The following is a 144,179-nucleotide window of genomic DNA, read 5'->3' on the forward strand; positions in this document are numbered from 1 at the left end:
CAATTAATGGGAAACAGGAGTCTCATCAAATGTCCATGTCCAGTTGCAGGGGGTCAGTTATTAAAAATATATTTTTTGCTCCATGAAGTAATCCAACAATGTGTACGATGCCACCGGCACTTCGTGGTGGACACCCACATATCTCGATCAATGAGAGAAGACTTGAAATAGACAAGATGGCGGCGTACACATTTTCGGATTAATTCACGGATGAGCAAAAAAGTATTTTCTTTTAATAACTGAGCGTTTTCTAAATTCAAACGGGCCCCCTGCAACTGGACATAAACATTTCATGAGACTCCTGAATCGAGGACGAAGACAGTATCGCCAAATTAAAGTTGGTTGAAAATTTTCTGTGCTACAATCAAACACATTTATATAGAAAGCCCTTTTTATATCAGCTGTTGTCAAAGTGCTGGACAGAAACCCAGCCTAAAACCCCAAATAGCAAGCAATGCAGGTGTAGAAGCACGGTGGCTAGGAAAAACTCCCTAGAAAAGCCAGAACCTAGGAAGAAACCAAGAGAGGAACCAGGCTATGAGGGGTGGCCAGTCCTCTTCTGGCTGTGCCGAGTGGAGATTATAACAGAACATGGCCAAGATTTTCAAATGTTCATAGATGACCAGCAGGGTCAAATAATAATAATCACAGTGGTTGTCGAGGGTGCAACAGGTCAGCACCTCAAGGAGTAAATGTCAGTTGGCTTTTCATAGCCAATCATTCAGAGTATCTCTACCGCTCCTGCTGTCTCTAGAGAGTTGAAAACAGCAGGTCTGGGACAGGTAGCACGTCCGGGGAACAGGTCAGGGTTCCATAGCCGCAGGAAGAACAAAACTGGAGCAGCAGCACGGCCAGGTGGACTGGAGACAGCAAGGAGTCATCAGGCCAGGCAGTCCTGAGGCATGGCCCTAGGGCTCAGGTCCTCCAAGAGAGAGAAAGAAAGAGAGAGCATACTTAAATTCACACAGGAATAAGCCAAATACTCCAGATATAACAGACTGACCCTAGCCCCCCAACACATAAACTACTGCAGCATAAATACTGGAGGCTGAGACAGGAGGGGTCGGGAGACACTGTGGCCCCATCTGACAATACCCCCAGACAGGGCCAAACAGGCAGGATATAACCCCACCCACTTTACCAAAGCACAGCCCCCACAACACTAGAGGGATATCTTCAACCACCAACTTACCATCCTGAGACAAGGCCGAGTATAGCCAACAAAGATCTCCGCCACAGCACAAGCCAAGGGGGGCGCCAACCCAGACAGGAAGATCACGTCAGTGACTCAACCCACTCAAGTGACGCACCCCTCCTAGGGACGGAATGGAAGAGCACCAGTAAGCCATTGACTCAGCCCCTGTAATGGGGTTAGAGGTAGAGAATCCCAGTGGAGAGAGGGGAACCGGTCAGGCAGAGACAGCAAGGGTGGTTCGTTGCTCCAGCGCCTTTCCGTTCACCTTCACACTCCTGGGCCAGACTACACTCAATCATAGGACCTACTGAAGAGATAAGTCTTCAATATATAATTAAAGGTTGAGACCGGTCTACCTACATGGGTAGGCAGACTATTCCATAAAAATGGAGCTCTATAGGAGAAAGGCCTGCTTCCAGCTGTTTGTTTAAAAACTCTAGGGACAATTAGGAGGCCTGCGTCTTGTGACCATAGCGTACGTGTAGGTATGTACGGCAGGACCAAATCGGAAAGATAGGTAGGAGCAAGCCATTGTAATGCTTTTTAGGTTAGCAGTAAAACCTTGAAATCAGCCCTTGCCTTAACAGGAAGCTAGTGTAGAGAGGCTAGCACTGGAGTAATATGATCAAAATGTTTGGTTCTAGTCAAGATTCAAATCAAATCAAATCAAATTTATTTGTCACATACACATGGTTAGCAGATGTTAATGCGAGTGTAGCGAAATGCTTGTGCTTCTAGTTCCGACAATGCAGTAATAACCAACAAGTAATCTAACTAACAATTCCCCAAAAAACTACTGTCTTATACACAATGTAAGGGGATAAAGAATATGTACATAAGGATATATGAATGAGTGATGGTACAGAGCAGCATAGGCAAGATACAGTAGATGATATCGAGTACAGTATATACATATGAGATGAGTATGTAAACCAAGTGGCATAGTTAAAGTGGCTAGTGATACATGTATTACATAAGGATGCAGTCGATGATATAGAGTACAGTATCTACGTATGCATATGAGATGAATAATGTAGGGTAAGTAACATTATATAAGGTAGCATTGTTTAAAGTGGCTAGTGATATATTTACATCATTTCCCATCAATTCCCATGATTAAAGTGGCTGGAGTAGAGTCAGTGGCATTGACAGTGTGTTGGCAGTAGCCACTCAATGTTAGTGGTGGCTGTTTAACAGTCTGATGGCCTTGAGATAGAAGCTGTTTTTCAGTCTCTCGGTCCCAGCTTTGATGCACCTGTACTGACCTCGCCTTCTGGATGACAGCGGGGTGAACAGGCAGTGGCTCGGGTGGTTGATGTCCTTGATGATCTTTATGGCCTTCCTGTAGCATCGGGTGGTGTAGGTGTCCTGGAGGGCAGGTAGTTTGCCCCCGGTGATGCGTTGTGCAGACCTCACTACCCTCTGGAGAGCCTTACGGTTGAGGGCGGTGCAGTTGCCATACCAGGCGGTGATACAGCCCGCCAGGATGCTCTCGATTGTGCATCTGTAGAAGTTTGTGAGTGCTTTTGGTGACAAGCCGAATTTCTTCAGCCTCCTGAGGTTGAAGAGGCGCTGCTGCGCCTTCCTCACGATGCTGTCTGTGTGAGTGGACCAATTCAGTTTGTCTGTGATGTGTATGCCGAGGAACTTAAAACTTGCTACCCTCTCCACTACTGTTCCATCGATGTGGATGGGGGGGGTGTTCCCTCTGCTGATTCTATAGGATGTTCGAGCAGCAGTGAGGGCTCTTCGATTCTGCACGGTACGGTCTTTCCAAGTTAGTCGGAAGACTACACCAGTTTGGTGTAGCGCCATTTCCGTTCCAATTTTCTGTTAGCTTGCTTCAGAGCTCGGGTATTTTCTGTATACCAGGGAGCTAGTTTCTTATGACAAATGTTTTTTGTTTTTAGGGGTGCGACTGCAATCTAGAGTATTGTGCAAGGTTAAATAGTGTTCCTCAGTTAGGTGGTTAACTGATTTTTGTTTCTGACGTCCTTGGGTAGGCGGATGGAGTCTGGAAGGGCATCTAGGAATCTTTGTGTTGTCCGAGAATTTATAGCACGACTTTTGATGATCCTTGGTTGGGGTCTGAACAGATTATTTGTTGCGATTGCAAACGTAATAAAATGGTGGTCCGATAACAAGGATTATGAGGAAAAACATTAAGATCCACAACATTTATTCCAAGGGGACAAAAATAGGTCCAGAGTATGACTGTGGCAGTGAGTAGGTCTGGAGACATGTTGCAGAAAACCCACTGAGTAGATAATGTCTCCGGAATCCTTTTGGAGTGGTTCTGTGGACGTTTCTATGTGAATATTAAAGTCACCAAAAATATGAATATTATCTACCATGACTACAAGGTCCAATAGGAATTCAGGGAACTCAGTGAGGAAAGCTGTATATGGCCCAGGAGGCCTGTAAACAATGCAATAAAAAGTGATTGAGTAGACTGCATAGATTTCATGACTAAAGCTCAAAAGACGAAAACGCAGGTTTTTTTTGTAAATTGAAATTTGCTATCATAAATGTTAGCAACAACTCCGCCTTTGCGGGATGCGTGCACCCTATCTCATTGTGGAGCTAGGGGAGTTAGAGCCCTGTCTATGTTCGTAGATAAGATGAGAGCACCCCTCCAGCTAGGATGGACTCCGTCACTCCTCAACAGGCCAGGCTTGGTCTACAAATTCTATCTTTTGAGAGGGGCAGAAAACAGTTTAACCAGCGATTGAGTTGTGAGACTGCTGTGGAGCTCATCACTCCCTCTAACTGGGAGGGGGCCAGTGACAATTACTCGATGCCAACACATCTTTCTAGCTGATTTACACGCTGAAGCTGTGTTGCACTTGGTGACCTCTGACTGTTTCATTGTAACATCATTGCAATTTGTACAATACGTTATGAATTGCAACATATAATGTGTTACAAATTTGGTTTCATCAGACCAGAGAATCTTGATTCTCATGGTCAGAGTCTTTAGGTGCCTTTTGGAAAACTCCAAGCTGGCTGTCATGTGCCTTTTACGGAGTGCCTTCCGTCTGGCCAACCTACCATAAAGGCCTGATTGGTGGAGTGCTGCAGAGAGTCCTTCTGGAAGGTTCCCCCATCTCTACAGAGGAACTCTGGAGCTCTTTCAGAGTGACCATCGGGTTCTTGGTCACCTCCCTGACCAAGGCCCTTCTCCCCTGATGGCTCAGTTTGGCTGGGCGGCCAGCTCTAGGATGAGTCTTGGTGGTTCCAAACTTCTTCCATTTAAGGATGATGGAGGCCACTGTGTTCTTGGGGACCTTCAATTCTGCAGAATGTTTTGGTACCCCTCCCCAGATCTGTGCCTCGACACAATACTGTCTCTGAGCTCTACGGACAATTCCTTCAACCTTATGGCTTGGTTTTTGCTCTGACATGGACTTTCAACTGTGGAACCTTATATATACAGGTGTGTGGCTTTCCAAATCATGTCCAATCAATTGAATTTACCACAGGTGGACTCCAATCAAGTTGTAGAAACATCAATGGAAACAGGATGGACCTGAGCTCAATTTCAAAGGGTATGAATTCTTATGTAAATAAGGGATTATTATAATATATATATTTTCTAAATTAGCAAACATTTCTAAAAACCTGTTTCGCTCCGTCATTATGGCTATTGTGTGTAGATTGATGAGGAAAACGTTTTATTTAATCCATTTTAGAATAAAGCTGTAACATAACAAAATGTGTAAAAAGTCAAGGGGTCTGAATACTTTCCGAATGCACTGTATCTGAATGTCTGTTTGAAGATACAGAGGCCTGTACAGGTTATATAAATATATTCTGTGAATCCATAAAGGCAGACAATTTCAAAGATTGATAGAAAATATCCATATTTATTTAACGGTGGTTCTACATGGTCTTGTGATGAGCCACACTGTCCTTTATCCGGTTGCAGTACACTGGCAATTGTGTTTGCCATGGCGGGCTGGGAAAGCTGCTCTTTGCTTGTGGCAAATGGTCTTGTCCTATCTGCAGTGTATGGCCAGCTGGATAAGACTCTGCAGGAAGTGGTGTAGGGTTCGTAGACCTTCTTAACCACCAGCTGTTTGGACCTCTTGCAGAAGATTGGCTGGTACTGGAAAGACGTGGTTGTGGTGTTTGCATTTTACACGTTTTGTGGGTAAAGCTTTTGAGAGGAAAGATCAGTCAACGAAGTGAATGGGCTGGTGGCTGCAGAAGGGCTGAAAAGTCTTCAGACGTCAGTAGGGGAGATTGCGAAGTGACACTTCTCAATCGCTCTCGTACACAATACATTTACTGTCTCTAAGCACAACCCAGCCCACTGACCTTTACAGATCATTTTTGTCAATAGTAGCCCTTGGCAGGGGATTTTTGTAGGCATGTCTGTATTCTGTTTTGAGAATCTGCAGAGAGAAGAATGAGGTGGTTGTGATTATTGTTGTAGTCTTGATTTTATACCATTCAGTGTCCTTTGCTGGTTTCTGTCCCACAATATTGTTGTGCTCCATAGCCGCAAGGTGTGTCCCCTCCATGCTCGTGTAAACAAAATGCAGCTGCTTTGGGGTATTTGTGAGCAGGGCACTGTGGAAGGACTCCAGATAACCTGAGTTTTACAAAGAGAAAGGCTAAAAAGAGAAATGGGTTAGACTAAATTGACTACATGGTCTGGAAGGTACTCTGTGGTCCCCAGGCTACCTCTAACCATCTGTAAGACAATTCCAAACAAACACCACATAGTTCATGTTTATGCCATACCTACTGTAAATGTAGCTATTTTAGCCTTCAGCTTGTGAATATGTTTGCCAACTTACCATCAACTTGTGCAGAGCTAGGGGTTGGAAGCACATGCTGGTGGAATCAGATTCTGACCTACAACCTACAACAACAGACCTACAACAAAATACACAACAATTCACATTTGAACCACCCCACTAATTGTATTGATCCCTACTGTAAACTCACCCCATTCCATTCAAATGTGTCCTAAAAACCCAATTCAAATTCAACACAAACCTTCAAATAGGTATGTAATCACACATTATATAAACTATTTATAATGTTTAATTTACATTTTAGAGGCGATAAGGTTGGACAGATCGAGTGAAAAAAAGCTTTTTTCCCACACGACATCTCTCCATCTCACTATCACGCATTAGTTTCGCTTCCCCACCCGCCATTTTTTAAAATACCCGACGGGGCTCATTGCCTGCTTGAATTATACAGAAACGGGCAGCGTTTAGGTCATGTAATTGATTCTGTTGGAAAGGGGAGAAATTGTGCTTTACAATGGTATTGACATTACAGTTGATCTGGAAGTATTACGTTTTTCGGGCACTAAAATACGGTCAATTGTACGGACCAAGGCAATGTACAAAAGTGAGTGAGTTTACGTTACTAGACTGGCTAGCTTAGCACACCTAACATGGAGATGTCAATATTGTCAGTCTGCTGTTACCTAGCTAGAAGAAAAAGAAACGCACACCTATTAAGACGAGGTGCTGGCTAGCGGAGTAGAAAACTTTAAAATGAAAGAGAGCCGCACACTCTAGGAGCTCAGATGCAGAAATGTAATTGCCAACGTTTCGACAGCCAAGCTGTCTTCATCAGGGTATAATCACAAACACTGCGGGATGACTCGTTTATATAGTGTCAAAAGACACGGGTGTCTGTAATCATGGCCAAGAGTGGCCTAATATCATTGGTTAATAATCAAATATTAAAATGTCATACAAAGAACAGCATACAAACAACAAATGGATAGCATATGATCATAGATTAATTTGACTACACAAGCTTACAAACAATTACAATGACAAAGTCACAATAATCACAAGAATGGCTTCAGATCAAAGTCTACGTTGAGACCGAAGGGCACAAGGGTCTTTAAATTAAAGCAGCCTCTCGTTTTAACAATAAATTATCAAGGTCACCCCCTCTCCTAGGGAGGGTGACATGTTCGATGCCAATATAACGCAGAGACTAAATCGAGTGGCCTGCCTCCAAGAAGTGGGCCGCAACTGGATTAAGTAAAGTTTTTACACCTAATGGTACTACGATGCTCTGAGATACTTTTAATTCGCGCTTTGTTTTACCTACATCATTTTTACCACAAGGACAAGTTATAAGATAAATAACTGCCTTTGTGGAGCACGTAATAACACCTTTTATTGGGATCGATTTCCCTGTTTGTGGGTGTTTGAAGGATCTACATTTATAAGTGCCATTGCATTGAGCACAGCCATTACATTTGTAATTTCCATCCAGTAGGGGCGCAAATAGACGTTTTTCAGGAATATCTTGGGGTGGTAAATCAGAGTTTACCAATTGGTCTCTGAGATTTCTGCCCCGCGAGAATACGACCAAGGGAAGGTCCGAAAACACATTACCGACACTATCATCGGATTTTAGGATGTGCCAATGTTTGTGAACAATTCCTTTCATTTGTTCAGAGCACTTTGAATAGCGGGTAGTTAGAACGCAAGAATGCGTCTTTTTGCGAGACTGAACTTTAGAAAGGTCATGTTTTGTTTTGAATTTTCTCAATGGCAATATTATTCTTGTAGCCCCTCTCCTTGAACTTTCTTTGCATTTCAGCCATATTTCTGTCGAAATCGGATTGTTTTTTGCAAATTCTTTTGATTCGACAGAATTGGCTGTAGGGCAAACTATTTTTCAAGGGAAGTGGGTGACAACTATCAACCCTCAACAAACTGTTACGATCAGTAGGCTTCCTGTAAAGATCAGTGTATAGAACATTATCTTCACACAAGATCAGAAGATCAAGAAAACTGATTTGACGTTTATCAGATTGCATAGTAAATCTCAGATGCTCAGAACAGGAGATAAGAAAAGCATGGAATGCCAACAAAAATATAATCAATATACCGTTTCCAAATAAGGATGTGAGGCAAGAAAACATTTTTGAGAGGATTGAAAATAGACTGTTTCTCCATGTAACCCACATACAAATTAGCATAGTTAGGAGCCATGGGGGATCCCATAGCAGTACCTTTCGTCTGAATAAAGAAATCATTTAGAAACATAGTTATGCCGTGAGTACTATTTCAGCCAATGTTACAATGCATGCACTGGAAGGTAGTTCACTAGGGTCACGTTGCAGAAGAAAATGTTCCATAGCTTCAATACCGCCCTCGTGTGGAATATTTGTGTATAATGACTCAACATCAAAAGTAACTAACAAGGTATTCTCAGGGAGAGGATCAAGAGATTCAATGATAGAGATCATACTGCTGGTGTCCTTTACAAAGGAGGGGAGCTGTTCTTCGAGTGGTCTAATAAAAAAGTCAACAAAAGTAGATAGAGGGGCCATTACTGCATCAATGCCCGCTACAATAGGGCGCCCTGGAGGTTGTGTAACATTCTTGTGTAATTTCGGCAAAGTATAGAAAGTGGCAATTTTAGGGTGTTGAATAGCCAAAAAAGCATGTTATTTTTTGGTTATCTGACCAGAACTTAAATACCCATTTAAGACAGTAAAGATAGTATTCTGAAATTGGGAAGTGTGGTCACTTCTGAGTTTCTTGTAAAAGGTGTTGTCAAGCAGCTGTCTATGACACTCATGTACATAAACTGTCCTATCCATGAGCACAACCGACCCACCTTTATCAGCAGGACGAATAAGGACTGACGTATCAGATTGTAAATCAAGCAAAGCTTGAGCAGGACCTCTTTTGGGGAGCAGGACCTCTTTTGTCAGGGTTTCTCCAGAAGTAGATTTTACCATCGGCCTAGTCTTTTTTGTCTTGGTTGAATTTCTTGATTTTAAGTTCCTTTATTTCTGTAGACAACTTGTCCTGGAGCGCTTGGTTAGTTTTCATCAGTTCATTGAATATGCCATCATCATTAACAACTGTTTGTAGAGCTGTGCGTTTGTCTTTAATCGTGTTATCCATTTCAATAAAATCCTTCTTCAACTGGCCAACATTTAATGTCATTAAATCAATAGAGCATTTGTTCAGGATGGCACACCAGCGCTCACAGTAATCATCTGTGCGCTGTCCCAATGATGGTTCTTTTTGCCACCTGAGTCCCTGTGGAATAATGCCTTGATGCACATAATCACTAAGAGTGACTATATGTAGATACATTTATCTAAGCGCCAGATGAGAACGTAACAGTTCTTTCAAGAGGTCAGAATTACCTCCTGGCATGTCAAAAAGGGACTCCGAAATAATGATCTTATCACGCTCCCTTTGGCTATATTCAAAGTAATCTTGTATGGGTCTATGGCCAGTGTCAGGAAAATAATTATCATTCGGCATCGTTTAAGAGCCTAGCTACCTAGCGTCACTAAATTGGCAGCAAGATTGCTAGGCAGTTAAGAACCAACTTGCTACCAACACACAAACAGAGAGTGAGTTAGTTATATCGACAATTATATTGCTTACTTTAGCTAACATTAGTCAAAGATAAAATGAACGAACAAACATGTTTTTCTGTCACACCAGCCTTCGCTTTGAATCCCCCTCCTGTCCAGCTCAGACGTTCGGCATCGCCGGCCTTCTAGCTGCTGCCAAACCTACTGCTGGCAAACATCCTTCTCTCATCAACCCCGGACTCTTCTTGTCATCATTACACACACCTGGTTTCAATCCCCACTCTATCACTGTATATATACTCCCTCTGCCATTTGTCTTTGTCGGTCATTGTACATGTTACTTGTTTTCCTGAGAGGAATCTCTACTACAATTTCCTGAGTACTTTATATTTTGCACTTTGGGGTTCGCCCTGTGCCTTTCGTTTATGAAAATATATTTCAAGCACCATAGTGTTTGGGTTTCGTTCCGCTTTGATCAAGGGTGCTTAAATAAATTCAGTAGTTCTTAACCTGTGAATGCCTCCTGCCTACTCCTCTCTACACCAGTGACATTTACGCTGCTGAAGGTAGCTAGCAGTCTAGCAGTGACTACCATGGCATAGCATGGCATAGGCAAAAACAGCCTACAAGTGCTCAGCATATGTGGGAACTCCTTCAAGGCTGTTGGAAAAGCATTCCAGGTGAAGCTGTTTGAGAGAATGCCAAGAGTGTGCAAAACTGTCATCAGGTTGGCTATTTAAAGTATCTCAAATATAAAATATATTTTTATTTGTTTTAGTTTATTTTGGTTACATAAGTAACCAAAAAAAGTTAACTTATTTCATAGTTTTGATGTCTTCCCGATTATTATACAATGTAGAAAATAGTAAGAATATAGAAAACCCCTTGAATGAGTAGGTGTTCTAAAACTTTTGACTGGTAGTGTATATATTTTAGGTCTTTGTGGCACTGGTACATTTTGAAAGGCACTCCTCGTGTACACACAGAACTGAATAATGCAATAATTCAGATGTGGTCTCCTTTCTTTCCTTTAACAGCTGATAGCTGTAGTGGGTACAATGTGGACAAAGAAACATGTACGCTGGACATTGAGTTTGTAATTTTTTTCTTCTCATAATCTGGATAAAAATCTGGAATAATCTTTCTATGTGGTTCGGAGTTAAACATTTGTCAAATTGTCAAACAAGCCGCAGAGTGACCGGTTTCGTGACATCATTAAATGCTAAAATGAAGAAGATTTCGAGCATACCAAAGACACAGTGATATGAAAAAACTATCTTCAAAGTAATGACTCGGGACGTCGGGTTAGAAATCAAAGCTTATTTTAGTAATATTACTTGTTCACGTTACATTTTAACAACTTCTACAAAACAATAAAAGAAAGTTGCTAGCGAAAGTCAGGATAATGACTTGTCACTTGTCCATAACTGGCGCGTTCTCCATCTACTACCCGTCGCAAGGCATTCTGGAACTTGCAGTCAAAAGCGTAATCCAATACTAAGCAATACAACACAAATATGTGTGTAGTTCTCTCAATCTCAAACACACGAATTCTAATAGAATTACATACGTAAATAACTGTAAAGAAAATATCTTTAGATACAGCTCAATGAATTAACTGTCGACATTAACTCTGTAACCCATTAAAGTTACAACACAAAGGGCAAATTACTTGATTTTCTGAGGAGTGTTAATGTCTGTGATAACTTCAAAGAGTTTGAGATGGCACACATAAGAAGATTCTGTGAAAAAATGCTGCAATATGAGATGGGTGAAGGGAAGCGTATGTGAGCAAGAGGGATAGAGAAGAGAAAAACCTCCACCAAATTATTAGAAAAAACAATAGCTTGTATAGGGTAATTGGTTTCAATTTCACTTTAGACTTAAAATAACACCTGTACCCGGCTCTTTGCTTTACCACCAAGGATGTCCAGTACAGAAGTTCTCTTTTTGATCTTTGCCCTCACATGGTTGTGCCTTCTAATTTATTATGAATTTCGCAGAGGTGAAACACACCATCAGTATGGACACAACAAGTGATCTCTGTCCTTGGTCAGATCAAATCAAAGTTTATTTGTCACGCGCGCCGAATACAACAGGTTTAGACCTTACAGTGAAAAGCTTACTTACTGGCCCTAACGAACAGTGCAACTTTTAAGTAAAAAAATAGGTATTAGGGTGAACAATGGATAAGTAAAGAAATAAAAAACAAACAGTAAAAAGACAGTGAATAATAACAGTAGCGAGTCTATATACAGTAGTGAGGCTATAACAAAAGCGAGGCTATATACAGGCGCCGGTTAGTCGGGCTAATTGAGGTATGTACATGTAGGTATGGTTAAAGTGACTATGCACATATGATAAACAGAGTGTAGCAGCAGTGTAAAGAGGGACACACACAATGCAAATAGTCCGGGAAGCCATTTAATTACCTGTTCAGGAGTCTTATGACTTGGGAGTAAAAGCCTTTTGGTCCTAGACTTGGCTCCGGCATCGCTTGCCATGCGGTAGTAGAGCGAACAGTCTATGACTGGGGTGGGTGGGGTCTTGACAATTTTTAGGGCCTTCCCCTGACACTGCCTGGTGTAGAGGTCCTTGATGGCAGGCAGCTTAGCCCCAGTGATGTACTGGGCTACGCACTACCCTCTGCAGTGCTTTGTGGTCGGAGGCCGAGCAGTTGCCGCACCAGGCAGTGATGCAAACATTCAGGATGCTCTCGATGTTGCAGCGGTGTAACTTTTGAGGATCTGAGGACTCATGACAAATCTTTTTAGTTTCCTGAGGCTTTGTCGTGCCCTCTTTACGACTGTCTTGGTGTGTTTGGACCATTCCAGTTTGTTGGTGATGTGGACACTCTCAACCTGCTCCACTACAGCCCTGTCGATGAGCATGGGGGCATGCTCGGTCCTGCTTTTCCTGTAGTCCACAATCATCTCCTTAGTCTACGTTGAGGGATATGTTGTTATTCTGGCACCACTCGGCCAGGTCTAAGACTTCCTGATAGGCTGTCTTGTCGTTGTCGGTGATCAGGCCTACCACTGTTGTCATCTACAAACTTAAAGATGGTATTGGAGTCGTACCTGGCTACGCAGTCGTGGGTGAACAGGGAGTAGGAGGAGGGGACTGAGCACACACCCATGAGGGGCTCCAGGGTTGAGGATCAGCGTGGCAGATGTGTTGCTACCTATCCTCACCAACTGGGTGCGGCCCATCAGGAAGTCCAGGATCCAGTTCCAGAGGGAGGTGTTTAGTCCCAGGATCCTTAGCTTAGTGATGAGCTTTGAGGGTACTATGGTGTTGAACGCTGAGCTGCAGTCAATGAACAGCATTCTCACGTAGGTGTTCCTTTTGTCCAGGTGGGAAAGAACAGTGTGGAGTGCAATAGAGATTGCATCATCTGTGGATCTGTTTGGGCGGTATGCAAATTGGAGTGAGTCTAGGGCAGTGGTTCTTAACCTGGGTTCGATCGGTCTCAGGGGTTCATATGATTCGTGATGACACGCCCCGCTTGGCCATCATTGACTGCAGGTGATCACGCTACATCGCTTGGCCTATCTGTGCTGCAGGGAATTTGGTGCGCTCAGTAGTCGACTTGTGACTGTCGTGATGGTACGTCTTGTGATTTCTTTCTTAATATTTTAATCCCTTCATACTTACTATGTCGAGCAAAAAAAGAAAGTGGTCGGACGAATATGTACAATATGGATTCACATGTATAACGGAATGTGATGGGAGTCAGCGTCCTAACTGTATGATTTGCAATGCCAAGTTGAGCAATTCTATCTAGCACCGGCAAAACTAAGAGAACACTTCCTTAAGCTGCATGGAGATGGAAATACAAGAACACAACGCTCGCTGAATTCAAGGTGAAGAGAGACAGATTCGATGAAAAGGCTACTCTGCCTGTTCTCGGCTTTGTACCTATCAACCAACTGATCCTCACAGCATCGTACGAAGTTGCTTAACTGATCGCAAAGCAGGGCAAACCACACACCATTGGTGAAACTCATAAAACCAGCTGTGTTGAAGATGGCGAATATCATGCTGGGAAAAGAGGCTGAAGTTAAGTTATCCCAAATTCCTCTTTCAAATGACACCATCAGCGACAGAATAGAGGACATGAGCAAAGACATCTTGGCTCAAGTAGTTGCAGATCGGATTTCAAGCCCGGCAAAATTAGGCCTTCAACTCGCCGAGACGACAGACGTTTGGAATCTAAGCCAGCTTGCTGTATTCGTGCGCTATGTGAAAGACGACGTGATAAAGGAAGATTTTTCATTTTGTAAGCCTCTTACAACAACAACTAAGGCAGCCAATGTGAAGAAACTTGTGGATGACTTCTTCAAAGACAACAATCTTTCGTGGGATATGGTTTCTGTAGTTTCTTCGGACGGAGCTCCAGTCATGCTGGGAAGAAAGTCTGGTTTTGGTGCGCTAGTGAAAGCCGATGCACCACACATCATTGTTACGCATTGTATTCTGCACAGGAATGCGTTGGCAACAAAAACCTTGCCTCCAAAACTGGCAGAAGTATTAAAAATTGTAGTGGAATGCGTGAACTATGTGCGAACTAGTGCTCTGAGGCACCGCATCTTCATTGAGCTGTGTAAAGAAATGGGCTCTGAATTCGAGGTACTTTTGTACCATTCTAATGTTCGGTGGTTATCCCGGGGACAAGTGCTGCGTCGTGTTTTTGCCTTGCCGTAATTACACATTAGCCCTGTTTTTGCAAGAGCACCAACATTGTCATGCAGATTGCTACAAAAATTCTGAGTTCATTCTCATTTTAGCGTACATGGCTGATATCTTCGCAGCTCTCAATCATCTCAATCAAAAGATGCAGGGCGGTGGAGCGGAGCGGAGGAAAACCTGAAGGCTTTTCAAAAAAAGCTACCGTTATGGAAACGACGAACAGAGAACGATAACTTCGCAAACTTTGCCCTGCTGGACGACTGTGTAAGTAAGATCGAAGATGTATCTGGAATCTGAGACATTTCTGTACCCGCGGAACTGAAGCAAGCAATTGCCACGCACTTAGATGAGCTTGCAAAGTCTCTCGACGGATACTTCCCTACAAGAGAGTCATATCCAGCTTGGGTGAGACAGCCGTTCACGTTTAGTGTTGAGACAAGAGATGTCAATGATGAATACCTCAATGAAATCATTGAAATTCAGCAGAGCCAGGTTCAATAGCAACTCTTCAGAACAACAAAGCTTTCAACATTTTGGTGTCAACAAATGGTAACGTACCCTGTTATTGCTAAGAAAGCTCTGGAGATTTTCATACCGTTTGTTACAACATATCTTTGCGAGCAATCCTTTGAGGATGCTGGACATAAAAACGAAGAAAAGTAACAAACTTTGTTGCGAAAATGACATGAGAGTGGCACTTGCCAAGGTGAAGCCGCACATTTCTGAACTGGTCTCTGAAAGGCAACAGCAGAAGTCACACTGATTTGTAGTAAATATTCATTATTATGTTTTTGTTTTTGTGTGAAAATCATGTTTTGATGATTTTGTTCTTTGAACACAGTGATGTTGATGCACGGTTCATTTTGTGCACCAGTAAAATATATACAGTGCCTTGCGAAAGTATTCGGCCCCCTTGAACTTTGCGACCTTTTGCCACATTTCAGGCTTCAAACATAAAGATATAAAACTGTATTTTTTTGTGAAGAATCAACAACAAGTGGGACACAATCATGAAGTGGAACGACATTTATTGGATATTTCAAACTTTTTTAACAAATCAAAAATGGAAAAATTGGGCGTGCAAAATTATTCAGCCCCCTTAAGTTAATACTTTGTAGCGCCACCTTTTGCTGCGATTACAGCTGTAAGTCGCTCGCTTTTTCCCATTCCTCCTTGAAAAACAGCTCGAGCTCAGTGAGGTTGGATGGAGAGCATTTGTGAACAGCAGTTTTCAGTTCTTTCCACAGATTCTCGATTGGATTCAGGTCTGGACTTTGACTTGGCCATTCTAACACCTGGATATGTTTATTTTTGAACCATTCCATTGTAGATTTTGCTTTATGTTTTGGATCATTGTCTTGTTGGAAGACAAATCTCCGTCCCAGTCTCAGGTCTTTTGCAGACTCCATCAGGTTTTCTTCCAGAATGGTCCTGTATTTGGCTCCATCCATCTTCCCATCAATTTTAACCATCTTCCCTGTCCCTGCTGAAGAAAAGCAGGCCCAAACCATGATGCTGCCACCACCATGTTTGACAGTGGGGATGGTGTGTTCAGGGTGATGAGCTGTGTTGCTTTTACGCCAAACATAACATTTTGCATTGTTGCCAAAAAGTTCAATTTTGGTTTCATCTGACCAGAGCACCTTCTTCCACATGTTTGGTGTGTCTCCCAGGTGGCTTGTGGCAAACTTTAAACTACACTTTTTATGGATATCTTTAAGAAATGGCTTTCTTCTTGCCACTCTTCCATAAAGGCCAGATTTGTGCAATATATGACTGATTGTTGTCCTATGGACAGAGTCTCCCACCTCAGCTGTAGATCTCTGCAGTTCATCCAGAGTGATCATGGGCCTCTTGGCTGCATCTCTGATCAGTCTTCTCCTTGTATGAGCTGAAAGTTTAGAGGGACGGCCAGGTCTTGGTAGATTTACAGTGGTCTGATACTCCTTCCATTTCAATATTATCGCTTGCACAGTGCTCCTTGGGATGTTTAAAGCTTGGGAAATCTTTTTGTATCCAAATCCGGCTTTACACTTCTTCACAACAGTATCTCGGACATGCCTGGTGTGTTCCTTGTTCTTCATGATGCTCTCTGCGCTTTTAACGGACCTCTGAGACTATCACAGTGCAGGTGCATTTATACGGAGACTTGATTACACACAGGTGGATTGTATTTATCATCATTAGTCATTTAGGTCAACATTGGATCATTCAGAGATCCTCACTGAACTTCTGGAGAGAGTTTGCTGCACTGAAAGTAAAGGGGCTGAATAATTTTGCACGCCCAATTTTTCAGTATTTGATTTGTTAAAAAAGTTTGAAATATCCAATAAAAGTCGTTCCACTTCATGATTGTGTCCCACTTGTTGTTGATTCTTCACAAAAAATACAGTTTTATATCTTTATGTTTGAAGCCTGAAATGTGGAAAAAGGTCGCAAAGTTCAAGGGGGCCGAATACTTTCGCAAGGCACTGTACCTATGTTTTGAATTTGAAAAAAATCATATTTTATTTTTCCAATTAAGAAGGGTTCGGTGAATGCGCATATGAAACCGGTGGGGTTCAGTACCTCCAACAATGTTAAGAACCACTGTTCTAGGGTTTCTGGGATAATGGTGTTGATGTGAGCCATTACCAGCCTTTCAAAGCACTTCATGGCTAAGGACGTGAGTGCTACGGGTCTGTAGTCATTTAGGCAGGTTGCCTTAGTGTTCTTGGGAACAGGGAATATGGTCAACTTGAAACATGTTGGTATTACAGACTCAATGGGGACATGTGAAAATGTCAGTGAAGACACCTGCCAGTTGGTCAGCACACGTCCTGGTAATCCGTCTGGCCTTGTGAATGCTGACCTGTTTAATGGTCTTACTCACGTCGGCTACAGAGAGCTTGATCACACAGTTGTCTGGAACAGACACGGACCAAGATGAGCCTTTAATATACTGTACATTTGTTAAAACAACCCAATGTCTCTTTTTGTAATTCTAAACAGGCATTACATGAATAGATTCATATAAGGATATCAAAGTCTCTCACACACACACTGACACACACACCCATTCAGCAGATGATGAGTTATGGATCTGAAAACTCAGAGCTGTTGATTCAGGTGCCATCTGATTATTTTTGGCCAGCAGGAGTGTCTGGAAATCAGTGATGGATGTTTCCAGCTCACCTCTTCACCCCTGTAAGAAGCCCAGCGACAGTGAGGGGCCCTGCTGCACAAAGATTTTATCAATCAAGCATCTGATACTGCCAGGGGAACTTCATCTTTATGCTATTTTCCTGAGTCTCTACTCATATCTCATAAAAAGGGCGTTTATGGCTGAAACCTGAGGTGCCATCAAAACAAAGGGAGCAGCATGAGTGGAGCCCTGCGAGAGAAGCCCCATACAGAAAATGTGAAATGCTGAGATATAACAGGGAGATCTTATGTTTTATATTCTGCTTGTCATAAGAAAGATGGGATGGGGACATTGTCACCTTAAAGTAGCAAGGAGGCAAGGAGAGTCTGCCACCTCACAGGTTGTGCTGGGGCTGCAAGATGGGGCCAAACTTCAATGTCCTTCCCGTTGCAGTACAAATGTAGTGTTTTTATCAACACCTACTGCTTCATTAATTCAGCAGTGTCTTTCCCCCTCCTCTTTCTTCCTGTGTGTGTGTGTTTCCCAAATTAGATTTAAAGACAGAACTAGGCATCTACAGCACTGTAACCTAACCTTCCCACACAGTAGGCATGAAACACACCATCTGTTGTTGCAAGAGGATAACGAGTCACTGCATGTGTGAATGCCCACCATGCAATCTCAGTGCATTTAAGCAATGTTCTTTTTGAAAATAGTGTATTTGTTGCTCTTTAATTATTTTTCTAATGAGACTACAGGGGGTACCGGTACAAAACCAATGAGCGGGGGCATATGTACATATAGGTAGAGGTAAACTGACTATGCATAGATAATAAACAGAAAGTAGCAGCAGTGTAAAAAATGGGGGGGGGTGCAATAGTCTGGGTAGCCATTTGGTTGGATGTTCAGGAGTAGAAGCTGTTAAGAAGCCTTTTGGACCTAGACTTGGCGCTCCGGTACCGCTTGCTGTCCGGTAGCAGAGAGAACAGTCTATGACTAGGGTGTCTGGAGTCTTTGGCAATTTTTAGGTCCTTCCTCTGACACCGCCTGGTATAGGGGTCCTGGATGGCAGGAAGCTTGGCCCCAGTGATGTACTGGGCTGTATGCACTACTCTCTGTAGTGCCTTGTGGTCGGAGGCCAAGCAGTTGCCACACCAGGCGGTGATGCAACCAGTGCTTTCGATGGTGCAGCTGTATAACTTTTTGAGGATTTGAGGACCCATGCCAAATCTGTTTAGTCTCTTGAGGGGGAATAGGCATTGTCGTGCCCTCTTCATAACTGTCTTGGTGTGTTTGGACCATGACAGTTCGTCGGTGATGTAGACACCAAGGAACTTGAAGCTCTCAACCTGCTCCACAACAGCCCCATCGATGAGAAGGGGGCTGTGCTTGACCCTCCTTTTCCTGTTGTCCAAGATCAACTCCTTTGTCTTGATCATGTTGAGAGATAGGTTGTTATCCTGGCACCACACTGCCAGGTCTTTGACCTCCTCCCTATAGGCTGTCTCATCATTGTCGGTGATCAGGCTTATCACTGTTGTGTCATTGGCAAACTTAATGATGGTGTTGGAGTCGTGCTTGGCCATGCAGTCATGGGTGAACAGGGAGTACAGGAGGGGACTGGGTACGCACCCCTCAGGGGCTTGCGTGTTGAGGATCAGCGTGGCCAATGTGATTTTACCTACTCCTACCTCCTGGGGGCGGCCCTGGTGAGTCCTGTCCCTACGCCCAGAACTAAGCCTCCTGTATGTCTCCCCAGCCTGGTGAGTCCTGTGCCTGCTCCGAGAGCCAGTCCTCCTGTGTGTCTCTCCCCTCCAGTGATGATCCATGGCAAGAAGCCTCCAGTGATGATCCATGGCACAAAGCCTCCAGTGATGATCCATGGCACAAAGCCTCCAGTGATGATCCATGGCACGAAGCCTCCAGTGATGATCCATGGCACGAAGCCTCCAGTGATGATCCATGGCACGAAGCCTCCAGTGATGATCCATGGCACGAAGCCTCCAGTGATGATCCATGGCAAGAAGCCTCCAGTGATGATCTATGGCATGAAGCCTCCAGTGATGATCCATGGCTCGAAGCCTCCAGCGACGGCCTCCAGTCCGGGGCCTCCAGCGAGGGGGGGGGGGGGGGTACTGTCACGCCCTGACCTTAGAAAAACATTTTATTTCTCTATTTGGTTAGGCCAGGGTGTGATGTGGGGTGGGCATTCTATGTTCTATTTTCTATGTTTTGTATTTCTTTGTTTTGGCAGGGTATGGTTCTCAATCAGGGACAGCTGTCTATCTTCCAGCAACGGCCGTGACAGATACAGTATGTAATCCCTCATTATGAAATGTTCACTCCGACTCTGCTCTGAACGATAGGAAATCAATGTACCCTCGCAGGCGGCTAGAAAGTGATGCCTGTCCATCTCCTTTGCCTTTAAACCTAACCCACCATCCCTTATGAAAGCTAAACAGTCCGGAGGACTGAAGGGATTAATTGAGAACCCAGGAGATCAAAGCCCTTCAGATTGAGAGGGTATGTACTGTATTATGAGGAGCACTTGCCTTGACAAAGCATTCATCTCCTTGATGGTATCCTTATCGGAGGGGCTTCGGGCTAGGTTAAGTCACCCCTTTTAAATGTGAGAAAAAGACTAACAAACCCTCAATACCTACAATGTCCCTCAGAGAATGTTTGGGAGACCTCACGGCTTAAGAAGAAAATATAAACAAGCTCTACTCCTTTTAAAGCTCCCTTTCCCTCAGAGAGAGCTTTCTACTTTTCTTGCAACATTAAGTGTGAATAACAAATGTCCAAATGCACAGTGCAAAAATGTAATTTACTGAAAGATCCCCAAGGCACATTGTCTGTTCAAAATTTTTTATCAAACATGCTCAGAGCTCCTTCTATCTCTAGTCTAAATAGTACTCACTTCCCAGCTGAGATGGTAATGTTGTATTGTTTCAAATCCTAAAATGGTATGCTTATTAGGAAGTTAACTTGTACACGACAAACGTAAAGTGGATTAGGTTGACATTACAATTAGTGATTCCTCTGTCTGGGCTGCATGTCTATAGAAAATGGGAAATTAAATGGACAGCACTCCAAAATATAATCTTCAGTAAATCATTTATTGCCCTGCACGGACACGTTTAGGACTACAATTTCAGCACTCAAAATGAAATAAACCATCAATATAATTTCCCCCCATTACCATCCATGCCGGTATGGTAAAAATGTAACCCACATTGATTGTTATTATTATACACTCAAACTGACCAAAAATATGTTCTATGAGCTGATATAAAATATGCCAGAAATGTTCCATACGCACAAAAACCTTATTTTTCTCAAATTTTGTTTGTGAACATTTCTCCTTTGCCAATATAATCCACCCACCCAAGTGTGGCATATAAAGAAGCTGATTAAACAGCATGATCATTACACAGGTGCTGGGGACAATAAAAGGCAACTCTAAAATGTGCAGTTTAGTCACACAACAGAATGCCACAGATGTATCAAGTTTTGAAGGAGCATGCAATTGGCATGCTGACTGCAGGAATGTCCACCAGAGCTGTTTCCAGATAATGTCATGTTAATTTCTCTACCATAAGATGCCTCTATTGTCATTTTTAGAGAAATTGTCAGTCTGTCCAACTGGCCTCACAACTGTAGACCACGTGTATGGCAATGTGTGGGCGAGCGGTTTGCTGATGATAACGTTGTGAACAGAGTGCCCCATGGTGGCAGTAGGGTTATGGTATGGGCAGGCATAAGCTATGGACAACAAACACAATTGCATTTTATCGATTCAGAGATACCGTGATCCTGAGGCCCATTGTCGTGCCATTCATCTGCCTCCATCACCTCATGTTTCAGCATTGATAATGCACTGCCCCGTGTCGCAAGAATTGGTACACAATTCCTGGAAGCTGGCCCAGTTCTTCCATGGCCTGTGTACTCAGCCGACATGTCACCCATTGAGCTTGTTTGGGATGCTCTGAATGGATGTGCATATGGACAGCGTGTTTCAGTTCCCAACAATATCCAGCAACTTCACACAGTCATTGAAGAGCAGTGGAACAAAATCCCGCAGGTCACAATCAAAAGACTGATTAACTCTATGCGAAGGAGATATGTCGCGCTGCATGAGGCAAATGGTGGTCACACCAGATACTGACTGGTTTTCTGATCCACGCCCTTACCTTTGTTTTAAGGTATCTGTGACCAACATATGCATATCTGTATTCCCAGTCATGTGAAATCCATAGATTTTTGCCTAATGAATTTAGGGAAGTTTTTGATTTATTTTACCTTTATTTAACTAGGCAAGTCAGTTAAGAACAAATTCTTATTTTCAATGACGGCCTAGGAACAGTGGGTTAACTGCCTGTTCAGGGCCAGAACGACAGATTTGTACCTTGTCAGCACGGGGTTTGAACTTGCTAGTCCAATGCTCTAACCACTAGGCTACCCTGCCGCCCTTCGGTGAAGTTAGGAACCAATATACACAGTCAGTCAGGAAAGAAAAGGCAAGTTTTTCAAACAGAAATTTGCATCGTGTAGTGCAAATTACAAAAGGTTTTGAGGCACTGTAAAATCCATGGAGAATAAGAGCACCTCCTCCCAGCTGCCCACTGCACTGAAACTAGGAAACACTGTCACCACTGATAAATCCACGATAATCGAGAATTTCAAGAAGCATTTTTCTACAGCTGGCCATGCTTTCCACCTGGCTACCCTTACCCCCCCGACCAACAGCTCTGCACCCCCACTGCAACTTGCACAAGCCTCCCCCACCCTTCCGCCTTCACCCAAATTCAGATACCTGATGTTCTGAAAGAGCAGCAAAATCTGGACCCCAACAAATCAGCTGGGTTAGACAATCTGGACCCTCACTTTCTAAAATTATCCACCACAATTGTTGCAACCCAAACTGTTATAGACCTATATCCATCCTGCCCTGCCTTTCTAAAATCTTAGAAATCCAAGTTAACATACAGATTACCGACCATTTCGAATCCCACTGTACCTTCTCCGCTATGCAATCTGGTTTCTGAGCTGGTCATGGGTGCACCTCAGCAAGGCTCAAGATCCTAAACAATATCATAACCGCAATCGATAAAAGACAGTACTGTGCAGCCGTCTTCATCGACCTGGCCAAGGCTTTTGACGCTGTCAATCACCGCATTCTTATCGGCAAACTCAACAGCCATGGTTTCTCAAATGACTGCCTCGCCTGGTTCACCAACTACTTCTCGGATATAGTTCAGTGTGTAAAATCGGAGTGCATGTTGTCCGGACCTCTGGCAGTCTCTGTGGGGGTGCCACAGGGTTCAATTCTCGGGCCGACTCTCTTCTCTGTATATATCAATGATGTCACTCTTGCTGCTGGTGATTCTCTGATCCACCTCTACGCAGACGACACCATTCTGTATACTTTTTGAGTTTTGAGTTTATTTTTATTTTTACAGGGACAGTGCACATTAATCAACATTTCAGTAAAAGTGCCGGTTTTAGCCAACCGGCTAATTTTCAACCGCAGTCCCTGGGCAGGTTATTAAAAACAATTACAATATAGACAATAGCAACATAGAACAAGCAAGACATAGCATACAGACAGAGCAACATAGGACAAGCAAGACGTAGCATACAGACAGAGCAGCATAAAACAAAAAGCAGCAAGACAAAATTCATAAAAGCAACAAAGTGTTTCCACACCTCACAAGCTACAGACAACAGACAACATGGAGTGGCAACACACAGCTAGGGACCATGTTCACAAATCTGATTGACCTTTAGCCATGTCTTCAAGCATTTTGTGAAAGTGTGATATGTGGTGCAGTTATGTGTGTCTGATGGCAGTGTATTCCAGACATGGGAAGCTCTCACAGAGAATGCAGATTTACTAAAGGTGCTTTTCCTTAGGGGAACTATACAGTCACCTCTCATGGCAGACCTTGTGGATCTGCTGCCATATGTCTGGGTTTTCTGTTTAACAAAAATATTGAGTGGAGGGGGAGCCAGGCCATTGAGGATCTTGAATACAAGACATGCGTCGGTGTATTGCACAAGATTTTCCCAACTCAAGAGCTCATGCTTTCTAAGGATGTGACAATGATGATGGCTATTGGGCTTCCTATCAAGCACTTTGAGAGCCTGTTTGTAGACAGACTGAATAGGTTTTAATGTTGTACAGCAAGCTTGGGCCCAACTAGTCAAGCAGTATGTTAAGTGGGGGAGTATCATAGATTTGAAGTACAGTTTTGCTACCTCTGTAGTCAAACAATTTCGTATAAATCGGAAATTAGCTAGGTTGAATTTGGTTATTTGAATTACCTTTTTCACATGCTTTTTAAAAGAGAGGTTGGAATCAAGTATGATGCCAAGGTACTTAAAATCGGATACCACCTGGAGCTTCTCCCCTGACACATAGACATCTGGCTCAGTAGCATCTGTTGCCCTCTTTGTGAAGAACATGCAAACAGTTTTTTTCACATTGAGATGCAAACACGAGTCACTGAGCCACTTTGTAACCTGGACCATTACAGTAGTGAGTTCTTGTGCAGCTTGTTGTTTGCTCTTTGCATGCACATATATCACTGTATCATCTGCATACATTTGAACTTCAGACCCAGTACAGACAGAAGGCAGATCATTAATGTACAGGCTGAACAGTAGGGGCCCCAGTATTGACCCTTGGGGCACGCCCACATCATAGCTACGAGTGGGTGACAGCTCATTGCTCACTCTGACACACTGAGTTCTGCCTTCAAGGTATGATTTCATCCATCTCAAGGCATCAGGGGAAAAGTTGAACTTGGACAATTTTGTGATGAGAATCTCATGGTTAACAGTATCAAAAGCCTTCCTTAGGTCCAGAAACACAGCCCCAACAGCACCCCCTTTGTCCATCTTGGACTTCACATTTTCCAGAAGAAAGCAGTTGGCCGTTTCTGTGGAGTGTTTCGCTCTGAAGCCAAACTGCATGGAGTGTAATGTGAAGGGGCTGTTGTTGAGGTGGGCAATCAGTTGTTCTGCTACACACTTTTCAACAACCTTTGACACCACAGGTAATATACTAATGGGCCTGTAGTTACTCACGTTAGCAGGGTCTCCTGATTTAAAGATGGCCGTTATTATGGCCGACTTCCATACCCTTGGAAACACACCGAGACCAATAGATGTGTTGGTGACCTTAGTAATGGGGCCAATGAGTGACTCTTTGTAGTTTTTAAGAAAGGTAGAGTCCATCCCAAACACATCTTTGGCTTTAGAGTTATTTAGTGAGCTAATCACCTTGTTCACCTTTGACTCAGAAACCTCCCTTATGATGAAGACAGGTTGAGTGTCATTCACCTACACTGAGCCCAAGAAACAAGTGGAGGGGTTCTGTGTCAGTGTTCTGTGTACTTCTGGCCCTTCTTTGGACACTGTGTTAACTACCCTCCAGATGAGCTTCAATGCCATACAACACTCCTTCCGTGGCCTCCAACTTCTCTTATATGCTAGTAAAACTAAATGCATGCTCTTCAACCGATCGCTGCCCGCACCTGCCTGCGTGACTAACATCACTACTCTGGACGGTTCTGACTTAGAATATGTGGAAAATACCTAGGTGTCTGGTTAGACTGTAAACTCTCCTTCCAGACTCACATTAAGCATCTCCAATCCAAAACTAAATGTACTAGAATTGGCTTCCCATTTCGCAACAAAGCCTCCTTCACTCATGCTGCTAAACATACCCTTGTAAAACGGACTATCCTACCGATCCTTGACTTCGGCGATGTCATTTACAAAATAGCCTCCAACACTCTACTCAGCTATTGGAAGTAGTCTATCACAGTGCCATCCGTTTTGTCACCAAAGCCCCATATATTACCAACCACTGTGACCTGTATGCTCTCGTTGGCTGGCTAGGTAAGTCTTTGCTAGGTAAAACCCAGCCTTATCTCAGCTCACTGGTCACCATAGCAACACCCACCCGTATCACGCACTCCAGCAGGTATATTTCACTGGTCATCCTCAAAGCCATCTCCTCCTTTGGCCGAATTTCCTTCCAGTTCTCTGCTGCCAATGACTGGAACAAATTGCAAAAATCACTGAACCTGGAGACTTACAGGTGAAGTCGGAAGATTACATACACCTTAGCCAAATACATTTAAACTCAGTTTTTCACAATTCCTGACATTTAATCCTAGTACAAATTCCCTGTCTTAGGTTAGTTAGGATCACCACTTTATTTTAAGAATGTGAGATGTCAGAATAATACTAGAGAGAATGAATTATTTCAGCTTTTATTTATTTCATCACATTTCCAGTGGGTCAGAAGTTTACATACACTCAATTTGTATTTGGTCATTTGCCTTTAAATTGTTTAACTTGGGTCAAACGTTTTGGGTAGCCTTCCACAAGCTTCCCACAATAAGTTGGGTGAATTTTGGCCCCTTCCTCCTGACAGAGCTGGTGTAACTGAGTCAGGTTTGTAGGCCTCCTTGCTTGCACACGCTTTTTAGGTTCTGCCCACACATTTTCTATAGGATTTAGGTCAGGGCTTTGTGATGGCCACTCCAATACCTTGACTTTGTTGTCATTAAGCCATTTTGCTACAACTTTGGAAGTATGCTTGGGGTCATTGTCCATTTGGAAGACCCATTTGTGACCAAGATTTAACTTGACTGATGTCTTGAAATGTTGCTTCAATATATCCACATAATTTTCCTGCCTCCATGATGCCATCTATTTTCTGAAGTGCACCAGTCCCTCCTGCAGCACCCCTACAAACATGATGCTGCCACCCTCGTGCTTCACGGTTGGGATGGTGTTCTTCGGCTTGCAAGCATCCCCCTTTTCCCTCCAAACATAACAATGGTCATTATGGCCAAACAGTTCTACTGGTGTTTCATCAGACCAGACGACATTTTTCCAAAAAGTACAATCTTTGTCCCCATGTGCAGTTGAAAAACCGTCTGGGTTTTTTATGGCGGTTTTGGAGCAGTGACTTCTTCCTTGGTGAGCGACCTTTCAGGTTATTTCAATATAGGACTCGTTTTACTGTGGATATAGATACTTTGTACCTGTTTCCTCCAGCATCTTCACAAGGACCTTCTGGGATTGATTTGCACTTTTAGCACCAAAGTACTTTCATCTCTAGGAGACAGAAGGTGTCTCCTTCCTGAGGGGTATGGCGGCTGCATGGTCCCATGGTGTTTATACTTGTGTACTATTGTTTTTACAGATGAATGTGGTACCTTCAGGTGTTTGGAAATTGCTTCAAAGGATGAACCAGACTTGTGGAGGCCTACAATTGTTTTTCTGATGTCTTGGCTGATTTCTTTTGATTTTCCCATGATGTCAAGCAAAGAGGCACTGAGTTTGAAGGTAGGCCTTGAAATACATCCACAGGTACACCTCCAATTGACTCAAATGATGCCAATTAGGCTACCAGAAGCTTCTAAAGCCATGACATCATTTTCTGGAATTTCCCAAGCTGTTTATAGGCACAGTCAACATAGTATTTGTAAACTTCTGACCCACTGGAATTGTGATACAGTGAAATAATCTGTCTGTAAACAATTGTTGGAAAAATTACTTGTGTCATGCACAAAGTAGATGTCCTAACCGACTTGACAAAACTTTAGTTTGTTAACAAGAAATTTGTGGAGTGGTTGAAAAACAGGTTTTAATGAGTTTCTCCCTCACTAAATTTAAGCATCAGCTGTCAGAGCAGCTTACCGATCACTGCACCTGTACACAGCCCATCTGTAAATAGCCCACCCATCTACCTCATCCCCATATTGTTATTTATTTTTGCTCTTTTGCACCTCAGTATCTCTACTTGCACATCATCATCATCTGCACAGCTATCGCTACAGTGTTAATGCTAAATTGTAATTATGTCGCCACTATTGCCTATTTTCTTGCCTTTTTTTTACCTCCCTAATCCTACTACATTTGCACACACTGTATTTAATGCCCATATGCACTTCCTGGATGACTGCTGTCATTTCATTAGGGGTTGGGCCATAACATTCACATATTAAAGTCCCCGCCCTTAACTTTCGGTAACAGTATAACTACATAATGAAAAGCTATTTTAAATATGTTGCAGTGCCATCAGCATCAATAGCCAATCTCTGCAATAGCCTCTAGCCTCAGGTTCTATCTTCTGGTGGAGCATAGGTGGGCTGCATTCATTGCACGATTTTGCTCAAGCTCAGTGCAAATATACCTGATAAAAATAATCATGGTTGTTACGGATACAGTTATCCTGTGTGTGTGTGTATCCTGTGTGTGTGTTTCTTTTCTCTCCTTCTCCCCTCACAGGTGAAAATCATCACTCCCCAATCAATCATCAATCAGAAGACACACCTCCTCCTACTTCCTACCCTATCACAGTTCCTTCCCCATGGTTTAAAAACCCCATCATTTGTTTGCTCTAGAGCTCAATCTCTCTGTAAATGCCATGTCTGTAGGTCTCTGTGTTTCACTCTCGCTTTATGTCTTAACCTCTCTTTTGTTTGAGCACCTCCATAGCACTTTGTCATCACCTGTGAGTATTGTTTTTGGTTATGGTGTTTGTTTGTTGCTGGTGGGAAAAGGGGGAAACCAAGACAAGTCGCCCATGGGCATACACTACCCGTAGGTGAACTTTGTTAAATACACTAGTTAGAACTGGGCGGACCACCCACTGTATTTTTGGTTAGTTAGTTAGCTGTTGTTAAAGTAGGCTAGTCTAGCTTAGGGGTGTTTTTGTATATTTATTGTTTCTTTCCTTGGGTCCAGCTCAGCCCCTTTTCCTGCTCCCCCCCCATTACCGTGTGTTTATAAATAAACCTGGAGTTTGACGGTAGATTTCTGTTGTCGTGGTTATTTCGTTCACACTTTTTTTTACTTTGTCACAATAATAATTTGCATGAGTTATGTTACGGGTCTCATTACCATCCCCCCTAGACTGTCGGGCCAAAAGGGATTCGTAACAATGGTCCAAATTGAAGACTATGATTATTTGAACATTTGAATCCAGTGTGGGACTAATGCAGTGCTCCAGGACCAGAGTTGCGCACTCTTGCTCTCTAGAAGATGTTGTGAGTCTCACATCAAACATAGACTTGGGACAATAGTCAAATTTCAAACCATTCAAGAAGCAATGTCATTGTATTAGAAGGCTGTCCACAGCTTAATTTCCACTTCTGTTTGCTATATTTTAGAGATTTTTTTTTTTTGTACAACAAGCCACATATTCTAGATATTCTGCAGTGCAGGAAGACACCCATCAATCCAACCCCCTCCCAGATCCTTTCCCCTCCCTCATCCCTCCCCAGGCATTTTTCGGCTCCTCTTAATGACAAAGTCATGATTACTGTCTTGGGTGATGCTCACAACAACCTAGAAATTGACCAGCTGTCATGGAATCTGGTAGTCTCCTCCAATATAGCACACATGAGCCAAGAATGGAAAACAAAACCATGACTGAGAAAAGTACTCTATAAACAAGATTGAAATAATAAACAGATATGGAAGTAGACGGGATCAAATTATTATCTTAGTGCCCAAAAACAAATATTAGTTTCCCCCCAGGAGCTTATCTATTATAGATTTGATATCAATTTTATCCAGCCAAAACATGGTTTTGTTTTAGCACCCCTTTTTATTACTCATTTTCCCTACTGAATTCTGTCTCAGAGTAATTTCAGGGTTTATAGTTTGTATTTACAATTGACTTAAATCCAAATAAGCAATGCTGCCACAGTTTCCACGCGAAGCTGGAACAAACATTATTTTAAATTGATTTGAATTCAACACCTAGTATTAAAGTGCAGGAAAAATGTAATAGATCTTGTTGAATTGAGTCAGACCATCTCTTTTTGTGGTGTTCAGCCACCATTATCTGTCAGTTTCACCAAATTAGTGGTTATCATCTTTTCCAGCTGGATCTGAGAACGACTGGGAAATAGTACAATATAACTTTACCTACATGACTGTAGGCTTGTAGAGGCAATGTTATGTTGTGTGTGTTTTTTTTTTTTTACTCGAACATTGTACGTGTCACTGTCCCTAGAACCATTCCACTCTACGTAACCCGCTGTGCTCCCGTAACCCGCTCTGTGCTCCCTTATCCTAACCCATTCGCTTATGCTCACCTACGTCGCTCTCAACAGTTAATCTATCCGACCACTCTCTCCTCGATTAACCAACAGCGAATACGTTCGGAGACGACTCTTTCCGTGGAGAAAGAACAGCAGCGGGCAAACACAAACTCTCACACACCGGACCCTACAGGTGTAGCCTAAATAACTTTCGGTGAGAATACCAGGTTTTCTTTTCGTTTTACATAACAATTACCCCGTAATTATTTGATTTATGTCCATGACATTTGATTAATCCATCCACATTTCGGGAAATTTACGGAATTCTGAAAAATGTTGCGAACAAGGATCGCGCTTGTTCATCAATTCCTTTTGTAACAATTTAGTCCACATGTAGGCAGGCCTATGCCACATGAGGATGTATTTGAGTGTAATTTCGAAGATGTGACTGTAATGTTAGTGGTGGTTTACCTGGAATTATTTTAACAGAATCGTACGACATCGTAAATCAAATGGATCTTTGGGGAGTGTACCTATTTCATCTCGTATTCATTGGTGAGTACTGCCGTAAGATATGTTGTAATTAATTAATATTGATGGACCCGTTTCTTCCATTACACCTGTGTGTAACGGAAGAAGGCCGCCAGAAATTTGTCACTGAAAAATAATTTCGGCTGCAACTGTGCTAATTCCGGTTAAGTGTATATTTAACATTTATGAAATTATTTTGATGTGATATGAAAGTAAAGGGCTTTGTTTCTAGAACCATATCGCAATTGAGAATCAATTCACGTTTACATGGAGTATTTGACTGTTTTGGCTGCCAGACGAAGTCAAGCTGTGAAAATAAGAAAGTCCTTGGACCTTAAGGAGTAACAGTTGGCACCTTAAGAGTACATCTTAGGCTAGCAATAGCCTACATTTTAGTTGTAGGAAATGATGGTTTTGCCATCTAGAGAATGGGCTCCCGAGTGGCGCAGCAGTCTAAGTCACTACAGACCCTGGTTTGATTCCAGGCTGTATCACAACCGGCCGTTATTGGGGGTCCCATACGGCGGCGCACAATTGGCCCAGCGTCGTCCGGGTTAGGTTTTGGCCGGGGTAGGCCGTCATTGTAAATAATATTTTTTTCTTAACTGACTTCCTAGTTAAATAAAAAAAGAACATGCATTAAAATGTGATTGCAATTGAAATGTATGCCACATTGAAAATCAATGAGGTTGAAATTAAGTGGCTCACTAGCACTTCATAAGTGTTCTGATACCCAATAATCTGCATACACCCATTATGATGGGTCATTTTCAACATGTAGGCAATTTTTGGAACTCATCAAAATTGTGTGTGTTGGCATCAGCTGATATTGCACCAATTATATTAATCAATCTAAGTTAATATGGCGGTTTTGCACACATATTCTCTGTCTGCTGCGCGCAAGCTATGCGCTGGTGTTCTTGGTGACATACTATTGCTGTAACATGTGTTACTCCCCATGCATGTCTGTTTTCTGCTTTCCCACAACTCACCCTAACCTCCAGCTGTTTGGGCTCTGCTTTTGTTTCGGTCAGGGGGATTGTTATAGTGTACATTGCTCACTGCCTGTATTATTATTATTATCTTCTTAACAGGATGCATGCTCTGACAGTGAGCTTCTCCAAAGGAGCAGAGCCTAACGCCGAAGACTAACGAATTGCATGTAATTGTAATCTTTTCTAATCAAAGGTTCAACGTGGTGTTTTCTGTCTGAACCATGCTTGGCATGTAATTGTTTTGGAGAATGCCTATGAGAAAGTCAGTACTGGTGACCTTTCTACTCCAAATTGAATGAAAATAAGATGATGCTGCACCATTTAAAAGATAATCTCCCCTTCAAAAGTGAACCTAACAACATTTTGGTCCATATTATCAGGCTGCTGTGTTATTTAGCAATAAGCATTATCACCTGTAGCCCAACTAATGCAGCATAGTAGCTTCAAATTAATAGGCTGAAGCCCATCTGTGTTTTTGCTAATCATTAGCTAAATCAGTGCTTCCCAAACCTTTTCAGTCATGCCCCCTTTCATCCTGGGGGAACATCCTGTGAGGGGTGGTCCAAAATAGGGAGGGTTGTCAAAAAAAACGTTTTGGTTTGGGGAGGGTTGTGTGTTTTTTGGGGGGGCACAAGGGATGGTAGTGCAGTTTTCCCCTGGTTTACATTTGCTTTTTCGCAGGTTTTACAATATCATTTCTTCCATCCTAGCCAAATTTCCTCATGTGCTTACATGCGCCGCCTCTATATCAAGATGTTTTGGTACTTCCCTTATACAATATTGCTTTTCCGTGTGCTAACTTTTATTGTTAACTGGGTGGTTCGAGCCCTGAATGCTGATTGGCTGACAGCCGTGGCGTACCATGGGTATAACAACACATGTATTTTTACTTTGTATGCGCGTGTTCTAATTACATTGGTAACCAGTTTATAATAGCAATAAGGCACCTTGGGGGTTTGTGGTATATTACCAATATACCACGGCGAAGGGCTGTGTCCAGGAACTCCGTGTTGCGTCGTGCATATGAACAGTCTTTAGCCATGGTATATTGGCCATATACCACACCCACTCGGGCCTTATTGCTTAAGTATGCCGCAGGTCAGTTTAATCTACCAGTCTAATGGTCTATCCTGCCCTCTATCCACCATTCATAGTGACAATAGCGGTAGGTGGATCGTTTGTCCAGATCTGCAATAGGTTAACTAGCAATCATACCACACACAAAATCATTCACGGCTGCATAAATGTTTATGAATCGACAAAAACAAATAGGAATAGCTGATAGGCAGCGGAGAGGCCAGGTGCATCACTGCGCATGAAGGAATAGGGAAGACATGAGACACACAGCTCAATTTGATTTGGATCAATTGTGGGCCTACTTTCGACAGTTTATATGGTCTAGAAAGGCACAGTAGCAGGCCAGTCTGGCTATATTTTTTAAAAACTTCTGATACTGATTGCGTTGTCATTCTCCTCTGTCGTCCTATAATAATGTGGCCACATACTGCATGCTCCCGGCAGGTACAGGTATTCAGGAAAGCTTAACTCATGCTCTGCCTCTTCTCCAATCCGAGCAGCTAACTTTTTAAACGCATTACCTTTTATATATGTCATAAACACAACCAGTCACAATGTTTTCATCTGATTAGGCTACTTCAAAAGTCTCCTGTAGGCGTGCACACGTTCATCCAAAATATACAGATTATATGAATGATAATTAACTTCCACAGGGTGGTGAAAGTGCACAGTGATGAGGTTGATGGTCCTTTCTATAAATATCGAGGGTCTTATTTTGGCTGTCTGTCATAACCTACACCCTGAATTTGCGCTCCAGCACCATTCTTTCACGCCTTGCGCGCCTGCAGCTGAGGAGAGAGAGATAGAGAGCCATTAGAGGAGCCTTGGCCTAAGCTACTGTTGATTGTGAAGATGTAGGCCTTTTTCTTGGAAGTAAAACAAAAGTTAGAGGAAAAAGATTATGCGTATAGTGAAAAGCCTACAAGGGAAATTTAATAGAAGTTTTAATATTGTAGTGGACTAAGATGAGACGAATGTAGGCTACTGAGCAACTCCCTATTCAGGAGTTGCTCAGTAGCCTACATGTACATTTATTTATAATAATTTGTATTATCATTATGATTATTGTATATCATTGTTATTATTGTAAGCCTATTTATTAATCGAAACCAGTTCCACACCAGTGTGTGGTTTAATTCTGTTTGAGACATTTTCATTGGCTAATTTAAATGTTTAATTGTGTGCTCCTTATTTAGTTTATGATAAGCTATAAGTAGGCATGTTGTAAAATAAATAGCATTAGCCTTTCTGTCATTGGTTGGGGAATGATAGGGTCTTGTCTTTGTTGGTAATTACTGCAATATTGCCTTCTCAACTTTTGTGAAGGTTTAATGCAACTGTAATGCTGTGTTTGCAGCAAAACTGTATAATATCCTGCTTGTATTGTTTCATAAGAAATGGCTTGACTTACTTTTGCTATTACCCAAATAAAGTTTGGAAACTTTTGTCAAGGTTTGGTGTGGTGTCTAAGCTTTAGCTACTGCAAGCCTACGATACGAAGACTATGTGCACCGACGCTCCAACTTACTCCAACAGTTGAACTTGAGGTTAGGAAGAATGTTTCAGGCCCATCAGAGTTACTCCTATAATCAAAACATATACCAAATAGTCTGATAGACAATTAATGAATAAGCCTCCTCTATATCTGCATATCAGACGCAGTAGCCATGACATAAAGAAATACATGTCGGTCTCATAGCATGCCGCTGGCATATCTCTATCTCTCTGGGGCTAGGCCGAAGATTCTCTTTCTTTATATAAGATATATACAGTACCAGTCCAAAGTTTGGACACCTACTCATTCAATGTTTTTTCTTTATTTGGACTATTTTCTACATTGTACAATATTAGTGAAGACATCAAAACTATAAAATAACACATGGAATCCTGTAGTAACCAAAAAAGTGTTAAACATATTAAAATATATTTTAGATTCTTCAGAGTAACCACCCTTTGCCTTGACAGCTTTGCACAATCTTGGCATTTTCTCAACCAGCTTCATCTGGAATGCTTTTCCAACAGTCTTGAAGGAGTTCCCACATATGCTGAGCACTTGTTGGCTGCATTTCCGTCACTCTGCGTTCCAACTCATCCCAAACCATCTCAATTGGGTTGAGGTTGGGTGATTGTGGAGGCCAGGGCATCTAATGCAGCGCTCCATCACTCTCCTTGGTCAAATAGCCCTTACACAGGCTGGAGGTGTGTTGATTCATAAAGGTGTGTTGATTGTGAAAACAAATTATAGCCCCACTAAGCGCAAACCAGATGGGATGGCGTATCCCTGCAGAATGCTGTGGTAGTCATGCTGGTTAAGTGTGCCTTGCATTCTAAATAAATCAATGACAGTGTCACCAGAAAAGCACCCCCACACCTCCTACTCCATGCTTCCCAGTCATCCGTTCACCTACTCGCAAAGACACAGAGGTTGGAACCAAAAATCTTCAATTTTGATTCATCAAACCAAAGGACAGATTTCCACCGGTCTAATGTCCATTGCTCATGTTTCTTGGCCCAAGTAAGTCTCTTCTAATCCTTTAGTAGTGCTTTCTTTGCAGCAATTTGACAACTCAGTCTCCTCTGATCAGTTGATGTTGAGATGTCTGTTACTTGAACTCTGTGAAGCATTTATTTGGGCTGCTAACTCTAATGAACTTATCCTCTGCAGCAGAGGTAACTGGGTCTTCCTTTCCTGTGGTGGTCCTCATGAGAGCCAGTTTCATCATAGCGCTTGATGGGTTTTGCGATTGAACTTGAAGAAACTTTAAAAGTCCTTGAAATGTTCTGTATTGCCTGACCATCATGGCTTAAAGTACTGATGGACTGTTTCTCTTTGCTTATTTGAGCTGTTCTTGCCATAATATGGACTTGGTCTTGTACCAAATAGGGCTATCTTCTGTATACCACCCCTACCTTGTCACAGCACAACTGATTGGCTCAAACGCATTAAGTTAGGTCTAGGGTCCTTTTTTCTCAATTTCCACCTGACTGACGTGCCCGATGTAAACTGCTTGTTGCTCAGGCCCTGAAGCCAGGATATGCATATAATTGGTACCATTGGAAAGAACACACTCTGACGGTTGTAGAAATGTTAAAATAATGTAGGAGACTATAACACAATAAATATGGTAGGAGGAACTCCAAAGAAAATCCAACCAGAATATTTTTTTTGTTTGAGAGCCCATGCTCTTACAATGGAAGGTACAGGGAAATAATGAATTCTATCTCCCAGGATGCAATTCCTATGGCTTCCACAGGGTGTCAGCAGTATATGTTCAAGGTTTCAGGATTGTAACTTCCAAAACGAATGAGAGAACAGTTTTAATACAGGGACACAGTCTTGGAAATTCGTGTATGCACGCACGATGAAGACAGAACGCACCTGCTAAAATTGGTTTCCTATTGAACATACTTCTTTCCGTAAGAAATATTAAAAATGATTACATTTTAGGGTATCTGAGGAGTCAATAAAAATGTTTAGGGGTAGATTTTCAGATTCCTATCTCTGCATGTTGAACGAGTGGATTACTCAAATCGATGGTGCCAACTAAACCGACTTTTTGGGATAGAAGGAAGGATTTTATCGTAAAAAACTACACTACATGTTATAGCTGGGACCCTTTGGATGACAAATTAGAGGAAGATTTTCGAAAAGTAAGTGAATGTTTAATCGCTATTTCTGAATTTATGAAACCTGTGCTGGTGGAAAAATATTTTGTTGTGGAGCGCCGTCCCCAAACAATCGCATGGCATGCTTTCGCTCTAATGGCTACTGTAAATCGGACAGTGCAGTTAGATTAACAATCATTTAAGCTTTCAACCGATATAAGACACTTGTATGTACATAAATGTTTAATATCCATAATTTTTATGATTATTTATTTGAATTTCGCACCCTCCAGTTTCACCGGAAGTTGGGACACCTAGCCCTAAGAACTTTTGTAAGAAGGAAAGAAATTCCACAAAATCAACTTTTAACAAGGCACACCTGTTAATTGAAATGCATTCCAGGTGACTACCTCATGAAGCTGGTTGAGAGAATGCCAAGAATGCCTTGATGACAGCTTTGCACAAAGGGTGGCTACTTTGAAGCATCTGAAATATAAAATATATAATTTTATTTGATTTACACTTTTTTGGTTATTGCATGATTCCATATGTGTTATTTCCTTGTTTTGATGTCTTCACTATTATTCTACAATTGTAGAAAATAGTCAAATAAAGAAAAACCCTTGAATGAGTGGGTGTGTCCAAACATTTGACTGGTAATGGTGTATATATATATATATATAAATATCCTACAGTGGACACCTAAGCCTTAAGGCATATGCATGCAATGCCCTGAAGCATTTAGTACTCGAATCTCCCGACAGCTGAACCATGAGGTGGACAATTATTGTTTTAGTAAAGTAGCCAGGCAATCAAAACGTGAAGGAGTACAGGTGAGTCCAATGAAGCACTGATGCGCGTAATGAAGTGGGAGCAGTGGGCGATGGTACCCCCCCCCCACCTGGCATTCCACCTGGGCGAGCCTGACGGGCCGGGTAGAAGCCCGACGAGCCAGCTAAGGCGTGGGAGCCCGATGATCTGGCTGAGACGTGAAAGCCTGACAATCCCGCTGAGGCGTGGGAGCCCGACGAGCCGGCTGAGGCATGACGTGAGATGGGAGCCTGCCGAGCCAACCGAGGAAACCTCTCGAGCCAGCTAAGGCGTGGAAGCCCGACGAGCCAGCTGAGGTACCCCCAGTTCCTCCGGCAGTGGCACCCGGACTTGACGTCACCAAAAAACAAAACAAAAAAAACCCTGATGCTTCACATTGTGTGGTCAGCATTCTGTAAGGACAGACGCTTGGAGACGAGATGCGACGGGAGCGGGAGCAGGCATGACAGAAATGTTTTTATGCAGATTTTAGAATATTCGCATGAAAATCTGTTGCTAATTTGATGGACACCTATAGACACCCTAAAGACTCTGGCAAGTGCACTAGTTCAGTGTCACTTTGATTATGCCTGCACACCATGGTGTACCAGCAGCCCAAAACATCTAAAGAATAAGTTACAGACTGAGGTTGAATATTTTTCCAGTATATTAAAAATGTTCCATCCCGAGAATAATAGCTTTTCTCCCAGGTAACCCGGTATTTCCCACATAAACCAGAAGGATCATTCTGAAGCAGGGTTTCAAACTCATTCCATAGTGGGCCGAGTGTCTGCAGGTTTTTCTTTTTTTCTTTCAATTAAAACCTAGACAACCAGGTGAGGGGAGTTCCTTACTAATTAATTAGTGACCTTAATTCATCAATGAAGTACAAAGGTGGAGTGAAAACCCACAGACACTCGGCCCTCCATGGAATGAGTTAAGCAGGGTTGATATTGGTCGGTCCCTGGATGGGAGAACAGATGCTGCTGGAAGTGGTGTTGGAGGGCCAGTAGGAGGCACTCTTTCCTCTGCTCAAAAAATAATAAAAAGATGCCAATACCCCAGGGCAGTGATCCGGTATATTGCGCTGTGTAGGGTGCCGTCTTTCGGATGGTACATTAAATGGATGTCCTGACTCTCTGTGGCGTAAAAGTAGGGGTGTTAACCCCTGTGTGCTGGCTAATCTGGCCCTCATACCATCATGGCCACCTAATCATCCCCAGCTTCCAATTGGCTCATTCACCCCCCCCCCCATGTTACTATTCCTCAGGTTGTTGCTGTAAATGAGAATGTGTTCTCAGTCAACTGGTAAAATTAGGGTTAAATTGAAATAAAACATTACGCATGACAGAAAAACCCATAGATGTAGTAGCTATGTTAAAAGATAAGGTGACCCCTGGAAGCCAGGTGGAGATGTGTAAATTAGACACACATTCAGTCCTTATATAGTGCATTCGGAAGGTTTTCAGACCCCATGACCCCATACAGCCTTACTCTAAAATGGGTTAAATTGTCCCCCCCCACCTCCACCAATCTACACACAATACCACAAAACAGGTTTCAGAATTTTTGGCAAATTCATAAAATGTAAAAAAAAAAAAAAAAAACATTTACATAAGTATTCAGACCCTTTACTCAGTACTTTGTTGAAGCAGCGATTACAGCCTCGAGTCTTCTTGGGTATGACGCGACAAGCTTGGCACACCTATTCTGTTTCTCCTATTCTTCTCTGCAGATCCTCTCAAGCTCTGTCTGGTTGGATGGGGAGCGTTGCTGCACAGCTATTTTCAGGTCTCTCCAGAGATGTTCGATCAGTTTCAAGTCCAGGCTCTGGCTGGGCCACTCAAGGCTGTGCTCAATGCAATGGCACTTATAAATGTAGATCCTTCAAACACCCACAAACAGGGAAATCGATCCCAATAAAAGGTGTTATTACGTGCTCCACTAAGGCACTTATCTCCTTGTGGTAAAAATTATGTAGGTAAAACAAAGCGCAAATTAAAAGTACGTATCTCAGAGCATCGTAGCACCATTAGGTGTAAAAACTTTACTTATCCAGTTGCAGCCCACTTCTTGGAGGCAGGCCACTCGATTTCATCTCTGCGTTATATTGGCATCGAACATGTCACCCTCCCTAGGAGAGGGGGTGACCTTGATAATTTATTGTTAAAACGAGAGGCTGCCTGGATCTTTAGTTTAAAGACCCTTGCGTCCTTCGGTCTCAACGTAGACTTTGATCTGAAGCCATTCTTGTGATTATTGTGACTTTGCCATTGTAATTGTGTGTAAACTTGTAAAGTCAAATTAATCTATGATCGTATGCTATCCATTTGTTTGTATGCTGTTCTTTGTATGACATTTTAATATTTGATTATTAACCAATGATATTAGGCCACTCCTGGCCATGATTACAGACACCTGTGTCTTTTGACACTATATAAACGAGTCATCCCGCAGTGTTTGTGATTATACCCTGATGAAGACAGCTTGGCTGTCGAAACGTTGGTATTACATTTTTGCATCTGAGCTCCAAGAGTGTGCGGCTTTCTTTTATTTTCATATTGACACGGACATAACACCAGAGTTGATGATTCCTATCTGAATTTGGGCCCTGGCATTCCCAGCTCATCAACAGAGGGCTAACATGAGAATAGACATTTGCACTATAGCCTGCCTCAGTATTGATATTATCTTCAGCAACTCGAGGACTGTCTTCTTTAGAGAAATGTAGAGGTTGGAGGTGAGGAATTCTGAAGTGAAATTAATACAGTTATGCATTGAGAATCATAACATAATATGATTTAATGTCCATTCAATTGGCATAAGGTAGAGAGGATGTCTGTTTAAGTCAATTGGATTGTTTTACATTTTCTTCTCTGAAAACTGAAGGTCAATGGTCTTAAAATCCTTGAAACTAACCACGTCATCTACAGTAATTATGCGCAGTCGCTAGTTAGTTCCATTGGGGTTAGCGCATACTAGCCTTTGAATTAGATTTTGAATCCAGGGTAGGGCAGAAGTGATGTATAATTAAGGGGTTTGGGGCTTTTGTCGATAACAGTTGGATCTTGCTGGTATATATCCATAACTATAGCTTTACCTCAACAGAAGCATAATGATGCAATGTTCCAGCTTACGTATTCAATCATTGTCTTTCGTTTTCACAGTAGCTTGCTGTATTTAATGTGTTGGGATTTACCATGGCTAATTTCTGAAGTAATTTCAGTCTGTGTTGTTGAGCCATCTGTCCTACCTAATTGAGCAAAGGCAACAATTCAATACTCCAGATCAACAAAGGCACAGTGTAGATAGATCACCTCCTATGTAGACGACCTTATGCATTTATATGGCCTTCTGACGAGGCAGCAGTGCGGTTGATGTGGATTGACGTTCAACTCGCATAATAATCTCAATCTTTAGATAGAACATACCCAATTGTCATACTTGAGTAAAAGTAAAGATACCTTCATAGAAAATGACTCCAGTAAAAGTCGCCCAGTACAATACTACCTGAGTAAAAGTATTTGGTTTTAAATATACTTAAGTATCAAAAGTTAAAGTAATTGCTCAAATATACTTAAGTGTCAAAAGTAAAAGTGTAAATAATTTCAAATTCCTTATACTAAGCAAATTATATGGCACCATTTAAAAAAAATAATAATAAATTATGGATAGCCGTGGGCATACTCCAACACTTCATATAAAAGCGGAACATGTGTTCAATGAGTCCGCCAGATCAGAGGCAGTAGGGATGACCATGCATGTTTTCTTGAAAAGTGTGTGAATTAGACCATTTTCCTGTCCTGCTAAGCATTCAAAATGTAACGAGTACTTTTCGATGTCATGGTAAATGTATGGAGTAAAAAGTTCAGATATCCCCCCAAAAATACTTAAGTAGTATTTTCAAGTATTTTTACTTAAGTTCTTTACACCACTGCAAACTGCTCCCATTGCACATTGCTAACACTGGGGATTCAAAATGATGGCAATTTCCAAGTCTGCACATGGTGGTGCAATAAAAGGGTACATACTGTACTAAAGGAAACACTGGGTCTTGGATTGTAAGAAATAAGCCCACAGATATTCATATATTTCCAATTCCTTGGAGAGCATTGTGTGCATTTAGGTTGATGGTTAAAGACAGCCAATTTCATCTCTAGGATATTATTCTAACTTTATAATGCACCGATAGAAAATATAATGCCAACCACACTAGAGTGCATACTTTATTTCAGGTTGCTGTAAACCTCAGTGATTACTCATTAAGGCCAGGGGTGAAAGTAAGGCAGTATGGTCCGGTACGGTGTTCATACATGCAAATTATACCCATCCACAAAAAAACATTTTGTCTTGGAGGAAACATCATGCACCTGGTGACCGTGTCAGCGTGCATGCTCCTAGCCCGCCACAGGAGTCGCTACTGCGCGATAGGACAAGGACATCCCGGCCGGCCAAACCCTCCCCTGACTCGGACAACGCTGGACCAATTGTGCGTCGCCTCATGGGTCTTCTGGTCGTGGCCAGAAGGGTCTCGAACCAGCATCTGCAGAAATGCAGTTTGCACTGAGATGCACTGTCTTAGACCGCTGCGCCACTCGGGAAGTTCCAGCCACAAAGTTTTTAATGCTTATCAGTTGCAGTGCACAAATGTCAAAATGCTAAAATATTACACAGGACTCTTAAAGAATTTAATTTAAGTGTTAATTGTATTTTTTTTAATCACAGAAACAAATTAGGGAAATATGGAAAAATAAATAATGACATTTTAATTATATAAAGCAGCCCGTGTAATTAATTTTATTTATTTAACATTTATTTAACAAGGCAAGTCAGTTAAGAACAAATTCTTATTTACAATGACGTCCTACCAAAAGGCAAAAGGCCTCCTGCAGGGACGGGGGCCTGGGATTAAAATAAATAAATAAATACAATATAAATATAGGACAAAACACATATCACAACAAGAGAGACAACACAACACTACATAAAGAGAGACCTAAGACAACAACAAAGCAAGGCAGCAACACATGACAACACAACATGGTAGCAGCACAAAACATGGTGTAAACATTATTGGGCACAGTCAACTGCACAAAAGGTAAAGAAGGAAGAGACAACAATATATCACACATAGCAGCCACAACTGTCAGTAAGAGTGTTCATGATTGAGTCTTTGAATGAAGAGATAAAACTGTCCAGTTTGATTGTTTGTTGCAGCTCGTTCCAGTTGCTAGCTGCAGCGAACTGAAAAGAGGAGCGACCCAGGGATGTGTGTGCTTTGGGGACCTTTAACAGAATGTGACTGGCAGAACAGGTGTTGTATGTGGAGGATGAGGGCTGCAGTAGATATCTCAGATAGGGGGGAGTGAGGCCTAAGAGGGTTTAATAAATAAGCATCAACCAGTGGGTCTTGCGACGGGTATACAGAGGTGACCAGTTTACAGAGGAGTATAGAGTGCAGTGATGTGTCCTATAAGGAGCATTGGTAGCAAATCTGATGGCTGAATGGTAAAGAACATCTATCCGGTCGAGAGCACCCTTACCTGCCGATCTATACATTTTGTCTCCGTAATATAGCTGAATCAGGGTTAGTTTGGCAGCTGGGGTAAAAGAAGAGCGATTACAATAGAGGAAACAAAGTCTAGATTTAACTTTAAGCCAGCAGCTTTGATATGTGCTGAGAGAAGGACAGTGCACCGTCTAGCCATACTCCCTAGTAATGGTATGAGGTGACTACCTCAAGATCTAAACCCTCAGAGGTAATGATAACACCTGTGGGAAGAGGGGCATTCTTCTTATCAAACCATATGACCTTTGTTTTGGAGGTGTTCATTACAAGGTTAATAAGGGGTAGAGAAAGCTTGTTGGACACTAAGAAAACTTCGTTGGAGAGCATTTAACACAAAATCCAGGGAGAGGCCAGCTGAGTATAAGACTGTATCATCTGCATATAAATGGATGAGAGAGCTTCCTACTACCTGAGCTATGTTCTTGTAAATTGAGAAGAGCGTGGGGCCTAGGATTGAGCCTTGTGGTACTCCCTTGGTGACAGGCAATGGCTGAGGCAGCAGATTATCTGACTTAATACACTGCACTCTTTGAGAGAGGTAGTTAGCAAACCAGGCCTAAGACCCATCAGAGACACCAATACTCCTTAGCCGGCCCACAAGAATGGAATGGGATACCTTATCAAAAGCTTTGGCCAAGTCAATAAAAATACAGCACAATATATTCTCAAATGACTGCCTCGCCTGGTTCACCACCTACTTCTCAGATATAGTTCAGTGTGTAAAATCGGAGGGCCTCTGTGGTCCGGACCTCTGGCAGTCTCTATGGGGGTTTCCACAAGGTTCAATTCTCGGGCCGACTCTCTTCTCTGTATATATCGATGATGTCGCTCTTGCTGCGGGTGATTCTTTGATCCACCTCTACGCAGACGACACCATTCTGTATACATCTGGCCCTTCTTTGGACACTGTGTTAACTTCTTGGTGACAGAGGGGCAGTATTGAATAGCTTGGATGAATAAGGTGCCCAGAGTAAACTGCCTGCTACTCTGTCCCAGATGCTAATGTATGCATATTATTAGTAGTATTTGATAGAAAACACTCTGAAGTTTCTAAAACTGTTTGAATGATGTCTGTGAGTATAACATAACTCATATGGCAGGCTAAAAACCTGAGAAAAATTTACCAGGAAGTGGGAAATCTGATGTTTGTAGTTTTTCAACTCTTTGCCATTCCAATATACAGTGTCAATGGGGTCATATTGCACTTCCGAAGGCTTCCACTAGATGTCAACAGTCTTTAGGACTTTGTTTGAGGCTTCTACTGTTAAGTGGGGGCGAATGAGAGGGGATTGAGCCAGGTGTCTGGCAGAGTGCCACAGGCTCGTGAGGCGCGGTCACGAGAGAGTTAGCTCTCATTCCATTGCTTTTCTACAGACAATGGAATTCTCCAGTTGGAACATTATTGAAGATTTTTGATAAAAACATCCTAAAGATTGATTCTATACTTAGTTTGACATGTTTCTACGACCTGTAATATAACTTTTTGAACTTTTCATTCGACGTTCGGCTGGACCTGAACGCTTGTTTGGATTTGTTTACCAAACGCCCTAACAAAAGAAGCTATTTGGACATAAATGATGAACTTTATCGAACAAATCAAACATTTATTGTGGAACTGGGATTCCTGGGAGTGCATTCTGATGAAGACCATCAAAGGTAAGTGAATATTTATAATGCTATTTCTGACTTCTGTTGACTAGACAATATGGCAGATATCTTTTTGGCTGCGTTGTTGTCTAAACGCTGTACTCAGATTATTGCATGGTTTGCTTTTCCGTAAAGTTTTTTTGAAATCTGACACAGCGGTTGCATTAAGGAGATGTTTATCTCTAATTCCATATATAACACTTGTATTTTCATCAACATTTATGATGAGTATTTCTGTAAATTGATGTGGCTTTCTGCACAATCACCGCATGTTTTAGAACTACTGAAAGTAACGCGCCAATGTAAAATGAGATTTTGTTATATAAATATGCACTTTAGCAAACATAACATACATCTATTGTGTAACATGAAGTCCCATGAGTGTCATCTGATGAAGATCATCAAAGGTTTGTGATTAATTTGTCTCTATGAGTTTTTGTGACTCCTCTCTTTGGCTGGAAAAAGGGCTGTGTTTTTCTGTGACTTGGTGGTGACCTAACATAATCGTTTGTGGTGCTTTCGCTGAAAAGCCTTTTTGAAATCAGACACTGTGGCTGGATTAATGAGAATTTTATCTTTAAAATGGTGTAAAATACTTGTATGCTTGAGGAATTTTAATTCTGAGATTTTTGTTGTTTTGAATTTGGCACACTTTCACTGGCTGTTGGCGAGGTGGGACGCTACCGTCCCACATATCCCAGAGAGGATAACCTTTTAGGGATAGGGGGCAGCATTTTCACTTTGGACGAATTGCGTTCCCATAGTGAACTGCCTCCTACTCCCAGATGCTAATATATGCAAATTATTATTACTATTGGATATAAAACAATCTGAAGTTTCTAAAACTGTTTGACTTATGTCTGTGAGAATAACAGAACTCATAGGGCAGGCAAACTTCCAATCAGGAAGTGGAAATTCTGGGGCTGGTTGATTTTCAACTCATCGCCTATTCACATCCAAATAAGATATGGATCTGTTCGCACTTCCTACGCTTTCCGCTAGATGTCAACAGTCAGTAGAATGTGGAATGAAGCCCCTAGTGTGATGTGGGACCAGATGGCAGCTATTTGAGTCACTGGTCTGTCAGAATGCCAGTTCCTGGTTACGCACAGTACTTATTATATCGCCTTTCGTTCCATTACTCTGAAGACAAAGCGAATGCTACGGTTGGAACGTTATTGGATATATATGATAATAACATCCTGAAGATTCTCTACTTAGTTTGACCAGTTTATTCGACCTGGAATATAACTTTTTGAAGCTTTCGTCCGAGTTCGCCTGGACCGGCGCCAACTTTAAATGGACATTATCGAACAAAACAACGATTTATTGCGGAACTAGGATTCCTTGCACTGCATTCTGATGAAAGATCATCAAAGATAAGGGAATATTTATGATGTAATTTCGTTAGCATTTTATTGCATGACATAAGTATTTGATACATCAGAAAAGCAGAACTGAATATTTAGTACAGAAACCTTTGTTTGCAATTACAGAGATCATACATTTCCTGTATTTCTTGAACAGGTTTGCACACACTGCAGCAGAGATTTTGGCCCACTCCTCCATACAGACCTTCTCCAGATCCTTCAGGTTTCGGGGCTGTCGCTGGGCCATACGGACTTTCAGCTCCCTCCAAAGGTTTTCTATTGGGTTCAGGTCTGGAGACTGGCTAGGCCACTCCAGAACTTTGAGATGCTTCGTACGGAGCCACTCCTTTGTGTGTTTCGGGTCATTGTCATGCTGGAAGACCCAGCCACAACCCATCTTCAATGCTCTTACTGAGGGAAGGAGGTTGTTGGCCAAGATCTCGCGATACATGGACCTATCCATCCTCCCCTCAATATGGTGCAGTTGTCCTGTCCCCTTTGCAGAAAAGCATCCCCAAAGAATGATGTTTCCACCTCCATGCTTCACAGTTGGGATGGTGTTCTTGGGGTTGTACTCATCCTTCTTCTTCCTCCAAACACGGCGAGTGGATTTTAGACCAAAAAGCTCTATTTTTGTCTCATCAGACCACATGACCTTCTCCCATTCCTCCTCTGGATCATCCAGATGGTCATTTGCAAACTTCAGACGGGCCTGGACATGTGCTGGCTTGAGCAGGGGGACCTTGCGTGCGCTGCAGGATTTTAATCCATAATGGCGTAGTGTAGTTCTTTGAGACTGTGGTTCCAGTTCTCTTCAGGTCATTGACCAGGTCCTGCCGTGTAGTTCTGGGCTGATCCCTCACCTTCCTCATGATCATTGATGCCCCACGAGGTGAGATCTTGCATGCAGACCGAGGGTGATTGACCGTCATCTTGAACTTCTTCTATTTTCTAATAATTGCGCCAACAGTTGTTGCCTTCTCACCAAGCTGCTTGCCTATTGTCCTGTAGCCCATCCCAGCCTTGTACAGGTCTACAATTTTACCCTGATGTCCTTACACAGCTCTCTGGTCTTGGCCATTGTGGAGAGGTTGGAGTCTGTTTGATTGAGTGTGTAGACAGGTGTCTTTTATACAGGTAACGAGTTCAAACAGGTGCAGTTAATACAGTTAATGAGTGGAGAACAGGAGGGATTCTTAAAAGAAAAACTAACAGGTCTGTGAGAGCCGGAATTCTTACTGGTTGGTAGGTGATCAAATACTTATGTCATGCAATTGTTTTAGATTCCATCTCTCACAGTTGAAGTGTACCTATGATAAAAATTACAGACCTCTACATGTTTTGTAAGTAGGAAAACCTGCCAAATCGGCAGTGTATCAAATACTTGTTCTCCCCACTGTAGTTCGTTGGTAATGTGGACACCAAGGAACTTGAAACTCTCGACCTCCTCCACTACAGCCCCGTCGATGTTAATGGGGGCCTGTTCGGGCCGCCTTTTCCTGTAGTCCACGATCAGAAAAACTGTGTTGCAATTTTAGTTGCAGTTGAGTTGCTTGCTAACATTATTTGTTGGGGGGGGGGGGTGTTACACAAAACACTTCAGACGCAATTATCTAGTTATATCAACTAGAGTTGCAACAAAGTGGTCCAGTGTCTAACGCTAGCCTAGTCAACAAGTCATGACAGGTTAACGTTACCTCAGGCTCCATTGCTTTGACTTGCGCCGCCTCCTCCAATCACTCCAAAGTCAGCGATGTTGATGATGGTCGGTCGGTAACCCCTACACTAAATCCATATAATTATTTCAGACACTAGCTATAATTGTTGTATTCCCTCTGCATAAAGACGCATGCAAACAAAAAGCACTGCAAGTGGTAGCCTAGCAACAAGAACCACGTATTTTCTGCTGTGGAGTTCATTTTTTTATTTGGGTGCCACAAATGAGTGTGTAAATGGTGTGTGGTCTAACTCAGTGGTTCGCTAGGCGGTGGGTGGTCTAAACTGTGGTGCACTAGGCGGGAACTTGATGATGTCCTTCTGGACAGACTGGAGAGGAGGGTTGGCCTCTCCGGTCCAGTTCTAAATTGGTTTTGGGCAGTGTTTGTCGTTGAACTGTTGCACCCTCTATAACCCCTGTGTAACGATCTTTTTCATCTGATGAGGAGTATGAAAGATCAGACCAAAACACAGCGAGGTAAGTGTCCATTTTAATAAAATATAACTGAAAACTGAATACAAAATAACCAAAGTGAAACAATGAAAATCGAAACAGTTCTGTATGGTGAAACACAGACACAGAAAACAACTACCCACAACCCATAGTGGGAAAACAGGCTGCCTAAGTATGGGTCTCAATCAGAGACAACGATTGACAGCTGCCTCTGACTGGGAACCATACCAGGCCAAACACATAGAAATCTAACACACAGAACAAAACAGAATGCCCACCCCAACTCATGCCCTGACCAAACTAAAATAGAGACATAAAAAAGGAACTAAGGTCATGACGTGACATTACCCCCCCCCCAAAGGTGCAGACTCCGGCCGCAAAACCTAAACCCATAGGGGAGGGTCTGGGTGGGCATCTGTCCGCGGTGGCGGCTCTGACACGGGACGTGGACCCCACTCCATCTTAGTCTTGGCCTACTTAGGTGGCGCCTTTGGAGCGGCGACCCTCGCCGCCGACCCCGGATTGGGGACCCTTACAGTGGGCCCCGAATAGACGGGAGACTCTGGCAGCGCCGGACAGGCGGGAGACTCTGGCAGCACCGGACAGGCGGGAGACTCTGGCAGCGCCGGACAGGCGGGAGAGTCTGGCAGCGCCGGACAGGCGGGAGAGTCTGGCAGCGCCGGACAGGCGGGAGAGTCTGGCAGCGCCGGACAGGCGGGAGAGTCTGGCAGCGCCGGACAGGCGGGAGAGTCTGGCACCGCCAGAGTGAAGGGCGGCAGACTCTGGCAGCGCCGGAGTGAAGGGCGGCAGACTCTGGCAGCGCCGGAGTGAAGGGCGGCAGACTCTGGCAGCGCCGGAGTGAAGGGCGGCAGACTCTGGCAGCGCCGGAGTGAAGGGCGGCAGACTCTAGCAGCGCCGGAGTGAAGGGCGGCAGACTCTGGCAGCGCCGGAGTGAAGGGCGGCAGACTCTGGCAGCGCCGGAGTGAAGGGCGGCAGACTCTGGCAGCGCCGGAGTGAAGGGCGGCAGACTCTGGCAGCGCCGGAGTGAAGGGCGGCAGACTCTGGCAGCGCCGGAGTGAAGGGCGGCAGACTCTGGCAGCGCCGGAGTGAAGGGCGGCAGACTCTGGCAGCGCCGGAGTGAAGGGCGGCAGACTCTGGCAGCGCCGGAGTGAAGGGCGGCAGACTCTGGCAGCGCCGGAGTGACGGGCGGCTCTGGCAGCTCCGGACAGGAGGGAGACTCCGGAAGCGCCGGACAGGTGGGAGAATCTGGAGGGAGGAGGCGGCGAGACAGCCTGGTGCGTGGGGCTGCCACAGGACCCACCAGGCTGGGGAGACCTACAGGAGGCCTGGTGCGTGGAGGAGGCACCGGATGGACCGGGCTGTGAGGGAGCACTGGAGCTCTGGTGCGCAGCCTTGGCACCACTCCTCCAGGCTGGATGACCACTTTGGCCCGGACCCTCCAGAGTGCAGGCACAGGTTGAACCGGGCTGTGGGGGAGCACTGGAGATCTGGTGCTTACCACTCGCACCTCTCCCTTAGGCTCAATGCCCACATTTGCCCGGCACGGGCGGAGCGCAGGCATAGGGTGAACTGCACCCTCCCAGTGCCCCGGAGACACAGCACGCAGAGCCGGCGCAGGATACCCTGGGCCGAAACGGCATACCGGAGACCAAACACGCTGAGCTGGCACAATACGCCCTGGCTGGATGCCCACTCTCGCATGGCACTTGCTGGGGGCTGGCCTATAGCGCTCTGGGCTATGAGTGCTTACTGGCGACACCGTGCGCTTGACCGCATAACACGGTGCCTGACCAGTACTATGCTTCTTCCGGTAAGCACGGGGAGTTGGCTCAGGTCTATCGCCTGATTCCGCCAGTCTCCCCATGTGCCCCCACATTTTTTTTGGGGGGGGGGGGCTGCCTCTCGTGCCTGTTGCGCTACCTTATCTCATATCGCCGCCGCTCAGCTTTCGCTGCCTCCAGTTCTTCTTTGGGGTGGCGATATTCCCCAGCCTGACTCCAGGGTCCCTTACAGTCTAGTATCTCCTCCCAAGTTCAGGAGTCCAGAATCCTCTGCTCCTTGTTACCACGCTGCTTGGTCCGTTGGTGGGTAGTTCTATAACAATTGTCGTTGGGAGAAGGAGAAGGACCAAGGTGCAGCGTGGTAAGTATTCATAATACTTTTAATAAATACGAATACTTGAACAAAAAACAACAACACAACAAACGAACAGTTCTGCAAGGTGCACTACACACAAAACAGAAAACAACTACCCACAACCCATAGTGGGAAAACAGGCTGCCTAAGTATGGGTCTCAATCAGAGACAACGATTGACAGCTGCCTCTGACTGGGAACCATACCAGGCCAAACACATAGAAATCTAACACACAGAACAAAACAGAATGTCTACCACCACTCACGCCCTGACTGACCAAACTAAAATAGAGACATAAAAAAAGAACTAAGGTCAGGACGTGACACACTGTGGTTATTATTTTGATATTAAAAGGGGTTTTGTTTAATACATTGAATTATTGATCATTTGCTGTGTTGGATGCTGTGTATTCACTAACTGTCTGAGTGATGGGACATTATTATAGTTTCTGTAACATATTCTGGTGTGTATTTAATCTGCATCATAACTTCTTAAAGTGGCAATCAGCAGTAGAAACAATAACACAGTGTCTCCCTGCTCCTGTTTCGGTAAAAAGCTGAGGGATGGGGCTGGAGAAGTGTAACCACTCTCAAATTCATAGACAGAGGTGTAGATGCAAGGACGGACCATCCATGATATCAACATTAGTTTTATCTTTATAGCAAGTTTATTTGGTTACGCTTGAACATATTATAGTGTACAAGCTAACTAATACTATTTTTACTTTAGGCGTTAGATCTATGTCTTTAAAAAATTGACAGCAGGCTAGAATAGATTAGTAAATTTACTGGTTTTATTCTAACTCAAACCCTATGTCAATGCCGTTGCTTCTGGGTATGCACGATTTATGGAAGAAACGACACACACAGGGATGAGATGCTGTACACCTCGTCCAATTCTCCCTTGTGCCCATCGGGTGAACTAGCGATAAACTGCCAGCCTGTATGCTCTGCAAACAAAATCATAAGAAAAGTTAGTCTAATACCGAAACTAAATTACTATGTATTTATAATGAGCACGCCCCATTATTGGTTAGAATGAGATTTCATGATTCATGACTGCATTTCGAACTCCGGTCGTCTAATAAAAAGGTAAATGCGTTATCATCGTGCCAAACAGCGCTGGTGATAAACATTGTTACAGGATAGTGATTATATATATTTAGCACCTAGCCACTACTGATATTAACCTTTAAATGTATAATCAAGCAAAATTTCACCAATTATTTAACTGGTATATTGGCTGCTGACTGGTCGAGTAACCTCTTCTGCCAGGAAGTCCTTCATAAGGATTGGTGACACGTCCAATAAATACATTGCCATCCAGACAGGCCGACAGGAACCTCTGACTGGATGTAATACAGCCACCATCTCTCTACAACACACATACATACTCTAGCCATTATCTGGCAGCATCCCCACTCACACCAGTGTGTGTTTGGCTACGCCGACCCTCTAGCTGAGGTGTTTCAGGCTGTGTAGCTACTGCTACGAGAACAAACTTGTTGATCTTGGGCAACGATCGGCTCAAACATGAATGGCTTCAGTAGGTGTATTGGCTCCCTAACTAATATGATTTAAATATCTGTACAAACAAATCCTCAGACTCTGAGCTACTCTGTAAATTCAGCCATTTTCGGGAGTTCCAAAATCTTCTCTCCTGCCAGTGACGCAACAATGCCAATATGGCAATTTACAATTACAGTTAGCTGACGTTCTAAATCCTAGTGTTTTCAGTCCCCTTTAATATTAGTCAAATTATTGAGCATGTCCTCAAAACTCAAATAAGTATCAGAAATAGTCCATATTTAGCATATCAAAAGCATAACAAGATCCTGATATGGACCTCAGTCAAAAGCATATGCATTGTATGTGCTGAAAAATATACTATGTAGGCCTACTGTCAGTGTTTGTTATCATATAGAGATGTCCACATACGCCTATCTTGGGATATCTAATGAGTCAATATCAGGCCATACTATATAATGTATGATATCTGGACGGAATCCAAACATGATTTGTGCATGAAAGAAAAATATGAATTTCATATTTGTCAAATTATTGAGCATGTGCTGAAAACCCAGAAATGTGTTAGAAATTGTCTTATTTTCAGCATTTCAAAAAGCATATCAAGATCCGGATATGAACTTCAGCCAAGAGAAGCCTATCTGGAATCAGTTTAACTTAATATATTGAATGTGCTGAGAAAACGTAGGTATATTCAATGTATACACTCAGTATTTGTCAACATGAAGAGAGAAAATAGGCCATAGGAAATGGCCATAGGAAATGTCCATGTGTGATATTCGGAGTGATCCCTATATCATTCATGTCTAAAAGGAACATCTGGATTTAGAATTTGTCAGGATATGGTGCATATCCACAAAACTAGAATATCAAAAACGTGTCATGTAAAGATATCCCCTGATATGGACCCTTTTCCTCCAGTGTTGAACTTTAAAACAAATTGTCAATACAGCTGATATGTTGTTTCAGTTTGTTACTTTTTGGTTGTGCATTTCTAAGTGGAGTAAGCATGTAGTTCTTAGCTGATTCAAATGTATTTAATACGATTTGACATTTTGAGTGAGTTGAAGTCTGCTCAACTTAGTATTTTTGGTGAACTCAACACATGTACCAAATTTAGTTGACTTGACTAGATAAAACAAGTCATTTTGACTGAATCTCATTATCTTTTTAGCTAAAGGAGACATATTGAGCATCCAATTATCAATTCAGACCCTGACATTATTGCTTGAGATCCGATCATCATGATGTTCTTGCCGGTAGAACACAACGTTAGAAAGCTACAGAGACAGGATGGCTATATTACATTTTTGCTACCTGTTGGCTCCCTCTGTTCCCTTACCATTGTCTGGGCCTTTAAAACTGTCTTCATATTTAATTATATTTAACCTCGCTGTTGAGCCCAACACTTTTCCATTTATCTAGTGTCAGTCAGTTTGATGGCTTTGTATTTGAGTGAGAATGAGTATGTTTACTTAATATTCCATCTGTGATGAGAGCGAATGTGATTAAGTGTTTAAATGCTGACTGACTCCCCCTCAGATTTTGCATCAGCAGTCGGTTTACCTGTGTCAATTGGAAACAGGGCTGCGGACCGGTGGTCCACTATAGTTTTGTAAGATCCTAAGGGAAATAATTCCTTGAATTAAATGTCAGACTTTTGAAATTGCAGCCTGTCGGTTTTGAAAGAGTTGAGATTGGAGGTGGAAACCATGGACCTCTTTCTGTCCCTTCTGGGATACATTTTTTTTCAGTAACTTCCATCATAGTGTTGTTTTATTGGAGTTGTTTTGTTTCACGTTTCTTTCAACTTCTCTTGCATGAAGAGGTACTGTGTACAGTTGATATCTTTCGGATGAAATGTTTGTGTCCACTAGGTATCCCTCTCATCTTTATTTCCAAAAAATCTAAAATTATTTCTGACAGGATGCATCCCTTTTTAGTGCCTGAAGTTTTGGAGATGTGAGCCAAAGAAACTGAGGAAAATAGGGGGAAGAGTACACAAAATACATAATTGAAAACGGGAGACAGAGCCTGGAAGTGAGCTGTAAGAAGACATCGCTGGCAAAGCTATGATGGATGCAGCTGTCTAATTTCATTGTGGTTGCAACACAGCATTAATGCCAGGCAGGATGAATGGGCTCCACTAACTGAACAGGTTTTATATTCACCACTATGCATGTATTTAATTTATTTTCTTATTATTTTCTTAAACATAAATGTGGCCTTAATCTCCATGGTATTTAATTACTATGGGGCCATTACAATGTTTGCCTACAAGCACAGTGAATCAAATACAGTCTTATCAGTAGGCACAGCCCAAAGTATATATACCAGGCCATGGCACCAAATAGTTTTTCACCTAAATTACTCCAGTGACATTTATTTTCATGAGGGGCTCTTCAGTTAATCAAATCAATTAAACCAGTCAAGTGGACTCAATGTGGTTGTTGATATAAAAGTCTGACTGGAAATGTTTGGCTCCAAATAACAAATCGTATCAGTACTGTCTGGCCTATACCAAGAAATCTGATATCTTTGATGGACAGCAGCCTAAATATAGGAAATGGCGTAATGGCAACAATATACAGACATACCGTTAATCCTTTGACCCAACAGGCCCAGCTGTCTTCACTCTGGTCGCTCAGTAATTGTATCTATCTACAAAGTCATAGGACATCAATGCTGGCATTGGAAATGCTGTATAACCTTGTAATGATTGAGATTGGAGTGGTGCTGCCGGATTTCTCCAGTGTTCCAGGAAAGGGAACAAACCATTACCGGCTGGAGGGCACCTGTCTCTGAAAGATTCAGTGGATTTACAACAGCTGCTCTATGCAGGATAGGCTGCCACCTCCGCTCACCGCTACTTGATTCATTATTTATGCCTCAGGGAAGAGAAGGCAAATGGTTATTGCAAATCCTATATGCAAGAACAAGTCTTCCCCCTCGTCCAACATTGTGATATGTCCAATGTGGTCTTAGTCACAAATTATTATATCGCAGTTATGCTCTTTATTTCGGTTTGGTGATGGTGACAAAGCCATACAGTGCATTCGAAGCGTTACTATAACTGTGACTGACTCTGACCAGGATTTGACATTTAAGCACTCTACTAAAGTGTTACAGGGGGAGAAACCCCAAATTTACCCCAGACCTCGCTAGTACAGCTACCCTCTAGGTCAGCAAAGGTACATGACACGAGCCACCAAGTTCCTTCACCCACCTCATTATTGTGAAGTCTCTGACATGCTGTCGGGTGGATCTGTACTCAATCCCACCAATTCCCATAGCTTGTTAGGCCCTAATTAATTGGATTGAAAGAATGTCAGTAAGCATTTGACAGGTCTGTGTTGAGTGGCGGCTAACACAGGCCCACTGCCAGGGATCTGCCCCTGGAGAAGAACCACTCCATATTAGGCCCATTGACTCTCTCTCCCTTTCTCAGAGGCAGGGGATTTAACACAGACTTTGTGTTAACCAGTCAAATGAAGCGGCACTGGCCGTCCTTTGTTTGCTAATGATTTTCTTGAAGGGATTGCGATATAGGCATCAACAATTATGGTCTGGACGACTGGTCATAATGATTGTAATATTAGAGGCCTTTTTTTCAGAGCACTCTAGTCCTTCATGCAAGAACAAAGTTTGTTGATAAAAGTTCAACAGATTTGGTGTAATTTTTCACAAATTGATACTTTAATTGCACTGTAAAGTCAGTGCTTCTGATCTTCTCTAAAGGTGTGAGGAGGAATGACATTTCACAGGGAGTAAGCCATGCCTGCCCAATCCCATGGCCCATATGCTGTGCATTGCTTCCATCCATATAAGGCAGAAGTTGAGGAAGTTTGGGAGGCCCTCGTGCCATCCTCTGTCACCCATTGAGTTAGATTCGATAACATTACCGGTCGGAGCTGTGACCTCATGTGGGAAAAAGCCTTTGGTAAACATTCCTTTCATCAGCCTCCCAAAAAATGGGCAGTGGAAACTTCAAGAGCCCGAGTCTCAGTCCTAAGCAGCTTTGTTATCTCTTTGCAGTTGAGTCATTGCCCTGCAGATCCTATGGCCTGCATTGTAATAAGCCTGCGCCTGATATTTCTTTCAGTGCCTGAGCTATGTTGGAGGGAGGCAGCAGTGCAGATGCAGAGAACCGGCTGCTGCTTGAGATTACCTGCCTCAGTAGTCTTGTACATGCCCTTTAAACCTGAGAAACCTGTTTGAGGTTAGACACAACATATGGCGGCGCTGTTTGAAACAAAAGATAATCTTGAAACTGTTGTAGCTTTCTCCCATCTCTATAAAGCCATTGGTGAAGCAGCAAACCTTCCAGACTGGTGTTCCTGCTACTGAGACTGAGAGAAAGATCAGCAGTCTTGATTGATGTGAGAAAACAAACTAACAAAGCCCAAAAGTTCAGCATATCTCGTTGATAGTTGTTTGCTGGCATTTTATGAGGCAGGTTTTATAACAGGAAGAAACATGGCAGGTAAATGTAGCTTGCTGGCTAGCTAGCATTAGCTTAGATTCTTGCTGAGAGCTCTTTCTTTACCACATTTGATGACTCGCTGTGGACAGTGATAGACATGAATTTCACTAGTCTGTCTGTTACAATGATGCGGTTACGCAAGAGGCAAAACTAAAACAAGTGAAATACTCCCATATGTTCCACATTTTACCTGCTGGTTCCAAGGCTGGATGGAAACAACTATATTGGTGAGAGATCATTGAGTTTGCTTGTGATCTACCTAGCTATCTAGCTGCAGAGATGCTCAAAGCAAGCTAACAATGAGTTCTCTCTCCAGTAAATAAAATGTGTGCGTTAGTATTGTCTTCTGCGGCAAGTACCTGCGGTAAAATCGAGATAAACAACTCCGGGCTGTGCCATTCAATAAAAGTAAAGGCTACCTTTTTTCAGGAATTATGCTTCAGCAACATTCCAGGGAGCCATATCACACCATGTTGTGGTACAGTGCATTCGGAAAGTATTTAGACCCCTTGACATTTTCCACATTTTGTTACATTACAGCCTTATTCTAAAATTGATTAAATGAAAAAAAAAATATCATCAATCTACACACAACACACCATAATGACAAAGTGAAAACAGGTTTTTAGAATTTTTTGCAAATGTATAAGAAATGAAAAACATAAATACCGATTTACGTACATATTCAGACCCTTTGGTATGAGACTCATAATTGAGCTCAGGTGCATCCTGTTTCCATTGATCCTCCTTGAAATGTTTCTACAACTTGATTGGAGTCCATCTATCGTAAATTGAATTGATTGGACATGATTCTGAGAAGCGCACACCTGTCTATTTAAGGTCCCACAGTTGAGATTGCATTTCTGATCAAAAACCAAGTCAATGAGGTTGAAGGAATTGTCCGTAGAGCTCCAAGACAGGATTGTGTCGATGCACAAATCTGGGCAAGGGCACCAAAACATTTCTGCAGCATTGACGGTCCCCAAGAACACAGTGGCCTCAATCATTCTTAAATGGAAGAAGTTTGGAACCACCAAGACTCTTCCTAGAGCCAAAGGTGAGCAATCGGAGGAGAAGGGCCTTGGTCAGGGAGGTGACCACTCTGACAGAGCTCCAGAGTTCCTTTGTGGAGATGGGGGAACCTTCTAGAAGGACAACCATCTCTGCAGCACTCCACCAATCAGGCCTTTATGGTAAAGTGGCCAGATGGAAGCCACTCCTCTGTAAAAGGCACATGACAGCCCGCTTGGAGTTTGCCAGAAACTAAGACTCTCAGACTATGAGAAACAACATTCTCTGGTCTAATGGAACCAAGATTACAGTTTTAGGCCTGAATGTCAAGAGTCATGTCTGGAGGAAACCTGGCACCAACCCTACGGTGAATCATAGTGGTGGCAGCATCATGCTGTTGGGAGGTTTTTCAGTGGCAAGGACTGTGAGACTAGTCAGGATCGAGGGAAAGATGAACGGAGAAAAGTACAGAGAGATCCTTGATGAAAACCTGCTCCAGAGCACTCAGGACCTCAGGCTGGGTTGAAGGTTCACCTTCCAACAGGACAATGACCCTAAGCACACAGCCAAGACAACACAGGAGTGGCTTCGGGACAAGTCTCTGAATGTCCTTGAGTGGCCCAGCCAGAGCCTGGACTTGAACCCAATCGAACATCTCTGGAGAGACCTGAAAATAGCTATGCAGCGAAGCTCCCCATCCAATCTGACAGAGCTTGAGAGAATCTGCAGAGAAGAATGGGAGAAACTCCCCAAATACAGGTGTGCCAAGCTTTTAGCATCATACCAAAGACTCAAGGCTGTAATCACTGCCAAAGGTGCTTCAACAAAGTACTGAGTAAAAGGTCTGAATACTTATGTAAATGTGACATTTCAGTTTTGTTTTTTATAAATTAGCCAACATTTCTAAAAACCTGATTTTACTTTGTGACTATGGGATATTGTGTGTAATTGATGAGGGGAATAAAACCATAATCTATTTTTGAATAAAGCTGTAACATAACAAAATGTGGATAAAATAAACAGTGTTTTCTAGCTATGGCAGGCAAAATTGGGCATCATCAATAGAAAACTGCTTAAACAAACGCATTACAAAACCCCATAATGACAAAGCAAAAACAGGTTTGTAGAAATGTTTGTTCTTGGGGACTTTCAATGCTGCAGACATTTTTGGGTACCCTTCCCCAGATCTGTGCCTCGACACAAACCTGTCTCGGAGCTCTGTGAACAATTCCTTCGACATCCTGGCTTGGTTTTTGCTCTGATATGCACTGTCAACTGTGGGACTCTCACATGTGCTCCCTCTCTGGCCTCTAGGTCACCAGGCTGCTCATTATGGCGCACACCTGTCACCATCGTTACTCGCAGCTGTGCGTCATCAGACTCACCTGGACTCCATCACTTCCCTGATTACCTTCTCTATATATGTCACTCCCTTTGGTTCCTTCCCCAGGCATTATTGTTTCTGTTTCAGTTTCTTGTCTGTGCATTGTTCGTGTTTTTTGTTTTGTATTATGTTACGTTTTATTTATTAAAACACTCACTCCCTGAACTTGCTTCCTGACTCCCAGTGCACATCGGTACAGAATAACACCTCACCTAAGGGAAGCGTCAGGGAGTACTTTTTATTTTTTTGTGTCAGAGTAATGACGTCAGGTCCAGGAACTGCTACATCTGGGAACTGCTACAGGCTATCATGTCTCAGCCTGATCCCCAGGCTCCCCTGCCTCAGCCGGCTCATAGGGCTTTCATGCCTTAGCCGGATGGCCACGCTCCCCTGCCTCAGCCAGCTTGTCGGGCTTTCATGTCTCCTCCGGATCGCCAGGCTCCCCTGCCTCCATCGGCTCGCCAGGCTCCCCTGCCTCCATCGGCTCGTCAGGTTCTCATGCCTCAGCCGGATCGCCGGGCTCCCCTGCCTCAGCCGGCTCGTCTGGCTTTCATGCCTCCTCCAGATCGCCAGGCACCCCTGCAACCACCGGCTCGTCAGGTTCTCATGCGTCAACCGGGTCGCCAGGCTCCCCTGCCTCAACCAATCTGTCAGCGTCCCACGCCCCAGCTGACTCGACAGGTTCCCGTGCCTCAGGTGGAGTGACAGGTTCTCGCGCATCAGCAGTGTTGTCCGCTCCTGAATCACGGGTTTGTCCCCTTTGACCGCATCCTGCGGCTGGAGCCGTGCGTCGAGAAGGGGGTACTGTCACGTATACTCCCTCTCCGGCCTAGGTCATCAGGCTGCTGATTATCCCGCACACCTGTCACCATCGTCTCACGCACCTGCGCCTCATGACACTCAGCTGGACTCCATCACCTCCGTGATTATCATCCCTATATCTGTCACTCCCCTTGTTTTTTTTACTCAGGTGTTATTGACTCTATTTTCATGTCAGTGCGTTGTTTGTGTTGTTTGTGTTACATGTTTGTTTCATTGATTTATTTGAAACACACACACTGAGCTTTTTTCCCGACCCTAAGCGCACATCGATACAGGGACCATATATAGACAGGTTTGTGCTTTTCCAAATCATGTCCAATCATTTGAATTTACCACAGGTGGTCTCCAATCAATTTGTAGAAACATCTCAAGGATGATCAATGGAAACAGGATGCACGTGAGCTCAATTTCGAGTCTCATTGCAAAGGGTCTGAATACTTATGTAAATAAGTAATTTCTGTTTTTTATACATTTGCAAAAAAAAACACTTACCTGTTATTGCTTTTTCATTATAGGGTATTGTGTGTAGATTGAGGATTTGTTTTTTAATCCATTTATGAATAAAGCTGTAATGTAACAAAATGTGGAAAAAGTCTAGGGGTGCACAATGGATTGTATAGACTGAACAATGAACGAACGACTGGGTTGCATCTCTAGCAACCAAAATATGAGAAAGTAGGAAGTGGCTAATAAAAATAAATTCAAAAACGACAAATTATACTGGTAAATTTGTGGTTGAGTATTGTTTTCTTTGGGAACTGTGGTATACGTGGGATAAATGCCTCCTTTCTTTACATTACCTTGGAAAAATTAACTTCGCAAAGGGACACGGTTCCACCTTGTCCCACTCCATCGTCCATTAATGTACAGGACGTCGGCATTTATCACTTACATACAGTTGAAGTCAGAAGTTTACATACACTTAGGTTGGAGTTATTAAAACTCATGTTCAACCACTCCACATATTTCTTGTTAACAAACTATAGTTTTGGAAAGTCGGTTAGGACATCTACTTTGTGCATGACACAAGTAATCTTTCCAACAATTGTTTACAGATAGATTATTTCACTTATAATTAAATGTATCACAATTCCAGTGGGTCAGAAGTTGACAAACACTAAGTTGACTGTGCCTTTAAACAGCTTGGAATATTCCAGGCTTTAGAAGCTTCTGATAGGCTAATTGACATCATTTGAGTCAATTGGAGGTGTACCTGTGGAATTATTTCAAGGCCTACCTTCAAATTCAGTGCCTCTTTGTTTGACATCATGGGAACATCAAAAGAAATCAGCCAAGAGCTCCACAAGTCTGGTTCATCCTTGGCAGCAATTTCCAAATGCCTGAAGCTACCGCGTTCATCTGTACAAACAATAATACGCAAGTATAAACACCATGGGACCACGCAGCCGTCATACCGCTCAGGAAGGAGACGCGTTCTGTCTCCTAAAGATGAACGTGCTTTGGTGCGAAAAGTGCAAATCAATCCCAGAACAACAGCAAAGGACCTTGTGAAGATGCTGGAGGAAACAGGTACAAAAGTATCTGTATCCACAGTAAAACAAGTCCTATATCTACATAACCTGAACGGCCGCTCAGCATGCACATGAGGACAAAAATTATATTTTTGGGAGAAATGTCATCTGGTCTGATGAAACAAAAGTAGAACTGTTTGCCATAATGACCATCGTTATGTTTGGAGGAAAAAGGTGGAGGCTTGCAAGCCGAAGAACACCATCCCAACCGTGAAGCAATGGGGTGGCAGCATCATGTTGTGGGGGTGCTTTGCTGCAGGTGCAATTCAGAAAATGCATGGCATCATGAAGCAGGAAAATTATGTGGATATATTGAAGCATCATCTCAAGACATCAGTCAGGAAGTTAAAGCTTGGTCGCAAATGGGTCTTCCAAATGGACATTGACTCCAAGCATACTTTCAAAGTTGTGGCAAAAGGGCTTAAGGACAACAAAGTCAAGGTATTGGAGTGGCCATCACAAAGCCCTGACCTCAATCCTATAGAACATTTGTGGGCAGAACTGAAAAAGTGTGTGCGAGCAAGGAGGTCTAGATACCTGACTCAGTTACACCAGCTCTGTCAGGAGGAATGGGCCAGAATTCACCCAACTTATTGTGGGAAGCTTGTGGAAGGCTACCCGAAATGTTTGACCCAAGTTAAACAATTTAAAGGCAATGCTACCAAATACTAATTGAGTGAATGTAAACTTCTGACCCACTGAGAATGTGAGGAAAGAAATAAAAGCTGAAGTAACTCATTCTCTCTACTTTTATTCTGACATGTCATATTCTTAAAATAAAGTGGTGATCCTAACTGACCTAAGACGGGGAATTTGTACTCGGATTAAATGCCAGGAATTGTGAAAAACTGAGTTGAAATCTATTTGGCTAAGGTGTATGTAAACTTCCGAATTCAACTGTATACCATGACTTTCAGACAATCAGCATCCAGAAGCCAAACTACCCATTTTATAATGTCACTGCCCATCTTGCTGTCTTATAGTAAAGGATTCTAAGTTCTAATACAACTGTAATGTATTGTGCATGTCATAATGTACTGGATGCTACATTCTTTTTTAAAATGATTTATCCACATGCCCACAGATGAAGTCTACAGTACATCAAGAAGAGTTAAAGATTTCATAAGGTTTCACATAGGAATAGGATTATCTGTATGAATTTCAATTGACAACACATCCTTTGCATCATTAAAAAGTACTGAATGAAGAAGGACCATATTAAGGAGTATTATACATACATACAACTTTGAACTCTCATATACATTCAAGTTTGAATACCCAGAATCCTTGAAAGGCTGCAGAGGCCTCAAATACATATGAGCTTTAGCCTTGACAAGTCTTGTATTCATGGCCAAAGGACCCATGTGGGAAAGCATTAAGCAATCTATGTGATTATCATTAAAATTCTAATATCGAGGCCATTGAAATTAAACCAAGTAACCTGTCGGCTGCAGTACAGAAAACAATTTTATAGATTTAATTTGAATAGAAGACCTCGTTTGAATAGATTTTTATTGTATCTACTTTCTCCCAACCAACTCTTATCTGGTCACTTGGGACTTCAGATATTTATTATGTCATAATATTTGCATTCACGCTCCCTTATGTATTTATTTGGACGATGAAGCTAAAACTTTGAATTTGGCTCTTTACTCCAGCATCTTGCATTTGAGATCAAATATTTTATATGAGGCAACAGTATAGAATGTAAACTTATTTTTGAAGGCATCTGTCATGTTGTCGTAAGAATTATCGGACAAAGGTGCAGCGTGATATGGTTTTCACATGTTTATTAACTGAAACGCACAAAAACAATAAAGAATGAACGAAACGTGAAGACAATGGAGTGCTCACAGGCAACTCCAACTCCAACATAAACACACGGTATCTGGACTGAGCACCGGCGCAGAAGAAGACTCCGGCCATGGAGCAGGACTGGACGCCGTGTTTGGACTGGACACCGGCGCAGAGGAAGGCTCCTGCCATGGAGCGGGACTGGACGACGTGTCTAGAAGCTCCGAACCGTCGACCTTCGCTGGAGGTTCCGGACCGTCGACCATCGCTGGAGGTTCCGAACCTGGCACCGTCGTAGGAGGTTCCGGACTGTGGGCCGTCGCCGGAAGCTCTGGACTGGAAACTGTCGCTGGAAGCTCTGGACTGGAAACTGTCGCTGGAAGCTCTGGACTGGGAACCTTCGCCGGAAGGTCTGGACTGGGAACCGTCGCCGGAAGCTCTGGACTGGGAACCATCGCCGGAAGCTTTGGACTGTGAATACGCACTGGAGGCCTAGTGCGTGGAGCCGGTACAGGTGGCACCGGACTGGTGACACACACTTCAGGGCGAGTGCGTGGATCTGACACAGGACGTACCACACATGAGATTCCCACATTGTATCCTGTACATTGAATATATTCACTGATCATGTACTCTTCCTTGGCAAATAAAGGTGTGGTTCAGGTATGAATCTCTGAGACATTATTTTTCAGTCTTAACAAACTCCATTATTTGAATGATGCTGTGTCTGCATGTATGTATAACAATTATACACTTCAACAGTGTTTACCACTCCTGCTCCTGGGACATCAATGATTACACATTGTAACTATGCAATAGATTAGAAACATGATTGATTTGTTATTCATATATACAGAAACGGGGCGGCAGCATAGCCTAGTGGTTAGAGTGTTGGACTTGTAACCGGAAGGTTGCAAGTTCTAACCCCCGAGCTGACAAGGTCGTTCTGTCGTTCTGCCCCTGAACAGGCAGTTAACCCACTGTTCCTAGGCCATCATTGAAAATAAGAATTTGTTCTTAACTGACTTGCCTAGTTAAATAAAGGTTAAAAAAAAATTTAAAAAAAGAAACGTCCTGTGAAACAGTGGATGTAAAGAATCTAGCTAGCTAAAGCATTTACTGCAAATTGAATGTACAATTGTGTAAGCTTGCCTTGCAAAATGCAGCTGAAGTAACATAGCTAGCTAACTCTTTACTTGCTTATTGTGTGATAAAAATATGTATGCCAATGGATGTGTAACTAGCTACAGTATGTAGCCGATCTGTGTATGGACCCTAAAACATTAGGTTCTGAACTAATATTCATACCAATCTATGAACCTCAGCTATCATAGTTGGCCAACTTCAAGTCTGAATGGCATTAATGAAGCCTATGGATAGAGTAGAATAGTATCTAGACGAGCATCTAGTAATGACGGAAGAGAAGCTGCATGTATCTAATTACAGACAGGTTGACTAACAAATTGCCTACCAAATATCTGAAATTACAAGCAGAAAAATATCTAAATGAGGCTTAGGGAGAGGAGAGAGAGAGACACGAAACAGCAGGTCTGAGACAAGGTAGCATGAACGGTGAACAGGTCAGGGTTCCATAGCCGCAGGCAGAACAGCAGCACGACTAGGTGGACTGGGGACAGCCAGGAGTTGTCAGGCCAGATCGTCCTGAGGCATTGTTCTATGGCTCAGGTCCTCCAGGAGAGGAGAGAGAGATGGGAGAATTAGAGGGAGCATACCTAAGATCACACAGAACACCAGATACAGTAAGACAGAAGAATTAGGGAAAGGGGTCAGTTGTCCAAATGAATGTATTCAACTGAAATGTGTCTTCCACATTTAACCCAACCCCTCACTGCCTTTAACAACATCCAAATCTTCAGCACCTGGGGAATATTGGTTTAACTGCCTTGCTCAGGGGTAGAACAGATTTTTACCTTGTCAGTTCGGGGATTCAATCCAACAACCTTTCAGTTACTGGCCCAACGCTCTAACCACCAGGCTACCTGCCACCCAAAGGGAAAGGGGGATACCTAGTTAGTTGTACAACTGAATGCCTTCAACTGAAATATGTCTTCCGCATTTAACCTAACCCCTCTGAATCAGAGAGGTGCGGGGGGCTGCCTTAATCGACATCCACATCTTCGGCGCCCGGGGAACAGTGGACATATGACAGACTGACCCTCCGGCATATAGACTGCAGCGTAGATACTGGAGACTGAGACAGGGGGGAGTCGGAGGACACCCCCGGACAGGGACAACCAGGCAGGATATAATCCCACCCACTTTGCCAAAGCACAGCCGCCACACCACCAAAGGACTATCAACAGACTATAAACATACTACCCTGAGACAAGGCCAAGTATAGCCCACGAAGATCTCCCCCAAAAGCCTGGGGGAGATGGGAGAGCATGAGCAAGCCAGTGACTCAGCCATCTTAATAGGGTCAGAGGCAGAGAATACCAGTGGAGAGAGGGGAGACGGCCAGGAGGAGACAGCAAGGGTGATTCATCACTCCAGTGCCTTGACGTTCACCTTCGCACCTCTGGGCCAGAATACACTCAATCATAGGACCTACTAAAGAGATGAGTCTTCAGTAAAGACTTAGAGGTTGAGACCGAGTCTGCGTCTCTCACATGGATCGGCAGATCATTCCATAAAAATTGAGCACTATAGGAGAAAGCCTTGCCTCTAGGTGTTTGCTTAGAAATTCTAGGAACAATAAGGAGGCCTGCGTCTTCTGACTGTAGAGTACGTGTAGGTACAGTGGGGCAAAAAAGTATTTAGTCAGCCACCTATTGTGCAAGTTCTCCCACTTAAAAAGATGAGAGAGGCCTGTAATTTTCATCATAGGTACACTTCAACTATGACAGACAAAATGAGAAGAAAAAAATCTGGAAAATCACATTGTAGGATTTTTAATGAATTTATTTGCAAATTATGGTGGAATTTTTTTTTTTACGTGTTATTTCTTACATTGGTACCCCAGGTCATCTTAGGTTTCATTACATACAGTCGAGAAGAACTACTGAACTACTAGCTTCAACTCACCATCAGTATGACCAAGAATATGACTTTGCCGGAGCGGATCCTGTGTTCTGCCTTCCACCAAGGACAACGGAATGGATCCCAGCCTGCGACCCAAAACAACGACGTCGTAAAAGAGGCAAACGAATGGGTCTTCTGGTCAGGCTCCGGAGACGGGCACATCGCGCGCCACTCTCTAGCATACTACTCGCCAATGTCCAGTCTCTTGACAACAAGGTTGATGAAATCCGAGCAAGGGTAGCATTCCAGAGGGACATCAGGGACTGTAACGTTCTTTGCTTCACGGAAACATGGCTCACTCGAGAGACGCTATCGGAGTCGGTGCAGCCAGCTGGTTTCTCCACGCATCGCGCCGACAGAAACAAACATCTTTCTGGTAAGAAGAGGGGCGGGGGCGTATGCTTTATGGTTAACGAGACGGTGGTGTGGTCACAACAACATACAGGAACTCAAGTCCACACATCCTGAGGCTGCATTCATTGTAGCTTTGTTTTGGGGATTTTAACAAGGCTAATCTGAAAACAAGACTCCCTAAATTGTATCAGCATATCGATTGCGCAACCAGGGCTGGTAAAACCTTGGATCATTGCTATTCTAACTTCCGCGATGCATATAAGGCCCTCCCCCGCCCTCCTTTCGGAAAAGCTGACCACGACTCCATTTTGTTGCTCCCTGCCTAGAGACAGAAGCTAAAACAAGAAGCTCCCACGCTGAGGTCTGTTCAACGCTGGTCCGACCAATCTGATTCCACGCTCCAAGACTGCTTCCATCACGTGGACTGGGATATGTTTCGTATTGCGTCAAACAACAACATTGACGAATACGCTGATTCGGTGAGCGAGTTCATTAGAACGTGCGTTGAAGATGTCGTTCCCATAGCAACGATTAAAACATTCCCAACCCATAAACCGTGGATTGATGGCAGCATTCGCGTGAAATTGAAAGCGCGAACCACTGCTTTTAATCAGGGCAAGGTGACCGGAAACATGACCGAATACAAACAGTGTAACTACTCCCTCCGCAAGGCAATCAAACAAGCTAAGCGTCAGTATAGAGACAAAGTAGAATCGCAATTCAACGGCTCAGACACAAGAGGTATGTGGCAGGGTCTACAGTCAATCACGGATTACAAAAAGAAAACCAGCCCAGTCACGGACCAGCATGCCTTGCTCCCAGGCAGACTAAATAACTTTTTTGCCCGCTTTGAGGACAATACAGTGCCACTGACACGGCCCGCAACCAAAACATGCGGACTCTCCTTCACTGCAGCCGAGGTGAGTAAAACATTTAAACGTGTTAACCCTCGCAAGGCTGCAGGCCCAGACGGCATCCCCAGCCGCACCCTCAGAGCATACGCAGACCAGCTGGCTGGTGTGTTTACGGACATATTCAATCAATCCCTATCCCAGTCAAGAGGGCCACCATTGTTCCTGTTCCCAAGAAAGCTAAGGTAACTGAGCTAAACGACTACCGGCCCGTAGCACTCACTTCCGTCATCATGAAGTGCTTTGAGAGACTACTCAAGGACCATATCACCTCCACCCTACCTGACACCCTAGACCCACTCCAATTTGCTTACCACCTAAATAGGTCCACAGACGATGCAATCTCAACCACACTGCACACTGCCCTAACCCATCTGGACAAGAGGAATACCTATGTGAGAATGCTGTTCATCGACTACAGCTCAGCATTTAACACCATAGTACCCTCCAAACTCTTCCTGACGGGCCGCCCCCAGGTGGTGAGGGTAGGTAACAACATCTCCACCCCGCTGATCCTCAACACTGGGGCCCCACAAGGGTGCGTTCTGAGCCCTCTCCTGTACTCCCTGTTAACCCACGACTGCGTGGCCACGCACGCCTCCAACTCAATCATCAAGTTTGCGGACGACACAACAGTGGTAGGCTTGATTACCAACAACGACGAGACGGCCTACAGGGAGGAGGTGAGGGCCCTCGGAGTGTGGTGTCAGGAAAATAACCTCACACTCAACGTCAACAAAACTAAGGAGATGATTGTGGACTTCAGGAAACAGCAGAGGGAACACCCCCCTATCCACATCGATGGAACAGTAGTGGAGAGTGTAGTAAGTTTTAAGTTCCTCGGCGTACACATCACAGACAAACTGAATTGGTCCACCCACACAGACAGCATTGTGAAGAAGGCCCAGCAGCACCTCTTCAACCTCAGGAAGCTGAAGAAATTCGGCCTGTCACCAAAAGCACTCACAAACTTCTACAGATGCACAATCGAGAGCATCCTGTCGGGCTGTATCTCCGCCTGGTACGGCAACTGCTCCGCCCCCAACCGTAAGGCTCTCCAGAGGGTAGTGAGGTTTGCACAACGCATCACCAGGGGCAAACTACCTGCCCTCCAGGACACCTACACACCACCCGATGTCACAGGAAGGCCATAAAGATCATCAAGGACAACAACCACCCGAGCCACTGCCTGTTCACCCCGCTATCATCCAGAAGGCGAGGTCAGTACAGGTGCATCAAAGCTGGGACTGAGAGACTGAAAAACAGCTTCTATCTCAAGGCCATCAGACTGTTAAACAGCCACCACTAACATTGAGTGGCTGCTGCCAACACACTGACTCAACTCCAGCCACTTTAATAATGGGAATTGATGTCAAATATATCACTAGCCACTTTAAACAATGCTACTTAATATAATGTTTACATACCCTACATTATTTATCTTATATGTATACGTATATACTGTACTCTACATCATCTACTACATCTTTATGTAATACATTTATCACTAGCCACTTTAAACTATGCCACTTTGTTTACATACTCATCTCATATGTATATACTGTACTCGATACCATCTACTGCATCTTTCCTCTGTACCATCACTCATTCATATATCTTTATGTACATATTCTTTATCCCTTTACACTTGTGTGTATGAGGTAGTAGTTTTGGAATTGTTAGCTAGATTACTCGTTGGTTATTACTGCATTGTCGGAACTAGAAGCACAAGCATTTCGCTACACTCGCATTAACATCTGCTAACCATGTGTATGTGACAAATACAATTTGATTTGATTTGATTTGAGTGAACAGGGAGTACGGGAGTGGCCTAAGCACGCACTGCTGAGGGACCCCCATGTTAAAGATCAGTGTGCCGGCCCGTCAGAAAGTCTAGGATCCAGTTGCAGGGTCCCAGGCTCCTAAGCTTAGTGATGAGCTTGGAGGGCACTATGGTGTAGAACGTTGAGCTGTAGTCAATGAACAGTATTCTCACGTAGGTGTTCCTCTTGTCCAGGTGGGAGAGGGCAATGGGAAGTGCAATAGAGATTGTGTCATCTGTGGATCTGTTGGGTGGGTATGCGTATTGGACTGGATCCAGGGCGTCTGGGATGATGGTGTTGATTTGAGCCATGATCAGCCATTTAAAGCATTTCATGGCTACAGATGTACGTGCTACGGGGCAATAGTCATTTAGACAGGTTACCTTATTGGCTAATGGCTAATGGCTAATATTGGCTAATGGCTAATATTGCATTGAATCAATCAAAGAGAAACGTCGATAGTGTTAATAACCTGTTGATCCTACCCCCTACTTTTTTGAACATTCTGTTAAAAATCACGCAACATTTCGGCGTCCTGCTACTCATGCCAGGAATGTAGTATATGCATATGATTAGTATGTGTGGATAGAAAACACTCTCACGTTTCTAAAACTGGTTCAATCACGGCTGTGACTATAACAGAGCGTCTGTTTCATCGAAGCGCAAGAAAAACTGATCACTGAAAACTGGAAAAAAATATCCATGCGCCACTTGCATGTATTCTTTAAGGGGCACAAAATTAAATGGGGCTGAGATTGCAAGTCCTACAGCTTCCACACGATGTCGCCAGTCTTGTCAATTGCCTTTTCGTTGTTTCTTGGTCAAACGAGGTAGAGAGACCACTTTCCATCCGGTCTCCGACAGGAAGTTTTGGAAGAGAGATTTCGGAAGATGATTTGAAATCGTGGAGCTATTGAATACACATCGCCCCGTGATCAATTTGATAGATTATTAACGTTTACTGATACCTAAAGTTGGATTACAAAAGTATTTTGAAGTGTTTTGTGAAAGTTTATCGTTGACTTTTTTTATTAAAAAAAATGACGTAGCGTTTTCAAACTGTGTTTTTTTCTGAATCGCACAGTTTCCATAGATGGCTATTTTGGGTATATATGGACCGATTTAATCGAAAAAAAGACCCAATAGTGATGTTTATGGGACATATAGGAGTGCCAACAAAGAAGCTCGTCAAAGGTAATGAAAGTTTTATATTTTATTTCTGCTATTTGTGTAGCGCCGGCTACGCGAAATCTTTTGTTTACGTCGCATTCAGGTATTTCGGGGTGTTGCATGCTATCAGATAATAGCTTCTCATGCTTTTGCCGAAAAGCATTTTAATAATCTGACTTGTTGGCTAGATTCACAACGAGTGTAGCTTTAATTTAGTACCCTGCATGTGTGTTTTAATGAACGTTTGAGTTTTAACGAGTGCTATTAGCATTTGGCGTAGCGCATTTGCATTTGCTGATGGCTAGATGGGGCGATTGCGTCTCGGGTCGACGTAAGAGGTAAAACTCTAGAAAGTTGAGTGAAATTCAATCTCGCTTCTCTCTGTGGGCTGATATTTCTTCTGCTGTGGCAGTCCTGTGGGAGCTATGGGGAGCATGCGTGCCGTTTTAGAGGGAACATTGATCATGAGGTATTCAAACTCAGGCAAGCAAAACTTGAGACTTCCTTATCAGTAGAGATTGCGCACTAGCTGTTGTTTATTTATTTATTTGTTATTTTATTGAACCTTTATTGAACTTGGCAAGTCCGTTAACAACAAATTCTTATTTACAATGACGGTCTACCAAAAGGCAAAAGGCCTCCTGCGGGGACAGGCGCTGGGATTAATTTTTTAAATAAATTAAATAAAAATATAGGACGAAACACACATCATGACGAGAGACAACACTACATAAAGAGAGACCTAAGACAACAACATAGCATGGCAGCAACACATGACAACACAGCATGGTAACAATACAACCTGACAACAACATGGCAGCAGCACAAAATGGTAGCAGCACAAAACACAGTACAAACATTATTGGGCACAGACAACAGCACAAAGGGCAAGAAGGTAGATAAAAGAATACATCATGCAAAGCAGCAATAACTGTCAGTAAGAGTGTCCATGATTGAGTCTTCAAATGAAGAGATTGAGATAAAACGGTCCAGTTTGAGTGTTTGTTGCAGCTCGAACCAGTCGCTAGCTGCAGCGAATTCAAAAGACGAGCAACCCAAGGATGTGTGCTTTGGGGACCTTTAACAGAATGTGACTGGCAGAATGGGTGTTGTATGTGGATGAGGGCTGCAGTAGATATCTCAGATCGGGGGAGTGACGCCTAAGAGGGTTTTATAAATAAGCATCAACCAGTGGGTCTTGCCATGGCTATATAGAGATTACCAGTTTACAGAGGAGTATAGAGTGCAGTGATGTGTCCTATAGGGAGCATGGGTGGCAAATCTGATGGCCGAATGGTAAAGAACATCTAGCCGGTCGAGAGCACCCTTACCTGCTGATCTGTAAATTACATGTCTGTAATCTAGCATGAGTAGGATGGTCATCTGAATCACTGTTAGTTTTGCAGCTCTGGGGTAAAAGAGGAGCGATTACGATAGAGGAAACCAATTCAAGATTTAACTTTAGCCTGCAGCTTTGATATGTGTTGAGAGAAGGACCGTGTACCGTCTAGCCATACTCCCAAGTACTTGTATGAGGTGACTACCTCAAGCTTTAAACCCTCAGAGGTAGTAATCACACCTGTGGGGAGAGGGGCATTCTTCTTACCAAACCACATGACCTTTGTTTTGGAGGTGTTCATTACAAGGTTAAGGGCAGAGAAAGGTTGTTGGACACCAAGAAAGCTTTTGTTGTAGAGCGTTTAAGACAAAATCCGGGGAGGGGCCAGCTGAGGATAAGACTGCATCATCTGCATATAAATGGATGAGAGAGCTTCCTACTGCCTGAGCTATGTTGTTGATGTAAATTGAGAAGAGCGTGCGGCCTCTGATCGAGCCTTGGGGTACACCCTTGGTGACAAGCAGTGGATGGCACTGTACTCTTTGAGAGAGGTAGTTAGCAAACCAGGCCAAAGACCCCTCAGAGACATTTATACTCCTTAGCAGGCCCACAAGAATGGAATGGTCTACCGTATCAAAAGCTTTGACTAAGTCAATAAAATTAGCAACACAACATTGCTTGGGGCGGCAGGGTAGCCTAGTGGTTAGAGCGTTTGACTAATAACCAGAAGGTTGCACGTTCAAATCCCAGAGCTGACAGGGTACAAATCTGTTGTTCTGCCCCCGAACAGGCAGTTAACCCACTGTTCCTAGGCTGTCATTGAAAATAAGAGTTTGTTCTTAACTGACTTGCCTAGTTAAATAAAGGGGGAAAAAAAGAATCAAGAGCAATGGTGACATCATTGAGGACCTTTAAGGTTTCAGTGACACATCCATAACCATATTGCATACCAGAGAGAATACTATAGACATCAAAAAAGTATACAGTTTATCCCAACACTTTTGATAAACAGGGCAAAATAGAAATAAGCCTATTACTGTTAGGATCAGCTTGATCTCCCCCTTTAAATAAAGGACAAACCGTGGCTGCCTTCCAAGCAATGGGAACCTCCCCAGAGAAGAGAGACAGGTTGAAAAGGTCAGAGATAGGCTTGGCGATGATAGGGGCAGCAATTTTATAGAAGAAAGTGTCTAAACCATCTGACCCAGAGGTTTTTTTGGGGTCAAGTTTAACCTCTCTTGGGTAGGGGGCAGTTTTTTCACGTCCGGATGAAAAGCGTGCCCAAAGTAAACTGTCTGTTACTCAGGCTCAGAAGCTAGGATATGCATATAATTTGGATAGGAAACACTCTAAAGTTTCTAAAACTGTTAAAATTATGTCTGTGAGTATAACAGAACTGATATGGCAGGCGAAACCCCGAGGACAAACCATCCCCCCCAAAAAAACATTTCAGCCTACCACTGTTTTCAATGGCTGTCACTTTTATTATTATAAGGCGAAATCCTCCCAGATTGCAGTTCCTAGGGCTTCCACTAGATGTCAAGAGTCTTTAGAAAGAGTTTCATGATGGTTTTTGGAAAAATGATCCAGAAATTGTAGTTTTTCTAGGTGGCTCCCATTTTGGCTGTAGTGTTTCCAAACGCGTGGAAGAGAGCTCGTTCTTTGGTATTTTTCTCCGGTAAAGACAATAACGACTCTCTGTCTTAAATTGTATAGTTTATTTACGTATTAGGGTACCTAAGGTTTGATTATATTTTTTTTTTACTTGTTTGGAAAAGTTTATTAGTAACGTTTGGGGTTTATTTTGTATGCATTTTGATGGAGGGAAACTGGTTGGATTATTGATTGAAGCGCACCAGCTAAACTTTTATGGATATAAAGTTTTTATGGATATAAAGAAGACATTATCGAACAAAAGGACCATTTGTGATGTATCTGGAACCTTTTGGAGTGCCAACAGAAGAAGATCATCAAAGGTAAGGCATTTATTATATCGCTATTTCTGACTTTCGTGGCGCACCTGCCTGGTTGAAATATGTTTTTCATGCTTTTGCATGTGGGGCGCTGTCCTCAGAGAATTGCATGGTGTGCTTTCGCCATGAAGCCTTTTTGAAATCTGACACAGCATATGGATTAACAAGACTTTAAGCTTTATTTTGATCTATTACACTTGTGATTTTATGAAAGTTAAATATTTGTAATTCTGTAGTTTGAATTTCTTACTCTGCAATTTCACCAGATGTTGGCCAGGTGGGACACTGCTTTTGTGGGCTTTTGGTTTCTCTCCCTCTTAAAATAGAAATAAATAATTCTAAATAACAAACTGGCTTTACTTACAAATGAGCAAGAATGTCTCACCCCATGTTCAAGAATGGCCTTTTCCCCTTTATTCAGATTATAACCGCTCACTTTCAGTTATTTGAAAACTTTTTTTTATTTTTATTAAAAAAGAAAGTTGTTTGCAATTTCAGTTTAATCCACCAGAAAAGACAAATAATACAAATAATGCAAATAATACAACAAATATTGTGGTTAAACTCAAATATACTAATTGATTTTTCAAAAACTTTTGCAATTCCAACCTTTATCAAGTGGAAGGGGGAAAAAGTAAGGCCCTGCATTAACTTCTTGCGTCGAGCCATCCCGGATCCGGGATCGTGAATACAGCCTCAAGCTCATTACCATAACGCAACGTTAACTATTCATGAAAATCGCAAATGAAATGAAATTAATATGCTAGCTCTCAAGCTTAGCCTTTTGTTAACAACACTGTCATCCCAGATTTTCAAAATATGCTTCTCAACCATAGCAAAACAAGCATTTGTGTAACAGCTAGCCCAGCTAGCGTAGCATTTAGCGTTAGCATTAGCAGGCAACATTTTCACAAAAACCAGAAAATCATTCAAATAAAATCATTACCTTTGAAGAACTTCAGATGTTTTCAATGAGGAGACTCTGTTAGATAGCAAATGCACCGTTTTTCCTGAAAGATTATTTGTTTAGGAGGAATCGCTCCGTTTGGTGCGTCACGTTTAGCTACGAAAACAACCTGTATCCAGGAGTGTAATTATCCCCGCAGCTCATTAGCATAACACAACGTTAACTATTCATGAAAATCGCAAATGAAATGAAATTAATGCTAGCTCTCAAGCTTAGCCTTTTGTTAACAACACTGTCATCTTAGATTTTCAAAATATGCTTCTCAACCATAGCAAAACAAGCATTTGTGTAACAGCTAGCCCAGCTAGCGTAGCATTTAGCGTTAGCATTAGCAGGCAACATTTTCACAAAAACCAGAAAATCATTCAAATAAAATCATTACCTTTGAAGAACTTCAGATGTTTTCAATGAGGAGACTCTCAGTTAGATAGCAAATGCTCCGTTTTTCCTGAAAGATGATTTGTTCAGGAGAAATTGCTCCATTTGGCTACCAAAAAAAAACGAAAATTCAGTCTTCAAAACGCCAAACTTTTTTCCAAATTAACTCCATAATATCGACTGAAACATGGTAAACGTTGTTTAGAATCAATCCTCAAGGTGTTTTTCACATATCTCTTCATGATATATCGTTCGTTGAAAGCCTCCTCTCTCCTCTCAATCACTGGATGACTGCGTGCAGCTTGTAGATTACGCACCAATTTAGACAAAGGACACCGGGCGGACCCCTGGTAAATGTAGTCTCTTATGGCCAATCTTCCAATGATATGCCTACAAATACGACACAATGCTGCAGACACCTTGGAGAAACGATAGAAATGGCAGGCTCATTCCCGGCGCATTCACAGCCATATAAGGAGACAATGGAAAACAGAGCTTCAAAAATTCTGCCCATTTCCTGGTTGAAGTTTCATCTTGGTTTCGCCTGTTGCATGAGTTCTGTGGCACTCACAGATAATATCTTTGCAGTTTTGGAAACCTTAGAGTGTTTTCTTTCCAAAGCTGCCAATTATATGCATAGTCAAGCATCTTTTCGTGACAAAATATTGCGCTTAAAACGGCCACATTTTTTTATCCATAAATTAAAAGAGCGCCCCCTATATCCAAGAAGTTAAAGAAAATTGTATAAATTAAAATATACCAGTTTCATTTAAGGACCAAAAAATTGACAGCTGTGCCATATAGATTGCAAAATAAATAGGAAGTGATTTTTGATGTAATGATTCCATGGCACATGGTTTATGAATTGACACTCAAATTTCAGTTTATTATAACCTACTGCAGGCCTAAAACCTATGGGTTTAACCTTCTGAATTGAGGATTATATTGATAGAAGCCGCCCCTTGAGTTCCGATAGCCGATCTGTTATCCAACGATTATTATTATTATTATTATTATTATTATTATTATTATTATTAACCATGCGTTGTAATTATATAAAAGCCCCTTAGATATTCTGTGTTTTTATTTACAGTAGTGATGGACAGCTGGAGGCATTTTGTTTTTCACATGCGTAGCACCTGTAAATTCTGCCAACAAGGTTTCTAGGATGGGCTATTATCAGGACAATGGACTCTACAACCTTTACCTAAAGATAGTCTAATAGCGTGGCTACAGTAGGTGTGAAAAAAAATCCTTGCAATGTATAAAGTTTTACATTTCTAACTCCAAACCTCATGCAACCGCAAAATGTCAGATCAAGCATATACTGTACAGTATTTATGCTGTTGTTAACAAAATAATGATAAAAAATACTCTTTCAAAATGCAGATGTTTATTTAAACTATCAGCAGGACAATAGGGAATAAATATCACAGAATGACAGAGCATGGGGATTGATCTTGATCAATCAAAGAGTTTTATTTGGAAATGTTAGGATTATTTTTAGTTTAGGCCTACTCCCGACCAGTACAGTGTCATATTTTCGTAACTGAAACCCTTAATTAAATCACTTTAGTCACACCATGATTGTAAAATTAATCACCTGATGCATTGGTCCAGATCCAGGTGGTATTGGCGGAGAGTCACGCGTTGTTGGCGGTGAGTGTGGCAGCTTTGGTGGAAAGTCAGGCGGAGAATGGCGCGTTGAAGAGGGCGAGGAACGAGATGGAGTCCCAATCCATGCTAGACACACCTGTGAGCTCTGGAACTCCACCGCCTGTTTGTGGACTCGGCGAACAATGTGTCCTTGATGGGCTAGAAGCCATCCACCCTTTATGGGCTATCAGCAGGACAATAGACTCTTGCCGAGATTAGGGACTTTAAATGTACATTATTAATGTCACTTCTCCCATATCTTTTGCATAGCCCACCAATTCTAACCACATCTGGATAGATTCATAACGAATTACTAAGGGAATAAATATCACTGAATGACAGAGCATGGAGTCTGGTCTTTATAAATCAATCAGATTTTTATCTGGAAATGTAAGGATTATTTTGCTCTTCACTCGCAGTCACTTAGTAGCCTAGGCCTACTGCCGACCGATCACGTTGTACAGCAACATATTGTCTGAACTGAAACCCTTAATTAAATCACTTTAGCAGTGATTGTAAAATTAATTAAGGCTCCCTTTGTTATTTAGTTTTATAATTAAAATGCTTGACTGTATTTAAAGACATGGATGACTTGTATACTGTGTGATGACATGAACAAATTAATGAGTGATTGATTGTACTGTTTAAGTAGGTCTTTATGCCAAAAAGTAAGTTACGCTAAAACAGCTACAGTAACAAATGCATTTTAATTTTCTTGGAATAGAAACACGTTGTACAGTGCCATGTTTTCCTAACAGAGAACCTTAGGCCTACAGTACATCGGCTATAGTAAGAAATGCATTTGAGTTTTTCTTGGAATTGAAAAAAACATAATATTCATCAAATTAATTAAGCTATATTTCTAAAAATCTATCCCATATAGTCTGTTCTATTCAAGGCTCCCTCTCTTAGGCTTTACAGCTCCATGTTATTTCAATCTCAAAGATGCCCTCTGGAGGGCAAACTAGCACTTACTATCATTATTGGCAACAATGGCTGACACTTAAATAATGTACCATAGAATTTTGCAGCAGTCCGCGAGCTGGGCTGCAGTAACGATGCAAATTTTAAAGGTAGAGAGGAGTAGGCAGGAGGCAGTCGCAAGTTTAGAACTACTGAGTTTATTAAACCACTATATATAGAAAAGGGGGACGAAACCCAAAGTGCAAAATAATAAGGTATTCAGGAAACAGTAGGGAGATTCCTCTCGGGAAAACAAGCAACATTTACAATGACCAACAAAGACAAATGGCAGAGGGAGTAAATATACAATGATAGAGTGTTGATTGAAACCAGGTGTGTGTAATGATGACGAGACAAGTCTGGGGTTGATGAGTGAATGGCGTTTGCCAGCAGCAGGTTCGGCAGCAGCTAGAAGGCCGGCGACACCGAACGCCTGAGCTGGACAGGAGGGGGAGCCAAAGCGAAGCCTGGTGTAACAGCGGGCACTTTACCCAGCATGCTCGGCGGCAAGGGGACCACATTGAGCTGTGGCGCCACCGTAGTTAAGAGTCTCATCAGCAAGGGTGCTCATTATTCACACTGATCGAATAGTTCATGTCTGGCTCCTCCCTCCCACTGCGATGGCTCTGGAGAGACAGCCACAACTGGTGGTTCTGTCTGCTACATCACCGACCGAGCGCACTAGGTTACCTCTCCATCACCAATCATATTGGAGAACTCAGGATTGAGCTTTTTCCTACAAGTAATTTATTCAGTATCACTCTATTTGTGCGGCCTACAAGAGTTTGTCGAACCCATAATAAGACATTTTTCTTAGTGTGTTTGTGTGTGTGTCTGTCTTTGTGTGTCACAGCCTGTGAGATAAAGATCATGTTTCTTCTTGGATGTGATTAGAAAAGTGTTACTTGCTCTGCACTGTGCATGAGATCCCATTGATGTCTGAAGTGAGTAGTTATTTGGCTACTCCTAATGGATTGATTAATGATATAGACTAAGATAACTTGTGGCATATTTTTGTGAGGAAACATATCGGTCTCATTATAAATGTGGTTGTTAATTGCCCCCCTCTTACGTTATGTTAATATGTGCAAATGCTCTGTTGATGATTCAGGGAAAGTGTGAATGTCACATTCCGAAACCCTTCATCTTGGCAGTCCAAACAACTGGTGTTTTGGACACCATGTGACCCTCTGCTATGTGCTGGTGGGCATTAATTACTTTCAAAGGAAGAAATCCGGTGAGTCACACTCTCGCTCTCAATAAGCGTAGGACGTTATGCTAATAAGTTAATTGCGACCATTACAAACCAATAGACTATGCTGTTATAATGTCACCGTTACATTCTTGAGATAAAGCGCCATTGTGGCGTGACATTGAGACTCGACAAGCCATCATACACATCATTAGAATTGGTCACCACTTGATACCATCAAAATCTCCAAGGCAGAGTCTGAAGAAAATATGCTCTATTTTGCATACATAAATGAATGCTTCCACGATTACACATTTTCATTAACGACTAGTTGTGTCTCCTCCTCGTAAAATGCCAGCAGCTGTTTATTCCTTTAAAGGGAGTTGCAATGTCAAGGGCTTCCAGGTGGCAATTATTGTTGTTCTAGATGTGATTGGAGTACGTTTCTTTCAACAAATCAACATGGCATGAATGAATAATTAATCAAGGGTCATGCCCTAAGATAGCATGCTAGCTTCACACAATAATCCATCCTCAAATATCCCCTAAGAAACACCATCCGCTTTATAATTATTTGACATTTATTTAATGTTTTTTCTTCCATTTTGTCCCTCAAAAAATATGTATCTTACTGAACTGTTTCATGCATCTTCCACAGGACACCGTTCTGCCTCTGTAGATAGCGTTAGCATTGATAATTCAGACACCTCCTTTGCATTGACGACATCTGCCAGGCCACGTTTTGCCCTTTTGTACCATTCTCTAGTGCAGTACATAAACCATTGAGCCATTGTGATCTCCTGCATTGTCCTTTCATCGCTTTATGTGTGCCTTTAGATGGGGGAGATAAATGATTGCTCTCACAGTCCAACCCCCTACCTTTTATCCTTAGCAAATTGACTGTGAATGTAGATTGTTGTCACCCTTTGAGGTGGCAAATTGTCTGTCACTAATTGTATATACAGGGTCCAGAGTGCCTGTTCTGTGGAGACCGGCGTCTTCCTTACAGTTCAATAAAATCAAACATGCCATGGGTTTCGAGAGTTATTAGCCTGTTGCCTCAGAACGAAGGTTTGTTGTTGTCCTTATGTATGTTGTCCTGTGCTGTGTGTTTGACTCTGTTTGGCAATGAGCAAAGTGCACCCTGACTGCTAGCAGCATGCAACCATGCTGTGATATATAAGCTCCTGGCAGTTTGGAAAACACCTGAAGGGGAACCGGGGGTTAAGACTCGGGCATGTGTGCCCACATGGCAGACTACACAAACACTCCAACAAGCCTTGCATGCAGCCGGCTACATGGCTACAGCGTCAAATCATTCCAAATCTAGCCTTTGGATCAAGCTGATATGGATGCTCGTTTGAAGCGCCCAGTTCAGGCTGAATAATAACTGATAGAGGGTGTATTTTGATATAATCTTTTGTTTATGTCCGCTTACCATGATTTCAAAGAAGCAGCTGCATTACACTGCAATTTATAGGCATTTGTAAATGTGTACTGGGGCTTTGGAATATGTTGAAACTTATCGTGGAAACCGTGCTATGTAGGAAATCAACAGGAAGATTGCGAGGCACAGATGTTTTCTCATATTCCCAGAGGAGCCTAGTCTGTGTGTTTATTGAGTCCCTGTAATGGGAGTTTGAGATTATGGCGACGTAATGCTCCTGCCTCCAGTGACGGGCCATGATTAATAACTAGGACCATGTTTGTCAATGCCAGAAAGCCGTGGGGGAAAAGCATACTGTCACAAACATGCACAGACTACACAATTAACAAGTGGAAAGGGGGCAGGGGTGTGGTTCGTTCACTGCTACTTGGTTTACTACCAAATCATTACATGGATGTACTGTTTTGTGCACTTACAATATTGTTTATTATGGACGGATTTGAATACCCCATGGTAATGTTGCAAAGCACACTCATGCCCATCTGCAGACTCGAGGTGATGTTTGGAGATACGAAAGCAGTGTGTGTTTGTTTCAGTTCGGCTTCCCATGGACAAAACCCTCACCTTTCAAATGAAAGCACCTCTCAGCAAAGGCATCGACTGGAGATAGGGAAAAGAGATTGTTATCAGAGACTTAGACAATTGTCATTCTCCAAGGTGGAGTGTAAGATGCCAATTAGGGGAATCAAAATCTTTCAATGTCTAAATCTTGCTGCATCTCACTCTTCATCAGATATGGGGTTGGGGATGTGTGTGTGTTTTTTTGGGGGGGTGCATGTGTGGGCGCATGCAGACGTGTGTGTGTGTGTGTGTGTGTGTTGTGTTCAAGCTGCCATCTTTCAAATGGGCTCATGATCTCAAACTTCTAGATTGCATACACTACAGCACTCGGTCCTGAGACCCCCTTGGGTGCACATTTTGGGTTTTGCCCTAGCACTAGACAGCTGATTCAAATAATCAGAGCTTGATGATGAGTTGGTTATTTGAATCAGCTGTGTAGTCCTAGGGCAAAAACCAAAACGTTCACCCAGTGGGGTCCCCAGGACCGAGTATGAGAGACCCTAAACTATAATACCGTTTCCTTTCAGGTGCTCAATTGCTTTGATTCATGTGACTGTCCATGCCCATCGCACAGTCATCCTTCATTCCTGGATTGCCGTTGTACGAGATCAAAGGCATAGTAGTTATACTGAACGTCACAGCGCTTTTGAACGGCTATAGTTTACGAGTGCATTATTTTTTCAAGAGATTAATGTTAATGTTGACAAAGAGCATTTCGCAAATCTGCTCTGTAATATCGCATGAGGACACATTTCCCCCTGAAAATCAGCATGAGAAAAGTTTCTCTGTAAAAGCAATGCAGGTTAATCTGTCTTTCCTTTTGGCTACCTCTCCAGCATACCAGAATATGTTTGATGTTGAATATGGAGATTGGGTAGTGCTGACATTGCCTCCATTTTATGAGGACTTCAGTGTTTTTCATTCTCAGTTCTTCAAAAGCCATCTATTTGCCTTTGATGTCTGTAATTCATGTTTTTTTGTGTGCCAGAAATGCAAATATTGTCTTATCCTGTGCACCAATTCACAAGATTTAATTTACAAGAAACAACCCCACACCCCCTGATGTTAATCCTTTGTGGCCAAACAGTATCATATTACTTCACAGTAGAGAGGGGCTTGAAGAATTCTCTGCAGCCCCTCTTTACTGTAAAGTGTGCTGATTTTATTACTTTTATTAGATAATTAACAGTAGTATGCTGCTCCAGCCAGAGACATTACATACATTAAGAATCAAGGATAAAAACATGACAAAGTAAAACCTAAAGGCTTTTTGGGCACACAGGGTTAATGTCATATGAAGGAAATATAAATCTAGTTTTTCATTTTTAACAATCTCTGCAGATTACGTTCATTGGGAATTAAAAGGGAAACCAAGTTAATGATTCAATCAAGCACGCAGCACCATTGTGAGTTAGCATCACCAAATCGATTCACAAAATAATATAAGGTATACCCCTCACATATGCTTCTAGTTCTCAAAATAAGGCTGTAGGCACATAGCTACATAAATGTCTGAGGAATCTCAAGTGGTGCATGTGGATACTATAAAATGGTACCCATGATTAGATGCCTTATGCTCAAAGCATTCTGGGAAAGCTCAAGAACATTTGGATGATTCATCATTACTCACTCAATCCTTTAATTTGTCTTTCCAGTGGCTAAGTACTACTAAACTCAGAAAAAAAATAAACATCCTCTCACTGTCAACTGCGTTTATTTTCAGCAAACTTAACATGTGTAATTGTTTGTATGAACAAGATTCAACAATTGAGACAAACTGAACAAGTTCCACAGACATGTGACTAACAGAAAAGGAATAATGTGTCCCTGAACAAAGGGGGGGGTGAAAATGAAAAGTATCAGTCAGTATCTGGTGTGGCCACCAGCTGCATTAAGTACTGCTGTGCATGTCCTCCTCATGGACTGCACCAGATTTGCCAGTTCTTGCTGTGAGATGTTACCCCACTCTTCCACCAAGGCACCTGCATGTTCCTGGACATTTCTGGTGGGAATGGCCCTAGCCCTCACCCTCCGATCCAACAGGTCCCAGACATGTTCAACGGGATTGAGATCCGGGCTCTTCGCTGGCAATGGTAGAACACTGACATTCCTGTCTTGCAGGAAATCAGCCAAACTGATCAGCTCGTTCTGTGCGTGGTGACATTGTCATGCTGGAGGGTCATGTCAGGATGAGCATGCAGGAAGGGTACCACATGAGGGAGGAGGATGTCTTCCCTGTAATGCACAGCATTGAGATTGCCTGCAATGACAACAAGCTCAGTCCGATGATGGTGTGACACACCACCCCAGACCATGACGGACCACTTCCAAATCGATCCCGCTCCAGAGTACAGGCCTTTGTGTAATGCTCATTCCTTTGACAATAAACGCGAATCCGACCATCACCCCTGGTGAGACAAAACCACGACTCATCAGTGAAGAGCACTTTTTGCCAGTCCTGTCTGGTCCAGCATCTGTGGGTTTGTGCCCATAGGCGACGTTGTTGCCGGTGATGTCTGGTGAGGACCTGCCTTACAACAGGCCTACAAGCCCCCAGTCCAGCCTTTCTCAGCCTATTGCGGACAGTCTGAGCACTGATGAAGGGATTGTGCGTTCCCGGTGTAGCTCGGACAGTTGTTGTTGCCATCCTGTACCTGTCCCGCAGGTGTGATGTTCGGATGTACCGATCCTGTGCAGGTGTTGTTACACGTGGTCTGACACTGCGAGGACGATCAACTGTCCGTCCTGTCTCCCTGTAGCGCTGTCTTAGGCATCTCACAGTACGGACATTGCAATTTATTGCCCTGGCCACATCTATAGTCCCCATGCCTCTTTGCAGCAAGCCTAAGGCACGTTTACACAGATGAGATGAGCAGGGACTCTGGGCATCTTTCTTTTGGTGATATTCAGAGTCAGTAGAAAGGCCTCTTTAGTGTCCTTTTTATTAGGATGCCGCCGACAAAAACAATACAACCATGAAGCTTAAGGCTATGTGCCACAAACAAAGTTATCTTCCCACAAAGAAAGGAGGGAAAAGGGCTACCTAAGTATGGTTCCCAATCAGAGACAACAATAGACAGCTGTCCCTGATTGAGAACCATACCCGGCCAAAACAGAAAATCAGATAAAAATAAAACATAGAATGCCCACGACCACATCACACCCTGACCTAACCAAATAGAGAAATAAAACAGCTTTCTAAGGTCAGGGCGTGACAGAAAGACAGGGTCCTGAAAAAGAGACATTTCTTTTTTTGCTGAGTTTATTATTAAGGACTTTAATAAGACCAGCAGGGAATCAAAAATTTGAGGAAATCTAAAGTTCAATTGAAGAAGTCTCTCAAAGTACTTCCCACCCCTTCCCATTGTATTGCATTTTCCAGGTCTGACTTGTAAAAAAGTATTCTGACCTCAACGGTACTTCCTGCATAAATAAAGGTTCAAAAGTAATAATAAAAAAGTTAAACGCTGACTCATACTTTTCCTGACATATCAGATATGCAGACCCATACCAGTAGGCTAGATTAAATAGTAACAAACAAGGATCCAGCATTGTTTATTTGGGTTTGGGTGGTTGTGAAAGATTTCTCACTGATACTTTAGTATTACTATGGTTATGGTTTGCACAACTGAAGAATTTCTACACAAACTGTCAGAAACCGTCTCAGGGAAGCTCATCTGCGTGTGCAATGTCCTCACCAGGGTCTTGACCTGACTGCAGTTTGGCGTAGTCACCGACTTCAGTGGGCAAATGCTCACCTTCGATGGCCACTGGCAGGCTGGAGAAGTGTGCACTTCACAGATGGTTTCAACTGTACCGGGCAGATGGCAGACAGCGTGTATGGCGTTGTGTGGGTGAGCGATGTCAACGTTGTGAAAAAAGTACCCAATGGTGGGGTTATGGTATGGGCAGGCATAAGCTACGAACAACAAACACAATTGTATTTTATTGATGGCAATATGAATGCACAGAGATAGCGTGATGACATCCTGAGGCCCATTGTCATGCCATTCATCTGCCACCATCACCTCATGTTTCAGCATGATAATGCACGGCCCCATTTCACAAGGATCTGTACACAATTCCTGAAAGCTGAAAATGTCCCAGTTCTTCCATGGCCTGCATACTCACTAAGCATGTCACCCATTGAGCCTGTTTGTGACGCTCTGGATCTACGTTTACGACAGTGTGTTCCAGTTCCCAGCAACTTTGCACAGCCATTGAAGAGGAGTGGGACAACAGGCCACAATCAACAGCCTGATCAACTTTATGTGAAGGAGATGTGTCACGCTGCATGAGGCAAAAAAAAGTATTCACTGTGAAAGTTGATAAATGTAGGCCAGTCATATGAAATGTATGCACAGTACTTTGTTTTAAGCATCAATTTATAGAAAGCAGTTATTGTTTTCTTGCTCAAACTGCGAGCAGCACCTGTCAAACACATGGATGGCAACACGCAAAGGACTAGTATTATCAGAAGACCTTGGAGTTACCCGACAAACAGTTTTTAAAAATGTTCTTGCTGGAATTGGTACTCTCCCGCCATGTAAAAAAAAATGAAATGGCAGATTCTGAAATGGCAGATTCGCATGAGACTAAAATTACAATGTGGTGTTTTGTGCTCGTGCAAATAATGACATTACCCGACCTCCCCTGTAAAACTAATCCCGCCCGAATATGGCTTTTATGTCAAACTCGGTAATTGTACATTCAGAGTTCTAAAACTCTTTCTGATAGGCATTAAGTACACCGATACATTTCCTCACAGCCGTACTGCCTTGTAGGTATGTTGGAAAGAGGGAGGCAAGGTTTAGGCAAGGTCAACATTCCACCAGAGTTCATTAAGTTTCCTTTTCCATTTGATCTCTGCTGAAGTGGGCCATTAAGTGCATCTGGCTAACTGATCGGCTCATCTCCCCATGATTTATGTGGCAAGGAAACTGAGGACTTAACTAAGGCTCTGAAGGCATTGATTACTGACATGGTTAATTGGCTAAACTCACTGGTACATTGAGATGGGGCTTATTGGAAATGTCAAATCAAGCGCCTCATTTGCATTCATGATGTATGGGGTCTATTACAACTTCTGCCCAGGCAGCACAAACTGACACAAATTGTGATAGAGAAGGGCTGGGACTTTTGCCTCAAATTTGTAACTGACCATCTGTCCTTCCGAGCAGTTGGCTCGCTTTTGAGATTCCACTTTTTTGTTCAACAAGGGCTAACATTAGTCTATCCAATGGGCTTAGCTGACTTTGGTTGAATAGAGGACATGCCATGCTGTGACCCTATTGGGGTTAAGGTAACGAACAGTGTTTTTACACTTACACATAACATGATAGAAAGATGTTGACGATACCTGACCATTTTAGGTGCCCCTCATTGAACAGTGTGTCGGTGGGGAATTGATAGAATTTTTGCGGTGTAATTTTGCTCCACAATTTCCCACAGTGTAGAAATGGAGGAAGCATGTTCAAATGGAGCATTGTTGTTGTCATGACGATTGTGGGTGGTGGTGTTGACTGGAGTTATTGTTGTGGGATCTCCTTTCGTCTCAGGAAGTTAGTTCCACACAACCTGGCTCACATGCCTTGAGATCATGAGGTAAAGTTTTATTGTATATACAAAACAAATTCCTCATTTGGATCAATAAAGTATTTAACAAAGTGACAGACTCATCTACTAAAACTACAATTTGCTCTCTATCTATTTGGTATCCATAGAACATCTTTGTTGTGAAGCATGTGGTGCTTTGGTGACCGACTGGGTTCGAAGTTGGGTATCCTGTATACCACAGGACTTTGTAAGACCACATTCATTTGAATGTCTAGACATTGGCTTGGGGAGCTAATTTAAGTCTTAAGGTCTCAGGCAAGGTTACCCACAGTACACAGATGTAATTTCAACATCTAGTTTTGATTTATATTTTGTTGAGTGAGTTGTCAACTAACGCGAATTCAAATGTGAAATCAACAAATGCCACAACGTCATTGGTTAAAAATGTAAGTTAAAAGTTGGGTGAATTTGTTTTAAAAGTTCTTACGGTTGATTACTTTTTTTCAAATCCAATCAGTTTTCCACATTGATTCAACGTCACCACATTTAATTTTTTGTTGTTGAAATCACATGGAAACAATGTTGATTCAACCGGTTTTTGCCCACTACGGTTCCATTTCACCCCCCCTTGTTGCTCTATGTACACAGTCATTGAACACCAGTTGAACACTTTCTTGCTTATTACAGGATTCCATATGTGTTATTTCATAGCTTTGATGTCTTCACTATTATTCTACAATGTAGAAAATAGTAAAAATAAAGAAAACCCTTGAATGAGTAGGTGTGACAAACTTTTGACTGGTATTGTCTGTATACAGTTGAAGTCGGAAGTTTACATACACATTAGCCAAATACATTTAAACTCAGTTTTTCACAATTCCTGACATTTAATCCAAGTAAAAATGCCCTGTCTTAGGTCAGTTAGGATAACCACTTTATTAAAAGAATGTGAAATGTCAGAATAATAGTAGAGCGAATGATTTATTTCAGCCCTTATTTCTTTCATCACATTCCCAGTGGGTCAGAAGTTTACATACTAATTGAGTGTATTTGGTAGCATTGCCTTTAAATTGTTTAACGTGGGTCAAATGTTTTGGGTAGCCTTCCACAAGCTTCCCACAATAAGATGGGTAAATTTCAGCCCATTCCTCCTGACAGAGCTGGTGTAACTGAGTCAGGTTTGTAGGCCTCCTTGCTCTCACATGCTTTTTCAGTTCCGCACATTTTCTATAGGATTGAGGTCAGGGCTTTGTGATGGCCACTCCAATACCTTTGACTTTGTTGTCCTTAAGCAAAATTGCCACAACTTCCTGACTGATGTCCACATAATTTTCCTGCCTCGTGATGCCATCTATTTTGTGAAGTGCACCAGTCCCTCCTGCAGCAAAGCACCCTCACAACATGATGCTGCCACCCCTGTGCTTCACGGTTGGGATGGTGTTCTTCAGCTTGCAAGCCTCCACCTTTTTCCTCCAAACATAATGATGGCCATTATGACCAAACAGTTCTATTTTTGTTTCATCAGACCAGAGGACATTTATCCAAAAAGCACGATCTTTGTCCCCATGTGCAGTTGCAAACCCATAGTCTGGCTTTTTTATGGCGGTTTTGGAGTAGTGGCTTCTTCCTTGCTGGGTGGCTTTCAGCTTATGTAGATATAGGACTCGTTTTCCTGTGGATATAGATAATTTTGTACCTGCTTCCGACAGCATCTTCCCAAGGTCTTTTGCTATTGTTCTGGGATTGATTTGCACTTTTCGCACCAAAGTACGTTCATCTCTAGGAGACAGAACACGTCTCCTTCCTGAGCGGTATGACGGCTGCGTGGTCCCATGGTGTTTATACTTGCGTACTATTGTATGAACGTGGTACCTTCAGGCATTTGGAAATTGCTCCCAAGCATGAACCAGACTTGTGGAGGTCTACAATTGTTTTTCTGAGGTCTTGGCTGATTTCTTTAGATTTTCCCATCATGTCAAGCAAAGAGGCACTGAGTTTGAAGGTAGGCCTTGAAATACATCCACAGGTACACCTCCTATTGACTCAAATTATGTCAATTAGCCTATCAGAAGCTTCTAAAGCCATGTCATCATTTTCTGGAATTTTCCAAGCTGTTTGAAGGCACAGTCAACTTAGTGTATGTAAACTTCTGACCCACTGGAATGGTGATACAGTGAATCATAAGTCTGTAAACAACTTCCGACTTCATTAAGACTTGTTTTTCAAACACTCCACACATTTCTGGTTAACAAACTATAGTTTTGGCAAGACGGTTAGGACATCTACTTTGTGCATGACACAATTATTTACAGACGGATTATTTCACTTATGGAGTAGTGTTGTATCACAATTCCAGTGGGTCAGAAGTTTACATACACTAAGTCGTCTGTGCCTTTAAACAGCTAGGAAAATTCCAGAAAATGATGTCATGGCTTTAGAAGCTTCTGATATGAAGAGTAGCTTAATGAATTGTATTTGAAAATCCCTCATTAATATGCTTCAAAGCAGCATGGAAAAGAAAGGGAATGTGGAAGTCGGGTATAAATCATGTATTGTCTCATTGCGTTTCATTTGGGGTTGTATCAAGTGTGGTTATCCCTGCTTAATCCTTCTACAGAAAGAGCAGATTCAGAAAAAAACTTGAAGATAGAAGTCTCATTTTGCCAGCTGTCATGTCGCCGTATTGAGACAGATAGAGAGCCTTAAAAGGACTTGGGACACAGCCGAGATAGATATATATCTACAGTGATGTTACAGGCTTTATATCCTCTGAATGCTCCACACAAAACATAAAGTGGGTCCAAAATTATTGACAGCCTAGAGAAAAATGAAAATGAGTGAAAGTGAAAATGAAAATGATAAAATCATAAATATTTCAGACTGAGCTATAAAAAACTGGGAAATGTTATACAATTGTGTTCAACAAGCAATATTTGTTTCTCTCAAAATGGTAAGGGTCAAAATGAACACCCCTGTTTTCAATAGCTTTCAATACCTCACCTGACAAGGACAACGGCACTGAACCTTTTTCTGAAATGTTTTATGAGATTGGAGAACATTGGGAGTGATCTTAGATCCATGCAGAATATTTCCAGATCCTTGATATACTTAGTCTGCGTTTATGGACTGCCCTTTTCAATTCAAACCACAGATTTGATGCAGAGATGGCCATTGCAAAATGTTGATTTGTGGCCAATTAAGCATTTATTTTTGGATTTTGATACGTGCTTGGGGTTATTGTCTTGCTGGAAGATTCACTTGCGGCCAAGTTTCAGCATCCTGGCAGAGGCAACCTGTCACTGGTGTAGAGAGGAGTAGGCAGAAGGCAGTCACAGGTTTAGAACTACTGAATTTATTTAAGCACCATAGAACAAAGCTGGATGAAACCCAAACGCTGTTGTGCTCAAAATATATCTTCATAAACAAAAAGGCACAGGGTGAACCCAAAGTGCAAAATATAAAATACTCAGGAAATAGTAGGAGCGATTCCTCTCAGGGAAACAAGTAACATTTACAATGACTGACAAAAACAAATGGCAGAGGGAGTATATACACAGTGATAGAGTGGGGATTGGAACCAGGTGTGTGTAATGATGGCGAGACAAGTCCGGGGTTGATAAGTGAAGGGCGTTTGCCAGCATTGAGTTCCCAAATACGAACAAAGCAATAGGCAGCACCCACATTGCCATTAAAGCACCATCCCAAAATGAGTTCAGCTATGTGAACAGAAAAGGCTTCCACTCACTTAATGTGCAGGTGATGTGTTATGTGATGTGCAAGAGACGGTGCTGAATGTGGTGGCCAGGTGGAATGTACAACCCCTTCATTCTGCAGAAGAACGATGTTGGTCTATACGCCTACAGGTGTGAGCTGTTGAGGATGGATGGCTTATTGGTGAGTGTTGCCTACTCATTTGAAGTATATTTGCCGTTGCTAAAGCAACTTGAATTGTCCTGATGGTCCTCTCTTTGTAGCTGTGTTTAGATTTCTACTGGTCAAGCCGCAATTAATCGAGCCAAATAAAACATTTTTGGTTGTTCTCAACCTCTGACACTAGCACGTCTATTTCATTAAATTAAAAACGCTTTTTTTGGTTGCGTCATTGTATTTCTTGGTACGCATTGTATATTCCCCACAGGCTTTAAAGGGATGATTTTGACCATATATGGTTAATTAGTGGCATTTCGAAAGGCAAATAGCCAAGGTTGTGCACGAGCACTGAGGCTGAAAACAATTGGTACTTATCAATGGTGACGATTGTAGGATTGTTTGATGCATTTTCTATGCCTATGAACATTCTAAATTCCATTCGTAAGTAGTATTTTAGAATAATTTATGCAATATTGATAAATAGGCCTCTAAAACACCCCAAAACACTTACTTGATGAACAGTTCAAATGCAAAGTTTGGTAACAGAATGACAGTAAAATATCCCTTGTTGAACCTTTATTTAACTAGGCAAATCAGTGAAGAGCAAATTCTTATTTACAATTATGGCCTACCGGGGAACAGTGAGCTAACTGCCTTGTTCAGGGGCAGAATGACAGATTTTTACCTTGTCAGCTCAGGTAATTGATCCAGCCACCTTTCGGTTACTGGCCCAATGCTCTAACCGCTAGGCTACCTGCCACCCCAGTGTTTATGTGAAGGTAGAATTGTTTTTAGAAGTTTTAATGCTAATTTCCAGCAATTCTATCCATTTTGCCATGGGGTGGATAATTTGTTTTTCTGTTTTAAAGCTAATTTCCTGCAATTAAACACATTTTTACATAATGTATGTAATGATATCTGAGTCAAAGTGACCAACAAAATCAATGGATGCCCCCTGCAGGTCAGGGCCCCTGGGTCGTTATTCGGCCATGATTAGTACAAGTTTAGTTAACTGGTTAGACTAACTTACCAATCTAAAAATTGTCAGCTGACATGGCTAATTGACTGTCAGCGACTGACAAAACAAGAGAACTGCTGATGCACAACCAAATGTTAACTTCCGTATTCTACTACTCTAACTCTTAACAGTAAGTTGAGTTGTTTACATTTTAATAATTTAGCAGACGCTCTTATCCAGAGCAACATCAAATCAAATCAAATGTTATTGGTCACATACACATGGTTAGCAGATGTTAATGCGAGTGTAGCGAAATGCTTCTAGTTCTGACCATGCGGTAATATCTAACAAGTAATCTAACAATTTCACAACAACCACCTTATACACACAAGTGTAAAGGATTGAATAAGAATATGTACATATAAATATATGGATGAGCGATGGCTGAACGGCATATTCTAATTTTTTTTTAAAATTTTATTTTACCTTTATTTAACCAGGTAGGCAAGTTGAGAACAAGTTCTCATTTACAATTGCGAGGCATAGGCAAGATGCAGTAGATGGTATAGAGTACAGTATATACATATGAGATGAGTAATGTAGGGTATGTAAACATTATAAAGTGGCATTGTTTAAAGTGACCAATCTTTTAAAAATTAAAACGGCTATAGATTTGAGTCAGCATGTTGGCAGCAGCCACTCAATGTTAGTGATAGCAGTTTAACAGTCTGATGGCCTTGAGATAGAAGCTGTTTTTCAGTCTCTCGGTCCTCGCTTTGATGCACCTGCACTGACCTCGCCTTCTGGATGATAGCGGGGTGAAAAGGCAGTGGCTCGGGTGATTGTTGTCCTTGATGTTCTTCTTGTCCTTCCTGTGACATCGGGTGGTGTAGGTGTCTTGGAGGGCAGGTAGTTTGTCCCTGGTGAAGCGTTGTGCAGACCTCACTACCCTCTGGAGCACCTTACGGTTGTGGGTGGAACAGTTGCCATGCCAGGCGGTGATATAGCCCGACGGGATGCTCTCAATTGTGCATCTGTAAGAGTTTGAGTGTTTTTGGTGACAAGGCAAATTTCTTCAGCCTCATCAAATCAAATCAAATTTATTTATATAGCCCTTCGTACATCAGCTGATATCTCAAAGTGCTGTACAGAAACCCAGCCTAAAACCCAAACAGCAAGCAATGCAGGTGTAGAAGCACGGTGGCTAGGAAAAACTCCCTAGAAAGGCCAAAATCTAGGAAGAAACCTAGAGAGGAACCAGGCTATGTGGGGTGGCCAGTCCTCTTCTGGCTGTGCCGGGTGGAGATTATAACAGAACATGGCCAAGATGTTCAAATGTTCATAAATGACCAGCATGGTCAAATAATAATAATCACAGGCAGAACAGTTGAAACTGGAGCAGCAGCACGGCCAGGTGGACTGAGGACAGCAAGGAGTCATCATGTCAGGTAGTCCTGAGGCATGGTCCTAGGGCTCAGGTCCTCCGAGAGAGAGAAAGAAAGAGAGAAAGAGAGAATTAAAGAGGGCATACTTAAATTCACACAGGACACCGGATAGGACAGGAGAAGTACTCCAGATATAACAAACTGACCCTAGCCCCCCGACACATAAAATATTGCAGCATAAATACTGGAGGCTGAGACAAGAGGGGTCAGGAGACACTGTGGCCCCATCCGATGACATCCCCCAGACAGGGCCAAACAGGAAGGATATATCCCCACCCACTTTGCCAAAGCACAGCCCCCACACCACTAGAGGGATATCTTCAACCACCAACTTACCATCCTGAGACAAGGCCGAGTATAGCCCACAAAGATCTCCACCATGGCACAACCCAAGGGGGGGCGCCAACCCAGACAGGAAGATCACATCAGTGACTCAACCCACTTAAGTGACCCACTCATGAGGTTGAAGAGGCGCTGTTGCGCCTTCTTCACCACTCTGTCTGTGCGGGTGGACCATTTCAGTTTGTCCGTGATGTGTACGCCAAGGAACTTCAAACTTTCCACCTTCTCAACTACTGTCCCATTGATGTGGATGGGGGGTTATTTTCTCTGTTATTTTCCTGACACCACACCCCGAGGGCCCTTACCTCCTCCCTATAGGCTGTCTCGTCGTTGTTGGTAATCAAGCCTACCTCTGTAGTGTCGTCTGCAAACTTGATGATTGAGTTGGAGTTGTGCATGACCAACCAGTCATGGGTGAACAGGGAGTACACGAGAGGGCTGAGAACGCACCCTTGTGGGGCCCCAGTGTTGAGGATCAGCGGGGTGGAGATGTTGTTTCCTACCCTCACCACCTAGGGGCGGCCCGTCAAAGTCCAGGACCCAGTTGCACAGGGCGGGGAGAGTAAGTGCATACATTTTCATACTGGTCCCCTGTGGGAACCAAACCCACAACACTGGTATTGCAAGTGCAATGCTCTACCAACTAAGTTGCACTGGACTGAATCCCTTACAGCCAGGGGATCTAAGTCACCGCTTATGCCTGCAGGCGGCCCTGATTTGAACCAAAAACCTGGTTGCTTCTGCCAGGAGGCTGACATTTGTCTGCAAGTGGATCTTCCAGCAAGACAATAACCCTAAGCACACATGAAAATCCACAAAGAAATGGTTAATTGACCATAAAATCAACATTTTGCAACAGCCAGTCTCCGGACTTGAACACCTTTGAAAACCTGTGGTTTGAATTGAAGAGCTGATGAAGGTTTGGCGGAATGGTCTAAGATCACCCCCAAATCTCTTTCTCTGAACATTTTATTAGTATGAAATAATATAATTTACCAATTTTCCCCGACCCTGTCATAGAGTCAAGGACTGGATCAAATAGAATGTCTTCCTAATGAGGATTTTACAAAGCCTTTAGAAAGTATTCATACCCCTTAAAAGCCTAGGCGTCCCGCTAGTGGAACAACTTTCGGTGAAACTGGAGGGCGCACATTTCAAATAAATAATCAGAAATTATGAATATTAAACATTTAGGTACATACAAGTGTCTTATATTGGTTGAAAGCTTATGTTTTTGTTAATCTAACTGCACTGTTTGATTTACAGTAGCTATTATAGCGAAAGCATGCCATGCGATTGTTTGAGGATGGCGCCCCACATCAAAATATTTTTCCACCGGCACAGGTTTCATAAATTCACAAATAGCGATTAAACATTCACTTACTTTTTGAAAATCTTCCTCTGATTTGTCATCCAAAGGGTCCCAGCTGTAACATGTAGTGTCGTGTTAGAATCCTTCTTTATATCCCAAAAAGTCATTTTAGTTGGCGCCATCCATTTGAGTAATCCACTCGTTCACCATTCAAAGAAAGGAGTCAGAAAATCTACCCCTAAACTTTGTTTCAACAAGTCAAAATACTTTTCTATTTACTCCTCAGATACTATAATATTTCTTAGGGAAAGAACTATGTTCAATAGGAAACCGAATTTAGCAGGTTCTTCTTGGTGCGCGCAAACATGGATTTCCAAGCCGGTGTCCTTGTACTAAAACTGTTATTTCTAATTTGTTATTCAAGTTACAAGCCTGAAACCTTGAACATAGACTGCTGACACCCAGTGGAAGCCATAGGAATTGCATCCTGGGAGCTAGAATTGGAAGAGCATGGCCTCTCTCAACAAAAAAAAATCTGGTTGTTTCTTTGGATTTTCTCCTAACATATCTATTGTGTTATACTCTCCTACATTATTTTACAATTTCTACAAACTTCAAAGTACTTTCCTTCCAATGGTACCAATTATATGCATATCCTGGCTTCAGGGCCTGAATATCAATAATACTTTGGGCACGTCATTCAGACAGGAAGTGGTGAAAATAGGGGCCTAGCCTAATGACCCCTTAACTTATTCAACCATTTGTGCTACAGTCTGAATTGAAAATGTGTTAAATATCTCACCCATTTATACACACTAACCCATAATGAAAATGTGTTTTTGGAATTTTGGCAAATGTTTTGAAAATTTATTACAGAAATATCAAATTTACATAAGTATCCCCTAGTCAATACATTTGTAGAATCACCTTTGGCAGCGATTACAGCTGATAGTCTTTCTGGGTATGTCTCTAAGAGCTTTGCACACCTGGATTGTACATGTTAGTATTTTTTATTTATTCTTCAGACTGTCATGTTGCTTGTTAATCATTGATAGACAGTCATTTTCAAGATGATTGAAGTCAAAACTGTAACTAGGCCACTCAAACATTCAATGCCGTCTTGGTAAGCAACTCCAGTGTATATTTGACGTTGTGTTTTAGGTTATTGTCCTGCTGAAAGGTGAATTTGTCTCCCAGAGTCTTTTGGAAAGCAGACTGCACCAGATTTTCCTCTAGGATTTCGCCTGTGCTTAACTCGATTCCCTTTATTTTTATCCCCCCAAAAATCTTAGTCCTTGACGATGACAAGCATGCCCATAATATGATGCAGCCACCCCCATGCTTGAAAATATGAAGAGTGGTACTCAGTGATGTGTTGTGTTTAACTCTGCCTCCAGGATACATAACAATACATAACACTTTGTATTGAGGACATAAAGTTAATTTATTTCCTTTTTTTTTTATGCAAATAGGTGCAAGTTTTGGAATATTTTTTTGTTTTGTACAGGCTTCCTCCTTTTCAATCTGTCATTTAGATTAGTATTGTGTGGGGTAACTACAATGCTGTTGATCCATCCTCAGTTTTCTCCATTAAACTCTAACTGTTTTAAAGTCACCATTGGTCCCCATCTACCAATAGTTGCCCGAGGCATTGGAAAACCTCCCTGGTTGAATCTGGTTGAATCTGTGTTTTGAACTCACTGCTCAACTGAGGGACCTTACGGATAATCGCATGTGTAGGGTACAGGGATGAGGTAGTCATTAAAAAATCATGTTAAATACAATTACTCCACACAGTGAGTCCATGCCACTTATTGTTTGACTTGTTAAGTACATTTTTACTCCTGAACTTATCTAGGCTTGCCATAACAAAGGGGTTGAATACTTATTGACTCAAGACATTTCATCTTTTGTTTTTTAATTAATTAGTAAAAAATTCTAAAAACATCATTCCAATTTGACATTATGGGATAGTAGGCCAGTGAGTAGGCCAGTGACACAATTCAGTCTCAAACATCTTTTAGGACAGAGAACGGGCTCTGGTGTAATAGACCAACAGAAACCATCAGATAGCCAGTAGTCAAATATTTTCAACATTTCATCAGATGTTTTCACAAGCCTCATGCTTTTCATTTCATTGGATTATACAAGTGGTTTAGATGATGGGTTGGGTGATCTGCATAATGAGAAATTAGGTTTCCAAAATTGAAACCGTGACCTGAAATAACCTGTGTACGCAATCATAATTGTTCTCCACTCCCTGCCTTCTACTCTTCTTTTCTCTCCACCACCCTCCCCATCCCCTTCTCTCCTGTAGCCCTGCATGAGGTCCTGTCCGCAGGCAGAGACTGTCTGGTGGCGGGGGACTCATGCTCCAGCGACGAGACCTGCAGCCCACGTCTGCGGACCCTGCGCCAGTGTGTGGCGGGCGACGGCAGCATGAAGCTGGGCCCCGGGGCCCGGAGCCAGTGCGCCAACGCCGTCTCAGCCCTGATTTCCAGCCCCCTGCATGGCTGCCAGTGCAAACGGGGCATGAAGAAGGAGAAGAACTGCCTCAGCATCTACTGGAGTCTCCATCAGTCTGTCATACACGGTGAGCAACTTAGCTCTGTCATTTGTATCGAATGGCGGCCAAGTCCATTAATGTAACACAGGTTACAGATTTAACTCTCTACCCACAACACAATCTGGCTGATGCAGCTTAGTCATGATGCCTGGCACACAGTCAGTCATCAGTCACCACACCTGGCGTCACCGTGTAACAAATTACTGAAGGTCCTTGGAGAGGGGGAGTATTTGCTGTATTAACCTGCAGGAGTCGTAATAAACAACTACAGGAAATGAACAATGTGCAAGTCCTGTTCTTTCGCTCCAAAGGGATAGTGTCATTACTGTGTCATATAATGTGTCATTCCGTATCCCCTCAGGACTCAACCTGGTAGAGAGTTACCCTTACAAAGCCGTGGAGAGAGACTACGACTCCGTTCGTCTGGCCTCCATCACGGCTGGTAAGTACATGGACCTCAGTTTATTTTGATGTTACCGCAACCTTTTGACCATGAGCCAGAGGTTTCATGTTGAAAATAAACCACCATCTTTTAGGTCCCCCTGGAGGGCAGCCTTAGGCATAGAATAACCCACATTGTATCCTGGAGGCAGAGTTAAAAATGTATACAATTAGCATTATAAAAAAATGTGGTTTTGCTTCCAAGCATCTCATTTACATCTGCTTTAACATTTTAATTTGCAGGAAGAGAAGTACAGAGGAACAATGAATACCCGTCAATAATTATTTAGGTTTCTCAAGACGTTTACTACTTTTAAATGGCAATTTCCCTCAAGACTATGTCTGAATGTGTTGATTCACTTATAATGAGATTATTGTTTCATGCTTTGGAAATTCAAATTAGGATCGAATGTTCTAAATATGCTCTAACCATCAAATATATCTACCCATAACTTATATATTTGTTTGGTTATTTGAAGAGGTTAAGACTACAGTATTATGGTGTGCCTCCTCAGAGGAAAAAATCCAATGCATTCAAACAAAAAATACCACTAACCTTAGAAGAGACGAACCTGATTATCTATCTGTATTGTTTCAACAATATATCACTGATGGGTGTTTTGCTTGGTCATTATCTTATTCTATGATACTGATTCCTGGTTCCTCCTATTCCTTGCGCCAACAGACTCTGAGGCCAACGTGGCGACGGTGAACCGTTGCCTGGACGCAGCCAAGGCGTGTAACGTTGACGACCTGTGCCAGAAGCTCCGCACAGAGTACGTATCTGCCTGCATCAAACCCTTGGCCAAGTCGGGCCTCTGCAACAAGGCCAAGTGTAATAAGGCCCTACGCCGGTTCTTTGATCGCGTCCCTCCAGCCTACACACATGAGCTGCTTTTCTGCCCTTGCACGGACATGGCGTGCGCCGAGCGACGCAGGCAAACCATTGTTCCCAGCTGCTCCTATGAGGGCTCAGACAAACCCAGCTGCCTCATACAGATGAGTATGTGCAAGGGTGACTATGTGTGCCGGTGAGTTAGAAGCTCTAATAACACAACATACTGTTAATGTGTAATGTACTGCACCTATTTACTTACTTTTCTCTTTTGGGACATAGGCCACAATGAGCTACTACCACTTTCTGTTTTAGCCAACATATTGTGACTCGCTCCCAGAGAGGTTGATCTCGGCCAGCTCATCTGACAGCCTTGTACACTCAGTGTAAGATGTATAACATTGACTCCCAAACGTATTTTCGCTTTTACCAAAAAACTGTTCATATTTATTGTGAACCACCAACTCAACAAACCAATGCTTCAACCTGGTCTTTAGTCAGTAGTCTCATGACCCAGACAGTACCAGCTGTGACCCACCAGTGGGGCCGTGACTGATAATTTGGGAACCACATCTGTATCAGGTCAGACAAACCGAACAAGCAATCAACAATGGTTCAATATTCTACCCCCAAGCTGTCCACCAAAATCATTTAGAACACCTCTGAGAGTCTGCTGGATAAACACATTAAATATTTTACACAGATAAAATGTAAGATGGATTATTGCGATCTCTTGTCATGACCATTATTTCTCCTTCCCCCTTTCCTGCTCTGTGGCTGTACTAATGATTCTGGATTGTGGAAATAAATAAATAAATGCCCCTCACTGCAGTATGCCACATAGCCTTACACATAAACTTAGCAAAAAAGAAACGTCATCTAACTGTCAACTGTTTCTTTTCAGCAAACTTAACATGTGTAAATACTTGTATGAACATAAGATTCAACAACTGAGAAATAAACTGAACAAGTTCCACAGACATGTGACTAACAGAAATGTAATAATGTGTCCCTGAACAGGTGGGAGGTCAAAAGTAACAGTCAGTATCTGGTGTATCAGCTGCATTAAGTACTGCAGTGCATCTCCTCCTCATGGACTGCACCAGATTTCCGAGTTCTTGCTGGGAGATGTTACCCCACTCTTCCACCAAGGCACCTGCAAGTTCCCAGACATTTCTGGGGGGAATGGCTCTAGCCCTCACCCTCCGATCCAACAGGTCCCAGACGTGCTCAATGGGATTGAGATCTGGACTCTTTGCTGGCCATGGCAGAACACTTACATTCCTGTCTTGCAGGAAATCACACACAGAATGAGCAGTATGGCTGGTGGCATTGTCATGCTGCAGGGTCATGTCAGGATGTGCCTGCAGGAAGGGTACCACATGAGGGAGGAGGATGTCTTCCCTGTAACGCATTGCGTTGAGATTACCTGCAATGACGACAAGCTCAGTCCGATGATGCTGTGACACACCGCCCCAGACCATGGCGGACCATTCACCTCCAAATCAATCCCGCTCCAGAGTACAGTCGTCAGTGTAACGCTCATTCCTTTGACAATAAACGCGAATCCGACCATCACCCCTGGTGAGACAAAACTGCGACTCATCAGTGAAGAGCACTTTTTTGCCTGTGATGTCTGGTGAGGACCTACCTTACAACAGGCCTACAAGCCCTCAATCCAGCCTTTCTCAGCCTATTGCATTCCTGGTGTAACTCAGGCAGTTGTTGCATCCTGTACCTGTCCCGCAGGTGTGATGTTCAGATGTACTGATCCTGTGCAGGTGTCATGCCTCAAATGATCTTTGAAAGACAGGGTCCTGAGTTTACGAGTGCGGTACCAAATTCATAGCACAACCCTATCGTCCACCAGTGAAAACCATTTCATGAAACATTAATATTTTTTACTATTGTAATTTGTGTCCCGCCCTTGATCGCTACTAAACAGTGCTAGTTGTATTGGATCTGTGTAGGTCCCGTCTGGCTCAGTTCCAGTACGACTGCCAACCAGCCGAGTCGTCTGCCAACAGCTGCAAGCAGGGGAACTATGGAGCCTGTCTACTTGCCTACACAGGCCTGATAGGTGGGTACAGAGCCTGAGAGAGCAACTTAAGAATGAGAACGGATTGGAGAAAGCAAAATGAGTGGAGGAGAGGGTAAATCGATGAATGGAGAACAGTAGAAAGAGAGAAGAGGAAGTATTTAACTAACCTAGTGTACTGAAAAAGGAGAAAGCAGTTAGAGGGGCAACGAGAGAAGGATGGAAAAGGTAAACTAATGAATAAAAAAACAAAGATTGTCAGGAAATATTTGATTTGAGGGAAATTAAAGTTACTATTTAGAGGAGCTATATGTAACAAGTTAGCTATCACTGAAAGATGCTGATGTATGTACATACAAGGAAAGTATTTGCCATTTGGAGGTGGAAATGCTACATTTAGCTTCTTTAATAGTGTAGGCCTAAAATAAATTAGTAGGATTTGAGTATATCCTATTTGTGAAGGTTTAAAGCAGCGTATACAAAACATTAAGAACATGCTCTTTCCACAAGACTGACCAGGTGAATCCAGGTGAAAGCTATGATCACTTAATGCCACTTCAATCAGTGTAGATGAAGGGGAGGAGACAGGTTTAAGAAAGGATTTTTAGACAATTGATTCTTGAGACAATTTAGACATGGCTTGTGTATGTGTGCCATTCAGAGGGTGAATGGGCAAGACAAAAGATTGCAGTGGCTTTGTACAGGGTATTGCAGTATTTGACAGGCGCACCGGTTTGTGTCAAGAACTACAACGCTGCAGGGTTTTTCTCAAGTTTCCCGCGTGTATCAACAATGGTCCACCACCCAAAAGACATCCAGCCAACTTGACACAACTGTGGGAAGCATTGGCGTCAATATGGGCCATCATCCTTGTAGAGTCCATGTCCCAACGAATTGAGGCTGTTCCAAGGAAAAAAGGGGAGGGGGGGTGCAGCTCTATATTAGGAAGGTGTTCCTAATGTTTGTTCAGTGTATATACCATATACAGTTGAATTCGGAAGTTTACATACACCTTAGCCAATTACATTTAAACTTTGTTTTTCACAATTCTTGACATTTAATCATAGTAAAAATTCTCTGTCTTAGGTCAGTTAGGGTCACCATTTTTATTATAAGAATGTGAAATGTCAGAATAATAGTTTCAGCTTTTATTTCTTTCATCACATTCCCAGTGGGTCAGAAGTTTACATACACTCAATTTGTATTTGGTAGCATTGCCTTTAAATTGTTTAACTTGGGTCAAATATTTTGGGTAGCCTTCCACAAGCTTCCCACAATAAGTTGGGTGAATTTTGGCCCATTCCTCCTGACAGAGCTGGTGTAACTGAGTCAGATTTGTAGGCTTCCTTGCTCGCACACGCTTTTTCAGTTCTTCCCACAAATTGTCTATAGGATTTAGGTCAGGGCTTTGTGATGGCCACTCCAATACCTTGACTTTGTTGTCCTTAAGCCCTTTTGCCACAACTATGGAAGTATGCTTGGGGTTCATTTAGAAGACCCATTTGCGACCAAGCTTTAACTTGTCTTGAGATGTTGCTTCAATATATCCACATAATTTTCCTGCCTCATGATGCCATGTATTTTGTGAATTGCACCAGTCCCTCCTGCAGCAAAGCACCCCCACAACATGATGCTACCACACCCGTGCATTACAGTTGGGATGGCATTCTTCAGCTTGCAAGTCTCCCCTTTTTCCTCCAAACAAAACGATGGTCATTACTGCCAAACAGTTCTATTTTTGTTTCATCAGACCAGAGGAGATTTATCCAAAAAGTACGATCTTTGTCCCCGTGTGCAGTTGCAAACCATAGTCTGGCTTTTTTTTATGGTGGTTTTGGAGCAGTGGCATCTTCCTTGCTGAGTAGCCTTTCAGCTTATGTCGATGTAGGACTCGTTTTACTGTGGATATAGATACTTTTGTACCTGTTTCTGACAGCATCTGACAGACCTTTACAAGGTCCTTTGCTGTTGTTCTGGGATTGATTTGCACGTTTCGCACCAAAGTACATTCATCTCTAGGTGACAGAACGTGTCTCCTTCCTGAGCGGTATGACGGCTGCGTGGTCCCATGGTGTTTATACTTGTGTACTATTGTTTGTACAGATGAACGTGGTACCTTCAGGCGTTTGGAAATTGCTCCCAAGGATGAACCAGACTTGTGGAGGTCTACAAAAAAAATTCTGAGGTCTTGGCTGATTTTCTTTTGATTTTCCCACCATGTCAAGCAAAGAGGCACTGAGTTTGAAGGTAGGCCTTGAAATACATTCACAGGTACACCCCCAATTGACTCAAATTATGTCAATTAGCCTAACAGAAGCTTCTAAAGCCATGACATAATTTTCTGGAATTTTCCAAGCTGTTTAAAGGCAGTCAACTTAGTGTATGTCAACTTCTGACTCACTGGAATTGTGATACAGTGAAATCTGTCTGTAAACAATTGTTGGAAAAATTACTTGTCCTGCACAAAGTAGATGTCCTAACCGACTTGCCGAAACTACAGTTTGTTAAGAAGAAATTTGTGGAGTAGTTGAAAAACGAGTTTTAATGACTCCAACTTAAGTGCATGTAAACTTCCGACTTCAACTGTATGTCCTAATATGCCGTACACATAAGGACCTCTGAAGGCAGAGTCTGAAGTGTAAAGGCTGTTATTACACTTTGAGAAGTGTCTTTGATGAAATGTAGACTTTGATTTATGCACTCGCTCAAAGATTGGCCATTTTTCTTTCATGCTCTCAAAAAAAGAGCACAAGTGACCTAATACATTTCAAGAGCATTCTGTGGTGCCCTTCAGCAAACAAACAATTGGCATTTTCATTCCTGGTCTGTATTTATTAAGCACTTAAACTCTCCATTCCATTTCAAAACTTGGGAGAGAAATGGCACACAAACACTTCCAACCATTTTCAAAGAAAGTGCAAATGAAAGTGTCTGACTCCATAAAAACGAGCAACAGACAGCTGGCAAGAATTACCCTCAACACCCTCAACACACACTCATAGCTGCATTTTTGCTCATTTCTTGAATAACATCCCCACTCACATTGTGCGATTGAACAGTGAATTGCAAACAAGGTTCATAAATGTTTTACGTTGCATAACAGTCCTCTAAAAACGGGTCTTTCGTGGGAATGAATATTTGATACTAAACTGAGAACATATTGTTTCTGCAGGCAGTTCGATAACTCCCAACTATGTGGATAACTCCACATCTAGCGTGGCCCCATGGTGCTCCTGCTCTGCCAGCGGAAACCAGAGAGTAGAGTGCTCCGACTTCCTGGAATACTTCACCAACAACGTCTGTCTCAGTGAGTGGCTCCCATCACGTCATCACAAAAAGCAGTCTCCAGTGACTTAGCCTGCATCCCAAATGGCCTAGTTTTGACTAGGTTCCATAAGGCTCTGGTCAAGAGTAATGCACTATTTAGGGAATAGGGTGGCATTTGGGATATAGCCTTAGTGTAGGGTTGTGTTCACTAGGCACGCGATGGAGGAAAACGGCCCAAGGTACTTTCTGAACTATTGGAAACATTTTGAAACCTTTTACTATGGTATCCCTAATGAGCATGTTACACTACCCAGGTTTACAGGGGAGAAGAACAAGAGCAACATCTTCTTGTATCTCAAGATGCCCTATTTCTATAAAATATTGCTCTGTATATTCCAATGGTAAAATATATGGGACGATTTACTCCATGAGTTCTGGGGATTTTGCCCTTTAGTTTTTTTGTAATGTCTCTCATATGCTGTCTCCCTTTGAGGAATGATTTATCCAACATCTCAAAAGCAACACTTTGGTTTTCCATTACAATAATTGGTCTACATAACAATGCTTTTGCCATTATTCTACAAAAAACCTTCACAGAGCTCCCATTGAAACCAAGCATAATTTGATTTGTCTAATCTGTTGGATTAAATGCAGTTTTTCTCTTATTTCCAAATGTTATTTATTGGATGTTACTCCTTGTTCATCCCAGCCTATTTGCATTGAATACCTGTGCCAAAGTACTACAGCAAATTGGGCTCACAAGGAGAAGTAATTTGACTAGAGGAAAATTTGATACAATGAGGCAGATATGTCCCACAGCAGTTAGTCACCTGTAGGCTCAATAGCAGTGAACGATTGTGTTAAATTTTTATTTATTTTACCTTTATTTAACCAGGTAGGCAAGTTGAGAACAAGTTCTCATTTACAATTGCGACCTGGCCAAGATAAAGCAAAGCAGTTCGACAGATACAACGACACAGAGTTACACATGGAGTAAAACAAACATACAGTCAATAATACAGTATAAACAAGTCTATATACAATGTGAGCAAATGAGGTGAGAAGGGAGGTAAAGGCAAAAAAGGCCATGGTGGCAAAGTAAATACAATATAGCAAGTAGGTATCCCCTCTGTGGGAAAATGACCAGTCAGAGTAAAATCTCGTGCTTTTTCTTTCTCTTTCGTCCTTTCACTCTCTCGGGCTCTCTCTCTCTCATATTAATCATCCCCTTCATTCCACCTGGGTGTTCAGTGCATTTCCTTTTCACTCAGGAAAGAGAATCACAGGGCTAACCTAAAGTAATAGCATATTTATTAATTCACCCCATCTTATTGGCTTATGCATAAATTCCCGTTTTTTTATTTTATTTTACTAGGCAAGATCAGTTAAGAACAAATTCTTATTTTCAATAACGGCCTAGGAACAGTGGGTTAACTGCCTGTTCAGGGGCAGAACGACAGATTTGTACCTTGTCAGCTCGGGGCTTTGAACTTGCAACCTTCCGGTTAGTAGTCCAACGCTCTAACCACTAGGCTACCCTGCCGTTGATGTAAATATTAGCTGATAATATGCAACTTGTATAGAGTTCCTTATGGAGACCATTTGTGTCGATTACAGACTTATTGGACTTATAAATATGCTATTACTTTAGGTTAGCCCTGTGATTCCCATAATAGCATAGTAATGTTATTACATGTAATGATTGTGTAATATCTCATGTTGGGAGACAAGCTAGTTTAACCTTCTGATGGTTTAAGCAAATGTGTGATATCTTCATGATCCATCTATAAGATGAAGAGTGCCTTCAACCACACGACCCAGACGTTCATTTTTGGCTTTATTTTAGGAGCTTCGTGCATCATTGTGGGTGACTCACTCACCATGACGGTTATCCATTTCTATTCCAATATTGCGCATGCCCTTTCTAATAATTAATCATCCTTATTATTGACTTTGCTACAATGTTTTCATCTGACCTGTTTAAACAGACAGGGGCTATCTTCCTCCCGGGTAAATCTAGTGCCATCAGATAGCAACCTGTCCTGTGGCCTCTCCATGACAAAAAAGGACACAGAGCGAGGTCTCAGACTTGTTTGGCCGATGCCACTAGTCTGTGAGCTAATGAGAGGATGTGGAGAGGCAGGTGCAGTTGGGGAAACATGAAGAGAATACTGAGTATTTCTTTTCTCCACCGAGCAAATCCAAATTGGTCCGAGCCGCTCAGGCAGAGTCCTGTGCAGTAATTGAATGTGGGCGTGATTATAAATTCATTAAGACGTATCAGGTCCATTTCGGGATCCTCAGGTTAATTGTCTCCTCTTCTCACACTGTGCCTTTTCTCATCTTGTGAAACAGGGAATGCCCTCCTGGCGTTTGGGAGCAGGACAGATGTGATGCCCACGTCCAGCGAATCGAGACACCTCAGCCCAGCCACTGGCAGAGAGAGCCATGCCATCAACCCTCTGCCTGCTACTGTGGAGACCACACGGAACATTCCGGAATCAATTATTCCAACACAGGTGTGGTGATTGTTTTGTTGATTGTTTCATCAGGGTCAGAGAAAATGGAATATTATAGTTTTTCAGTTGTTTGTACAGCATTTCATCTAAAGAAAGAGTTGCCAGGAGTTGATACCTTTGCCAGTTAAGTTCAGGGAGGTTATATTAGCATATTTAGAGGAATCCCACCCGATCACCTTTGACACATAGTTTTGAAATTTCTGAATGATAATGCATAGCTTAGTTTTGGCCCTCGGCAGTGAATAATACCTACCTAGTTATGTTATGTTTCAGGCTAACCATGTGGTGCTACAATATTTTTTGTTACATTGATCTATCTTTCTCACCCTTAGGTCAGCGGAAACGACCGATTGTGGAGAGATTCTACCCTCCCGTCAGATGGGCTCCCAAACTCTGCCCCCGCACTTGGCCTACTGCCTCCAACTTCCTTTACTGGCCTTTTGGTCCTACCTCTGGTCTTATATGGTCACTAAATGAGGAAGCACTGCCAAGGACCACCCATAAAGCAGGAGTATTTGTTCACAAATTCTGGATACATTTTTGTCTTTAGCATATAGGCTACTCCGTCTCCTAAACATATACAGCATAGTCCTTTTCCTATTTTTTGTGTGAGTGGTTCAGTTGCACTTGCAAGTCCCTTAGGTGTACGACTTGGAGAGACTGATACAGATTGGTTTCAATCTGTATACTTGTACATTGTTATCGCTTCGAGTCAAGATGAAAGTACTTTTTAGTGGACTAACCTACCATCCAGCTATCCAAGCACATCCAAGCACAGGACTAAATTCTAAAAATGCCATCGGGAACTGCACGGTTATTCTTTAAGATCTATATATAAACGGAAAGCTCACGAGAAACGGACTCTAGTGAACTGTCTTTATTTTGTACTCAACTCCACAAACTGATTGGAAAAGACCCTTGCGGATATAAGGGCTTTATACCGCTCTCTTCGACTTGACTGAAGGAGGAACATTGTTTCTGATTAATACTGGAATGGTAGAGATGGACAAAGGAGCTACGGCTTATTCATCCATTCTGGACAAATAAACTGACTCTGATCATTCCAAGTGCTGTCGGCTGCAAGAGATGTGGAAACTTTAGAATATGTGGGATAGCTCTGACCTAATGATTATCATGCACGCGGTGAAGATTGGGCTCTTTGTCATGCTGTCATCGCCAGTTCATTTGTTCTCGCTAATGCTTAGCTAAGTGTTCATTATAAAACACTTTCTTCTCCTAGAACTTTGTTAAAATTAAGTTATGAGCAAACATGTTCTCTGTGTACAGTACCATTGTTTTGTGTTTGTGTGGAAGGACTGCCTTCTTTTCCTCATTGTGTAAATGGACATTTCTCAAAGGGTATCTGAATTAGTATGCCATATAGGAACAAGGGCTTGTGTCTCAACATTTTGGGTAATATTGAACCCTTTTCCCACTACCGAGCCTAGCCAAGACAGGCCAAAATGTACTGTGCTAGGGTAGGGTAGCCTAGTGGTTAGAGCGTTGAACTAGTTGCAAGTTCAAATCCCCGAGCTGACAAGGTACAAATCTGTCGTTCTGCACCTGAACAGGCAGTTAACCCACTGTTCCTAGGCCGTCATTGAAAATAAGAATTTGTTCTTAACTGACTTGCCTAGTTAAATAAAGGTAGAATAAAAAATATAAAAAATACACAATAAAATAAAATATCAGAGACAATAGCAGAATACAGTACAGTTTGTACAGTAGAAAGCGTATATGTGACCTGTGGTAAGATGGTCATGAATGATGCGATGTTCAATGGGGGAAGACAATGGGTTTCTGACGACATGGATAATATAGAGTTGGCTGGGTTTACTGTGCATTGGCAGGACAGATAAGCTACTTCTGGTAAGACGAGGGGTGGGGGTGTGTGTATATGTCAATAACAGCTGGTGGGCAATGTCTAATATTAAAGAAGTCTTGAGGTGGAGTACCTCATGATAAGCTGTAGACCACACTGTAGACCACACTATCTACCAAGAGAGTTCTTATCTATAGTATTCGTAGTCATGTATTTACCACCACACACCGATGCTGGCACTAAGACTGCACTCCACGAGCTATAAGCCAACAAGAAAAATCTCATCCAGAAGTGACGCTCCTAGTGGCCGTGGACTTTAATGCAGGCAAACTTAAATAATGTTTTACCTCAAATCTAGACAACCTTTACTTCACACACAGAGACACATACAAAGCTCTCCCTCGCCCTCCATTTGGCAAATCTGACTATAATTTGATCCTCCTGATTCCTGCTTACAAGCAAAAACGAAATCAGGAAGTACCAGTGACTCGCTCAATACAGAAGTGGTCAGATGACACGGATACTACGCTACAGGACTATTTTGCTAGCACACACTGGAATATGTTCAGCCGATGTGTGCAAGACCTTTAAACAGGTCAACATTCACAAAGCCACGTGGCTGGATGGATTACCAGGACGTGTACTCATATCGGTAGCCATGAAGTGCTTTGAAAGGTGGATAATTGCTCACATCAACACCATCATCCCGGAAACACTAGACCCACAACAATTTGCAAACCGCACCAATAGATCCACAGATGACACGATCTCAATCGCACTCCACACTGCCCATTCCCACCTGGACAAAAGGAACACCTATGTGAGAATGCAGTTCATTGACTACAGCTCAGCGTTCAACACCATAGTGCCCACGAATCTTACCCTGGGACTAAACACCTCCCACCTGCAACTGGATCCTGGACTTTTTGACGGGCCGTCCCCAGGTGGTAAGCTTAGGCAACAACACGTCTGCCATGCTCATCCTCAACACTGAGGCCACTCATGGGTGCGTGCTTAGTTCCCTCTTATACTCCCTGTTCACCCATGACTGTGTGGCCAAACACGACTCCAACACCATCATTAAGTTTGCTGACGACACAACAGTGATGGGCCTGATTACCGACAACGATGAGACAGCCTATAGGGAGGAGGTCAAAGACCTGGCAGTGTGGTGCCAGGACAACAACATCTCCCTCAATGTAAGCAAGACAAAGGAGCTGAACGTGGACTACAGGAAAAGGTGACCCGAACAGGCCCCCATTAACATTGACGTGGCTGTAGTGGAGCGGGTCGAGAGTTTCAAGTCGTTGGTGTCCACATCACCAACAAACTATCATGGTCCAAACACACCAAGACTGTGGTGAAGAAGGCACGACAACACCTTTTCCACCTTTAAGAGACCGAAAATATTTGGCATTGGTTCCTAGATCCTCAAAAAGTTCATCCTGACCGGTTGCATCACCACCTATGATAGCAACTGCTCGGCTGTAAGGAGCTACAGAGGGTAGAGCGTACGTCCCAGTACATCACTGGGGCCAAGCTTCCTGCCATCCAGGACCTATATAATAGGCGGTGTCAAAGGAAGGCCCAAAAAATTGTCAAAGACTCCAGTCAACCAAGTCATAAACTGTGCGCTCCGCTACCGCACGGCAAGCGGTACTGGAGAACCAAGTCTAGGACCAAAAGGCTCCTTAACAGCTTCTACTCCCAAGCCATAAGACTGCTGAACAATTAATCATATGGTGCCACCCGGACCCCCCCTTCCATTTGTTTTATCACTGCTGCTACGTGCTGTCTATGATCTATGCATAGTCACTTTACCCATAACTACATGTACAAATACCTCAAATAAAACCTGTCACACCCTGATCTCTTTTTCCTGTCCTTGTGATTGTCTCCACCCCCTCGAGGTGTCGCTTATTATCCCCGGTGTATATATCCCTGTGTTTCCTGTCTCTCTGTGCCAGTTCGTCTTGTTTGCCAATTCAACCAGCAGTTTCCCTTGCTCCTATGTTTCCCAGTCTCTGTTTGTTTCTAGTCCCCCTGGTTTCGAGTCTTGCCTTTTCTGACTCTGAACCCGCCTGCCTGACCACTCTGCCTGTTCTGACTCTGAACCCGCCTGCCTGACCACTCTGCCTGTTCTGACTCTGAACCCGCCTGCCTGACCACTCTGCCTGTTCTGACTCTGAACCCGCCTGCCTGACCACTCTGCCTGTTCTGACCCTGAACCCGCCTGCCTGACCACTCTGCCTGTTCTGACTACCAGCCTGACTACCAGCCCCTTGTACTGTTTTTGGACTCAGATCTGGTTTCTGACCCCTGCCTGGCCTGACCTCGAAACTGCCTATCACCTGGTAATGTTTGGACTCTGACCTGGTTTATGAACTCTTGCCTGTCCCCAACCTGTCTTTGCCTACTCCCTTTGTTATAATAAACATCAGAGCTCTACCATCTGCCTCCTGTGTCTGTATTTGGGTCTCGCCTTCTGCCCTTATACCTGCACATTGACTCGGTACAGGTACCTTCTGTATATAGCCTCGTTAATGTTATTTTATGTGTTACTTTTTAGTATTTTTTACTTTAGTTTATTTAGTAAATATTTTCTTGACTCTTTCTTGAACTGCGTTGTCAGTTAAGGACTTGTAAGCATTTCACAGTAAGGTCTACACCTGTTGTATTGGCGCATGTGACAAATACAATTTGATTATGATGTTCATAGCAGATTTCTATCCCTTTTTACAGTACAGTAATGTGTGTATTTGTTAAGTCTAGTCTGGACGCAATTAATAGCTTGATTAATTAAAGTAGAAATGTTGATGTTTTATCGGGCACAGAATATGCAAAGAACACGAATGACAACGAAAGCATTTTGCACGTTTCAATAATGGAACGGAATGATGCCTTGGTAGAGGGCTATGATTAGAAAATTAAAAGAGTGAAGTAGCTGTGGGGTAAAGTTAGTCAGGTGAATCCAAGCTGTTTCCCTCTCAAAAATAACAGTCTGGTGGCTAGTTCGTCTCTGGAAAAATGAGTTGGCAATGAGGGAGTGGGTTGGCAGTGTGTATTACTACTGTAAGTCAAGGATACCATGTTTACGTCAATGCGAGATTTTGCCAAGGGTGGTTAAATCACTCAAAAGGCAGTATTATGGGGAAAACCCTTGTTTGTATTCATAGGCCTACTTTGATGATGTGGAACGGATAGCAGCAATCAGAGTGCGACTATATTCAACTCATCACATCGCATGACTGACTGCTTTAAATTTTCATACACAAAGTTCTGTGAGAAAAACATGAAATCGGTCCATATGGCTTACCTCAAATGGTACCTGGCTACAATTGTATTAAATGGAACATTTATTGTATTAAATGGAACAACAGAAAAAAGTCTCTCTCTCTCGCTCTCTCAAATATAATTACGATGACTTTTCATTGTGGTGTATCATGCCATGCATGCATAACACACCACAAAATAGAACAATGGTGTGACTATGATTCTGGATGTGGTTGATAGCAATATTGGAAGTGGGGTGTTGAATACCGCTACACTTGGTTGCACTCCCAGGTATGCGTCGGTATTGCTTTCACTATCCTCACTGACAATACTTTTGATTAACCCAAGAAAAGATGCATATGGAATAAAGAAAACCCACAACATCAGAATTCAGTGGGAGTATAAAAGGTAACATAATAATTCTAGGTTTCAAAATGTTTTTACTGAGCAGAAAGTAGATCTTGACATTTAAAGACCACAGAAGTAATAGCCGTCCTCTGGAAAAAGTGCAATCAAATCCAACTTTATTTGTCACATGCGCCGAATACAACAGGTGCAGACCTTTGGTCTTAGACTTGATGCTCTGGTACTGCTTGCTGTGCAGTCTATGACTTTGGTGACTGGAGACTTTGACAATTTTTGGGGGCCTTCCTCTGACTCCGCCAAGTTATACAGTTGAAGAACTTTACATGCACCTTAGCCAAATACATTTAAATTAAGCTTTTCACAATTCCTGACATTTTAAGCCTTGTCAAAATTCCCTGTAATTAGGTCAGTTAGGATCACCACTTTTATTTTAAGAATGTGAAATGTCAGAATAATAGTAGAGAGAATGATTTAGGCCCGCCTATTCCTGTAGTCCACGATCAGGGCAGTGTGGAGTGCAATTGAGATTGCGTCATCTGTGGATCTGTTGGGGCGAATTAGGAGTGGGTCTAGGGTATCTGGGATGATGCTGTTGATGTGAGCCATGACCAGCCTTTCAAAGCACTCCACAGCTTCATTGTCTGTTTGAAACATAACATGTAGCTATTACAGACTCGGTAAGGGAGAGGTTGAACATTTTGGTCTGCACATGCTTTGAGTACTCGTCCTGGTTATCCGTCCCGCGTCTTTGTGAATGTTGACCTGTTTAAAAGGTCTTGCTCACATTGGCTACCGAGAGAGTTATCACACAGTCAACCGGAATAGCTGGTGCTCTCATGCATGCTTCAGTGTTGCTTGCCTCGAAGTGAGCATAAAAGACATATAGCTCATCTGGTAGGCTCATGCCACGTGGATGGGTTTCCATTTGTTGTCCATAATAATTTTCAAGCCCTGCCACATCCGACAAGCGTCAAAGCCGGTGTAGTAGCATTCAATCTTAATCCTATATTGACGCTTTGCCTGTTTGATGGTTTGTCTTAGGGCGTAGCGGGATTTCTTATTAGCGTCCGGGTTAGAGTTACACTCCTTGAAAGCGGCAGCTCTAGCCTTTAGCTCGATACGGATGTTGCCTGTAATCCATGGAATCTGGTTGGGATATGTACTTACAGTCACTGTGGGGACGACGTAGTTGATGCAATTATTGATGAAGCCAGTGACTGAGGTGGTATACTCCTCAATGCCATTGAATGAAACCCGGAACCTATTCCAGTCGGTGCTAGCAAAGCAGTCCTGTAGCATAGTATCCACGTCATCTGACCACTTCCGTATTGAGCGAGTCACTGGTACTAGCTTTAGTTTTTGCTTGTAAGCAGGAATCAGGAGGATATAATTATGGTCAGATTTGCCAAATGGAGGGCGAGGGAGAGCTTTGTCTCTGTGTTGTGGTGTAAAGGTGGTCTAGAGTTAATTTTTTTCTCTCCTCTGGTTGCACATGTGACAGAAATGAGAAATTAGGTAAAACAGATTTAAGCTTGCCTGCATTAAAGTCCCCGGCCAGTAGGAGCGTTGCTTCTGGATGAGCATTTTCTCCTTTGCTTATGGCCTTATACAGCTGGGTGAGTGCGGTCTTAGTGCCAGCATTGGTATGTGGTGGTAAATAGACGGCTACGAATAATATAGATGATCACTCTCTTTGTAGATAGTGTGGTCAACAGCTTATCATAAGGTACTCTACCTCAGACAAGCAATATCTCAAGAGTTTTTTAAATATTAGACATTGCGCACCAGCTGTTACTAACAAATAGACACACACCCGCCCCTCGTCTTACCAGACATAGCTTCTCTGTCCTGCCGATGCATGGAAAATCCCCCCAGCTCTATATTATCCGTGTTGTTGTTCGTCCACAACTCAGTGAAACATAAGATATTACAGTTTTAATGTCCCTTTGGCAGGATAGTCTTGATCATATATAATTTTGTTTTCCAATGATTTCACGCCAATAGAACGGATGGTAGTGGAAGTTTACTCACTCGAACTCTCAGAACGTAGCCTGACCTCCGCCCCCTTTTCCTCTGTCTTATCTTCACACAAATGACAGGGATTTTGGCCCGTTCAAGAGAAAGCAGTATATCCTTTGCGTTGGATTCGTTAATAAATAAAAAATCTTTGTCCAGATAGAGGTGAGTAATCGCTGTAATCGCTGTCCTGATGTCCAGAAGTTATATCGGTTTTAAGAGATGGCAGCAGCACCATTATGTACAAAATAAGTTTAAAAATAAGTTAGGTTTATGTTTCCCATTCATTTAAGTTGGTCCTTTTTACTTTTGGCTTACTTTGTTTAAAAAATGTAAATGCTATTTCAAGGAAATGAAAGGGGAGGAGGAAATAAGAGTACTCCTTTAATCAAGAGATCTTACTAAAAGAGCTGTAATAGAACATTAGAACCAACATAAAAACTAGGTTGGACATTGTCGAAAGTACTGTAAAATTCATATTGTAATTGACATTTTCTATTAAAAGGGTCATGATTGAACTGGATTTATTTTAATTGGGATACACATACTATACTTTGATCTATACTTTGATGCAGATTTTTGTAATTTATTTGATGGTGTTTTTAGCCATCAGTTGGGACATATCATATCTCCCTTGACAAACATCAAAAAAGTTACCTGAAATTCAACAGTACGAGTAGAGTTGAATTAATTGGATAGCTGAAAAATCGCAGTCAAAGTCACAGTCGGGGGGTTTCCAAACTTCACAAGTAATTGAAATGCACTATCTCTAAAGGAATGCACAGTTAATGGACATTTCATGGTATAACGTTAGTTATGGATGGCCACACATGGAATCCCTTTAAGAGGTGTCTGATATTACATGATTGACATACTGCAAGGTGATTACATTACCCCCTGCAAGAAGATACAACCTACGTACACTACAGGATGAGTGAAAATTGCCAAACCACACTTGTTTTACTCTAACAGTGATGAAACTCAGTGGCAGCTGGTGGCCTAACAAGTTGAGGAGGATGATGGGATGAAAATGATTTTGAAGAATAAAAATGCTGATGGGGTGACCATCTTTTATGTTCCAAGCCACCCTCTTTTTTTGAACTACAAATCCGATTGTGAATTGAAGATCAACATCAAAAACAGATATGTGAAAGAAAGGAACAGCCATAATTTTTACCAGACTTTTTCCCCCTCTGCCATTCCCTTGATCTAATATGTCTGTATTTCCTTCAATGTTGGTATTCTAAGGAGTTGCATGCTTTTTCAATGACCTTCCAACCCTGCCTTTGCTTGGGAGAATGTGATCGATTTGGCCAAGCTCGTTGTTGTAAGCACTGCAACAAAGTATAGCCCGAGTTCATGAGACATGTACATTTTATTTTCTCTGTGCTCTACTCTCCTATGTAATGACTTGTTTGTAGCCATTTCATGATTTCAACCCCTAACAATGAAACACAAAGATAAACCCCATTGCATGCCTTCTCTGAAGCCTGTGACAAAGGCTCACATCAACTGTGTATTTTCTCTCAATCTGGGAATTGGGGAAATGTAATACTATACTGACCTTGTACGTACATAAAAAGCATATTACAAAAGCATGCCCCTGTTTTTATTGTTTTTTTAATGCTTTGCACAGCTTCTCCTATTTCCATCATACACTCAAACAACTAATTGTACTTCATTGAGACGAGTGAGAGTTATGTGTTTTGTACGCCTTTCATCGTAAATTCTGAGCACTACTTTCCCTAGTTGTCTAAGGAGGACATGCAGCGAGCAGAGCGAGGCTGTGCTGTGCTTTGTGTTTGAACTTTATTTGGCTGAAGCTTTATAATCCACATACTGGAGCTTGTTTGCACAGTTTGGCTTTAAATCAGTCCAACTCAGCGCTAATAATATTCTGTCTGAAGGGCATTGCTGTGTTTCCCAAGCAGGAGCTTTATCACTGCTCTATAGCCCAGTCCTGAACACTGACTGAGGCAAGGCTACCACAAACATGTCACCACACTGCAAATCAAATCAAATCAAATTTATTTATATAGCCCTTCGTACATCAGCTGATATCTCAAAGTGCTGTACAGAAACCCAGCCTAAAACCCCAAACAGCAAGCAATGCAGGTGGAGAAGCACGGTGGCTAGGAAAAACTCCCTAGAAAGGCCAATACCTAGGAAGAAACCTAGAGAGGAACCAGGCTATGTGGGGTGGCCAGTCCTCTTCTGGCTGTGCCGGGTGGAGATTATAACAGAACATGGTCAAGATGTTCAATGTTCATAAATGACCAGCATGGTCGAATAATAATAAGGCAGAACAGTTGAAACTAGAGCAGCAGCACAGTCAGGTGGAAGTTGAAACTGGAGCAGCAGCATGGCCAGGTAGACTGGGGACAGCAAGGAGTCATCATGTCAGGTAGTCCTGGGGCATGGTCCTAGGGCTCAGGTCAGTTGAAACTGGAACAGCAGCATGGCCAGGTGGACTGGGGACAGCAAGGAGTCATCATGTCAGGTAGTCCTGGGGCATGGTCCTAGGGCTCAGGTCCTCCGAGAGAGAGAAAGAAAGAGAGAAGGAGAGAATTAGAGAACACACACTTAGATTCACACAGGACACCGAATAGGACAGGAGAAGTACTCCAGATATAACAAACTGACCCCAGCCCCCCGACACATAAACTACTGCAGCATAAATACTGGAGGCTGAGACAGGAGGGGTCAGGAGACACTGTGGCCCCATCCGAGGACACCCCCGGACAGGGCCAAACAGGAAGGATATAACCCCACCCACTTTGCCAAAGCACAGCCCCCACACCACTAGAGGGATATCTTCAACCACCAACTTACCATCCTGAGACAAGGCTGAGTATAGCCCACAAAGATCTCCGCCACGGCACAACCCAAGGGGGGGGGGGGGGGCGCCAACTCAGACAGGATGACCACAACAGTGAATCAACCCACTCAGGTGACGCACCCCCTCCAGGGACGGCATGAGAGAGCCCCAGCAAGCCAGTGACTGCACTGTCTGGAACATTCAACCAGCATACAAAGACATTTGACTAAAAATGTTTTTAACATCAGCCTACTGTAGCAGACCTGGGTATTTGTGCTGAGCTTGATTTGGTTTGCCCGATACAATGGAAACAATGGAATAATCCCCAAAGTGCAAACGCCAACATAAATCAAGCGCATCTCCAATACTTTGAAGTATTTCACCTAGGCCAGGTCTGACCCAGGTCTGGCATCTTTCAGTGATGTTGATGTTCTACAGCAGTATTTTGAGAGATTGCATTTGTGGTAGAGTGCATGTCAGTGGAAGACTATCACATTTAGGGTATGTGAAATAATCAAACTTTCTCAGTGGGGGTTCAGCAAATGGGTCAGGGTGAGCACATGTTTGTGTGTGTACGTCCAGCAGTGAGTGCGTATGTGTACCTTGTGTTTATCAAGTTCTCTCCCCTCTCTGTTTGTGTGTATGTGCATGTGTGCGCGTGTGTGCATATGTGCGCGTGTGTGCACACATGTGTGCATGTGTGTGCGCAAATGTGCTGCATATGTGTGTGACTAATATGTGTGTGAACTACATCCGTGTGTGTGTGTGTGTGCGCGTGTCTGTGTGGTGCTCTTATCACAGCGGCCAGCAGCTGCCGAGGCACTTATGTCCCTGAACAGAGGGGGAGTCATGGGGGGGCGGTCAGCTGGACTGGATTAGCTGCCCACTCCCTCTCCGACTCTCTGCTAGCCCATGGGTCCATGTTGGGCCCCACTCATGCTACCCCCGAGCCCTGCATTTGAGAGGCCAGACTCGCCCTGACATGAAGCTGCCTGCGAGGGCCCATTTAGCCGGCAACTGTAGCTTTCGGGTTACAGTACACTGATTAATTGACACGTTTGCTATATCTAGCTTAGCTGTCAAATAATGCACATCTGCCCAGTTTCACATTGTACATCACTGTCGTTTAATGACATAGCCACTCATTCTGACAACCCATTCATCCTTAAAGCAGCATACTGTTGTAAACCATAACAACGTACAGTACGACGAACAGCACGTCGTACCATGACACATTATGTCATGGTGCCCTTGTTGACACATTGTCCAGTTACAGTATCACAATCCAGACTTATGGGGCTTATATGTAGCTAGTGTATAGCTCCCTGGAAATGGGTGGCAATTATTTTTACTTTGACGCTATTTCATTCATCCAGAAAGTGAAAAGTTCTCTGAGTGAAGACATGGCGAGAAGGCACGGTAGTCGGAGCAAGCAGAGCAGGTGTGTCAGTACTATTTGGGATGTACATGCTTCGTGTATGTAGAAGTGCCACAGCAGGGGAACTTCAGTCAGCTTCCTATTGATTATTTAATTCCCCCTTTTGACATAATAAGGTGACTTATCTGAATTCTGAATTCTGTACATCTACAGCATGAGATCTCCACTATGGCTCCGACTCCGATGAGTCAAATCTGTGTCACTGAAAAGGTGCACTCAAATTAAGCCGGTCCAAGGTAACATATGCTTGCACAGTAATCACCAGCAAGAAAGCGAACGAATCAATAAACAGACTAAATAGAGATGTCGCAGGAATTCTCATCTCACAGAAGATGAAAGTAGGGGTCAATGCACCCTTGATGGGTGTTGAAGAGCTCTGTTCCAGATAATACGCACTCTTCCATAATTTTTTCCACATTTTAATTGGAAAGCACCACGGCATCATCAAATTGAGCATAAGAATACAGCCACAGAATGTCAATAGCGTGCTTGACAGATTAAAAAAAGCCCTAGACTCCCATTAATTGGCTGCTGTAGCTGAGAAACCCTATGACTTCACATTACTCTCGGGTGGGAAGTCGAGATTTCCAGCCGCCATTAGAATACTTAATTGAGAAATGACTTTGTCTGAAGTTTCTCAAGTAATGAATTTCTTAATCTACATCTGTTTACTTTGAGCTATTCCTGCTTGAAAATAAAAAGTCTGTCTCAAACATTAATCTTTCAATGATTCGTCCATCGCCAGTGATTGCAGTGTTTATACTGTATTAAGGTGCGGGAACGATGTACAGAACCAGTCAAAAGTTTGGACACACCTACTCAAGGATTTTTCTTTATATTTACTATTTTCTACATTGTAGAATAATAGTGAATACATGGAAAATATGAAATAACACATATGGAATCATGTAGTAACTAAAAATAGTGTTAAAGACATCCAAATATCTTTTATATTTGAGATTCTTCAAAGTAGCCAACCTTTACCTTGATGACAGCTTTGCACACTCTTGGCATTCTCTCAACCAGCTTCATGGTTGAGAGAATGCATTTCAACTAACAGGTGTGCCTTGTTTAAAGTTAATTTGTGAAATTTCTTTCCTGCGTTTGAGCCAATCCGTTGTGTTGAGACATGGTAGGGGTGGTATACAGAATATGGCCCTATTTGGTAAAACACCAAGTCCATATTATGGCAAGAACAGCTCAAATGAGCAAAGGTCAGTCAGTCCAGAACATTTCAAGAATTTCAAAAATCATCAAGCGCTATGATGAAACTGGCTCTCATGAGGACTGCCACAGGAAAGGAAGACCCACACTTACCTCTGCTGCAGAGGGCAAGTTCATTAAAGTTACCAGCCTCTGAAATTGTAGCCCAAATAGATGCTTCATAGAGTTTAAGTAACAAACACATCTCAACATCAACTGTTCAGAGGAGACTGCGTGAATCAGGCCTTCGTGGGTGAATTGCTGCAACAACAAAAAAACAATACTAAAGGACAGCAATAAGAAGAAGAGACTTGCTCGTATCAAGAAACACGAGCAATGGACATTAGACTGGTGGAAATGTGTCCTTTGGTCTGATGAGTCCTACTCTGAGATTTTTGGTTCCAATTGCTGTGTCTTTGTGAGACGCAGAGTAGGTGAACGGATGATTTCCGCATGTGTGGTCCCACCGTGACGCATGGAGGAAGTGGTGTGATGGTGTGGGAGTGCGTTGCTGGTGACACTGTCTGTGATTTATTTAGAATTCAAGGCACACTAGGATGGCGTATCGATAGCCTTGCTGGTTATCTGTTTTGCGCTTAGTGGGACTATCATCTTCACTATTATCCTGCAATGTAGAAAATAGTCAAATAAAGAAAAACCCTTGAATGAGTAGGTGTCCAAACTTTTGACTAGCTCTGTATATTTTAGCAATTTTTATGCCAACATTATATTAGAGGTGCCGTATCTCAAGCAGTAGAAAATGTGAGGTTCTGGTACTCAATACTGGTGTGTTCCAGCCAAATTCAAGTAGTGTTGATCCCAGATATCTCCTAGCCTCATGTATTGAAGGAGAAGGTCCCAGGTCCCTCCCCTTGGACCTTCTTGTCCTATGAATGCAACAGGGTGGTGCGGTGAGTGTTCGGGGATGTCAGTTCGCATCCACTTCTAATCCCCTGGATGTCTTCTCTCGGTCAGTATTGTTAATGGGGGAGCTATGTCGACTGGAGTAGGCATAGTGTGTTGCCCAGGAGGAAGACTCTGGATGTGCAAAGATATGGGCTGGGGGTTAACATGTTGGCTCTCACCTCACCACCCCAAAACTCATTCGAGAATGTCAGAGGGGAGGGACCTCTGGCTTTCTCATCCAATGGGTTTTGAGAAGGATGCGAGGAGAGAGGATATGAGGAATATGCAATTGACATTCTCCATCTGTCTCTCGCCCTCTTCTACACTCTGAGACAGACACCAATCACTGCAGAGTATTTCCACATGTTTGGTTCCAGATGCAAGCTAAAGCCAGCACCTGTCTGAAATGTAAAGAGACAACCAGGTTTAGCTAAACAGATGTGTGTGTGCTCTACCTAACTAGAGCCAGAATTACATTGTACAAAACAGTGAAAGCAACATTGATATCAACTCATTACTTACTAAAAAGTAAGTATAGCCTTGCAAGATCCTTGGCGTGTGTGAGCCGGAACAGCTCATAGGAGCTCCTGTTTCTGTAGCGTGAGGCAGCTTGATGTACAAGTTCACCCTCTGGACAGGACACTAGTCTATTACTTAGTAAGCGTAATGTTAAAGATGATAGTGAAAATCCAATATATCTTTCCAGTCCTCAAATGCAACCATTTACGATTGTATTTGATTGTGTTGTATCCCGATCAGGTTGTTCGTTTCTTCGTTTTCTAGATTTGTGTAGTTTACAAATTCTTTTTGATTCATATTTGATTTCATATTGATATTTAGTCAATATGAAAAGGCAAAACTCAATTAGAAATACATGAGTTTTCAGTTGTGTGACTCCTATTTCCGATTGTGATCCGCAGCCAAGGTACATTCAGGTGGTGTGAACTTTTGTTAGAACACATGCAGGGTGAAATTAGCAATCAAAACACACAGAACAGGCAATCAGTGGACCTTAGACAATCAGCCACTGATATTAGTCATTATGCGCTTTAGCAACACAGATCCCGCTTTAGGCTACTGCTGTTTGCTCAGATACCCAGGCTACAATCGAATTTCCATGCTCTCTTACTCAGGCAAAACCTTAGTTAACATCTATCTTGTTACAAAAAGAGGAAAAACAGAGGGGGACATGGTAGGCGGTCTTGCCTATGGGACTCATAGGCTGTGTTTACATAGGCAGCCTAATTCTGATCTTTTGCCCAATTATTGGCAAAATAGCTGATCTGATTGGTCAAATCAGAATGGGGCTGCCTGTGTGAACGCATTAATAAAAAAAGCCCAAGTTATGTTTCAGCTGTTCTGAAGTCCGTCCTCTCCTCGCCTCCTCCCCCTTATCTGCCCTGACTGGAAAATACTTGACAGGTAAAAACAATATAGTTGAAGCTCTTTCACCTGGTCAGTTCTTTCACATCGGAATGTTGAAGGAGAGGAGGCAAGGACAGGACTGATTGGGACCGAGCCATGGAGCTGTTAGTGGAGAAAACAAAGCCGTTGCTAGACTGCCCCCTTCTGTTAAGAAAGTACACTGCTGACTTGCTCCAACAAACTATTACATTCAATGGTATGCTTGAGTCAGTCTATATGACATTTTTATCCACTTTACTCCAGTTCAGAAAGATTTGTATTTCTTGTCGCTTATACCGAACAAAAATATAAACGCAACTTGAAACAATTTCAAAGATTTTACTGAGTTACAGTTACAGTGGGGCGGCAGGGTAGCCTAGTGGTTAGAGAGTTGGACTAGTAACCGGAAGGTTGCAAGTTCAGACCCCCGAGCTGACAAGGTACAAATCTGTCGTTCTGCCCCTGAACAGGCAGTTAACCCACTGTTCCTAGGCCATCATTGAAAATAAGAATTTGTTCTTAACTGACTTGCCTAGTTAAATAAAGGTAAAATAAATATAATGAAATCAGTCAATTGAAATAAATTAGGCCCTAATCTATGGATTTCACAAGACTAGGAATACAGACATGCATCTGTTAAAAAAAGGTAGGGTCATGGATCAGGAAACCAGTCAGTATCTGGTATGACCACCATTTGCCTCATGCACATCTCCTTCGCATAGAGTTGATCAGACTGTTGATTGTGGCCTATGGAATGTTGTCCCACTACTCTTCAATGACAGTGCAAAGTTGCTGGATATTTACGGGAACTGAAACTAGCTGTCGTACACATCAATCCAGAGCATCCCAAACATGTTCAATGGGTGACATGTCTGGTGAGTATGCAGCCCTTGGAAGAACTGGGACGCTTTCAGGAATTGTGTACAGATCCTTGTGACATGGGGCCGTGCATTACTGAGGTGATGGCTTTGGATGAATGGCACAACAATGGGCCTCAGGATCTCATCATGGCATCTCTGTGCATTCAAATTGTCATTGTGGTGTATTGGAAATGTTATTATTCAGAATAACCAATCATATTTATTCCAAAGAGGGTTATGGTTTGAATGAACAAATAGTAATTGTGTTACTGCCCTCCAAAGAGTGTGATTGGCTAATGAGAGGCCAGGGGATCACCTGTGAAGGCAGTAGGGGTTAGTAGGGCTGAAGCAACGAATAGTCATATCTATCTGTGTTTCCTGTGTGAATGTGAAATAAACATATTCCTTTGCTTTACAAATTGGCCAAGTCTCAGAGTCATCAGTAAAGAACCCAGCGTCTAAGAATCTAAGATGCAACAACTGGTGATGAGGATGAGATGAATTCGGAGGTAAAAACCCTCAATTTGCTGACGACCAATCGAGCGAGCTAGCTGCGCGGCTAGTTGGAATCTGCATCAACGCGCACGATGACTAACAAGAGCCATGGCATTGTTCATTAATGAGACCGCTTGGTGCTTCGATGAAGCTATCGATAGTTTCAGCACATACTGTAAGAATTTTTTTTTTTTTTACAGTTTTTGGAGGCCAATGAGATATAGAACAACAGGAGAAGAGCTGTTTCTATCGGCCGTGGGTTCAAGGACTTTTACACTGCTGAAAGACTTGGTAGCGCCGAAGAAGCCTGGTGAGGTTAGCAGAAGTCACTGGAATTGTGTATTCCAACCAAATTCAAAGTTCAGGCATAGAAGTAATAGATTGGCTTAGTCCACTATAATCCAAAGCAATATCTTTCTTAAAGGAGGAGTTAATGAAAGCTCCAAGAGACTTATTCAAATCAAATCGTATTTGTCACATGCATCGAATACAACCTTACAGTAAAATACTTACTTACAAGCCCTTAACCAACAATGCAGTTCAAGAAAATATTTACCCCAAAAAAGTTTACAAAAAAAAAGTTGCACAATAAAATAACAATAGTGAGGCAATATACAGGGGCTACCGGTACCGAGTCAATGTGTGGGGGTACAGATTAGTTGAGGTAATTTGTACATGTAGGTAGGGGTAATGTGACTATGCATAGATAATAAAAATAGTGAGTAGGAGCAGTGTAAAAACAAAGGGGGTAAATGTAAATAGTCCGGGTGGCCATTTGATTAATTGTTCAGAAGTCCTATGGCTTGAGTCTAGAAGCTGTTAACCCCATGCCACCATGGGGCACTCTGTTGATGTCAGCAAACCACTCGCCCACACAACGACAGACACGTGGTCTGAGGTTCTGAGGCCGGTTGGACGTACTGCCAAATTCTCCAAAATGACGTTGGATGCGGCTTATGGTAAAGAAATTAACATTCACTTCTCTGGCAACAGTTCTGGTGGACATCCCTGCAGTCGGCATGCCAATTGTATGTTCCCTCAAAACTTGATACATCTGTAGCATTGTGTTGTGTTACAAAACTGCACATTTTAGAGTGGCCTTTTATTATCCCCAGCACGAGGTGCGCCTCGGATTGTGTAATGATCACTATGTTTAACTAATCCGTTTCTTGATATGCCACACATGTCATGTGGATGGATTATCTTGGCAAAGGAGAAATGCTAACTAACAGGGATGTATAAAAAAATTGTGCACAAAATTTGAGAGAAATAAGCATGTTGTGCGTCTGAAACGTTTATGGGTTCTTTTTAATTCAGCTCATCAAACATTGGACAACATTTTTACATGTGTGTTCATATTTTTGTTCATTGTAGTTCTGAAATAACCAACATAACGACTTGTTCATTACAAGATTATGGAATTGTCAATCCCCTGTAGCATTCTTACATTTGAGGTCTGTAATAAGCGCACTCTTGGCAGCAGGTGGCCATCATGGTAACCCAGGGGGCGGAGAGACGACATCCTTCACAGGTGCTCAGACACTCATATCAAGAAATGTCAAGTTTAATGTAAACCACCAAAGGTTGATATCAGAACATGGCAAACTGCACTTATTGGAAAGGAATGTCCAGATAACCTCATTGAAAAAATTACGCATTTCTCTTGTGGTACTTTTCAGTCACCATATACAATGGTCAGCAGCCATACCACCCTTTATTCCTCTGCTGGCTTTTTTTAAAAGCAAGCCTGGACCTTTAGTTGATACCAAGACCAGATGCTGTGCTGGAGGGCTAGAAGGGTATAACTAATTATGTATATAAACCCTGGTACACTTTAAGGAAAATCTTTTATATATGTTAATTTTTTATGTTTATCTCAGATAATATAATTTAAAGGTATGCATTAAGGTGTCTGTAATGAAATAAACGTGGCGAAAACTAATGTAGACATTAAGAAATGCATTTTTTTTACAACAGTGGGGGAGTGCCAACATGGAGGCAAGGTGACTTCAACACATCGTCCCCTATCAGTCATGTAGTGCATATATAAATCATTGAGTATAACCCCTGGTCAAAACAGGAAACACTGACTGGTAAAGTATGTGGCCACTGAGTGTGACTTTCAGTGGTCATTTAGGGTTTATTGCAAGTTGCGATTTAGCATGTAAATCATGGTGGGGTAAACAAACAAAAGTGTTACACGCCTCGGACTGAGACGTGTCAGTAGATAACAAACCTGAATTAACAGGATAGAATGATGACAGATACATTTTAGTGATGTTCAGTAGCAGGCATTCTCAAAGATATTTTCTTCATCTTTTTCTTTTGTCAAAATCAAGTACACATTACAACTCTATTGTAGTATTAAATCTTCCCATTCCATATTCCAGTATCCACCAAAAATAAAAGGTCTCAGGTTAAAAGAAAATCACCATACTTATACAAATTCCCATTATATATAACTTACGGTTCTATCAGTGTCAATTCCTAAAAAGGTGTCAATTACTGGAGGCCTGTGCAAACAATGCTACAACCATTACACTATAAACCACCAACTTGTAAGCTAACATTGACCAAAACCAACTAGCCTAGAGCTAGCTAGTGCTGAGCCAAGCTAAATTCGTTTACCATCAAGCTAGCGAACTGTTAAATGTACTTTTTGGACAAATATTTAACACTTTAACACTTTTGATCATCACATTGCATATTTATATATATTCCCTGAACTAAACTGAGCCTTCGTTCATAGGCGTGCTATAGGAGCTAAAATATTGTTGGAAGTTCTCTTACATATAAACCATTAGCAACCTAGCCAACCTCCATTACTTACAATGGGGAAAACACCTACAGCTTTTTTCACCTGATTAAAACGCCCTCCAATTGCCTTCAAACGTCACCAAACTCATGGACTATGCAATTAACTATGTTAACTCAATATTTTGAGAGTTATATTGCACTTGTGCATATTATATACCTGAATTAACAGGATAAAATGATGAGATGAAGAAACGTTAGTAGTGTTCAGTGGTAGGCATTCTCCAAGATTGAAGAAGAAACCTCCAAACTATCTCACTAATGTTCCCATTTGATGTCACAGCTCCCCCTAGTGGCAGTACTCATATGCATGACTTCAAATGCAAATACCTTGGAGGCATAGAAAATGATACAAGGGATGGCCCCATAAAATAACAAACAAAATGGAACATCAAAAATATGACCATACATATATGTGTGTCTCACACCAGAAAAGCCACTACACAACACTAGACAACTTTCAAGACAACTGGGATCTCTGACAAAAACAAAGTCGAATCATGACGTCAGTGATCTTCAGGTTGGATCTCAGAGTTGGATGACCGTTGAAAACGCATTTTCCCAGTCGGAGCTCGTTTTTACCCCTGGGTTTCCAGTTGTTTTGAACGTGCAGAAGTCATGCTGGATTGACAGCATGGCCAATGTATTCCTGCTTACAAGCAAAAACCAAAGTATGCGACTCACTCAATACGGAAGTGGTCAGACACTACAGGACTGTTTGCTAGCACAGACTGGAATACATTCCGGGATTCATCCAATGGCATTGAGGAATACCACCTCAGTCATTGGCTTCATCAATAAGTGCATCAATGACGTTGTCCCCACAGTGAGTGTGCGTACATATCACAACCAGAAGCCAACAGGCAACATCCAAATCGAGCTAAACGCAAGAGCTGCCGCTTTCAAGGATCAGGAGACTAATCTGGACTAAGATTGAATCCTAGTACACCAACTCTGACACTTCTCGGATGTGGCAGGGCTTGAAGACTATTAAGAACTACAAAGGGAAACCCGGATGCGAGCTGCCCAGTGACGCGAGCCTACCAGACGAGCTAAATGCCTTTTATGCTCGCGTCGAGGCAAGCACCACGGAAGCATGCACGAGAGCACCAGCTGTTCTGGATGACTGTGTGATAACACTCTCGGTAGCCGATGTGAGCGAAACCTTTAAACAGGTCAATATTCACAAAGCCACTGGGCCAGACAGATTACCAGGACATGTACTCAAAGCATGCGCGGACAGTCAAGTGTCTTCATGGTCATTTTCAAACTCTCCCTGACCAAGTCTGTAACACCTACATATTTCAAGCAGACCACCATAGTCCCTGTGCCCAAGAAAGCGAAGGTAACCTGCCTAAATGATTACTGCCATGTCGTGGCACTCACGTCGGTAGCCATGAAGTGCTTTGAAAGTCTGGTCATGGCTCACATCAACAGCATCCTCCCGGACACCCTATAGACCCCCTCCAATTCCCAACAGAATGTGAGAATGCTGTTCATTGACTACAGCTCAGAGTTCAACACCATAGTGCCCACGAAGCTCATCACTAATCTAAGAACTCTGGGAATAAACACCTCCCTCTGCAACTGGATCCTTTACTTCCTGATGGGCCGCCCCCAGGTGGTAAGAGTTGGCAACAACACGTCTGCCACGCTGATCCTTAACACTGGGGCCCCTCAGGGGTGTGTACTTAGTCCCCTCCTGTATTCCCTGTTCACCCATGACTGCGTGGCCAAACACGACTCCAACACCATCATTAAGTTTGCTTACGACACAATGGTGGTAGGCCTGATCACCGACAACGATGAGACGGCCTGTAGGGAGGTGGTCAGAGAACTGGCATTGTGGCCAGGACAACAACCTCTCCCTCAATGTGAGCAATACAAAGGACCTGATTGTGGACTACAGGAAAAGACTCTGTACCGGTGCCCCCTGTATAGTTTCTTCAGCCTAATGAGGTTGAAGAGGCGCTGTTTGCACCTTCTTCACCACGCTGTCTGTTTGGGTGGACAATTTCAGTTTGTCCGTGATGTGTACGCCGAGGAACTTAAAACTTTCCACCCTCTCCACTACTGTCCCGTCGATGTGGATAGGGGGGTGCTCCCTCGGCTGTTTCCTGAAGTCCACGATCATCTCCTTTGTTTTGTTGATGTTAAGTGTAGGCCGTCTCGTCGTTGTTGGTAATCAAGCCTACCACTATAGAGTCGTCTGCAAACTTGATGATTGAGTTTGGGGCATGCATGGCCACGCAGTCATGGGTGAATAGGGAGTACAAGGAGAGGGCCGAGAACGCACCCTTGTGGGGCCCCAGTGTTGAGGATCAGCAGGGTGGAGATGTTGTTTCCTACCCTCACCACCTGGGGTGAGTCAGAAAGTCCAGGACACAGTTGCACAGGGCGGGGTCAAGACCCAGGGTCTCGAGCTTAATGACGAATTTGGAAGGCACTATGATGTTAAATGCTGAGCTGTAGTCGATGAACAGCATTCTTACATAGGTATTCCTCTGGGGTTAGGGCAGTGTGCAGTGTGATTGCGATTGCGTCGTCTGTGGACCTATTGGGGTGGTAAGCAAATTTGGAGTAGGTCTAGGGTGTCAGGTAGGGTAGAGGTGATATGATCCTTGACTAGTCTCTCAAAGCACTTCATGATGACGAAAGTGAGTGCTACGGGGCGATAGTCGTTCAGCTCAGTTACCCTTTTCTTGGGAACAGGAACAATGGTGGCCCTCTTGAAGCATGTGGGAACAGCAGACTGGGATAAGGATTGATTGAATATGTCCGTAAACACACCTGCCAGCTGGTATGTGCATGCTCTGAGGACGCTACTAGGGATGCCGTCTGGGCCGGCAGCCTTGCAAGTGTGACGACCCTCCCACTCTGTCTGCCGTATTCTCTCTTTGTTGTTTCCTGGGCGGAGTTGGGAGGGTCGTCAGCTACATGAGAAACACCTGGGCCCGGTGTCTCCCAGGATAAATACACCACTTCCCCATTCATGGAGGAGACTCTCTCCATGCAGACATCTTTATTGATTTTGGTGTGTTTCTTGGTGGTTTTTGGGTTGTTTGCTTTAGCATCTTTCAACACCCTGCATTATCACATTCTTGCATGCAAAACACTCATTTACACTACTGATTACTGATTACACACACCATTGTATATTTTCCTTAGTTGCTTTAGTTAATAAATATATATTTTGTTACGCCTTATCTCCACGTTGTCTCCCTTTTGTTACGGGCTTTGAGCAGGTTCGTGACAAGTGGGGGCTCATCCAGGATCTTTGAACTATTGGTTTGGAAGACCGTGGAGGTACGTGTTTGGTTTGCATATTTTGTTTGAGTTTGATAGGCCCAGTATTGGTTGCCTTTGTTGTTTGGGTTGTGTGCTGTGTTGGAGAGAGTATAATGGTTAGTTTCCAGGCCCTGCCTAGCCTGGAAACGTTTGTTCTACTTTCTGTTGGGACGTCAGTCTGAGGTGAGTAATCGGCTGTGTACCTCGGTGGGAGATTTGGGTAGGGTAGTGGAACTTGCTACCCGGAGCTATAGCCTTTTTCCCCTGATAGGCTTAGCGACATGTTTAATTTTTGGGAATATGTTGGGCATGGTTAATGTTTGTTATTTTTGTGTGGTGTCTGTGGACTGAGCAGTTGTCTCGGGGGCACATCCGTGGCTTGGTGGAATTTGCCAGCATGCTGGGGAGTTCTATTTCCTTGCCAGCGGGCTACAGTGGATAAATTCCCACCGCAAATCCGCACGAAGACTAGGGTTGAGCTATTGTAGGTTTTGGGGAAGCTCCGTATCATCTCTCTTCTGTGGTGCTCAGGGTGATTGTCAATTCTCGGGTTGTGGTCTGGTGTGCTCAGCAGAGGGGAAGAGTGAGAATATTTTTTTGTGACTATGGTGTCTCATGTAGATGAGTTCATTCGCTTTCCATCAGAGGAATTGTTAGATTTGGGTACTAAAGAACAGCTGTTGAAGATCGCTGAACACTACAAGATTGAAATTAGTGATAAACGTTTAAAGAATTCTATTAGGTTGATATTGAAGGCCAATTTGATGGAGAGTGGTATTCTTGAAGTTACCACTGGGACAGCCTCTGCTGAGGACTTGTCTCCCAATAACGTTACAATGTCCATTCCATCGGTTAGTTCTAGTAGCCTTCTTCTTGAACAGCAGAAATAACTGCTTCTGTTACAGCTAGAGCATGATCTGCAGCATGAACGTGAGAAGCTAGAGCATGATCGTGTAAAGTTAGAAAAGGAATTTGCATTTAAACAAGATATGGAGCATGCTAAAATCAAGTTGCAACAAGAATAACATAGATTTCTACATTTATTTTGCAATGTGAGCGGTGTGTCAGCCTGTTACAGACCTCTAATGTAAGAATGCTACAGGGGACTGACTATTCCATAACCTTGTAATGAACAAATGAAACACAGTGGTCTGCCCTGTTAATTCCAAGTCGTTATGTTGGTTATTTCAGAACTATACTGAACACAATATAAACACAACATGTAAAGTGTTGTTCCCATGTTTCATGAGCTGAAATAAAAGATCCCAGAAAGGTTTTACATCCCTGTTATTAGGCATTTTTCCTTTGCCAAGATAATCCATCCACCTGACGTGTGGCATGTCAAGAAGCTGATTAATTAAACATAATGATCATTACACAGGTGCACCTTGTGCTGGGGCCAATAACAGTTCACTCTAAAATGTGCAGTTTTGTCACACAACACAATGCCACAGATGTCTCTAGTTTTGGGGGAGCATGCAATTGGCAGGAATGTACACAATGGCTGTTGCCAGAGAATGTAATGTTAATTTCTCTACCATAAGCCACTTCCAATGTTTTAGAGAATTTAGCACTACGTTCAACTGGTCTCTGATGTTTTTGTGCATTAACTATATTCCAATGTGAAAGCGTTCAAGGTCAAACATATGTTGTTCTCCAGACAAATGAGCAACAGGTCTCTCGCTCCCGACACTGGCAGCACCAAAAACCACCGCGGTGCCACACTGACATAGAGTAGCACATTGAGCGACTTGCATGCTAAGTTCTCCCGCCGCTTCTCAGACTTTGGCAAGATTGAGACTGAGCTGGAGCTTGTATCATGCCCCCTGTGTTTCGACACTGAGAAAGCACCACTAGACACACAACTGGAGCTCATCGACATCCAGTGCAACAGTTCTTTGAAGGATAAGTACAACAGCCACAATAGACCAGTTTTGTGGCTCAATGAATGAAACAGTTTCCCAACATGAAAAAGCCCTTTTATTCAGGTTCACATATGTGTGTGAACAAACTTTCTCCATCATGAACTTCAACAAATCATATCAAGGTCAAATTGATCAAATTACCACTTTGATACCCTTTCCAAGAGAGGTGGACAGACCCATTCCTCACATTAAGACTGTAATCACCAAGAGTGGGGTAGGCCAGGCTTATGTTATCTTTCCGTGTTTTAAATAGTTTTAGGCTATGTTTCACACCCTAATCTGTTTCACCTGTCTTTGTGCTTGTCTCCAGCCCCCCTCCAGGTGTCGCACATCTTCCCCGTTATCCCCAGTGTACTTATACCTGTGTTCTCTGTTTGTCTGCCAATTGGTTTTGTTTCGGCAAGCCTACCAGCGGTTTTCCCGTGCACCTGTCTTTCTCTAGTTCCTGTTTTCTAGCTTTCCCGTTTTTGACAATTCTGCCTGCCCTGACCCTGAGTCTGCATGCCGTTCTGTATCTTGTCACACCCCCCTGGATTAATGACCTCTGCCTACCCTGACCCCTGACTCTGTCTGCCGTTCTGTACCTTTTCGGACGCTGATCTGGACTACTGGCTTCTGCCTGCCCTGACTTGTCCTTTGCCTGCCCCCTGTTTCTGTAATACACATTTGTTACTTCAAAACTTTCTGGGTCTTCTCCTAAACCTTGATACTATGTTTAAAACATTTTTTATTATGGCGATGGTTATTGCAGTGAGAACTATCCAGCAATGCACTTGGATTCTGGTCTTTTCACCATTCTTTTGATATTGAACACTTACAACAATAGCTCAGCTTGTACTTAATTTGGGCTGAGAACTGTTCAGTAATCTGCTTTAATAGATCTACATTAATTTGAACATGAAGCCAAATGTTTTATGTATGCTCTGTGGCTCACAATGTTCTTTTTTGGGGTTGAGGTGAATTGAGAACTGTTCAATAATATGCTGTCGATAGCTCTTATTTGTGTCACTCAGATTGTACTTCAGGAGAAGAGAGAGCACTGTAAAGACCATATCAGACATCTGCTGTTTCCAGTTATATAAACATGCTTATTTCATGTTTCTTTTTGTAGATGTGAGTCGCATTGTACTTTAGAAGGGTAGAGATGTTACAGTGACTGAATTGTTCTGCAATCTTAGCAACATACGTAAACCTACAGTACACTAGTAGTTGTGTGTCAATGTGAACGAAGGCTTCAGATGTTTTGTCACAGATATAGTATGTGGCCCCTCACATGGTTTCAAAAACTGAATGTGGCCCTTGAGCCAAACTATTTGCCCATCCCTGTACTAGTGGCTATGTACTGTAGCATAAGGTGTGAAACTGTAAATGATGGACTTTTGGCACCTCTAACATCTTAAAGCTGGAATATGCAGTAGTGGAAAGACAGCATCTCTTCGCCCCAGCACATACTATTATTTCTGTTTTGTTTATGAAATGGAGGAGAGCATCTGATATGTACTTGTATTGCAGTGAAGGAATAGAGCCAGGAAGCAGGTGGGAAGTACTGAGGTGTAGCCTGGTCTTATAGACTAGACATAACATAGTAAAGGTATATCCGGGACACTCAAAGTAGTACGATATGTTACGTTTGGGATGGTTACTTTAAGAAAAAACAAAACTAGGGTGGTTGGTCCGGGTGGATGGGTGGGTGTATAACGCAAATGCAGGTTGTGAGTTCAAATCTCATCATGGACAACTTCAGCATTTTAACTAATTAGCAACTTTTTAACTGCTTACAACTTTTTAGCTACTTTGCAACTTCTTACTGTAACATGTTTGCTAACCCTTCCCCTAACACAACATGGCAGCACAACATTGCAGCAGCACAACATGGTACAAACATTGTTCGGCACAGATAACAGCACAAAGGACAAAAAGGTAAGACAACACATCACAAGAAGCAGCTACAAGTGTCAGTAAGTGTCCTTGAGTCTTTGAATGTAGAGATGGAGACAAAATTGTCCAGTTTGTGTGTACTTACTATGATGTAGCCTACAATCACGGTTAAAATACAAAAGTGCATGAATTGATATTTATTTTAAGTGAAACCTCAGCTTCTCATGCTGGAGAAGCTTTTCATTGACAACGCATTCTTCAGGGTTATTTGAAGAATGGACAGCATCACCGGCACCAATACTTCCATGGACATTACCATGTCAATAGACAACAGAACAAGCTCCTCAAGGAGCAAAAATATGCAGAAAATTGTCTACGGACACTGCTGACTTGGAAACAACTCTGGTTGAAACCAATGTACTACAGTCCATCAACAAGAAATGATCGATGCTAGAAGTTGTGCACAAAGATCTCAGTGAGCTAAAACGGCAATCTGGAATTCTTCCAGCTCCAAATAAAAGACCTGATCAAAGACAATCTTCAGCTCAAAGGTAATGTCAAAACACAACTACTGTTAATGAATTATCACGTGACAATAACATGTTCATGAGACATTATTAGACCTACAGTCCTGTTTGCTGAAAGAGAACCTGGTTTTCACAGGTATTTCTGAGAATAATGATGAAAAATCTGAGCAAATTGTCAGACTTTATACAAACAAAACTACATATCCCTGCAGATAAGGCATCAAAAATGGTTTTGGACCGTGTCCACAGAATGGCTATCCCTTCTATGAAATTACATCTTCACTATAGAAGGAACAGTACTTTCTCAAGTAAGATTCCCCCAAACCAGTGTCTATGAAACAAAAAAAAATGACCTAGGTATTGACAGTTATAATTGTAATGGTCTTGTAAATTGTTGAAAAAGAAGATAAGTGTTCATGTGGTTTCGAGATAGGTAGTTTGCCCCCGGTAATGTGTTGTGCACTACCCTCTGGAGAGCCTTGCGGTTGAGGGCTGTGCAGTAACCATACCATGCGGTGATATGTTTGTAAAGGTTTTAGATGACAAGCCAAATATCTTCAGCCTACTGAGGTTGCGCATTCTTCACCACACTGTCTGTGTGGCTGGACCATTTCAGTTTGTCCGTGATGTGTACACCGAGGAACTTCAAACTTTCCGGGGTGTACAGGAGAGGGCTGGGAACGCACCCTTGTGGGCCCCAGTGTTGAGGATCAGCGGATTGAAGATGTTTCCTACCTTCACCACCTGGAGGTGGCCCGTCAGAAAGCCCAGGGCCCAGTTGCACAGGGCAGGGGGGGCGGTAGCGTCCTACCTTGCCGACATACAGTGAAATTGCAGAGCGCGAAATTCAAACTACAGAATTATAAATATTTAACTTTCAGAAAATCACAAGTGTAATACATCAAAATAAAGCTTAACTTCTTGTTAATCCAGCAGCTGTGTCAGATTTCAAAAAGGCTTTACGGCGAAAGCACACCATGTGATTATCTGAGGACAGCGCCCCGCATACAAAAGCATGAAAAACATATTTCAACCAGGCAGGAAAGTCAGAAATAGCGATATAGTAAATGCCTTACCTTTGATCTTCTTCTGATGGCACTCCAAAAGGTCCCAGATACATCACAAATGGTCCTTTTGTTCGATAATATCCTTCTTTATATCCATAAAAACTCAGTTTAGCTGGAGCGCTTCAGTCAATTATCCACCCAGTTCACCTCCATCAAAATTCATACGAAATTAATCCCAAACGTTACTAATAAACTTTTCCAAACGAGTCAAACAATGTTTATAATCAAATCTTAGGTACCCTAATACGTAAATAAATTATAAAAGTTAAGACTGAGAATGATTATTGTCTTTACCGGAGAAAAATACCAAAGACCGCGCTGCCACGCACTTGGAAACACTACAGCCAAAATGGGAGCCACCTAGAGAAACTACCATTTCTGGCTCATTTTTCCAAAAACCAGCATAACTCTTTCTAAATTCTGTTGACATCTAGTGGAAGCCCTAGGAACTGCAATCTGGGAGGATTCCCTTTGATTTTCCCATAGACAGCCATTTCAATGGGTGGTGACCTCAAAACATTTTCCGGATGGATTCTCCTCGGGTGTTCACCTGCCATATCAGTTTTGTTATACTCGCAGACATTAATTTAACAGTTTTAGAAACATCAGAGTGTTTTCTATCGAATACTACCAATTATATGCATATCCTAGCTTCTGGGCCTGAGTAACAGGTAGTTTACTTTGGGCACCTCCAAACTTCTGAATACTGCCCCCCATATCCCTAAGAAGTTAAAAGCCAGTGTTCCTTTGCTCAGTGTGAGAGAGCTGATTTGTCCTGTGTTGGTTGTAGCTCAGAGAGAGCTTATTGGTATGCCCTGTGTTGGTTGTTGCTCAGAGAGAGCTTATTGGTATGCCCTGTGTTGGTTGTTGCTCAGAGAGAGCTTATTGGTATGCCCTGTGTTGGTTGTTGCTCAGAGAGCTTATTGGTATGCCCTGTGTTGGTTGTTGCTCACAGTTTTTGTTAAGTATTTTGTAGCCGCTGCTTCTGAGGTAATGTATGTGCCAATAGGATGCAGTGTTTTTGATTATTGAAATGGTTTACTTACATTTGTATTATTCTGTTTTTGTTCCCAGGGGGGAAGGGGAAGGCACCTTGGGAGTGCTTAGGCAAGAGGCCTACGGGCATACATATACCCGTAGTATATGTCTGTCTACGCACACTAGGTAAGACCTGGGCGGACCATCCCCTGTATTTTGGTTAGTACGCCAGGTGGTGCTAGTTAAGTTTTTTAAATTATTTTTTAAATTTGTAAAAATTGAACCAGATAGGCTAGTTTAGAACAAGTTCTCATTTACAACTGTGACCTGGCCAAGATAAAGCATAGCAGTGTGAACAGACAACAACACAGAGTTACACATGGAGTAAACAATAAACAAGTCAATAACACAGTAGAAAAGAAAAGCAAAGAAAAAAGAGTCTATATACATTGTGTGCAAAAGGCATGAGGAGGTAGGCGAATTACAATTTAGCAGATTAACACTGGAGTGATAAATGATCAGATGGTCATGTGCAGGTAGAGATACTGGTGTGCAAAAGAGCAGAAAAGTAAATAAATAAAAACAGTATGGGGATGAGAGACCCCACCCAATTTACCTATTTACCGATGGACTATGTACAGCTGCAGCGATCGGTTAGCTGCTCAGATAGCAGATGTTTAAAGTTGGTGAGGGAGATAAAAGATTTTTGCAATTCGTTCCAGTCACAGGCAGCAGAGAACTGGAAAGAAAGGCGGCCAAATGAGGTGTTGGCTTTAGGGATAATCAGTGAGATACACCTGCTGGAGCGCGTGCTACGGGTGGGTGTTGCCATCGTGACTAGTGAACTGAGATAAGGTGGAGCTTTACCTAGCATGGACTTGTAGATGACCTGGAGCCAGTGGGTCTGGAGACGAATATGTAGCGAGGGCCAGCCGACTGGAGCATACAGGTCGCAGTGGTGGGTGATATAAGGTGATTTGGTAACAAAATGGATGGCATTGTGATAGACTGTATCCAGTTTGCAGGGTAGAGTGTTGGAAGCTATTTTGTAGATGACATCGCCGAAGTCGAGGATCGGTAGGATAGTCAGTTTGGCGGCGTGAGTGAAGGAGGCTTTGTTGCGAAATAGAAAGCCGATTTGGATTGGAGATGTTTAATATGAGTCTGGAAGGAGAGTTTACAGTCTAGCCAGACACCTAGGTATTTATAGTTGTCCACATATTCTAGGTCGGAACCGTCCAAGGTGGTGATGCTAGTCGGGCGGGTGGGTGCGGGCAGCGAATGGTTGAAAAGCATACATTTGGTTTTACTAGCGTTTAAGACAGTTGGAGGCCACGGAAGGAGCGTTGTATGGCATGAAGCTCGTTTGGAGGTTAGTTAGCACAGTGTCCAAGGAAGGGCCAGAAGTATACAGAATGGTGTCGTCTACGTAGAGTTGGATCAGGGAATCGCCAGCAGCAAGAGCGACATCATTGATATATACTGAGAAAAGAGTTGGCACGAGAATTGAACCCTGTGGTACCCCCATAGAGACTGGCAGAGGTCCGGACAACATGCCCTCCGATTTTACACACTGAAATCTGTCTGCAAAGTAATTGGTGAACCAGGCAAGGCAGTCATTAGAAAAACCAAGGTTATTGAGTCTGCTGATAAGAATACGGTGATTGACAGAGTTGAAAGCCTTGGCCGGGTCGATGAAGACGGCTGCACAGTACTGTCTTTTATCGATGGTGGTTATGATATCGTTTAGTACCTTGAGCGTGGCTGAGGTGCGTGGCTGAGGTGCACCCGTGACCGGCTCGGAAGCCGGATTGCACAGCAGAGAAGGTACAGTGGGATTCATAATGGTCAGTGATCTGTTTATTGACTTGGCTTTCGAAGACTTTAGATAGGCAGGGCAGGATGGATATAGGTCTGTAACAGGTTGGGTCTAGGGTGTCACCCCCTTTTGAAGAGGGGGATGACCGCGGCAGCTTTCCAATCTTTAGGGATCTCGGACGATACGAAAGAGGTTGAACAGGCTGGTAATAGGGGTTGCAACAATGGCAGCGGATAGTTTTAGAAAGATAAATATACAGTGGCTTGCGAAAGTATTGGCTTAAGGTCCTTGTCCTTACTGGAAGGTGAACCTCCATCCCAGTCTCAAATCTCTGGATGACTGAAACAAGTTTCCCTCAAGAATTTCCCTGTATTTAGCGCCATCCATCATTCCTTCAATTCTGAGTTTGAGTTTATTTTTTATTTTTATTTTTACAGGGACAGTGCACATTAATCAACGTTTCAGTAAAAGTGCCGGTTTTAGCCAGCTGGCTAATTTTCAACCGCAGTCCCTGGGCAGGTTATTAAAAACAATTACAATATAGACAATAGCAACATAGAACAAGCAAGACATAGCAACATAGAACAAGCAAGACATAGCAACAGAACAAGCAAGACATAGCAACATAGAACAAGCAAGCATAGCAACATAGAACAAGCAAGACATAGCATACAGACAGAGCAACATAGGACAAGCAAGACGTAGCATACAGACAGAGCAGCATAGAACAAAAAGCAGCAAGTCAAAATTCATAAAGGCAACAAAGTGTTTCCACACCTCACAAGCTACAGACAACATGGAGAGCGGCAACACACAGCTAGGGACCATGTTCACAAATCTGATTGACCTGTAGCCATGTCTTCAAGCATTTTGTGAAACTGTGATATGTGGTGCAGTTATGTGTGTCTGATGGCAGTGTATTCCAGACATGGGAAGCTCTCACAGAGAATGCAGATTTACTAAAGGTGCTTTTCCTTAGGGGAACTATACAGTCACCTCTCATGGCAGACCTTGTGGATCTGCTGCCATATGTCTGGGTTTTCTGTTTAACAAAAATATTAATGGGGGAGCCAGGCCATTAAGGATCTTGAATACAAGACATGCGTCGGTGTATTACACAAGATTTTCCCAACTCAAGAGCTCATGCTTTAAAGGATGTGACAATGATGATGGCTATTGGGCTTCCTATCAAGCACTTTGAGAGCCTGTTTGTAGACAGACTGAATAGGTTTTAATGTTGTACAGCAAGCTTGGGCCCAACTAGTCAAGCAGTATGTTAAGTGGGGGAGTATCATAGATTTGAAGTACAGTTTTGCTACCTCTGTAGTCAAACAATTTCGTATAAATCGGAAATTAGCTAGGTTGAATTTGGTTATTTGAATTACCTTTTTCACATGCTTTTTAAAAGAGAGGTTGGAATCAAGTATGATGCCAAGGTACTTAAAATCGGATACCACCTGGAGCTTCTCCCCTGACACATGGACATCTGGCTCAGTAGCATCTGTTGCCCTCTTTGTGAAGAACATGCAAACAGTTTTTTTCACATTGAGATGCAAACACGAGTCACTGAGCCACTTTGTAACCTGGACCATTACAGTAGTGAGTTCTTGTGCAGCTTGTTGTTTGCTCTTTGCATGCACATATATCACTGTATCATCTGCATACATTTGAACTTCAGACCCAGTACAGACAGAAGGCAGATCATTAATGTACAGGCTGAACAGGAGGGGCCCCAGTATTGACCCTTGGGGCACGCCCACATCATAGCTACGAGTGGGCGACAGCTCATTGCTCACTCTGACACACTGAGTTCTGCCTTCAAGGTATGATTTCATCCATCTCAAGGCATCAGGGGAAAAGTTGAACTTGGACAATTTTGTGATGAGAATCTCATGGTTAACAGTATCAAAAGCCTTCCTTAGGTCCAGAAACACAGCCCCAACAGCACCCCCTTTGTCCATCTTGGACTTCACATTTTCCAGAAGAAAGCAGTTGGCCGTTTCTGTGGAGTGTTTCGCTCTGAAGCCAAACTGCATGGAGTGTAATGTGAAGGGGCTGTTGTTGAGGTGGGCAATCAGTTGTTCTGCTACACACTTTTCAACAACCTTTGACACCACAGGTAGTATACTAATGGGCCTGTAGTTACTCACGTTAGCAGGGTCGCCTGATTTAAAGATGGCCGTTATTATGGCCGACTTCCATACCCTTGGAAACACACCGAGACCAATAGGTGTTGGTGACCTTAGTAATGGGGCCAATGAGTGACTCTTTGTAGTTTTTAAGAAAGGTAGAGTCCATCCCAAACACATCTTTGGCTTTAGAGTTCTTTAGTGAGCTAATCACCTTGTTCACCTTTGACTCAGAAACCTCCCTTATGATGAAGACAGGTTGAGTGTCATTCACTAGCACTGAGCCCAAGAAACCAGTGGAGGGGTTCTGTGTCAGTACCCTGACAGTCAAGTAGGAATTGAAGGCTATTGCTATTTCGACTGCATCCTGTGTTAAGATTGTTATTCACCATGATTTCTAGTCTTTTTGCAGTGTTACTATGGTCTTTCCCTGTTAACTTTTTGAGATTCTCCCATATCAATTTAGAATTTCCCTTTGCTTCACCAATTATGTTAATAAAAAAGTTTGCCTTGGCCTGTCTGATTTCTTTCATCACCTTATTTCTCAACATGGTAAACCTACGTCTGTCATGCTCTAATTTAGATTTTAGGGCTATTTTTAGAGCATAATCTCGTTCTTTCATCAATTTCCAGATTTCTCCATTTAGCCAAGGAAGAGTGCTCTTTTGGCCAGGTTTGGATTTGATTTTCTTTAGGAAGCCATTTATTGTAGTCTGGATTGTGGATAGAAAAACCTGACTATCAGCTTCCACGTCTGTATAGGACAAGAGATCATTCCAGTTTATTCCCTTAATTGCTTTTTCAAAATAGTTTAATTCACTCTTAGGTATTCTGAGTTGATCCGGCTTTCTAACAGTAGAGAGGTTAAACCTGCTCTTAGACAGCTTTCTGGCTATAAGTGTCAGATTATGATCAGACAGCCCAGTAACCATATTGAATGATTTAGTCACTCTCTCTGGTTTATTACTGAACACCAAATCAATCTGTGTTTTAGAGCAACAAGTCACCCTGGTCGGCCCTTTAACTAGCTGTGTAAGGTCAAAGGTATTAGTGATCCGTTTGAGGGTTTTCCTACAACACTTGTCTTCATAATTAATGTTAAAATCTCCCATTAAGATGACCTCTTTCCCAAAATCACAATCCCTAAGCATGGTATTAAACTGATCAAAAAACACACTTTTGGTGGAAGGTGGCCTATACATTCCAATGAGGGTAAAAGACATTTGGGGAGACAGTGTAACGTTCAGGCCGATACATTCTAGTTCATTATCACATGACCACTCAATTTGTTTACATCGGATATGTTCTTTAATGTAAATCATCACACCCCCTCCTCTTCCTTCAATCCTGTCTCTCCTGAAAACATTGTAGCCAGGCACAATCAAAGCAGCATATGGAGAGTGTTTATGGAGCCATGTCTCTGAGAGGCAGAGAAAGTCAAGGTTGGAGTCTGTGAGTAGATGTTGAATTTGATCACTTTTTGGAATGACACTACGAATGTTCAAGTGCCCCCCTAGTAGTCCCTTGGGCTTAGCTCGTGGGTCCCAGATGACTCGAGAGTGATTGACACATTGAAAAAAGTTAAATTTTCTGTGTTTTCTGACGGCTGGGTTTAGGCCGTTTTGTTTCGTTTTGATTAGGGGCAGTTCGGTAGCGCAATTAACAATCCCTCCCGCCTGCACTGGATGCGCGGAACTAATTAAAATAGCTTGCGTACCAGAAGCAGAGTCAGGGATCGCATATAGCGACTCTGGTATGTTTGAAGAGTCAAAATCTATCCTGGAGCCGGGTGAGTCGAGAGAAACCATAGGACCATAGCACTCACCCACCTCCACAGCGGCGACGACCAGTGGACGAGGCCATCCACCGCTCCCCACTCTGGTGCGTATCACTGGCTCGGTGATATTGGGCCCAGGATTGAGTTGTACATCCCCGGAGAGCAGGAGGGTAGTGAACTGGTAGTTTAACAGTTTCCGATAAATGTTGGACTTGTGTTTGTTACGCCTAAGCGGTTCAGTAGAATAAGGAGCGAGGTAGACTTGGCCATTATACAGAACATTATGGTATGCTGTGTACTGTCCGCTCCCGTGGAACGGTGAACCAATGTGTTTGGTGTTGATATTCTCCGGTAGTAGACTGATTGTGTCATCCCAGCAAGGACGCACTGAGATTATCAGTAGAGCAGCTACATAACTGACAATCATGGCAGAGTACTGGAGATAAAACACATCACACATTCTGACCAGTTTCCCAGTCCCTGCCGATGAAAAGCATCCCCACAGCATGATGCTGCCACTATCATGCTTCACTGTGAGGATGGGATGGTCATTTTCGGTGTGATGAGAGGTGTTGGGTTTGCGCCAGACATAGCGTTTTCCTTGATGGCCATAAAGCTCAATTTTAGTCTCATCTGACCAGAGTACCTTCTTCCATATGTTTGGGGAGTCTCCCACATGCCTTTTGGCGAACACCAAACATGTTTGCTTATTTTTTTCTGTTAAACAATGACTTTTTTTCTGGCCCCTCTTCCGTAGAGCCCAGCTCTGTGGAGTGTACGGCTTAAAGTGGTCCTCTGGACAGATACGCCAATCTCTACTGTGGAGCTTTGCAGCTCCTTTAGGGTTATCTTTAGTCTCTTTGTTGCCTCTGATTAATGCCCTCCTTGCCTGGTCTGTGAGTTTTGGTGGGCGGCCCTCTCTTGGCAGGTTTGTTGTGGTGCCATATTCTTTCCATTTATTAATAATGGATTTAATGGTGTTCAGTGGGATGTTCAAAGTTTTGGATATTTTTTATAACCCAACCCTGGTCTGTATTTCTTCACAACTTTGTCCCTGACCTGTTTGGAGAGCCCCTTGGTCTTCATGGTGCCACTTGCTTGGTGGTGCCCCTTGCTTAGCAGTGTTGCAGACTCTGGGGACTTTCAGAACAGGTGTATATATACACTGAGTTTACAGTGGGGCAAAAAAGTATTTAGTCAATTGTGCAAGTTCTCCCACTTAAAAAGATGAGAGTGGCCTGTAATTTTCATCATAGGTACACTTCAACTATGACAGACAAAATTAGAAAAAAAACCCAGAAAATCACATTGTAGGATTTTTTATGAATTTATTTGCAAATTATGGTGGAAAATAAGTATTTGGTCACCTATAAACAAGCAAGATTTCTGGCTCTCACAGACCTGTACTTCTTCTTTAAGAGGCTCCTCTGTCCTCCACTCATTACCTGTATTGGGGAGTCTAGACAGTTTAAGAATATTTAAGCCTCATCTTTTTCAAATGATCCACAAAAGTGATCAACTCAGAAAGTGTTTATTGCCGCTAGTTCAGCATGACGGGAGACACCGTTTATGGGTTACAAATTTGAAAGATATTTTAGAGCAGTTTTTCATGCACATAGCCAAAAATATTTTAATGCCCTTTCCGGAATGCTGCTAGGTCAGCATGACGAGTGACCGTTTCTGGGTTACGAATTTGAAATATGATTTTGAGCAGTTTTTCACGCACATGGCCGAAAATCATTTTTTAGGCTCAATCCAGCTTGTCGCTAGTTCAGAATAGCGGGTGACACCGTCTTATCCGGTGTCCTGTGTGAATTTAAGTATGCTCTCTCTAATTTTCTCTCTCTCTCGGAGGACCTGAGCCCTAGGACCATGCCTCAGGACTACCTGACCTGATGAGTCCTTGCTGTCCCCAGTCCACCTGGCCATGCTGCTGCTCCAGTTTCAACTGTTTTGCCTGCGGCTATGGAACCCTGACCTGTTCACCAGACGTGCTACCTGTCCCAGACCTGCTGTTTTCAACTCTCTAGAGACAGCAGGAGCGGTAGAGATACTCTGAATGATCGGCTATGAAAAGCCAACTGACATTTACTCCTGAGCTGCTGACCTGTTGCACTGTGATTATTATTATCTGACTCTGCTGGTCTTCTATGAACGTTTTAACATCTTGGCCATGTACTGTTATAATCTCCACCCGGCACAGCCAGAAGAGGACTGGCCACCTCCTCATAGCCTGCTTCCTCTAGGTTTCTTCCTAGGTTCTGGCCTTTCTAGGGAGTTTTTCCTAGCCACCGTGCTTCTACACCGGCAATGCTTGCTGTTTGGGGTATTAGGCTGGGTTTCTGTTCAGCACTTTGTGACATCAGCTGATGTAAGAAGGGCTTTATAAATACATTTGATTGATTGATTCCGGGCTACAAATGTGAAAAATATTTTTGAGCAGTATTTCATGCACATTTCCCGAAAACCTTTTTTTATGCCGGTAGTTTAGGCATGATGGGAGACACCGTTTCTGGGTTACAAATGTGAAAAATATTTATGGGCAGTTTTTCATGTACATGGCCAACCCCCCCCCCCCCCCAATTCTGCCGCTATTTCAGCATGATGGGAGTCACCGTTTCTGGGTTACGAAATAGAAATAGCAGTTTTTCATGCATATGGCTGAAAATCTTTTTTTAGGCCCTATCCAGCATGCCACTAGTTCAGCATTACTGGAGACACCGTTTCTGGGTTAAGAATTTGAAACATATTTTAAGCATTTTTTCATGGAAATGTTCACAAAATATTTTGGGGCGTATCCAGCTAGTTCAGAATTTTTAAATTTTTTTTGCAATTTTTTATTAAACCGGAGCCATGGAGAAAAGGGGGAGAGAGAGACAAAAAGTGAGCAGCTGCAGGCTATTAGGGAGCAGAAGACACTAGGTGTGTGTGTGTGTGTGTGTGTGTGTGTGTGTGTGTGTGTGTGTGTGTGTGTGAGAGAGAATGGGTGAGTAAGACGCGGGATGCTCAGAGCACCATGAGCCTCAGACAAGGCATGGAGGGAGAGACTGCAACCATTGTTATCGCTCGCTAGACTAACTTCTTACTAGTTGTTTATCAATACCATCCAATTTTTTTTTACTATATCAAACAGAGAGAAGCTAGCAAACTAGGCTAAATTGAGACCAGCCATAACATTACTGCACTTCTCACTGTCCTACAGTTAGCCTACACATACACATAAATCTTCTCAGATTATAGCGTAAATAGCAGTTTACAATTTGTTTTGGTCATTGTAGCCTTTCTCATTTCACTTTTAATTCTGTCATTTTAATACCATATTCCATTGATTAGATATCCCCTAACTTTCTTGCAACACAAGCATAGCAGCAATGCAATTATCTCTCTGCTGGAAATGCAAGGTTTGCATCATGCAGCCCTTATGTTTTGAAGACATTCCCAGATTTATAGGCCTATCACAACTAAATAAATATAGGATTTTATTGGGATGGCTATATTACATGGATTTATTAAATATTTTAAATTATAGATGTTCCAAAGTTGCGCTAAACATGTTTATGTTAATTAACGGTCAATAACCTTGAGACCGGCAGTCATTTGCATCTCAGAATGGGTGGCAATAAGCTGGTACTAAATATTTAAAAAATCTTTCAGTAAACCTTAAACCTCAACTAAATATTGCAATGAATAATGTGGAAATGGTGCAAGATAAACTGCTTAGTTTGTAAACTGGTCATGGTCAAAATATATTGTCATGTTTCACATGAACACGAAGCCAATCCAGTGGTCTGAAAAGTGTTGGGAGCTATGCTCCGTCTGCCCTGTTTGAGTATTGTCTGTAGACCCCTTAACAGCTCACACAGACACACAAACAGAGAGTGGAAATATTTTTTATTATTTTTATATACACTCACTGACCAGTTTATTAGGTACACCACTCAGCTCACAAAAATGGATCGCTGCTACAGACAGTGGCTTGCTATATAAAGCAGGCAGACAGGCATCAAGGCATTCAGTTACAGTTTGATTGAAAGTTAGAAAAGACTAAACGAGTGACCTAAGCAACTTTGAGCGTGGTATGATCGTCGGTGCCAGGCACGCCGTATCCAGTATGTTAGAAACATCCACCCTCCTGGGCTTTTCATGCACAGTGTCTGGGGTTTACCGAGAATGGTGTGACAAACAAAAACCATCTAGTCAGCGGCAGTCCTGTGGTCAAAAACAGCTCGTTGATGAGAGAGATCGATGGAGAAGGGCAAGAATCATGCAAGCTAAAAGGCGGGCCACAAACAGACAAATAATGGCATCTCGGAACGCACAACTTGTTTATCCTTGTCACGGATGGGCTAACGCAGCAGACGACCACACCGGGTTTCACTCCTATCAGCTAAAAACAAGAAGAAGCGGCTACAGTATGCAGGCGATCACCAACACTGGACAATTGAGGAGTGGAAAAACATGGTCCGATGAATCCAAGTTCCTGTTGCATCATGCTGGTAGCAGAGGCAGGATTTGGCTTAAGCAGCATGAGTCCTTGCATCCATCCT

At 42.7% G+C, this 144,179-nt stretch overlaps 1 protein-coding gene across 3 annotated transcripts; it reads left to right on the plus strand.

Annotated features, from left to right (window-relative positions):
• Positions 1-29,382: 29,382 nt before the first annotated feature.
• Positions 29,383-107,323, plus strand: LOC109891863 (GDNF family receptor alpha-4-like). 3 transcript variants are annotated; one of them, XM_031827022.1, is made up of 9 exons: positions 29,383-29,634; positions 29,910-29,975; positions 95,481-95,756; positions 96,091-96,171; positions 96,856-97,201; positions 98,976-99,085; positions 102,216-102,350; positions 104,666-104,829; positions 105,162-107,323. In XM_031827022.1, the coding sequence occupies exons 2-9, from the start codon at positions 29,933-29,935 to the stop codon at positions 105,300-105,302; spliced, it is 1,296 nt and encodes a 431-aa protein (XP_031682882.1). In that variant the 5' UTR covers positions 29,383-29,634; positions 29,910-29,932; the 3' UTR covers positions 105,303-107,323. The 3 variants fall into 3 exon arrangements, with proteins under 3 accessions (XP_031682882.1, XP_020339927.2, XP_031682883.1); XM_020484338.2 differs by having other exon boundaries at positions 29,383-29,975; XM_031827023.1 differs by lacking the exons at positions 29,383-29,634; positions 29,910-29,975 and adding an exon at positions 88,881-89,130.
• Positions 107,324-144,179: the final 36,856 nt, after the last annotated feature.

The sequence above is a fragment of the Oncorhynchus kisutch genome, linkage group LG6, assembly GCF_002021735.2.
Source record: "Oncorhynchus kisutch isolate 150728-3 linkage group LG6, Okis_V2, whole genome shotgun sequence".
Lineage (NCBI taxonomy): Eukaryota > Metazoa > Chordata > Actinopteri > Salmoniformes > Salmonidae > Oncorhynchus > Oncorhynchus kisutch.

Coding starts and splice junctions, on each gene's coding strand:
- LOC109891863 (XM_020484338.2), top strand. CDS start 29,933: ATGGATCTTTGGGGAGTGTACCTATTTCATCTCGTATTCATTG. Junction 99,086..102,215: donor TGCCTACACAGGCCTGATAG/GTGGGTACAGAG, acceptor TTGTTTCTGCAG/GCAGTTCGATAACTCCCAAC. Junction 104,830..105,161: donor AATCAATTATTCCAACACAG/GTGTGGTGATTG, acceptor TCTCACCCTTAG/GTCAGCGGAAACGACCGATT.